We start from the raw sequence: 144179 nt of genomic DNA, 5'->3' as shown, positions 1-144179 counted from the left end.
CTTATGCCCCTTTTTCTAAATGATTGATTTTTTTTTTTTTGTTTTTTTTTTTGCATTGTAAAGTATATATTTATTTTAATCATGGATTCCATGGTTTGTTAGCCCACGTCTTACAGGGACACGATGGTCCCTTTCCTTAAAAATGATTGCTGAAAGGTATTACATAATGCGTCTTTAACATGTAATTTTAAACCGTAATGTATATATGTTTTTAATGTTATATAAGCATAGTTGAAACTGTAAAATATAATTAGTGTATTACCTTTTTTAAACTCTGCCTTCTAATCAACATCAATCAAAACGGTGACGAGGTTTCCTATCTCCATCAATCAAACTTTGTGTAAGATCACGAAGTTTGTAACTTATTAACACCGGATACAATATTTTATGGATACACAAGTATTGAGTTCATTACTATGCGATATTTTATGGATATACAAGTATTGAGTTTAATACTATGCGATATTTCTACGCGGATACTCTTGTCGTTATGAAGCAAATGATACAGTTGTAACCAATTGTTATTTTTGTGGCGTATATAGCCGAAAGTATTCTGCTGTATGTGATAACCCAAGGGTATATTTGAATAAGTGTGAGACCCACTCCTGATGTATTGTACCAGTTGAACAGCTCAAAATGCCTTTATTTACAAAAAAATAAAAAAGAAGAAAATAAACACAGCATTTTTTAATTTCAATCCAGGAGTTACGTTCCCTTCTAACATTGGATTTTGAGGATTCAAAGCAATTTAAAGGCTCAATACCACTCTTGTTGTAACTGAATAATATCTCCCAATCTTTATTCTGGTCAGCAAATTGTACTATTTTACAGTATTCCAATTAATTGATGATACAAATTTCATCTTAACACATCTAATTTAAAAAATTCGAAAAATTCAACTAAATGATTTGAAAAGCCTAAGGTAAACCTTTTCAAATGTGACTTGGATTTAAAAATATTTTCGAACCCTCAGGACAAGTAAAATCGGATGTAATGGATAATTTACACAACAGGTAGGGCACTTACACATCTAATACTTAGAACAAGGCTAATATTTATTTACTGGAGCTGTCAAGCCAGCAAGAGTGTTATTGTCCCTTTAACTCAGTATATAATATTCTTAACTGGGGTCGTGGGCCCGTTTCTCGAAATCTTAACTAAAGATAAAATCCAAATTTTTGTAGATACTTCAATTTTGATTGGCTAAGCACTAAAATGAATCTAATATTATCCAATCAAATTACTAAAATTTGGATTTTATCTTAGTTAAAATTTCGTGAAACAGACCCCTGGTTATTGAAATCTGAACTACTCATTTCAACTCTGTATATACTATTCTTAAAGGAACAATAACAGCTCCAGAAAAAAAAATAGCCTCATTCCAAGTTCATCAATTAATTGGAATATTGTAAAATAGTACAATTTGTTGACCAGAATAAAAAGAGAGAGAGAGAGAGAAATGGGGTTTAACGTCCACTCGACATTTCGGGACTAACATATGGTTTAATTTTATTTCAATAATTCGCTTGCGCATAGGGGTCTTTAGCAGTGGGAGGAAACCGGAGGACCCGGAGAAAACCCACGAGGTTGGACACGTACAACCGGGGATTCGAAACCACGCCAGTCGACTCAATGACAGACTTTATGATACAGCGCGCGCACGCTAACCATTCAGCCATCTAACACCCCTGACCAGTATAAAGATTGGGACATATTATTCAGTTTCAACAAGAGTTGTATTGGGTCTTTAACTGGGATCCTTGTTATTGGAATTTGAGCTACTCAATTCAAGTCAGGATATAATTTATTGAAATCTGATCTACTCAATATTGATTAAGACGAACATACATCATGAAGTAAACTGTGTGGGAAATTATCCCCGGACAGATGTATTCCTCCTTCCACATTTCGTCGAATTCCCACCGTGATGAGCTATTTTTACAAGATCTAAGGATCTCCTTGTACATGAGCCAGCGACTTACCAACTGAACCACCATGGCCCCAACATCAAAATGTAGTGTGTGTGTGTGTGGGGGGGGGGCGAATGGACAGCACGTGCGCGCTGTATCATAAGGTCTGTCATTTAGTCAACTTGCGTGGTTTCGATTCCCCGGTCGTACGTATCAAGGAATAGGGTCGCCTGTCCAATCTCATTGGTTTTCTCCGGGTCCTCTTCGGTTTCCTCTCACTGCTAAAACTGAACCGTGTGTTGGTCCCGAAATGACCTAGCTTGTGTCGAGTGGACGTTAAACCCCATCTCTCTCTCTCTATCTCTCTCTCTCTCCCTCTCTCCCTCTCTCGTGGAGGGTGAGGGTAAATTGATATCATAAACATAGCACACACTGCCAAGCAATGGCAGCAGCCCAACACAAAAACACATTAAACACCCTATATGTACAATTTGTAACGCTAAAACTGAAAATTATATCATTACTACCAGGGGCGGATACGAGAATTTCGAATGGGTGGGAGAGGGGGTGCAACAAACGTTGTTGCCGTGTCTAGCGAGTAAAAAAACAAATTTACCATTTTCTTACGATTTTTCTGAGAATAAACAAGTGGACTATAAAATGCAATTTAGTACATGTTACATTTAAACAGTTTGTGACATTCTTATGTTGGACATTCCCGGGAAAAAAATATATAAGAAATAAAAGACCTTCGACCGGACTCAATCAAATAGATATGTAATAATATGAATGACACGTCAGTACCCAGGAATGATTCATTGAAACATATTTTATTGAAGCATATCAAAATGATCGGACATAAGTTTCAAAAGCTTTAGAGTGGCCCTTTCTATATAAAAATTATAATTTTAAATAAAATAACGAAAAATAGTATACAGTATCAATCCAATTAAAGCACAGATCATATTTCGTTTCGTTTTTTATAGTTCATAATTTCGTTTTTCTTGTCTTTATAAAACTAGGATCTGGACATGTTATTATATTACCGGCGTTTTAGTTGAAATGATCATAAGCCAATGAAACGGTATGTTACGGCGAATTCTTGGCGTGTCATGCGCGGAACTGTGGGTAAACCACTAGAAACGTCAACGCTGATTGATTTATCAATGTCCGATGTCATGGGGTCAAAAGCCACTGTACGACCAATCTGTATTTTAATCATATACTATATACAATATTTATTTAAATACGTGAATTCTTGTATCAGCTAATCAACAATCCACATAAATAACAAGTAGACACTAACGCAATATACTATAAATCATATCATGGTAGCTTTGAATAGCAAATAAATACTATAAATCATACCATAGTAGCTTTTAATAGAAAGCGAGAATAGAGATCACTAACATACATTATGTTCAATATAATTCATAAGTTATAATTTAAAAAGGCATTAAGCAAGAGCTAAATCTGCCTATAGCAAGTCTATCTTTAGGCCTGAAATAAACATACATTATGCAAGAGCTTAATCTGCAAATTGCAGGTCTTTCTTTAGGCCTGAAATGTTATCTAAATTATTAATTAGACATTTATTAACTTATTCAGACCATAATCAACTCTCAATGGCATCACTAGCCTGTGATATTTACTGGATTAGAATCCGGTCCGCTGCTTCTGATTAAATCAAAAAATGGATATTCGATACTATGTTTTTTATCGTACCGACTTTATTAATGATGATCGAGGCTAAGCCGAAATTTCAATCGCTTTATTTTCCCGGTTCATAATGGATCAATTTGACTGAAATTTTCAACAAATTGCCTTTACATTATCTAGTTTTTAACTATTCTAGTGAGAACTGCCAGCTCTTTATCTAATCTATAATGTATCTTTAATTAACTTACCAAGACCATACTCGACTCTTGATGCCATCGTATGGCTGCGATATTAAGTAGGGATATTAAGTAGATTTAAATAGGTTTTGTGGTTGATACAGTTACCGTAAAAATGGATAATCGAAACTTTGTTTATTGTCGTAACATTGGTAGTTATGACAATTGAGGCTAGACTATAATTGTGTCGCCGATAGCTAAACACAGAGTGAAGCCTAGCAATTTGACTGAATATTTTATTACGGTAACTGTCAGCTCTTTATCTAATCTTACCTAATGCCACTTTAAGTGGGAATGAAATGAAATGGGTTTAACGGTCTATTGTTCTGCTCCGACTGGGCTAATGAAGCCTACTGTTCTGCCCCCGACTTTGCAAATGAAGCTTATTGTTCTGGGCTAATAAACTGTGAATACAACATACATTGTGCTATAAAGGGCACTTTTGCCGGGGCAGTGGCGCTACGGTCCAGTTTTTAATCGAATTTCAACTTTCAAGGGTTCCTTTACTTACACGCCAATGTGTAAACTGGACCTCGTTTTTTTTTATCCCATCCGAACGACTATACCGTGCATGCCATTCTTCATTAGCCCCGTCGGCACAGAACAGTAGGACGTTAAACCACATTTCAGTTCATTTCACCATGTAAGTACATGTAAATTCATGCAGTCGTCACATATGTACACAAAAATAATGGGATAACAGTATTTATCGTGATTTAAGGAAAACACTATTCATGCCAGCAAACTTTGACAAAGTACCAAGCGTGTTACCTTAAACCATATGTTTCGCAAAGACATCAGTGAAAGACGAAAATAGCCTGATGGATGGGCTGTGAACTGGGGAAAAAATTAGGGAAGAAATGATTCTTATTTTTTCTGAAAGTATATGACTAGGACATCATCCCAAAAAAAGTCCCACGTTTTCCCGCTTGGGGAAAATTTTTTCCAGCACTTTGAAAATCTAACCCCCAGCAATCATGAAAAAATGGGGTAAAGTTACAAGTATTGTCAATATCTCAGTAAGTACTAGTGATACGGTCATCAAACTTGGTAGGAACCTTCTCCAGTTGATGCTTGGTGACTTTCTATAAATTTCACTCGCTATCCGTGACGTCATCATCCGATAAAACAAGATGGCGAACCGTTTTTTTCGCGAAATGAAAATTCGTCATAATTCGTCTTTAAAACCACTCAGTATTTAAATTGTCAATATCTCAGTAAGTACTAGTGATACGGTCATCAAATTTGGAATGAATCTTCTCCAGCTGATGCTTGATGACTTTCTATAAGTTTCACTCGCTATCCGTGACGTCATCATCCGCAAAAACAAGATGGCGAACCGTTTTTTTCGCGAAATGAAAATTCGTCATAATTCGTCTTGAAAACCACGCAGTATTTAAATTAGCAATATTTTTCAGGCATAATTTGTCATTGAAACACGCATTATTCATCAATATACATGATTTTGAGTCAAATATTAAGAATAATAACGTTCCACGGTGACGTCACGGTATGCTATGACGTCATGAGGACCAGGATCTAGCCTGACGTCATTTTTCATTTTGGGTGGTATGGAAGAGTGTCATATTATGCTTTTGTAATTTCTCATAATACTACAATTTGAGGTGATTGCCATGGATTTGGTGAGTGAATGTCCAATATGTTGTAACTCAGTGACAGATGATGAAGCAAAGATTCGGTTGAAAGGCCTACAAACGCTGATCCGCTGCAGTGAGGCTCGTGGAGATGAAAAAATGACTGAATATTTTCGCGCCAAATCTGAAACTGATGAACCGGTCAAGGTCATTATGCATGCGGCCTGTCGTAAAATGTATACGAGGCTCTTGGATGTTGAACGTGCGAAGAGGAACCTGGAAGGGAACGCTCCTACCGCCCTGGAACCAATCCCAAAAAAGCTCAGATCCATGTACGGTGGTCCGTTTCCCTGGAAAACACATTGTTTGCTCTGTGGCGAAGTTGCCGAAATGGACAAGCGACACCCGGATCGAACAAATGTGTATGAAATTCGCACGTTTTCAGTAAGAGAAACTCTCCTATATTATTGTAGACAGCGGAACGACAGCTGGGCACGTGATGTCGATTTGAGAATCGCAGGATGCTCTTGCTTGGTGGCGGCTGAAGGTCGTTACCATCATGGCTGCTACAAGCAATTTGCACGTGCAATATCAACTTATAGTGAGTCCGGCCGGCCGATGGACAATAGTATGCATTCTTGGTTCCTGGCGATGTGCGACTGGCTTGAGCATTACTCGGAGGCAGAACTATACACGCTTGATGAGCTGATGGACACTATGAGAACATTGGCGTGTGGAGAGGAGATTTATTCTAAGAAAATGCTGAAGGTGAAATTATATGAGCAATACGGAGATCATGTGTTTTTTGCCAGCGTGGGTGGTGGGAGAGAAGACATAGTGTGTTTTAGAAATATGGCAAATTTCATAGTCCATAAGCAGTGGCACCAACAGAAGCAGGAGGATGAACAGCGTGAATTAGACAGATTTATGAGAACATGTGCACGCGTGATTAAAGAAGAAATCAGAGAACGCAACTATGAGCGTCAATTCCCAACACTTGATGAAATTCGAGACAGCGCCACGTCGAGTGAATTCATCACACCATGTTTAGGAATGCTACTGAAATTTCTCATTCCCAATGAATTGAAAAGGAACGTCATCGGACAAATGATTTGCCAAGCTGTCCGCCCAAGAACAGTGATATCGCCTCTCCTGTTTGGATTAGGTGTGGAGGTAGACCATATTTTTGGCTCGAAGTGGTTGACGGATGAACTGTTCAGTTTAGGCATGTCGGTGTCATATGATGAGATTCGAATGTTCAAGTCATCTATCATACAAGATGAAAATCTGGGAACTGTTACACCAGAGGCGTACCCTGCGTTCACGCAGTGGTCGGCGGACAATGCAGATTCTACAATTGCCACCATTGACGGCGGTGGTCAGTTTCATGCCATCGGCATAGTCGCCATGACAGCGAAGTCATCGCCAACGCCGTCGGATTACAGAATCAAAAGGCGAGCTCGGATCCGCGTCGATGACCTGATTAATGGTAAGAAAATCCAAGAAATAACATACATAGCCCCGGCGATGAGAGCTATGTCACAAGTAAAATTCAAGCCTATCGTCGAGCATCCCACCCCTCTTCTAATTCCGCCCCCGGCATACTACACGAACATTTTGTGGCAAGGTGCCCATCGCGGGAAAGGCGCAGTACCAAACTGGAGTGGGTATATGCAGCACATTCACAAAACTAGAGATGATGAAGCTCAAAAGTGGGACGTGATGATACTGCCTATCATAAACCTCAGCCCCAGTGATGATACCGGCATATATACTACATTGATATGCATCTCGGAGCAGTCGGATAAACTCGGTCTACCGTCTTGTGCCATAACTTTTGATCAGCCGCTTTATATCAAAGCATCAGAAATAGTGGAGGCAAAAGGACTAAAAAAAATCGTCCTCAGACTTGGAGGTTTCCATTTGCTTATGAGCGCCATCGGCGCAATTTTTCACACCATGACCGGGAGTGGAATCGAGGAGGCCCTGGAATTGATCTACGGTGAGAATGTTGTTAAACATATAATGAGTGGGAAAGCATATGAACGGGCAATGCGGGCAATGACTCTATTAGATGCGACATTGACGGCTATCCTGCTAAGTAAAGTCAAGAACGATCCTGAGAATGGAATGGCAGAAGACGAATTCAATGAGTTGGATGTAATGTTCAGGAAATCATTAGATGACCCGTCATTGGTCGATGAAGTGTGTACTTCTGAGAAAATTCTACTCTTGAAAAAATTGGATTGTCTGATCCGGGAGAAAAGACTAGATCTAGAAAATAAATCACGAACTGCAAAACTTTGGAGCCAATTTCAATACTATGTATCTTGTCTGAAGAATTTCATCACTGCGGAGCGGTTGTCCAACTGAAAAATGCATTTGGATGCTGTGAAAAGTCTTCTAAATGTTTTTGCGGCATCAAATCATCACCATTACGCGAAAAGTTCTCGACTATATTTACAGCGAATGCTTGAACTTGAAGTGACGCACCCATGGCTGTACGAGAAATTCTCCTCTGAAGGACTACATGCCGTGAGACGGAGTCAACGATATTGGGCCGGATTGTCGACGGATCTAGTGATAGAACAAGTTATGATGCGTGCAATGAAGTGTCGCGGTGGTCTCACCCATGGTCGTGGGCTCACCGAAAGCATCACAACTCAGTGGGTATACACCTTGCATACATTTGCAGCCGTACATGATGCGATGACAACGGTAACGGGGCGCAAATTGGCTACTAGCAACCAACATGTTGAAATGGGAGCCGCACGATCTGAGCGCGATGGCAGAGATTTTCAAAAGTTCTTCGACTGGTTTGAAGTGAATGACCCCTATCACGCAGATGAAAACTATGAACTTCATTCAATAACATCCGGCATAGTGGCAACAGAAAATGACAATATAACATGTGACCGCGCAGAAGAAATTGGCCGTAAAATACACGCCAAACTTGACAGCGTCTCGATAACTTCCGCAAAAATCCGCAAATGTGACACAGTGCGCACCTTGAAAGATCTCCAGCCAGGTCTGAAATTAGAGAAAGAGACCATCCAAATAGACCCATCCGTACTTTTCATGAGATGTACAACCTTAGCGGCCAGAGAAAACACGGACGAGGTACAGTATTACGCATATGAAATGACTCCAGTACCTACGTCATTGTTCAAAGATGGACTCATGCGAAAAGCGGTCAAATCTGAGTTGACTCAGTACATAGAAAAACAGGGGTCTAATGTCTTCAAAGATGATTATCGCACGGACAAAATGTTGTGCATCATAGATGGAGGGTGGTTATTATACCAAATACGATGGACTGCCGGAAAGACCTATAACGAACTGGCAGAGAATTATGATAATTTCGTTCATGACAACTTTGGCTCTTCCGTTATCATTTTTGATGGGTATGACTCTAAATCAATCAAAGACCACGAACATATACGTAGAGCAGGTAAAATGGCACCCAATGTTAAAATTGGGGGTCGTAATGAAATATATCCTGATAGGGAAGCCTTCTTGAGGAATCTGAGCAATAAATCAAACTTGATAAGGTTCCTCTCAGGTTGGCTTGTCCATAGACACAAAACTGTGCTGTGTGAAGCAGACGCGGACAATACGGTCGTAAAAACTGCCTTGAAGTATAGTGAAGAAAAACAGGTTGTATGTGTCGTTTGTAATGACACTGATATAATTGTATCCTTGATCTATCATTGGAAGAATGACATGGAGGAGGTTTATATCAGGAAAGACACTTGGAAACGCGAACGACAAACAATAAAACAATTGTTCAAAATCTCTGACATACATAAGACTCTGGATCCTATGGTCATCAAGTACCTACTGTTTATTCATTCATGGTCGGGCTGTGACACAACTTCATCAACGTTTCAACATGGCAAGCTGCATGTGTTGAAAATGCTTCAGAAATCCGTAGAGCTTCAAAGAGCGGCCGATGTGATGATGTCGTTGGACGCCAGCGCGGACGAAATACAGGAAGCTGGACTGGTAATATTCATTCGGCTGTATGGCGGGAACTCTAGTGACAATCTATGTGCTCTACGATACAGAAAATTCCAGTCAATGATATCCAAGTCAAAAAAACTTGAGCCACAAAGACTTCCCCCTACCGAAGGTGCTTCAAACAAGCACTCATTGCGGGTGCATCTACAAATTGTTCGATGGATTTCGATGGACGATAGAATTCTGAACGCCGAAGAATGGGGATGGAAAATCCACAAGGACAAATTCATGCCAATTATGACAGATTTGAATCCGGCTCCTGATAAGTTACTAAAGGTGATCAGATGCAATTGCCAAACTATGTGTTCCACTCAGTCATGTTCCTGTCGGAAAAACGGCATTAAATGTGTCCAGGCTTGCGGTGGGTGCGGCGGTCGTGATTGCGATAATTTTGAAGTTTATAGTTTTGATGATGTTGAGGATGACGATGTTTAGAATTGCTATTGTTGTTCAAATAATTCCTGATGTTGTTTAAATGATTATATTATGAATCGATTTTATTTCCGGATTCCACTCCAGAAAATTGTAGTGTTGTTGCGTCTGAGGAATCAATAATTTCACCCGAAACACCGTAATCAGGTCGTTCTCGCTTTGTCCCACTATGGAAACACGCATTCAAACCCATCACTCGATATATAAAATCCTTGCAAAACTGAAAAAAATTCCCGCCAAAATTATAGATTTTTGCCAGATGACGTCACACCGGAAGTGGAAAATTGCTCCGTTTCAATTCAGAATAGTCACAGAAACTCGGTACCGGACCAATCAAGCAAAAAAAAAATCAATTTTCTTGTACTGACTCATTCTCCGATGGAAATTTTCATTTCGGGAAAAAATGGTTCGCCATCTCGTTTTTTCGGCTGATGCGAGTGAAACTTATAGAAAGTCACCAAGCATCAGCTGGAGAAGATTCCTACCAAGTTTGATGACCGTATCACTAGTACTTACTGAGATATTGACAATACTTGTAACTTTACCCCATTTTTTCAAAATTGCTGGGGGTCAGATTTTCAAAGTGCTGTAAAAAAATTTCCCCAAGCGGGAAAACGTGGGACTTTTTTTTGGATGATGTCCTAGTCATATACTTTCAGAAAAAATAAAAATCATTTCTTCCCTAATTTTTTCCCCAGGTTGGGGGGAAATGTAATTCTCCCACCAGGCTAAAACATTAACGAATAAAGGGACCATATATACTGAGCGCCATGGAAAACGCATCACTTTTTTTTCCCAAATATTTTATTACTAGCTGATTTTGTATGTATAATATTATGCAATACTATGAACTATTGTTTCACACAATGCTCCCACACGCAAACAATATCGGCCCGTGTGCAAATTTTTTTTTTTACACGAGATGCACATGAAAAACCCAATATTCACGTGCAGCATTGTGTGTGAGCCCTTCAAAAGCATGTTTTCAACTTAATATGCAGTACATGAACTGTGAAACGTCAATCTGTCGTAATTTGTTGTTGGACGTGTGAAGGAATCGAGCTAGAGATGCCGAGACTTACTGAAAATCAACGGAATGAAGCCATGGGAATGTCCAGGGCTGGCATGTCTACACGTGTTATTTCCAGACACTTCAATTGTCATCAGTCCACTATTGTAAGGTTGGTGGAACGTTTTCGAGTTACTGGATCAACACGTGACCGTCAACGTCCTGGTCCACAACGCGTTACAACCCAGACTCAAGACCTCTACATTCGGGTCACTCATCTGCGTGACAGATTCCGCCCAGCGACTCGAACAGGTGCAGCAGTCGTCGGAAGACAAGGACCAGCAAGTGCCAACACCGTAAGACGTCGTCTAAGAGACGTAGGACTCCGTGCACGACGACATTATGTTGGAGCTATCCTCAGGGATCATCACCGTCAGCGGCGTTTGATATGGGTTCAAAAACACCAGACATGGAGAAGAGTAGACTGGCAAAGTGTGCTCTTCAGTGATGAATGTCGCTTTCATCTTTATCACGCTGATCGCCATCAACGTGTGTGGGGACGTCTTGGGGACGTCTTGCAGACTGCTGCGTCTTCGAAACGAATCGATGGGGTGGGGGGAGTGTAATGGTGTGGGGAGGCTTCACATTTCATCACCGTATGGACTACCTGGCTGCTAACAACATCAATGTCTTGGACTGGCCAGCCATGTCTCCGGACATGGCACCGATAAAACATGTCTGGGATGAGATTGGACGCCGTCTGTATCGGAGACCACAGATGCACACCATTGCTGCTTTAGAAGATGCTCTTGTCCAAGAATGGAACGATTTGCCCCAGGCCTTCTTTCAAACATTGGTAAATTCCATACGACGTCGCTGCACAGCGTGCGTAAGAGCCCGTGGAGGACACACGCGCTACTGACATATGTGTCGTACTTTTGGTTTTGACCCCCCTGACTTTGTGCCGTTGATTACAGATTAAACATCCATAAGTGTACAAATGTGTTGTTATTGATGTGTTCCAATTTGAATATTGTTCACAATAAGAAGCAAAATAAATACGATATGTTTACAGGATCATTTTGTTATACGAAAAACTAAGTGATGCGCTTTCCATGGCGCTCAGTATATTTAAATCTAACTCCCTTTTATCAGACCTAAATTAATAATAAATATTTTTTGTATGGAATTTTAGTCCTTATATATCATGGTTCCTTCTCATAGACTGTACCAAACACATGGAATTCATTAACGAATCAAGGGACCATATCTATGAAAGCCTATAACTACCATTCATAATTTCTACTTCAAAACACGAAAGTCAAAAAGTAGAAGTTACGACAAAATGTGAGGCGACAGCACGCTATACAAGCCAAAATAGAGTCGAAAATAGGAAATTAAGTAATATTACACTGCGATAATAGCGCCCCTCGTTTTTTCCTAATTTCTTATGTTCGACATTCATTTTGGCTTGTCGAAAGTCGACAAGACGGTACACAATCCAAATTGAAAGTCGAAAATTAGAAATTAGGAAAAAACGAGGGGCGTTATTATGGCGGTGTAATATTTCTTAATTTCTATTTTCGACTCTATTTTGGCTTGTATAGCGTGCTGTCGCCTCACATTTTGTCGTAACCTGTACTTTTCGACTTTCGTGTTTTGAAGGGGCGAAAAGTAGAAATTACGAATGGTAGTTATAGGCTTCTATATATATCCTTACCACTTAATTTCAACTTTTCACAAATGAGGAAGCTGCGGTAAAGACATTGTTGGTCATTGAACAAGGACCATCGTTACAGCTTCAATTTCAACTTTTCACAAATGAAGAAGCTGCGGTAAAGACATTCTTGGTCATTGAACATTAATGGCCCGAATTCCAAACAATGTTCGACATGATGTGAATTGCTGGGATTACCCGATTCCCATTGGTTGCTTTGTAGTGGAGATCCATCATTCCAAATCCAGTCACCTTCTGTTTTTAAATCATTCCCACCAATCCAATAAAGATGTCCTGAATTACAAATAAAATGAAATGAGGTTTAACAGCCTGTCAGGGGTTCTTTCACGTACACTCCAATGTGTACACGGCTTCTCTCTCCACACCGCCCTGTACCAGTGATAAGGAGAAACCACTCCAGAAGATTCTGAGGAACTTTCTCGACCAACACCGGGCGCGAACCCGAGACCACGTGGTTAGTGAGTCATCGCCTTACTGGGCCACGAAGGCTCCCCGAATTGCAAATAAAATAAATGCTTTAAAGATTGAGATAGAATTGATGTTATTATTTCAATTAACATGTGAACAGCAATGTAATAAGCAAAAGATATTGGGACTTGTTTGGACCTGTAACCTCAAGGGTATTCTCCGAGAACCTCAAAATCCTAACAATCTATAGGAATTGTGCGAAATTCTACGAAATTTGTAAATTACATAACAAACAAGCAGTTGCCATGCCCATGTTTTGCAAGAGACGGACGGGGAACTGGGAAAATTAGTTGGGCTCATCCTTTATTGTCCAAATGTTTCAAATCTCATTTGAATAAAATCCAGAAGGGGATATTACGTCGATATCAATAGAGTTCGTCCTCTCATGAACCCAATGCTTCACACGAAATGTGACAAACATCTGTTAACAAGCGGTTGCCATGCAAGATACACCCACGGTTTGCAAGAGATAGACATCGAACATAGCTAAACGCTAAAAAGGCTATGTTCGTACAATAAGGGGCCATAATCTAGTATATGCGTCAAAACGAATCGATATCTTTGTGATATAAACATACATTTTACGTTTCATCAAAATGGGACATCTCGGGTATCCATAACCTTGGTATTACTTGCGTTAACATGATTTTGCGTAAAGGGGAGCAGCCATTTTGAGGGGAAGTTTTAGTCCGGTATATCTGAAGGTTTTTTTATTATCAAATAAAAATTGTGACATCTAGAGGATTCATAAGCTAAAAACGCGATTTTGCAAATAATCTGGCGCCATAATCAAGGACGTTACAGTCCGATGCGCGAATATTGACAGGAACGGAGATATTTGGATATAAACATATCTTTTAAGTTTCATCAAAATCGAATACACAATTGTGACCTCTAGAGTGTCCACAACCTTGGTATTAGATACCTTTACACTATCTGCGGCAGTTTCGATCCGATTTTCACGACATACAAACTCAACCGCTCTTATGGTGTAACGGTGATATATTTGAGCGGTTTTTAAAATCAGATAATAATTGTGAGGGTCTAGAGGGTCCACAAATAAAAAAAAACGCGACTTTTCCTACGATCAGGGGCCATTATCCATAAGTTACAGTCCGATTTTCACGAAATCCGAACTCAGCTGTCACGAGGGCGTATCGGTGATATTTTTGAACGGTTTTTAAAATCGGATAAAAATTGTGACACGATTTATAATTATAAGGCGTTGAAACAACAACATATACTTAAAACTTTTGGGACAGTAAAAAAATCCCCCAAATCATGTGTTCTGCATATATAAAAAAAACCCAAGCGGTTGCCTAGCAAGATACGCCCAGAATTTGCAAGAGATGGAGAGAGAACCTCCAGAATGTCCAAGATATTTGTATTACTTACTTTTACACTATTTGCATACGAGGAGCAGTCATTTGTTCGGGCAGTTTTGTTCCAATTTTTAAGAAATTCAAACTCAACCGTCATTAGTGTGTGGCTGTGATATATGTGAACGGTTTTTAAAATTTAGATAAAAAGAAATTGTGATCTCTAGAAGGACCACAAGCTTGAAACGTGATTTTTAATACGATCAGGGGCTATAATCCAATATTCGCCAATATTGACTGGAACCGAGAGATCTTTGGGTTGTAAACATACATTTTAAGTTTCGTCAAAATCGGATAAAAAATTGTGACCTCTAGCGTGATTTTTCATACATTTTCATACCATAATTCATGAGGGTATGGTCCGATACTTGCCAATATCGAAATGAACCGAGATCTTCGGGAGATAGACCTATATTTAAAGTTTCATCAAAAATCGGATAAAAATTGCGACCTAGTTGTAGAGTGTCCACAAACAAATTTTGGACGGACGGACAGGGCGACTACAATATAAATCCACATGAAATTGTGGGCGTCTAACAACAATCTTCGTCCCACATCTTTTTTACATTTTGATATTAAATATCATAGCGAAGTCAGTCATTGAGGTGAGCGGGAGCGCAAGCCAAAGGCGCGTAAAGTTCTATGGGTGCATCGCTGAGCGTAGTGGATGTACACAAATCAACCAACCTCCACCGTACTGCTCTATCACTTCTTTTTTCAGGAAGAAATCTTCAGACTTCATGGTGAGAAGATGACCCCCATCTTGATAACACGTGTTGTTAGCGCTTTCCCAGGTTGTCTTCATCTTGAACATTCTCATACAAAACCTTCCGCCATATAAAGGATATTCAACAACACCACAACTATCTGTTCAAATAAATAAATTGCAATATCTATTTCATGAGAGAGTACTAAATCTGCATGTTCTATTTTTTTATCTATGTTCCAAAGACCAGAAATCGGATGGAACAGCACGAGGAAAAAGAATTTACCTTTGTTAACATTTTACATCATTGTTAGGCATAACCAAAGATGCGTTCAAAGATCGACTTAATACACAAAACAAGAAATTAAACTAGTGAACACATCCGAAACAAAGACGTGGTGGCTCAGTCAGGAAAGCCCTTGGCCACCAACTATGCAGGGGTTCTCGGGTTCGCTCCCTGTATTAGCCGAGCAAATTTCTCAGGATATTCAATCGTGGTTTCCCGTTGTCAGTGTTGCAGAAACGGGGGCCTGGCAAGGAACAGTCTCTAGCAATTTAGATGGGTCAAACAAAAGTTGCACAAATTAACTCCGACAGTTAGATTCCGAAAAAGAGTCGGCTGTAGAGTCGCTGTCCGGGCAAAATTTCACTCATAACAGGTTAGAGTATAAAAATAAAAATTGGATCATTTGTTTTACATCCACTTTTTTTTAACCTTACCTGTCCACTTCTCGGATCCATAAAATGTTGTAATATTGATTGATCCTATTCCTGGATAATTCAGAATAAAACACGTGTTGGAATCGTAGTGAAATAATTCACAATCGGGTGTCGATGTACATCGTTCACCACATACGATACCAGAAACACCCTTTATTGAAACAGTATAATCCATGATGGCAGATCCGTCTAAATTCACTTGAGTGTACAGGACTCCTCTGCTCTCAACAAAAGCGAGTAAACAAATTGAAAGAAGTAACTTTACCATAGTGATTCAAACCAATAACAGTTTAACCCAATTATCTCTTCCTTTCTCAAATTCGTTAATAATCAAAACTAATGCAAGTTTCTCCGTCAGATAAACAGCTTGATCTTCGGTTAAATACTATTTATTAATGGTGATACAAACAAACCTCCCAGATTATTATACAAGTTTGGTAATGTATACTATTGAAAGATGTAGTAGTTTGCATATCTTCAGCTAATGGGAATAAACCAATTATTCATATTAAAAATTAAAATGTTTGAAATTACTCAAGGGTTTGTGACGTCTTACAAAACTTTATTTAATAGTTTATTCTATCATCTTGTAAATGTTATCGATCCCTTCATTGATCGAGATGACCTGGCAGCGGACAAGGTATAGTCGTTCGAATGGGACAAAAAACGGAGGTCTCGTGTACACATTGGCGTGCGCGTGAAGAACCCTTGGCAGTTGGAATTCGAAATAAGTCTTAAGAGTAGGCCGTAACGCCGCTGTCCGGGCAACATTTCCCCCTGGCACACTGTATGGCGTATGCCCGTCTTCATTAGCTCGTTCGGAGCAGAACAGTAGGCCGTTAAACTCCATTTCGTTCCATTTCATTTTGTAAATGCTGTATTTTTTTATGCATACTATAGAACAGTAGCAGACATTTTGGTGAAAAGACTATCTTATGGAAACGTATGTAAACCACGTGTTTAGGTTAAAACTATCTGTTTATGCTGCTGATATGCACAGATGTAAATAAACTAATCGCGGTACCCCTCATGTAAATTTGCACGCGGTCCCATGACGATTTACGCACAATAAAATATGGTTTTAGATTTAATTTGATGTTTACCGGGCTTGTTGAATTTCCTTCATGTACACATATTGAGTCAGGGGTGGGGTTGGAGGTCGGGATGGGTGTGGTGGCAGAATAGTAAACGCGTGGGCGTTGCAAAATAAGGTCTGGCATTGAGTTAATTGGCGTGGTTTCGATTCCCCGCTTGTACGTGACAAGGAGTAGGCTCGCCTGTCCAACCTTGTGGGCTCTGTCCGAGTCCTCCGGTTTTCACTCACTGCTAAAGACCCCTACGCGCAAGCGAATTATTGAAAGCAATTGAACTATATATTAGTCTCGAAATGACTTACTTTGTGTCGAGTGGACGTTAAACCCCCTCCCCCTCCCTCTCTCAATCTCTCTCTCTCTCTCTCTCTCTCATTGGGTCAATGGGATATAAATCTTTTCTGATAACATTTATTTCATTTATACTTACTTTGACAAATGCACTTCAACTAGGTTTATATGATTTCAAGATCATTCAAGATGCATTATGTAAAATTAAATAAGCGTATTTAATTGGTCATCCAGTGAAAAGAACGTTTAAGAGAATAGAACAAGTAGTGTTAAGCATGTCGATGTAAAGGTCAAGTTGTGTTATAAAACTCTACCTGCTTTGTCTAAAGCAGTTTAAAATCAATTTTTAATTGCACGAGTTGAATCTGCCCATTTGGCTTCAAATGTCATATAAATGATTAATTAGGCATGGAGGTACATAACAAACCCATAATCACCAGTCATGTCAATCGGCTGGCCGTAATATTGAATGGGTTAGAACTATTATAGCAAGAACGGCCAGCTCTGTATCTAAATATTACATAATGTTTCGGGTAGGGGGGGGGGGGGCGTGGATAGACGAATGGTTAGCGCGTGCGCGTTGAATCATAAGGTCTGTCACTGAGTCAACAGGCGTAGTTTCGATTCTCCGGTTGTGCGCGACAAGGAGTAGGATCACATGTCAAGCCTCGTGGGTTTTCTTTGGGTCCTCCGGTTTCCTCCCACTGTTAAAGACCTCAAAACAAAGGTGGGTTGGATGTCCGAATGATAAGCGCGTGCACGCTGCATCATAAGGTATGTCATTGAGTCATTTAGCGTGGTTTCGATTCAGCGGTTGTACGTGACAAGAAGTAATGTCGCTTGTCCAGTCTCGTGGGTTTTCTCCGTTTTCCTCCCACTGGTAAAGACCCCTACGGCAAGCGAATTATTGAAATAAAATTGAACCATATGTTGGTCCCGAAATGACCTATTCTCTGTCGAGTTGACGTTAAACCTCTCTCTCGCTCTCTCTCTCTCTGCAAACAAAAATTATGTTAGCGGACAAGAGATGGGTTGAAGGTATACGATCATCTTGTTCAAAGCCTCAGATGTTTAACGGACCCATGCTTAGTAGAAAGTTCTGCAAACTTGTGTTCATGTGGTAATTGTTCATTTTTTGTTCCAGTCCCAACTTCCCTGGGAAAAATCTACATCAAAATATTAGAACCTGTTCATCGTTGCCGTTATATAAGAAAAACGTATTAATTTTTTTAAAGTTTTTAGTCGCGATCGGTATATACATCATTTTAATTTTTGTATAGTAATGAAAGTTTAGGCATTAATGAAATTGATAAGATTTGTTTATGTTTCTTTTTTGAATAGGCAAAGCTAATAAAAAATTTAAAATGCCACAAATTCTTGCCCTCTTGTAAATCCCTTGCCCTACCAGGTTTCCAAACAAGATTATCCACACAGAGAAACATGACCTTATATCTTGACCCGGAACATCCCAAAACAACACCTGTCTAATCTAAGCCTACTGTATTCTACTTTTCACTTTAGTCATATTTTAATTTATTCATGTCAGTAAGAGAAGCGCCAATACGCATACCAAGCCAAACTGCAACTTGAAAAGTAGAAATTTGGAAACAAACACAACGCGATATTAATTTGGTTTTCTGTTGCGATGTCAACTTTTCGAGTTTCGCCACGGAAGTTGTTCTGGTCTCTACATTCCAGGTCACATTTGAATACATTTAATTCGCGTTAACAAAATGGTCTGTGTGATAAAGTCTATTATGGATGTCCATGCTATCGACCTATTATTTTGGTTTCCTGTCGTCGTGTTTGGTGACAATGTATATGTTTTCGGGGGCGAAACGAAGATTTTATTCTGCCATTTACATGTACAATTGTGTAAAATGTTCACCTATTTAGCATATTTCCGGGATTGCTGCCAATTATAAGAAGGAAAGTAGGGCGATGTTCTGATTTTGATTAAGAGGTCCATTTTTTGAATTCCCATGTGTACAGACAAATCGCTGAAAAGTTTTGGGAAAACCACGTAAATGATCTCGTACGTGACGATTTCTCTTCACACCATGGATCCCGACGTTGTTCATGTTCATCTCCTTTTCAGGTTCTGTCAAGGAAAGTTGTATAGTTGTTCGGATGGGACGAAAAAAAGAAGGTCCGGTGTACACACTGGCGTGTACGTAAAAGATCCCTTGAAAGTTGGAATTCGATATAAGACAGAGAGAGAAAGAGAAATTGGGTTTAACGTCCACTCGACACAAACTTGGCTCATTTCGGGATTAAGAAATGGTTCAATTTTATTTCCATAAATCGCTTGCTCGTAGGGGTCTTTAGCAGTGGGAGGAAACCGTAGGACCCAGAGAAAACCCACGAGGTTGGACAGGCGACCCTACTCCTTGTCACGTACAACCGGGGAATAGAAACCCCGCCAGTTGACTCAATGACAGACCGTATGATAATTCGATATAAGAGTAGTCCGTAGCGCGGCTGTCCGAGCAAAATTTCCCTCATAGCGTATGGCGGATGCCCGTCATCGTTAGGCCAGTCGTGGCAGAACAATAAGACGACCGCCTTGTTATAACACCATGTCCAAAAAATCTGAATTTACAGCAACAAAGAGCGGTTAATTGACTTGGTTGAAGAGAATCTGTGTTTGTAAACACACGAATGAGTACGTATATGTACACTTTACGCAACAACAAACCGCTGCGGAAACTTTTTTTCGCGATCGGACACGCTTACAAGTAAACGGTCTCATTACTTTTGATATAGACCGACTTTTTCGTCGGCGAAAACTCGTACATCGAAAGCGGGCCCAATAGAAGATTTAAAATATCACAAATTCATGTCCTTCTGTAAACCCTTGCAACTCCCTCGAAAATACTTTTTTTAAAAAGATTATCAAAATAGACAAACATGACTTTGTATCGTGACCAGGAACATCTGAAAAGAACACCTGTGTATTTTAAGTCTCTATAACAGTTTCTATAGCTATTGAATATACAATGGCGTGAACTGTGATTCAAGGCTCCACCCTGTATTTATTACACACAATGATGAAACTATCAGCTTAATATAGATAGACTGTAACGTCTGTGGGCCGTTCTTGTAAGTATGTTGTTATTACAATATTATTTAGAAAAAAATGTAAACTTGAATTGCCTAATTAGATGCTCATCTATCGGATTTTATTGATCGTGGAAGATTATGTACGTCAACTATCCTTTATAAAACAATGGTTCCTACTTTGACAACAATTGGGGGTTGGGATGACCTAGTGGTCTAGAGTGTCGCGCCTCGACCACTAGCTGACCGGTCACCTCTGGCTTGCGATTGTGGTTTCGATCCCTGGCGTGAGCGGATGTGGCTTGGAGATAGGGGCGCCTTCTCAACCTCTGCGTGTGCGCAAAGATAAAAAAAAAGAAAAAAAAAAGACAACTTGTCTGCGATATCACCTTCGGTGGAAGCGGACGTTAAACACTAAGAACAGATACATTGACAACAATTTTATTTAATAACAAAATTTGCTATAGAACGTTGCTTTGTATTCTGTATCGAATAACATGCAGAGGAAAGGCGTGGATATATACATTGATCTACGATGTATAATCAATTATCAAGATTAGCTGTAGCATTCGTTGTTTTCTTAATTATTATTATCATCATTCACTTTCTCCATAAGGGGGTCACGGTGGCTATGGGAATAAGACGCTGGGTCGCTAGCCTAAAGGTCGGGTGTTCGATTACTGCATTGGCTGAAAAAGTTCATCCAGATTCTCCGTCGTGATTCTGACAAGGACAGCTGTCTTGTCGTTCGGATGGGACAAAAACCCGAGGTCCCGTTTACACATTGGCATGCACGTAAAAGATCCCTTGGCAGTTGGAATTCGATATAAGAATAGGCCGTAGCGCCGCTGTCCGGGCACAATTTCCCTCATAGCACACTGTATGGCGTATGCCCGTCTTCATTAGCCCAGTATAGGAGTTGGACGTTAAACCCCATTTCATTTCATTTCTATATTTGAGGCATTAACACCTCGATTTTTAAGACTTATTTAGGAGGAGGATCCCCCATTGCCATACGTCAACTACTAATGCGATATGATGTAAAACAACTTTTAAAATTATATAATATATACATACGATAACGCGGGCTACTCTTATATCGAATTCCAACTGTCAAGGGGTGTTTTACGTCGAGCCAATGTGTACATGGGATAATGAGTGATTCGTGGCTCATATAACATTATATAGACCCGAATATAACATTTAGTTTCACCCGCTACATCTCTCCTGAACCAACAAAAAGTTCACATTTACATGTTACATAGACATAGAATAATAAATTAATATTCTATACTATTATTTCGGTTTGGGTAGGGCATCCCATCTGTTTTCGCCACTATGTACAGTTGTAATTAACATCACAGGTATGAACTATGTCCTTGGTTTGTAAAATAGTTGTGTGTCATTCAAACAGGTTATTATACTTAGTTATTGTAATAAATAGGTTAGCGTGTCTGTAATACAGAGATGATAGGTTTTTCCTTCAGTAAACATTATAATGAAAAGGGTTCTAACGTCCTATTGTTCTGCTTCTATACTGGGGTATTGAAGACGGGTATACGTCATAGAGTGTGCTATCAGGTAAATTTTGCCTGGTCAGCGGCACTATGACCTACTCTTATATCGAATTGCAACTGCCAAGGATCTTTCACATGCACGCCAATGTATACATGGGGCCTCCATTTGATTTCTTTTTTCTTCATTACAATTTCCACTCCTCGTCATTCTGTGCTTGATAAAGACTGGAGAACCCTCGTCGAAACGTCGCTGAAATAAACTCTTCAAGTAAATTGTATTCCATATAATTGTGTCATGTGTTACAGTATTGTTTTGTTTTTGCCATATATCTATCTTGGTGTGGAAATTACATATTTATAGATGTTTTGTTTCAGTTTAAATATTTGTTAGGAATTTAGCCTCATTTCTTTTCTGAACTAAAGGTTTACAGCTATACTAATATAGAAATACTGTATTGAGAGAACTTATATATGCCCTTAATTGCCAGTGAAAAGGAACAAAATAAAAACTGTTTTTCATATAGCGACAGTGGTGATGACGATGAGGACTGATATATTTCTTTAAAGTGAAACGTAACTGCGTAATTTTGATTTTCAATTTTTGTTATACTTTAATAAATAATTGTACAAATCTTCATCATGTTTTCTAACCATTTGCTTTCATACCAACCCCGTTACAGCATTTAGTTTTTGCTTTATATCTATATTTCTAAAATCAATTACACATATAGATACTGTTTCGGGTTAAATATGTTTGGAATTTGACCTTAAATCATATCTGAAATAAAGGTTTACATGTAGTAAAACATACTGTAGGGGCTACTTGAAAGGGTAGGAGGGGGGTTGGATGGCCGAATGGTTAGCACGTGCGTGCTGTATCATAAGGCCTGCCATAGAGTCAACTGGCGTGGTTTCGAATCCCCGGTTGTACGTGACAAGGAGTAGCGTCGCCTGTCCAACCTCGTGGGTTTTCTCCGGGTCCTCTGGTTTCCTCCCACTGCTAAAGACCTATACGCGCAAGCGAATTATTGAAATAAAATTAAACCATATGTTAGTCCCGAAATGACCTAGTTTGTGTCGAGTGGACGTTAAACTCCATTTCTCTCTCTCTGAATGGGTATGTGTGTTTATATTATAGTGGAAAAGATCACATGGTTTCAATGCGATTTACAATGCCACTGGCATATTCTGGTTTCCATTTCCACAAATGTCTAACATATCTCACGCTAATCTGGTCCACCCATCCCATTATTTCTGGACAAACACCTGCCAACCAACCTTCGTAGGCTCCTGGGATCCCATTAACGATGTACATATTGGGCTGGTGTGTCCACACTGGTTCGAATGGTTAGCACGTGCGTACTGTATCATAAGGTCTGTCATTCGAGTCCGCGGTTGCACGTGACAAAGAGTAGGGTCGCCTGTCCAAACTCGTGGTTTTTCTCCGGGTCTTCCGGTTTTCTCCCACTGCTATAGACCCCTACGCGCAGACGAATAATTGACATAAAAGCATACCATGTGTTAGTCCCGAAATGACCTAGTTTGGGTCGAGTGGGTGGACGTTAAACTCTCTCTCTCTCTCTCTCTCTCTCTCTCTCTCTCTCTCTCTCTCTCCCCCCCCTCTCTCTCTCTCTGTTAGGCTATGGGAATAGATAGGATTAAGACTATTTTAGAAATGTTGATAATGTTAACGGTTCTCTGGTTGGATATCGCAACATGTTGGAATCAGACCACTTTAGATATCTCCAGATTATTATTGGCTTAACGAACAGAGTTTAACAAGCTGGTGGGTTGCATATTGGAATGTAGATATTATTATAAATGACGCGTGATGTATCTCTAATAATATTCCCGTATTTTATGTTACAGAATAAAAGATGTGGATAAGATTATTGATATTGGTCATGATGTTGGCGTCAGTTTATACTTTAAACCAATTCGTAGATATCGATATGGTGAACCAACCCGTAGACAGCGATATGGTTAACCAACCTATAGACAGCGATACTGTTAACCAACCCATAGACAGCGATACTGTTAAACAATTCGTAGACACCGATACTGTTAAACAACCCATAGACAGCGATACTGTTAAACAACTCGTAGACAGCGATGCCTTTAAACAACTCTTAAACACTGATGTGTTTAAACAGCTCGTAGATACTGATATTGTAAACCAACCCCTGGACATGAATACGTTAAATCGACCCATAGACATCGATGCGTGGAACAAATTTGTAGATAGCGGTACTTTAGACCGATACGAAGACAAGTCTAGTAAGTTTAACATCAGACTATATTCGATCGGCTAAACTATACAGTTATTTCTATGATCATAATAACATGTATCTTTATATCAATATTATGTATAGCTGTATTTTAATACCAAAACAGTTGAGTCTTGTTTTAACTCTTCATCCTGATACAACTAATCTTCTAGAAATGTGTGTAGCTGTTTGGAGTAATTGTAATTTACCAACTGGAACAACTTTACGTCCTTTACTCAACAATGTCTAATTCAACCATTTATTTTTCTATTTTCAGCTGTTAGTGAGAGTAAACCCCATCTAAAGCTTAGTTACATGTGGTTACTAAAACTATGATGTTGGTATCACAAGTTAATAGGTACAAGGCCTCTACCCCGCTACTGTTACTACTGGAAAGATGACAGGAAGCTACAAAACAATCAATACAACGGATTTTTTATCCACAGATTGAGACTGTACTTTCTACGGCCTTGTTGGTTTTTGTTTTCTTTGTTTTTTGAAGGCCCGATGCGCCATTTGCATTTTCGCTAAAAAATATCATATTCTCACGGCTTAATACACGCTAAATATTTCATATTCTCACGGCTTAATGCACGCTAAAAATATCACATTTTCACGGCTTAATACACGCTAAAATATCACATTTCCAAGGCTTAATACAAGCTTAATACAAGCTAAAAATATCATATTCTCACGGCTTAATACACACTAAAACTATCATATTCTCGTGGCTTAATACACGCTACAAATATCATATTGTCAGTGCTTTACACTCTAAACAATATCATATTTTCAGGGCTTAATACACATTAAAACTATGACATGCTCATGGCTTAATACACATTAAAACTATCACATGCTCACGACTTAATACACGCTAAATATGTACACAGACTGATTATTTAACATTTAATTAAGACAACAAAATCAAAATATCAACACTAGACGATCGCGGCTTGGATAAAATCGGATGTAACTTAAATCAACCTTACCGTCGAATGTTGATATTGACCAGTAGGAGATTTAAGACACAATGCTGTCGGACGCCATTTGTAATGAGCGACTCGGTGAACGCCGTTAAACATATTACACAAGGGAAGACTACCGGAGTGCACTGGAATAACCAGACGCCATAGACTGCCATTCAACATGCACTCTTCGCGTATTTCGCCGAACATAACTGATCAGTTTATAAACATTCATATTACATTATTATATGCGTTGCGACCCATTTGTGTCCATGTCTAGGTGCCAAAGAAAAGTGATTTAGCTCCTTTAATAGTTAGCAAATACGAAGAATGCCTGGAACGATTTCAGATGCTCACCAGTGGTTAATTTACGTTATTTTCCTGGCTAAAATTGTATTTTGTATTATAGTACCGTATCCATTTGTAAATTATCTGCAGTTCTTAAATGTATCTTAAATTAAATTTTAAAAGAAAATCGATATTGATTTTATCGTATTATTTATTACTTATTATATTGTTTCTAGTCACACGGGTGGGACGAACAACGGGGACCAGGTGTACACATTGATGTTCACGTAAATGAGTACTGGATATGGACCGGGTATTATTCAGATTTGATGAAAAAAGGGCAGAAACCATGCTTACCATCTAGAATCGAATACACGTATCCAGTTAATAGATTGCCGCCCAGAAAGTGTTAAATACCGTCAAGATTCATCAAAAAATGCCCAGTTTGTGCTACCGTGTAGTTTAAGTAACACGGTTTAGTTATGTAGTTTTCGGGACGTGGTTTCCCCTTGTCAGTTGTGCAGAACGGAGGGCCTGACAAGGGCAGCTGTCTAGACCTTCGGATCAGACGATAAACCGAGGTCCCGTGTATTCATTGGAATGCACGCGAAAGATCCCTTGGCAGTTAGAATTCGATATAAGAGTAGACCGGAGCCCAGTATAGGAGCAGAACAGTAGGACGTTAAACCCCATTTCATTTCATTTCAGTTATGTAGTTAAAGAAACTAGACGACCGATTTCAAAACTAAACGGTGTTTCTTAAACTACACGGTAGCACAAACTATGCACGTGTATTAAAGTCTACATGGAGGTAGACCACCATAATTTCCCCATTGACTTCGATGTTAATTCTGGCCTCTTTGCCCACATCCAACTTTTCCCAAAATTTTCGTTGGTCTGAATGCTTTTTACTACAGACAGAGGAAGAAATGTTCATGTATTTGCACTAAAATTTGTATGGGGTTGACCACCAAAATTTTGAGATACACAATTTTTAAGAAGCATACTAAAAACATGTAACTAGTTGCGTACATATCAACGTAGCCAACCTGATGAATCCGTTATCCTTCCAACTCAAAATCATGAATTTTTACCAAAACCTGGCAGAAAATGTTAATTCAAATCCTCTTCATCCATCCTAGACCACAAAAATGGGCATGCAAAAGGGGAGAAAAGAGACAGAGAGAGAATTGCTATAAATAGACGAACTACGGGTACCGAGATGATGAAATTTAATGGTGGTCTCCTAGTTCGTACAGTAGGCCTCGGCGCTTCTATAGTGACAAAATTTCCTTCATGTCCGTTTTTATAGTCGAATATCGCTCAGTAATAAGCAGTAATTGTATTCCATAGAATTGTGAGCTGTATGTCCATTATCCCAGTCGGTGCAGAAAAGTAAGACGTTTAACACTATTTCATTTCATTTACTTTCTATGTATGTGAGTTCTATTGGGTCTCTATTAGGCTATACCCGTGTGTTTTGTCTGGGGTGTTTCTATTAGGTTGTTACTACATGCAGGCTATACCCGTGTGTTTTGTCAGGGGTGTTTCTATTGGGTTGTTACTGCATGCAGACTATACCCGTGTGGTTTGTCTGGGGTGTTTCTATTGGGTTGTTACTACATGCAGGCTATACCCGTGTGGTTTGTCTGGGGTGTTTCTATTGGGTTGTTACTATATGCAGGCTATACCCGTGTGTTTTGTCTGGGGTGTTTCTATTGGGTTGTTACTACATGCAGGCTATACCCGTGTGTTTTGTCTGGGGTGTTTCTATTGGGCTGTTACTACATGTAAGCTTTAATTACATTTAAAAACTTCAAATAAAACAATTTTATCGCCATATTATTGGCAACATAAACATCGGGGAAAGCCTATAGAGTCCATTTACTGCACAGCTAAAATGGTTTTCTCTAGAGAAAACTATCAAAAATATTAGCACCTGTTCATCTTTGGCGTTATTTAAATTTGCAAAAGCAGAGGTGTGTCCTCGGTTATATATCACCTGAGTGACATTTGTAGGATTTTAAGTTGAGAGGGAGAGAGAAAAGCGAGAGAAAAGGGGCTTACGTAGGTGATTTCGGGACTAACATATGGTTCAATTTTATTCCAATAATTTGCTGGCGTGTAGGGGGTCTTTAGCAGTGCGGGGAAACTGGACGACCGGCGAAATCGAAACCACGCCAGTTGACTCAATGACAGGCCTTATGATACAGCGCACACGTGCTAACCATTTAGCCATCCAACCCCCCTATATAAAATATAAAATAGATTTGATGTAAAATATCTATAACAACAGACAACATGAGGAACTAGTTAAAAGAGTATATAGAATGGGTAAAAGGCAACATTCTACCCGGATCTTTTACGTTACTAAATCTTATGTAAACAATAATCGGCGCGTGTGATGTGACGTCACACATGGAAGGCATTTGTAATACCTCTGTGAAACAGATAGATATTTTCTAACTAAGAAGTTTCAACCGGAACTATGAAATTAGCATGTGCAACACAGTGGGGAAAAACGCAATCCCCGTCACATGTGCCAAAGTGTAATGGTTGGGTATTGCATTTTCAATTTAGAAACATATAAACCGAACTGCGTAATAAGGATGCAAAACGCGGTTATACACGCTGCTGTACGATATATGATTGGTTATCAAGACTTTTTGGAATCATTACTAAATTTGAAGGTTAATAGCTTTATCTATTAGTAGCATAAGCTGTCTTCATAACTATTCTTATCATCCATTGTCTCCATAATTCAAATGTTAATTTTATCAATTATTGTCATTCATTCTGTTCATAATTTGAAGGTTGGTTTTGTTTATCGTTATCATTCATTTTCTTTATAATTTATAGATTAATTTTGTTTTTTTAACTATTCATGTTCGCCATAATTTGAAGGTTCCCTTTTCGGTAATCTCAAAGATGGATGTGTTATTATAATAATGTATGGAATTGAGAAGTCTTAAATTTGTGTCATCATGCTATCTGCAAACAAAGCAGCTATTTTATTGTTTGTTTTGTTTTATTCCGGCATAGTGGAGCTTTAAGAAATAAATACGACAATTACAAAAACATTAGCGCATGACACAATTGTATAGAATACAAATTACTTAAGAGATTAATTTTTGGCGATTGGCAACCAAGTGGGTTTTCTGGTTTCCTCAAACTGCTATAGACCCCTACGCACTAACGAATTATTGAAATAAAATTGAACCATATGTTAGTCATGACATGGCCTAGTTTATGTCGACGGGCTTGATAAAGGATTTTAAAGTAACTTTGTTTCCATATACATGGAATTGTGTCTTGTGTTCTCCCCACCTTGTTACTAAATGCCGCTTAAACAATTTAATGAAACATTCCTATGATATTTTAAACTCTGCATGATTAATGAAAATACTTCATTTAATTCCAGTTCTGTTTTGTAATACCTGATTACAATAACTAATTTAAAACAATTGTTATTTTAGCTCTTGTCAAAAAGCCATTGTTGGTGCACAACCTATGTTTTCAAGTACGTAATTAACCAACGAAATAAATTTTTGATTAGATAATGTTAAAAGTTGTTTTACATCATATCGCGTTACATGGACATAAAATAAAGAAATATTTTTTACTATTAATCCTATCTTGATTCCCCACTATATATAGTTGTAATTAACATCACGACTCATGTTGGCAGGTGTGAACTACGTCCTTCGTTTGTAAAAAAAAAAAAGTTTTGTGTCATTCAAACAGGTTATACCAAGTTAATGTAAGTCGTAGCTAGAAAGTATCAAATAAGAAAGCTTGCGTGTAAAACAGAGAACATAGGTTTTCCCGTCAGTGTCATTCAAACCGGTTATACCAAGTTAGTGCAAGTCGTAGCTTAAAAGCATCAAATAGGTGAACGTATGATACAGAGTGGATCAGTTTGTAACTGGTAAATCGGAATTCGAAGTATTGAGAATAGTATTAGTTTATTTATTAACAGTTCTGTAGGAGGTAGGATTCCGATTAGTATTTACTTTAAGGGTATATTGGATTATGTTGAATATCCGGGAATAGATAGGATTCAGAGAACAGTTAACTTCTTGAGGATAATATTGCTTTGCTGAAAGAGAGAGAGAGAGAGAGAGAGAAATGGGGTGTAACGTGCACCCGACACAAACTAGGTCATTTCGGGACTAACACATGGTTAAACTTTATTTCAATACTTCGCTTGCGCGTAGGGGTTCTTTAAGTTGAGAGAGAGAGAGAAGAGAGAAAAATGTGGTTTAACGTCCACTCGACACAGACTAGGTCATTTCGGGACTAACACATGGTTCAATTTTATTTCAATAATTCGCTTGCGCGTAGAGGTCTTTGGCAGTGGGAGGAAACCGGAGGACCCGGAGAAAACCCACGACGTTGGACAGGCGACCTTACTCCTTGTCACGTATAACCGGGGATTCGAAACCCCGCCAGTTGACTCAATGGCAGTCCATATGATACAGTGCAGCGCGCACGTGCTAACCATTTCGGTCATCCAACCCCCCGCTAAGTGTTATAGTATTTCCAGTATTTCGTTGACATTCATTGTGGGGTGTAATTGTGGATGGCGCCTTAGATTTGGAACCGCCCCATACCCACCCCCTATTCTTAGCTTCCAGATCAGCTACTGACCCCTAGAAAACTATCAGCTGTGGTGGTCGGCCCCTGACTGCGTCACTCGTATTAGGGACATGTGCATCAGTCAGTCGCAGTTTTGCTAAACACCCTTCTCCCCCCCCCCCCCCCAACAAAATCTTTATGTACCCCCCTGATGATGATAAGTACACGAAAACTGTGCGTTGTCCCCAGCCAGGTCAACAGTCCTGCACCACTGACGAGGGATAACCACACCACGAGGTATGTTGTTAATGAGTACAAATACACTCTATTGTCGCTCATTGAGTTCCGGGGGGGGGGGGGGGCGAATAGTTAGCGCATGCGCGTTGTATTGTTACGTCTGTCATTAAGTCACCTGGCGTGGTTTCGATTCCCCGGTCGTATGTGACAAGGAGTAGCGTCGTCTGTCCAACCTCGTGGGTTTTCTCCGGGTCCCCCGGTTTCCTCCCACTGCTACAGACCCCTACGTGCAAGCGAATTATTTAAATAAAATTGAATCATATGTTAGTCCCGAAATTACCTAGTTTGTGTCGAGTGGACGTTAAACCCCATTTCTCTCTTCCATGACTTCCCGGGTTCGAAATTACCTCGGAATTTACAAGGTAATTTCCCCTTGACGGAATATGCCTGGAACGGCATCTCGTCGTTTGGACATTCATGTAGAAAGTTAATACATTTCACGCCATTTTATTTCATTTCTAACAGCTTTATCATTTCGGAGGGCCTGACAAGGACAGCTGTCTAGTCGTTCGCATGGGACGAAAAACCGAGGTCCCGTGTACACATTGGCGTGCACGTAAAAGATCCCTTGGCAGTCGGAATTCGATATAAGAGTAGATCGTAACGCCGCTGCCCGGGTAAAATGTCCCTCATAGCACACTGTATGGCGTATGCCCGTCTTCATTAGCCCAGTTTAGGAACAGAACAGTAGGACGTTAAACCCCATTTCATTTCATTTCATTTCAGCTTTATCATTTCATTTCGGATTAGGATGCTCATCCTCGTATCTTGTTTTCCATTCATTTTCAAAGTTTAATAAATAGTTCCTTCATAGTGACGCACTAATTACCATGGACAATATTACAATAGTTGATTGCTTTGATTGCGTCACAGGAATAACTATTTATATTTTACTGTCTAAACGATAAAGAAAGACAACCTGGCGACTGATAAACACGGCAATTTGTTCTGTTAATCTGGATATTTTACTGTCTAAACGAGAAAGAAAAGTGACCTTGGCGACTGATAAACACAGCAATAAAAAGTAAACAAAATAAAAACAAACAAGCAACAACCATAGTTTGTTTATTTGCGATCTTGTTTATATTTTAATATCTTGATGGTTTAATTGGTTGCTTTAAAGAAGTAAAGAATAGTATATTGTAGTTGTTAGTATCTAGCTACTTTAGAAGGTTACAGGTGATTATATTGATAAATCGAAACAAATTGACTTTTAAAAGAGTTACAGATGAATATATTAGTTGTTGGTTCAGGGCCTATAACAATATGAATCTCCACAATTGAACTCTGAAAATACATATGGGGATATAATATATTATAAATAAACATAAACAAGCCGTCATAATCTTTTCTTATTTGTTTACATGTAAATCATATTACGATGAGGGGGGTTGGATGGCCGAATGGTTAGCACGTGCGTGCTGTATCATAAGGCATGTCATTGAGTCAACTGGCGGTTTCGAATCCCCGGTTGTACGTGACAAGGAGTAGGGTCGCCTTTTCAACCTCGTGGGTTTTCTCCGGGTCCTCCGGTTTCCTCCCACTGCTAAAGACCCCTACGCGCAAGCAAATGATTGAAATAAAATTAAACCATATGTTAGTCCCGAAATGACCTAGTTTGTGTCGAGTGGACGTTACACCCCATTTCTCTCTCTCTCTCCCTCTCATATTTACAATGGGTGACTATAAGTAGACTAGTGAATATTTACCTGCGCAATATCCATTAACACATGGACGACCACGGCAAAATTTACTGTAAGTACATTTCACTATAAATATAAGTAATATATCATTAATTGTTGTTTGACATGAGTTGTAGACCTTCCGTTCTCTTTAAGGGCATCCCACCCCATTATTTATTAGGTCTGAGGTCGGATTAACACCATATCACATTGTCTTGGAATGGGTTCCGTCTGTTAATTAGTTGATTGTTAACCATTTGTATATAACCTTCTGTAACATGTTGATTGTATGGGGGGGGGGGGGCTAGTGGTCTAGAGTGTTGCGCTTCGACCTATGGCTGGCTGGTCACCCCTGGCTTGCGGCTGTGGTTTCGATCCCTGGTGTGAGCGTATGTGGCTTGGAAATAGGGACGCATTCTCAACCTCGTGGGTTTACTCAGGGTACTCCGGTTTCCTCCCACAGGAAAGACCCCTGCGCGTGCCGTGCGCTGAGATAATAAAAATGAAAAATAAGACTTGTCTGCGATATCCCCTCATTGAAACGTTGCAGTAAATAAACCCAGTGAATGTTATTCATAAAGCTGTCTGGTATTATATATGACACTATGAATACCATGAATATCAGCATATTTCTAGAAATATTATCGTTAATATATATTATTACACCGGTTAGGTATAATTGACCCACTATCTATATTATAAATCATACTTACCCGAACAAATACCATCGGAACAAATCCCAGCGTTGAAAAAGCAAGCTGTGCCATTCACCTGCTTTGGACAGCTATCAAAAACTATAACAAAGATAATTTACGATATAAAGCTAACATGATCTGGTTGATAACATTCCAAATAAAGGCAATTCACATAAGATAGTGTTACCAGGTGTTCCTTCACAAGATAAAAGGGTAACACGATATGGTTGACACAGGAGAGTGTCACCCAGATGGTCCTTCTATGACCTAATTAAGTATAAACTGCCAAGCACGGGATGTCTTCCACTCTCATATGAATGAACCAAGTAGAACAGTATTGGTAATATAGAAACAGATGTTATGAATGACGTGTATGTATATTATACTTACACCTGCACGCACCATCTACACATGTACAATACTCATGGCAAAAGTTATCTGTCCCACATGAAGTTCCTAAAGAAATAAAATAAACAATACGATATGCTTTAGGTACAATATCTTATAGTTTCTATTAGGAGGTCGGTGCTTAAAACACAGGAGTACACTGTTGTATTCGGATCCTTGGATCCAGGGGTGTTACACATTTATATGTGGGTGAAAATAAAAATCAACCATTCTCCATGTTAGAATTCCAATCTCTTTCTTTATTACTCTAAAAGGCAGACGAGCTACCACATAAGGGACTTGTGTCTGCTTAAACATAAGGTTTCAGACCACAATGATATAGAATATACAACAATATGACATCCCCCTGCGTTAAAACAAAATTCCATAGGAATTTTTGAAAAGAAGAGATATAAATGGAAAAACATTCACACAGTATCACACAAAAATAAGAAAAGCTTAAATATACATGAGAATAAAAATGAGGGAAGATACGATATGATACCAAAAATGAGAAAATAGCGAAACAAGAACAATATTGAATGTTAATTAAAACAACAAATTATGAAAATTACATGTCATTTATAATATACATAGAAATCCAACAATAACTCCATTTTGAAATGTTCTCTATAAAACCGAACTTGATTGAGAAGTATTGCTCCAACCAAATACTATATTATCTCTTTAACATACAAGTGTATATCAAATTATCCAACTATCAGATACATATAAACAATAATGATCTAATTTTAACTATGAAGAGTCTCATAATATAGGAGAGTATGATAAATAGCAAAAATAGGTTTACCTTCAATACAAGCTTAAACACATTGTGGAAGGAACAATTTTAAAAATATTTACTTTGATATTTACGGAGATTACCAGTTACTTGAAGAGTATTTTCATTAATTAACTCATTAGCAATATTACAAAACTCAACATTATGATCTATATTATTCCATTCACAACTTTGTTGTTGTTTTGGGCTAAAGTTTACAAGCAATTCAAATTTACCAAATTTAAATCTTGCTTTTTTGATTTCAATAAAATTGTCATCATTCACAACTTCTGTTAAGTAGTTGAGTTGTTCTTCCATTTGAGGAGGTGATGACTTAGATAAAGAGGCAATAGTTAGATTTGGTATACATCTATTAATATCAACAGAAGTAGTAAATCTATCATAAGTAATAAACTTATCATTAAATTCAGGCAAATTATAACCATTTTCATCTGTAAACTGATACAAACTATCCTTAGTATTCAATACACGTGAATCATTGCTAGATACAGATTTACCTAATTGTTTACGTAATTGGTCAATATGTGTTAATCTCTTTACTGGCTCATTAGTTCTTATGAAACAAGGTTTAAGCCGATTAATGGAATAGACATCAGGCAAAACTCTACCATCTAATGTTGCTAAAATATAATGTGTGCGATCCAAAATCTGGTGGACAATCAAAGGTCCGCACCATTCAGCTTTGATTTTCTTTGACTTGGAGGTTAAAGCTGAGGAGGAAGGTTTCAGAACATAAACAAACTGTCCTAATCCATAAACTGGATTTGTACTTAGACTGTGTGAGATACTAACATTTTGACTTAATTGTTTGCATTTTTGCAAATCTAAAAGAGTTGAAGACATAGAATCAAACTTTTGTTTCAAATGTGACAAATAATCCGAATAGGATTTACAAAGACTCTTGTCAAAGTTCCAGTTGAGAGAAGTAAGATTTTTGGGTTCTTTTCCAAAAACGAGCTGATATGGGCTATGGTTTCCAAGTTGTGGTGAAACAAATGAATTATACGCATAACAACTGGTAGAAACAAACCTGACCTAATCCGTACCAAATTGATTTAGATTGAATTTGAGAAGGTCTGATACAGACTTAATATGTCGCTCAACCAACAAACTACCATGGTTTGCAACACTGATTAGTTTCTGATCCATTCCTAATGTAGAGCAATGAATAGATACCAATTTTCCTGTCAAAGAGGATGCTGCATCTGTAATTAATACAGAAGGAGGGCCAAAAATGTAAACGATCTTTTGGATGATAGCCTCACAAATAGTTTCCGCATCAAGAGAATTCAATGGAACACACAGTATAAATCTGGTTATTTCGTCGCATATCACCATTAAATGTTTGAATCCCCTGGGTGAAGCTGGCATGGATTTAAAATCTAAGCAAAGTTTATCGAAAGTTCGAAATTCGGTAGGTAATCGTGGATGAAAAATACGAACATCGTCTGACTTCGGTTTAAACTGTTGGCATGGATGGCAGCTGCTAATATAATTAGCTATGGTGTGAAACATCTGAGGAAAATAAAAAAGTTTCCGCATGGTGAGGTAAGTTCTGGTAATACCTTGATGACTGGATAGAATATTATCATGGTAAATACTGATTAAATTAGAACACATCGACTCAGGAATTGCCAACTGGAGACTAAATGTTTCATCCTTATGAATAATAAGACGAAATAATACATTATCATAGAGAATATATTCGTCAGATTTATTCTTAACCGATTTGGCCGCTGCACGGTTGGAAGGAAGTATACCGTGAGATAAATAGTCATAAATGGGTTTAAAATATGGTGATGTCTCTTGTTGTATAAGCAGTTGATTGCAATCAATAGGAAGATTGTAATCTCGTATCATTTTTCTCTTAATGATTGAAAGTAATTTCTCCAACTCTCGCTGTTTGGGAAAATGAGATTTAACAACCTGTGCAGAATTATGAACAACAGGGCTAGGAGGCATACACAATTCAATCGGTATTTCAACATTGGGTCTGTCTGAGTCAAGGATTCGGTCGACAAGTCGAGGTTCATCGGGAAAAATAGAAGGTGGTGCATAAACAGAAGACAAGGGAGTAGACTCTTGCTGAGTTGATTGTTGAATAGTATGAGACTTGTTGCCAGACTTTGATGTAGAGACGGCTTGTCTATCATTGGATCTATCTTCAAAATCACTGGGAAAATTATGAAGAGATTGTTGATATGCTGAAACTGGAGGATTGGTAAGCATAGATGAAGAAGATAACTTTTGTTTTGAGGAATTAAGATCCGGAATGGGTATGTTCTGTTGTTTTGCCCACTGACGAGTTATAGGTCTTTCTGTTAAAGTAAATGCTGTAGGAACTACTGGATCTATCTCTGAATCATCCTCAAGGGGATTACGAGACAAAAAGTCTGCGAGAACTAGCTCCTTTCCCTTTTCTGTAACCGATCTTGAAGGAAAAATGGGAGAGTTTTACTAAAAGTTTCTGAAGTCGATTTGTACAAGGTGCACGTTTTGAATCGAATTCTACTCCACGTAATAAGTACTGGAAATTGGAAATATTTATGAGTAATCCAAATAACTCTAATTCAGTAACGGAATATCTTTCACAAGCTTTTGGTAAGCGTTTTGAGTAATATCCTAACAGTCGTTCTTGACCTTGAATGACTTGAGTAAGGTAAGATCCTGTTGCAAAGCGAGATGTATCGCTGTAAAGGGTTAAGCGTCCGGTGCCAGAAGGCATATATAGAACGGGTGGCTTTACTAACAAAGATTTTACTTTAGTGAAGGCTGTTTCTTGAGCTTCTGACCATTTGAAAACCGAATGTTTATTGGATATCTTATGTAGAGGTTGCTATATGGATTGCAAACTTGGCAAGAAGTTTGACAAATAATTGACAGCGCCCACAAAACGGCGTACATCTCTGGTTGACCTAGGCCTGGGAAGATTCTGAATGGCTTTACACCTATCTGACAAAGGCTGAATAGTCACTAGGCCTTCTGAACCAAGTTGTATTTTATGACCCATATATGTAACTTCCCGACGAAAAAATGCACATTTACGAGGACAAATTTTTAAACCATGTTGAATAAGGGCCTTAAAAAGAAGATTTAAATGTCGTGTATGAGAATCAGTATCATGACTAAAAACAATTATATCATCATGGTGTGCGATACAGAAGTCATAACTACCTGGAATAGTTGCTAAAACATTATCAACTGTGGGTCGTCGTGGTTTGCTGTGGCCCTGGTCTATAAAAAGGCCTATATTCAGACTGGTTGTATGGTTTTTGACCGGGAGTATTGTATTTAGAGGTCTGTTTTCGAGACCCCCCCCTCCATTGATTATCACTATGCTGGCGAGGGTTATTATCCGCATTATTAGTTTGTTCGAGTTCTTTAGGAGGTAAACTCGAAAGGAATTCTCTCTTTTTATTCCAGATTCTACTTGATTTTTCTTCTTTCATTTTAATCTACTTGGACCAAACGTTTTGACCTCTTCATTTTGTTGGGTTTCGATCCGATTAGAAATATCGGTTTCCGCTTTGAAAAGGGTCTCTGACACCTTTGCAGAGATTTCCAACAAACAATCTATTTCATTCTCTGTATACTTAGTTCATTCCTTCTTTTTATTTGACTTTCCGTCTCGTAACTTTTAGAAGTTTCCGGGGCACAAATGGGTTGACCATATTCAGGAAAACTTGGTATAGTTCAGCCTTTTTACATTTCAACATTTTATAGAAAGAGATTTTTCTTACGATTTCAGTCCGTTCCATGTCTACCGGTTATCCGATTTGAATTTATAAACTTCCTTCTTGAATTCGGCTTGTCAATCAGAATTATTCACGACACTGGAAATTTTAGACAAGTAGGGTTTGATTGTCCGCTTCAATTGTTCTGCTAATTTAAGTAAAATTCAAATATTAGAGGAAAAACACTAAAAATTAAATTTTTCATCGTTATCAAACGAATCGTCAGGCCAGTTTAATGTGTTACTATGCTGTTTTCTCTAATATTTGAAATTTACTTATGTTTAACTGAGAGTTCGATCGTTTTACATATTTTCTTATGGATGTATGAAGTTGAAACCGTAGTGTTAATATAGAAAATATAAAGGTTTATTATATATATATATATAAGGGGGGTTGGATGGCTGAATGGTTAGCGTGCGCGCGCTGTATCGTAAGGTCTGTCATTGAGTCGACTGGCGTGATTTCGAATCCCCGGTTGTACGCGACAAGGAGTAGGGTCGCCTGTCCAACCTCGTGGGTTTTCTCCGGGTCCTCCGGTTTCCTCCCACTGCTAAAGACCCCTACGCGCAAGCGAATTATTGAAATAAAATTAAACCATATGTTAGTCCCGAAATGACCTAGTTTGTGTCGAGTGGACGTTAAACCCCATTTCTCTCTCTTTCTCTCTCTGTCTCTCTCTCTCTATATATATATATATATATATCGGGTGTACGAACGATCAGAGAAAAAGAATGGATATTCATAGACAACAAATTAGGGACCCTAAGGCAAGAATGATCCATTTAGGTGCACATATTGATACCTGTGCGAAGGATAAAACCTCTAATTTTGTTATATATCCATTCTACAATATATCTACATCTGGTAATATACGAATGCGAATCAAAGAACAATATTTCATCGATAAATATCAACCGAAATTAAATGGTTTGATTTGAATATAATTTGAATTTGATGTACATAATTCTCCATTATAATGACGTTATTACGTCACGCTATTGTTTCTATACCTAGTTACCTACATTACTTTGAAAATTGTATGAAACATGTCAGTAATAAAATAATCATCTAGAATGGACGCATTTACTTTATTTTACAGTATCTTTGGAACCTTTATTAGCATTAATGTTCTTCATAATTTTAAGGCCAGCTATATTTATTATCATCATTCATTTTCTCTAAAAGCACATTTGTATACGTCCACATCCATAAAGTGGACGTATATTGCCGTCGCCCCTGTCTGTGTGTACTGAGCGCCATTGAAAACGCATCACTTAGTTTTTCGTATAACAAAATGATCCTGTAAACATATCTTATTTATTTTGCTTCTTATTGTAAACAATATTCAAATGGGAACACATCAATAACAACACATTTGTACACTTATGGATGTTTAATCTGTAATCAACGGTACAAAGTCAGAGGGGTCAAAACCAAAAGTGCGACACAGATGTCAGTAGCGCGTGTGTCCTCCACGGGCTCTTACGCACGCTGTGCAGCGACGTCGTATGGAATTAACCAATGTTTGAAAGAAGGCCTGGGGCAAATTGTTCCATTCTTGGACAAGAGCAGCTTCTAAAGCAGCAATAGTGTGAATCTGTGGTCTCCGATACAGACGGCGTCCAATCTCATCCCAAACATGTTCTATCGGTGCCATGTCCGGAGACATGGCTGGCCAGTCCAAGACATTGATGTTGTTAGCAGCCAGGTAGTCCATACTAAAACGGGCGGTATGCGGACGTGCCTTATCCTGTTGGAAGTGCTGAAGTTGTGGGTGCGCTCGAAACATCGGAACAACAATTGGTTGCAAGACATCATCACGGTAGGCTACAGCATTAACGCGACCCCTGCAAATTTGTAGGGCGGTCCGGTGATGAAATGTGAAGCCTCCCCACGCCATTACACTCCCCCCACCCCATCGATTCGTTTCGAAGACGCAGCAGTCTGCAAGACGTTCCCCAAGACGTCTCCACACACGTTGACGGCAATCAGCGTGACAAAGATGAAAGCGACTCTCATCACTGAAGAGCACACTTTGCCAGTCTACTCTTCTCCATGTCTGGTGTCCTTGCGCCCATATCAAACGTCGCGGACGGTGATGATCTCTGAGTATAGCTCCAACATAAGGTCGTCGTGCACGGAGTCCTACTTCTCTTAGACGACGTCTTACGGTGTTGGCACTTACTGGTCCTTGTCTTCCGACGACTGCTGCACCTGTTCGAGACGCTGGGCGGAATCTGTCACGCAGATGAGTGATTCGGATGTAGCGGTCTTGAGCCTGGGTTGTAACGCGTTGTGTACCAGGACGTTGACGGTCACGTGTTGATCCAGTAACTCGAACACGTTCCACCAACCTTACAATAGTGGACAATTGAAGTGTCTGACAATAGCACGTGTAGACATGCCAGCAGGGGACATTCTCATGGCTTCATTCCGTTGATTTTCAGTAAGTCTCGGCATCTCTAGCTCGATTCCTTCACACGTTCAACAACAAATTACGACAGATTGACGTTTCACAATTCATGTACTGCACATTAAGTTGAAAACATGCTTTTAAAGGGCTCACACACAATGCTGCACGTGAATATTGGGTTTTTCATGTGCATCTCGTACAATTTTTTTGGTGCACACGGGCCGATATTTTTTGCGTTTGGGAGCATTGTGTGAAACAATAGTTCATAGTATTGCATAATATTATACATACAAAACCACCTAGTAATAAAATATTTGGGCGAAAAAGTGATGCGTTTTCCATGTTGCTCAGTATATGTGTTTGTGTGTGTGTCTGTGTGTCGCCTACAGGCCACAATTCTTCAGTGATCCTCTTGAAACTTTACATACTTATTCCTGATACCCTAAGGATGATCCCTATTGTTTTTGGTGCATGTCCCACCCCAAGGGGCAGAACCACGCCCATTTTTTATGTTTGTTTACTTGTCGTCTACAGTCCGCATTTCTTAACGTATCATTTTGAAACTTTGCATACTTATTCTTTGTACCCTAAGGAACATCTCTATCGTTTGGGGTGCATACCCACCTCTCAAGGACAGAGCCACGCACATTTTCTTTTAGTGTGTCTGTGTGTCGCCTACAGGCCACAATTCTTAAGTGATCATTTTGAATCTTTACATACTTATTCCTTATAGTACTTATACCCTAAGGATGACCCCGATTGTTTTTGGTGCATGCCCAACCCCCAGGGGCAGAGCCACGCCTATTTTGTGTGTGTGTGTCGCCTACAGGCCATAATTCTTAATTATCGATCGTCTTGAAAAAAGTTCATATGAATTGCTTATACCCTAAGGATGATCCCTATTGTTTTTGTGGCATGCCCGATCCTCAGTGGCAGAGCCACGCCCATTTCTTGTATTCATTGTCTGTCATCTACAGACCGCATTTCTTAACCTTGAAACTTTGCATACTTACCCCTTCTATCCTAAGGAACATCCCTATTCTTTGTGGTGAATGCCCAGCCCCCAGGGACAGAGCCACCGCCATTTCCTTTTTGTGTGTCTGTATGTCACTTACAGCCTGCAATGCTTAATCGATCATCTTGAAAACTTTTTTATACTTATTCCTTATACCCTAAGACTGACCTCTATTATTTTTGGTGCCAGCCCGACCCCCTGGGACAGACGCACGCGCAATGTTTGTGTGCCTAAGGATGCCCCCTGATGATTTTTGGTGATTGCCCAACCCCCAGGGGCAGAACCACATCCATTTTTTCTTTGTGTCTCTGTGAGTTGCCTACATGCCACGATTCTTAATGGATTGTCTTTGAACTTGGGATATGTATTCCTTATAGCCTAAGAACGACAACTGCATATCCCGAACCCCAGGGGCTGAGCCACGCCCAATTTTTGTGTTTATCGTTTACATGCCGGAATTATGAATGGATCAACTTGGTACTTGACATATGTATTCCTTATAGCCTAAGGGCATCAACTATTGATTTTGGTGAATGCCCCCAGGGGACGAGCCACGCCCAACTTTTGCCTTTAGCGCCCAAAGGCCACAATTCTGAATGGACTATCTTGGAACTTGAATATACTTATTCCTTACACCCTAAGGACGGCAACTATTGATCTTGTCATTTCAATAACATGATGGTACCTATTTATATTGTTTCCATATCCACCCCCCCCCCCTCCCACCCGGGCAGCGCCATGCCCATTTTTTGTATTTATCGTCTACAGGCTGAAATTCTGAATGGATCATCTTGGATCTTTGCATATTTATTCCTTATACTGTAAAGACAGCAACTATTTATTTTGATGCTTGCTCTGACCCCCTGGGCAGTGTCACACCCACTTTTTTGTTAGTATTTTGTCTGTAATTTTGTCAAAACAAACCCATTGCCTAGCCCTCTTTGCCTCTTATCATATTACAGTCATTTCCTATTTCATTCTCTTCATTTTAAAAAGTACAATATCAATCAAAGCTGGAATGTGGACGTATATTGCAGCGTTAGCGATGCTCTCGTAATTTAATACGAGTGTGTAAAATAATTCGCATTCAATTTTTGTGTGGAATTTCTAATCAATTAGCAAATGTTCAGGGTTGTTTTACATCATATAGGTATTAGTAATTAACTCACGAAACTTCACAGGTAAATAGTTGTGTATCATTCAAACAGGTTTTACCTGTATAATGGAAGTCGTAGCTTGAAAGTATCGAATAGGTCATAGGGCGTGTAATACAAAGTAGATAGGTTTTCCTTCAGTAAACTTAAATGATAAATTGAAATTCAAATTATTGAGAATATTATTGTTTTATTAAGAGGATTTTACAGTTCTGTGGTAGTGTTAATTGTTTGGATAGTTAGGATTCAAATCATTATTGGGACTGTTGAATTGATTTTACAGGTTAATAATGAATCATTAAATAGCACTATCTGTTAACAGGTAGGTTTCAGACCACTGAAATATTTTTGACCATTATTGGAGAGAGAGAGCTAGAAATGGGGTTTAACGTCCATTCGACGCAAATTAGGTCATTTCGGGAGTAACATATGGTTCAATTTTATTTCCACAATTCGCTTCCGCGTAGGGGTCTTTATCAGTGGAGGGGGGGGGTGGCTGAATGGTTAGCGTGCGCGCGCTGTATCATAAAGTCTGTCATTGAGTCGACTGGCGTGGTTTCGAATCCCCGGTTGTACGTGGCAAGGAGTAGGGTCGCCTGTCCAACCTCGTGGGTTTTCACCGGGTCCTCCGGTTTCCTCCCACTGCTAAAGACCCCTACGCGCAAGCGAATTATGTAAATAAAATTAAACCATAGTCACGAAATGACCTAGTTTGTGTCTAGTGGACGTTAAACCCAGTTTCTCTCTCTCTCACTACATGAAATCTATATTCTCCAATACTTACTACCTTGTAAATTGTTTTTTATTTTTTATTATGTGTTTGGGATGGGGTGGGGGGCAATATAATGTTTCCATCAAATCCTTGACCTGTTCGCTAATGCAAACATGGAAGATTTAGATTCATTTACCTGTAAATATATAAAGGTGTGAAGCTGGTTACATTGAACCTGAATACAGCGGTGTAAAAATATATGACGTAATACTTGACAACATTGACTTGTAAACATCGACTGTCTTGAGAGGAATTTTAACAATCTGAATAAACCTGTTTCAACTCTAGCTGAATCAAGAGCTTTAATATTGTCAAGGTTAACAAGAGGTCATCGAGTATCGTGTATACATACTAGTAAATATAAAAGTTGAAAAGGTCAGTTTGTCACGATATATCAAGTCCCCGCGATATAAACATTAATCATTACCGTGTTTACTTCAAATTCAGAGGAAATTTTGGTAGTTTTATAGCGTTTCTGGACGGTGATTGGTGAATAGTAAAGTAGCTTAAATTTATGGGACATGATGGATACAGGTAGTAATCATGTATTGTATTTTAAGCGGTTAGTCTATATATATATATATATATATAGTCATTCATGTATGGATTTCCCAGGGTGTCTTGACAGCGATTGGATACATGATCTTTTACATCCGGGATATAAATGACCCAAATGGTTCTAATATACCACGTGTGAGTCAGACTACTAATACTTTTGTTGTTAATATTTTGAGAGACAAGCCCAGTGTAATATATTTGTGAATGACGTGTTTTGGTAATGAAAGAACTAATTATATTTATGTATTTGTGAAAGACGGGCTTTAGATTAACACATACACAGGCAACGAATTTATAGCAATAACATTTTTATTAACCAAACAAAGGGTTGGTTATATTTGGTTGGAAGTTATAATATTATATTGAAATATCGCGCTATTTATTTATTCTGGAATACCCATAGCTGGTCAACAGTGCAATGTATAAACATGCATGCGTGATAATAATAGATGTGTTTTAAAATTCTTTTCCTCAAAGCAATGAAAGGATAGTATCTTTTGGTTATTTCACTCTGGATTGTTTTTTGTTATTTCGGGCACTTTGTAAAGAAAGGATTTAACAGTAGTTTATTCGGTAAGTATAACGAGAGAGAGAGAGAGAGAGAGAGAGAGAGAGAGAGAGAGAGAGTTGAACATCCACTCGACACAAATTAGGTCATTTCGTGACTAACATATGGTTCAATTTTATTTCAATAATTCGCTTGCGCGTAGGAGTCTTTAGCAGTGGGTGGAAACCGGAGAGAGACGCCCACTCACACGGGCGGATCGGGCGATCGCCCGAAGGGCCGGTCGGTCAAAAAATGAAAAAATTAATTTTGTCCAATTCGTCTAAAAACCCTTTTTCTGCTGAACATTATATGGGGGGGGGGGTATTGGACCGGCCATGGAGCGATGTTGATCATGTTTTATATATTCCTACTTATTCAATATTCCTAACTGGTTAATCAAATGGTCAAAATTTTCTCAACTAGTCCCATTTTTTAACCAGTTAAATTCTCTTGACTCTTAACGTTACAATGATAATACGTTAATTAATAATATGACGATATGATAATTTCACAGGTTGATGGTTATAAATTACTTGCAGGCCGGGGTTTTGGCCTAAATTAATCAATTTATGAGATATATTATTTGACAGAGATTATAATCAGATATGCCACTAAATCGCATATTTGGGGTTCATTTTTCAAAATTTTCCCGAGCTCGTGCAAAGTTGTACACCGAGAACGCGTCAGCGTTCGAAGTGTTCAATTGCGCGAGCTCGGGTGTTCATCTAACTTGACCCCGAGGGTCGAAGGTCGGTAACTGACTTACACACTGGATTCTTTGTGTAAGAAGTTGAATGAGTCAATGAAAATGGGCGGATATGAGAGAGACGCAAGTTTATCACACAAAATAATTTTACCAATTCGTCTAAAACAGGTATCAATATATTATTTTGCACGTCATAATATATTGTTGTTTACTCAGAGATTAGGGAGTGGGTCAATAACCTGAATATGTGTATACCTGTTTATTTACGATGCATACAAATCAGATCATTCCAACGCCACTTTTTATTAAGAAATGTGGATTGGTATGTGCATAAATGTATTTTAAGCCTATTTGCTGATTCCCGGTTTTCGACACTTTTTTATACGCCAAAATGTCGTATATTGTCGTCGCTCCCGTCAATTATGGTCATGAGATGACGAATCCTGTTGATTTTCAATGATTTCCGATAATGACTTCCAGATTTATGGCCCTTGATATTTAATGTTTTTAGTACTCAAAGTCAGTATAGGGCAGAATTAGAAGCCAAACAAGTATGACAATTACTTAATGGGTTTTTATTCGTAATTATATTTTAATGTGTTGTAAATGTTTTCCTTACCGACAAGGGGGGGGGGGTCGATGGCCGAATGGTTAGCGCGTGCGCGTTGTATCGTAAGGTCTGTCGTTTAGTCAACCGGCGTGGTTTCGATTCCCCGGTTGTACGTGACAAGGTGTAGGGTAGCCTATCCAACCTCGTGGGTTTTCTCCGGGTCCTCCGGTTTCCCCCCACTGCTAAGGACCCCGACGCGCAAACGAATTTTTGAAATAAAATTGAACCATGTGAGTCCCGAAATGACCTAGTTTGTGTCGAGTGGATGTTAAACCCCATTTCTCTCTCCCTACCGACAAAAGAAATAAATATGCGACACCCCTATCTTTAAAACGCACAACAGGCCAATGAATAATGTTATATCAATTTGGTGTGAATGGGGTATGCTGCATTGACTGGAATACGTTTTACATTCAGGAATTGCCAACCACAGAACAAACTAACCATGTGCAACAAAATAGCATGTGCGATGATGTAGGAAAGTTATTTTACAAGATTACAATTATCTAAAACATGACCAAACAGAAATTTCTCCCAGTTCGCTAGGTTTTGTGTATTTATTCCTTATACTATTGGATGCGTTTTCTAGCTAATGAAACTATTTCACAATCTAAATTGAAAAAATATTTATTTATTGTTTATCTTTTTAAATTCACACAGTGTTTCTTGTGATTTCTAATACCGTGCACGCACGAAAATGCGTGGTCTGATTTCACAATCACCGGGTTAGTATGTTGGGGTGTTCATTTATATGAACACCTACCTTTCCTCAAATGATCACCTGTGCACGTGCTAAAACAACCAATTACAGGTTGATCAGTAACTTGAACACCCGAGTCAGAACAAAGGGTCCAGTGTGTAATGAGTTTTATTGAACGTCAGCTCCAACTGGGCTATATTGCGCCAAACATACGGTGATGCATGCTTGTCTACGTTAAACACCAGGACCGACCGACTGACCGACCGACCGTGATATATCCGAGACAAATTAAACAACTATCACAACATAAATATTCATATACATAATTAAACGGGGTGGAGAGAACATAAAGTTTGGTCGGCGTGATCGAGGTCTGGTGGAATGTTACAAAATCAGAATCTCCGAGACAATATTTCTGGTCATTTAGGTGCATACATGTATGTAGGATTAGAGTGGAGTGAATTGACTCAATGGCGCGTGCATTGTTTACATAAGACGTTACTGGCCCGGGCAGAATGGTGCCTTTTACTCATTTTATATACCCATTTACACTAAACAGGACATATTATTTTTGACCTACCTCTACTTTGAACACCTTTATTTATTTTTTTAAATGCTTGAAAAATATGTTCTAGAATTTAATTTGCAGAAGCAAAGTAGGTAATATTGAGGGCTCATAACGCCGCACCGATGTCATCCTTATGAGAGATTATAGCGGCCTAGCGAATATTCACTGCTGATCAGTGTGTCACAATACATGTAATATACAACAACCGTATCAAATCAAGTCAATGGATCGGGTGGCCAGCAGTAAACGCCCACTACGCTGCACGGCTGCAATGGACCTGTAATGATACATGCGTCAATCAAAATAAAAAACAAATTAACCTAGAACAGATATAATCTTAACAAAGATGCGATCTGTCTTGAGTCATCTGATTTACATTAAGAATATTACAAATCGTCTACGTTTCGTTGTCAAGCCTCTTTCTAAAATAAAACACAATCCCCGAAGTTTAACAAAACATCTATTCGTCATCATACAATAATATCGACATTGACGCTAATGACGTGAAAGTCTCGATCCGGGTACTGACATACGTTCATTGAAACTGCAGGTTAATCCACGTATATATTGACAGTTTATTTACAATATTTTACTCATTTCCGGTACTACGTGTATTGCAATGTTTTATTCCCGATATTTTACATCATTTCTGGTAATACATGTAATTTCTGATTACACCACCGTTTATTTATAAAATGAACCGGTACTGTATAATTAGGCTGTAAGTCACGTGATTTGGCATATAGGTATATAATATGCTCTGAATTAGCGCTATTCAGTCATTTCTTATCCATAAGAGTTTGTTTATAAAAGTTGTACAGATAGTTTTAAGTTGTAGTTTTTGTTTGAATCCAATCCTTTGTTTATTTTACTGGTAAGTTTGGTTATAACATTTATTATTGTGACGCTACGTTGAACAAATTCTACACAGAGGCGTGTATAGCTCTGGTAATGCTCGAGGTCAACACCTGGATTTCACGGCCCTAGGACTCAAATATAGAGCCTCATACCGACAAATGTAAGAAAGGGAAACATTTTAAAGATGGCGAAACATGACAGTTTTAACAACAAATTTGACAGTGATAAATTCACATTTCAAAAATTTTAATTTGATGCTAATCTCTGATTGAATGCCCTTCCCAGCACCTCAAACATTGAAGTCCTAGCCGTCGCCCAATCTGCACGCCACTGTATACACAAAAACCTTCATAAATCTTATCCGATTGTATTCAAGCATTTTAATCTAAATATAGAATTTTATTTGAATGATATCCAATTAAGATTGATGACACTATTTTCTTTTTATCTAAATATAGAATTCGATTAGTTTTAATGATGTCTAATTAAGATGGATGAATCTATTATTTTATTTAAATTTAAAGTTACAGATATAGTTTAAATGATAAGCAATTGATACTATTTTTTTCTCACTTACCTGTAACTTTTATTGTCTTTTTCCATACATTATTGAATTTAAAAACGTTTCAACCAAATGGAATGGGATTTAACGGGCCTATATATTGGCAATGCAGTTTGCTATGAGGGCAATTTCAAAGTCGAATGTTTAACCTCAATTTATTTCTCTTTGATGATTCGGCGAATTCTTCGTAAATTTCACTTACCATGCATGTGCTTATCTCAAAACAGTCACGGTAAAGTTTCATATTCTAGTTTTGTTTAAAGATACCCTCCCGCGTTCAAACTGGGTGATTTGATGATATATTTGGACTAAAAACATCTCCAAACTAATTAATCTATCAAAGATTTTCTTCAAATCTTTGTATTCACGGAGAGATACCCTAAGCTATAAAAATCTGTTTTTTAGAAGAAATATTTCGTCACCTAACTTGATTGAAGGAAGGTCTCTTTTCAGAGTGTATTTGTCATTACTTACTGTCCATTTATCATACAAATTGAGGCCCGAGTAAATTCTTGCAGAGACTGTTATACGTTTACACCCCTCAATTTAAGTTCCAGTTTTAATAATCATGGCAAATATTTAGATTCTAGTTTAATAGTCATGGTAAAGTTTGAAGTTCCACTTTAAAATGATTATGGTAAAAGTATGTATTGACATTTTGATGTGTTTTAGGTTGCAGATAAAATATGGTTTTCAAGATGAAGACAACGATGTTGTTATTAATGTTACTGGTCACGGTCTTTGCAAAGCCTCCGAATTTCATTACAGGTATAATGAGTTATTAAACTATCTAGATATGTACTGTTATATACTCAAATACAGTATAAACCTGAACAAATATATATTTGCCTAAAGCATAGAATAAAATGCTACTGGTTATTGTTAGAGGGTTTGCTGTCTACATATGCAGTTATATTTGCGGTGCTACACCGATACTACTTATAGCTACACGTTTAGACATGGCAGTCTTCGGAATACAAGTATAAACAAAACGCCCTCAAATGAATCCTTGTTTTCATGAGCTGATATTGTTGGCTGACAATCCAGAGTTAGGGCCAATGATAACAACTGCACGAAATGTATAATGCAAATAACACATTTCCTTGGTATTATAGAAATAACTAATTAAGATGGTTTTCGCTTGCTAGTGGTGCAGCAAGGAACATTGTCTAGTCGCGGCCAGTTGGATTTCGACGAACAGATAGCGTAAACGCCGATGTCCGGGAAACATTATCCATTGCATGGCGAATGTCCGATTTCATTATCCCGGTTGGTGCAGGAAAGTAAGATGTTGAATCCGATTTGATTTTCTGTCAGCATGTATGTGCTACTAACATACACGTTAAGTAACTATTACCCGAATAAAATTTAAAAACATTGTTTAAAACTGTACACAATCAAGGGTACTCGTTCATCCCCAAAAATAAACATTATTCAAATCCGTAACTACACATATATAACTTTCTATGTTTTCAGGCAAGAAGCAAAACCAATTTCCAATGTTTTCCAAAGGGGTGGGTTTCCTAATTAAAATCCTATGTGCTTATCACAAAGCAATAGGAACAAAGCCTATGCCAAGTTATTGTTTTTATGGCAAAGCCAAATTAAATCGACCTGGACCTGGACAATTCAGATAAAATAACTCGCTTTTAACTGGATAACCAAATAAAAAAATCTAATAGCAACCAATCTGACAATTAGTCGTTCTAAGGCACTTTAAGTTTATGATTGGGTGAATGAAAAAGACAAGTGGTACAATAGAACAATTGCCGGGTTGTTTTTTTCATGAGTGGACTAAAAATTTGAATATGTAATTTTGAATCAATCGATTTCCGTCCAGATGTCAGAACATTGTGGTCTGAAGAAATCTCTAGCGTGACCAATGATATCTACCCTTTAACGTTTAATTATACTGGTGAGGTTTAAGCCCAATTTCCGGTTGGGCATGATTCGGACAGTGTTCATCGGAACTTAACGACTCCGAGCCAATTAGTTGTCCAGACGAAAGATATTGAATACAGAATCTCAAGCAAACGGTACACAATGGGATAGATATTTTCCCGAAGTTTAGATTTACGATGATTACCGAGAATTGAGATTAAAAACGAAGCTAGTTTAACCGAACTAGTTGATGGTGAGACAAATGGTAGTTTGTAAAAGATAAAAAAATGATTGACTCACTGTAAATAGAAATGTGAAAGACTATGTCGTATATTAAAACGTTAGAAGAGTAGTAATGTTGTGTAATTAGTTGTAAATAATGTGTATGTATATATTAATCAGATAATAAATTTAATTTATTTTACTTAATTCAAACCCCAACATGCAATCTTTACAATGTGTTTCATGCAGACAAGATTGCGTTGTTTGATCTAAAGGGAGGCTACCGAGACGGAGTTACGGCAATCTCGCTACTTGGTTAGATTTATTTCACATGCACACCTGCAGATGTCGTCATAGGTCACGAGATGTAAACAGGGCTAGAGCTAACCCTAATACAAGATCTAGCTAGCCCGAAGCCTTAACCTAACCCACAATCTACGGCAACAATCAAGTGCCCTAAACCTGTTTACATATCGTGACTTATGACGAAATCTTCGTGTGAAATAAATTTAGCCCGCGCTACTTCCAATGTGTGTATCTCACAAGTTGCATGGTCAACCATATAAAAGCTTTGAAGCCAGATGTTGCTCCGTCCATGATATAGAGGTGTCCAAGGAAAATATTTGGTGGTCTGCATCCCGTTATTAATTATTTCCCTATTGAGTTCAATCAGATCAAAACACGGATCCTATTCGTTTCGTTTTTTCATAGTTCAAAATTTCGTTTTATTTTTCTGTACTACACAAGGATCTGGAAGAGTTGTTATATAACAGGTGTTCTGCTTGGTGTGAGGAATTACGGCGACTTCTTGGCGTGATTTGCACGGAACTGTGGGTGAAGAACTAGAAACGTCAACGCTGATTGATTAATCCATATCTGGCATCAAGGGTCAAAAACCTCTCCTACGACCCCTGACGCGACCTTCCAGTACAACTGATCAGATATTCATGTATTGTAGGCCATCGAAAGTATAAAAAAACGAAACGAAATATAGATCTGTATTTCAATCAAATTGCATTGACTTCAAAGTTAATTATATGGGAATAAAATAAAACCAAGTACGAACAATCCAAACCATAAGACAGAATTCGAAGTCCTAAAAAACGTTATAGGCAAAATAATGTATTCAAGCAAAATAGTACAATCAGCAAATGGACTGCTCTTCGTGTACAAAATACACGACAAACAGTGGTAACAGGTGTCCGGAAGAGTAAGCTTACCCTGCCTGGCGCCATACCCGCCATAGCTGCATCCAAACTATTAGACGAAATCTAAGCAAAATAGCGTGATTGGCCAATGGACTATCAATGACAGCCTACACCGGTTGTGTTCCAAAAACAAACGGTATAGGCAAAATAGTGTAATCCGGCAAAATAGTGTAATCAGCAAATGGACTGCTCGCCGTGTACAAAATACACGACAAACACTGGTAACAGGTGTCCGGAAGAGTAAGCTTACCCTGCATGGCGCCACACCCGCCATAGCTGCATCCAAACTATTAGGCGAAATGTCGGTAAAATAGCGTGATTGGCCAATGAACTATCGGTATGCAAAATGCACGCGATGAACTGTTTTAACGATGTAGTAGACATTATCAGGGAGATAGTAATAGTATACGTGTCAATTAAATATATCTAGAATAATAGCCGAGAGAGACACGTTATATTTACCAATCAAATCAATATGACGGTCATAAAACTTTTTAAAGGTTTTAATAAGTTTAGTGCGCAAGTATCCTTGTAGTTGAAGCTTAGATGACAAATGCCTCGATCTACTTAAAATATCAGAATAAAAGGAACAAGCTCTCGCGTAACGAATTAGCTGAGACACAAACACTCCATAAGCTGGTGATATTGGAATGTTACTACTAATAAATGGAAAGTTAACAATCGGAAAGTCAAAGTCATCACGTTTATCGTACAATTTAACACTCTGTTTATGGCAATTGTCAAAATCGAGACGCAGATCAAAGTAGGAAGCTTAATTGTCACTGTCAGTGGTGTTTTTAATTTCGAGCTCATCAGGATATATGAATTCTATATAATCACTAAATTTAGGATTATTAAGTGATAAAACGTCATGGATATATCGATAAATGAAATTAAAAAGTCTGACTGATCGTTTATTAGTTTTTACGAGCGTCTGTAATAACATTCAGAAAGGATTCACATTTATCGGGTCATTTTGAACTACACGTGGTCTTTCAACCTGTAGTAGATATGCTACTTTGTATAATTAAAGTTCCACAAATTTTGCCCGGGCAACTGCTAAGGGATCGTTTACGTGCACGCTCTTGTATACACTGACAAGGGTACGAGCGGTAGGAAAATGATCTATCGAATAAAATTACCTTCTCGGACAAGGATAGTGTGTCCAATCGTTCAAGTAGAAAAATATTCGTGTACACATTGGAGTGCACGAAAACGAACTAGTTTCACCAAAAGGGAGATAACTGTACAGAGAAAACGACCAAATGGCCACAGATCACTAATTATGTCCCCATTGACTTTAATGTTAATTCTCGTCTCTTAGACCGGCTCTAACTTTTCCCCAAATTTTCGTTAGGTAGAACGCTTTCTGCCACAGATGGAGCAACATGTGGGAAAGTCTTGCCCAAAAGCATGTATGAGGTTCACCATGAAAAACTTGAGATACACAAGCTGGAAGTAGAGTTAAGTAAACATGCAATTCCGGCCCTACATGCAATTCCGATTCTACACCAAAAAGTCAACAAAAATCGTCATGCAAAAGGGGGAAAAAGGGAAGGGGAGAGAGAGACTAAAAATAACTTTTGCCCTTGTTTCGTGGGTGACGGCGTAGAAATATTTGGTGATCTGTGCCCAAATGTTCTCACATTCAGAGAGAGAGAGAGATTGTTTATTTTCATTTCAGAGAACGGGGGGTAAAGTCTAAACGACTTCAATAATTCGCTTGCGCGTAGCGGTCTTTAGCAGTTGGAGGAAACCGGAAATCCCACAGAAAACCTACGAGGTTGAACAGGCTGCCCTATTTCTTGTCACGTACAATGGCGTTTAGTGTTCTGCACCAACTGAGCTAACACAGACGGAGATTAGATTTAGAGCACTTTCCTGGCGATTAAGATACACACTGGAACCCATGAATTCGTTGCCCGAATCTGTCGAAAAATAAATGAAATTATGTTTAACACCCTGTTCTTCTGAACTAAGTGGATCAATGAAGACGTACATACGCAATGTAGTGGCAATGAAGGACATTTTGCCATACAAAGATGGGCAATAACTCTAAAGACGTTAATCCTTCGACACCATTAATTATGAGACAATGGGCGGGCAACATATATTTAACATTTCTTAAATAGTTTCTTTCAGGCCTTCTCATCTGCCTCGAGGTTAATGTCATTCACGGTCTTCAGGGGCTGCAGCAAGGGTCATCATCAACTGGAATCTTTCTAATATTCAGGAGCCACGGTGGCCCAGCTAGTATCAGTTTCCTCTGCAAAACATGTCATTCGAAACATTGCTTCAATACGCCATTTCATAACATGAGATGCTGTTATATTCTATCTCGACTAGACTATTGCAATAGTCAAATAACGAAAGATCAACAAAATCGACGTCAAAGGATACAAAATTCAGGGGCAAGAATTGTTTCACATTTCACCGCTTCTATACTCTCTGCATTGGCATCTCAAAAATTGACGTATTGAATTCAAATTACTGTGTTTAACATATCAGGCAGTTCACAAAATAGCACCTGTGTACCTGCAGGAACATTTTCTAAGAACCTAAGATGAAAAAATAACTATCTGCCACAGTTACCAACTTACAATTTAAAAAAATCACTTGGGCAAAATCATTTTCATATCTGACAGCTTCACATAGGAATAATCTGCCTATTCATTTGAAACAGTGCCCAACCCTATCAACTTTCAAATCATTCCTGAAGACTCATCTGTTCCGACGCTATGTTTAGAATTGTATTGTAAATGTTGTACGAGCATACAGACAGTGTGGAATAGCGCTACCATATGTTCACATTAGATTTATAGGATTCATGCCCTGGGAAATGCTTGGGGATATATAGTCCTAAATAAGTCAGTTAAGCGGGGACCTCTCTACAAACCTGTCATAAAGAGACCAACTTTAGATCACAGACTTGATTTACCGGTATTTGGAGACACACGGTTATGTCCATTCACATATCCACATTGGAGTTTATTTACCATGAAGCGGTTGTTACATTAAATGTATGATGAAATTCGTGTTGATTATTTGTTAACCAAAGAATACAGAAATATTAACCATTGTTAACCAAAGAATACAGAAATATTAACCATCAACAAGGTCATTCACTTAATTTTATAGTCCTGTTATTAATAATTACTTACCATGTCCGCGAGATTTGTCTCGGGCGTTACTATTGGGTTTTTACACTTGGTGCCATTCTCTTACACTTACTCTGTGTAGGCTATAATATAAGAGAATTCGGAACTCGTTTGACAAATAGTCCACCGGTACCTTGGATGGGTGCATTTATTTGTAAATTGTGTTGTATTGTATTAATTTTAATAAACTTTAAAGGCAGTTTTTTCACCATAGTATTGGCTTCATCAGAATTGGCAAAAAAAAAACGGTTAGGTCCCATCATTGCAAGGTAATAATGACACGTGTAAAATGGTTAAGAGTCAAGGTTGAAATGGCACAAGTAAAATGGTTAGGGTCAAGGTTGAAATGGCACAGGTAAAATGGTTTGGTTCAAGGTTGAAACGCCACAGGTCAAATGGTTAGGGTCAAAGTTGCAATGGGTTTGGTTAACATTGCCATTCCAATTTTACCAATGGGTACCAACGTGACTCAGTGAATAACGCGCATGATCACTAACAACTGGTGTACCGGGTTCAATCCCTGCATTGGCATATAACGTTCCTCGGGTCTTTTCCAGTACGGTTTTCTTTTATCGAGTTGCAGGGAGAAGCGTCTGGTAATGAATGTCCTCCACAAAATTCCAGTGCTATACTTTTTATTAATTATATTTTCATAGAAACCATTATTTAATGAAATGTGTATGCCTTTTGGTATGGACGACCAGGGTTTCTCGCTGGCTTTCATTTTTGTCCCGCCAAAATGAATGATAACTTTAATATAAAAAAAAGGTTCTTATTTCTTTCCGCCAACTGGAATATTTTATCTGCCAAAAATATGTGATCAAAAAAGACAACATGTAACAGTTTTATGTCTCAGGTAGGCCTACTATAAAACAAGTGCCGATATATACAATATATACAACTTTAAAACTCTGTCCTTACATAATACATTAACACAGTTTTGATTTACTAAAATAAGATTTTATTTTTGGTGACTTTAGTCTATTTGCACACCGAACAGCACAATATATTTACAGCAGGCCTATTTACACGTCAGATCTCATTCAAGGATTGCAAATTTTCCATAAATTTATGTTTTGCCTGTACAATAGGCACCGTAAAGGTATCAAAATCTGAATCCCTGATAGAATTATATTGGTTTCAGTTATATATGTATATGAGATCCGGATTATCAGCCAGTTGATTAATTTATAGAATCTACGGCCACGTGACTGACACCCAATGTAATTGTAATGGTTAATCCAGGATTGTTTTCCGACAGTTCTCAAAAAGAATCGCCTGTACCGCAACGCGTTATCGCCAAAATCAAATTTTAATCGCCACTTTCATAGTTTTATCCCAAATTGCGACTTTGGCGACCAAACAGCTCTTTATTCAGTGTTCTAAATTCTTAATTCATAGTCCTTAGCAATAAATCCCGATTGGAACTGACGTGCCATTAAACAATCATTCATTCATTCATAGTCCTCAATTCTTATTTCTTCATATTAACAGAAAAGTCAACATTTTGATCTGAATAAAGAGCTGTTTGGTCTTCCATATTTTGCAAGCGTTTAGTTGGGAAATAAAAAAAATGTGTTTTTATCCAGATACTGTATTTTGCTGTATAGAAATTGGGTCGCGGGACTTTGGTAAGATACATCTTGAGGGAAAATCACAAAAGAACACGTGAGTAATCTAAGCTTATTGCATTCTATACGAGTCTCCGCGGGCAGTGATATAATCATCTGACTACGATGGCGTAACCGTTAGATTATAGACTGGCGTGAACTGTAAAGAAAGACTCCACCCTGTATTTATTGCATAGTGATGTAACTATCGATTTAAAGATGCACTATGTAAGAGCTAAATCTGCCTATTGCAGGCCTATTGCAGATAATATAATATTAATTATACATTTATTCACATGACAAGCCATAAATCAACTCTTTAGTTGTGATTTTGAATGGATTGAAACACGATCACTATTTAATAATTTAATTTAAAATTGGATAACCGAGACTGTTTATTATCGTAACACAGGTAGCAAGGAAAATCGAAACTATTTCTTTAAATAGTAAAAAATTTGCTCAGTATGAACAAATTGGACTGAAATTTTAGACATTATTATTCATATTCGCATTATCTATTTTTGAATTTTATAGCGCGAGCTATCAGCCCTTTATCTAAATCTACATAATTCATCTTCAATGTATGGGTGGCCCTGGTAGATATGTTGTCATTACTTACATATTATCGTTAGGATGCAAAGCGTGGCTGTTGGAATATGAAACTAGCATTTAAAAAAAGTGTACGTTTATTTATAGCATTATTTATATACACTGATGTACAATGTATAATCAGTTAACAAACTTTTAACAGTGGTGAAACACGGGATAGAACATACAGGATAATATACAGTCAATGTAATTGTTTGGACCCATTACTAACTAGGTTAGTTAATCATTTCCATCATAATTTTAAAGTTAGTTGTATCATTATCATTCATTTTCATCATAATTTGAAAGTTGTTTCTCTTATTATCATTCATTTTCTTTATATTTATAGCCTGTTTTATTTATTATCATTGTTTTTCTCTATAATTTTATTTTTTATTATCATTCATTTTCTCTATAATTGGCCTAAAACCACATATTTATTTAATACGAGTATATAAAATAATGTTCGGTGAAATACGTCCAAATTGAATTGCAGTCGTTTGAGTCGGCTTCAATCTACGCATCTTAAAAGTATTATCAGACAATTTTAATTACTTCTGAATTGTCTTCTGGGATATATTTTCTTTCTTCATTACAAATAGTAAACGGCGTCGTGTACTCTTTTCAAAATGTTTATTGTGACTTAAATAGAGGACATTATGATTACATATTTTTGCCGGTAACATATTAACATCAATATTGATTAACATAGACCAATATTGAATTCTAATTCGTGTCTTCTATTTCCAATATTATGGATAACTCTGAGTCAGAGGTTTAGATTCGTTAAACATCAACAATCAGCACTTGATTTATTTAAAGGAAACATTTTGGAGTTTAAATCTATTCTGTTCAACAATTAATAACCAATTCAATTAACGAATTAGTAATATGGGCATTAGTAATTAACTCACGAAACATCACAACTCATGTCAACAATTAACGAATGTTCAAAGTTGTTTTACATAATATGGGTATTAGTAATTAACTCACGAAGCATCACTCCTCATGTTGGCAGGTGTGAACTACGTCCTTCGTTTGTAAAATAGTTGTGTTTTATTCAAACAGGTTATACCTGTATAATGTATGTAAGCTGGAGCTTGAAAGTATCAAATAGGTCAGCTTGCGTGTAATACAGAGTAGGTAAACTTATTATTATGGTAAATTGAATTTCAAATTATTGAGAATATTATTGTTTTATTAAGAGGATTTTACAGTTCTCTCGGAGTTGGATTGGTTAGGATATTGAACAGGTATGATTCAGATTAGTATTGGTTTGTTGAATTAATTTTTACAGGTTAATATTGAGTAATTAAATAACACTACTCGTTAACTGGTAGGCTTCAGACCACTGAAAATATTTTACACAAAATATTGGCTGGCTGAACGGAATTGTACATGTTCTTAGGTTGAATATTTAATCAGGTAAGCGTGTGAATATGGTGTGTGACGTACCTCTAATAATATATAATATTTATGTTATAGAATTAAAGATGTGGATAAGATCGTTGATATTGGTGATGATGTTGGCGTCAGTTTATACTTTAGACGAATTAGTTGCTACGGTGTACCAACCCATAGATAGTAGGTTTAACATTATACTATAATAGACTGTTGAGTCTTGTTTTAACTCTTCATCTTGATCCAACTATTCTTCTTGCTGTTTGCAGTAATTAGAACAATTTACATCCTTTACACACCGTTCAATCCAACCAAATATTTTTTTTATTTTCAGTGAGCGAGGATCAGTCATTAAGTATCAAGTTGTTACTAGATCTATGGTGTATTTATCACCAGATAAAAGGAACATACCCCATACCTCGCCACTGTAACTGGTAACCACAAATGTATTCACACAACGGATCGTTCACCACAGATTGAGACTGCACTTTGTACGCCCTTAATTAAAGGCCCGATGCGCCATTTGCATTTTCGCTAAAATATAGAGTTTCCAACGGATAAATAAACGATAAATATGTAATCATTATGATTATTTGACATTTACTTAAGAAAACAAAATCAAAATATCAACGCTAGATAAATCTCACCGCTTGGATTAAACCGGATTTAAACTAAACCCAGCATGTTTCTCCACTACCATGGGAATAAAAGATGGCGGAGTCTTGTTACACTCGAGCAGCATAGATCGATGGAAATACAGTTTATCATAACTTTGTAATGGAATTCGATCATTTCTGGACTGATATTCAAATTAGAGATTACACGTTCAAAGTGTTGCAAGGAATTCATATAGCGCATCGAGTCTTTGATTAGCAAAAACGAACAATGCGTGGATCGATTTTAAATGTTGTCCATCATTTGATTATCGTGTTTAACATTGTTTTTGTTTTATAGTGTTTAACATTGTTTTTGTTTTATAGTACTACATTTATTGTCCATCATTTAATTATCCTAGCTGAAATTGTATTTGTTTTATCGTACTGTATTTATTTGTAAATTATCTGTAGTTCTTAAATTTAAATATATTATTGTCCTCAAGTCAGACTTGAATTGATAGAACTTTTATCAAATTCCTCTCATAGCGCACTGGCGTTTGTCCGTCTTTCTTTAGCCCAATCGGTGCAGAAAGGTAGGACGTCAAACCCCATTCTAATTCAATTTACTAACTATGTCTGTGTGTCTATTGGGTTGTTACTACATGTAAGCTATATCCGTGTGTTCTGTCAAGGGGGGGAGAGGGTCTATTTGGTTGCATGTTCCTGAAGCAACGATCGTGAGTTTTACAACATCTAACCGTTGCTTTAGTACTGGGCAATTCCCGAACTTTTGCGCTCGTTGTATTTACACGTGACTGATTAGCATTGTCCAATCAGAGGTCGTCGGACATAACACACTGTAAACAAATATGGCGGTCTCCATAGAAACTCTTTGTTGATCAGGTATGATTTCCAGAACCTTGACATTGATCGAACCTTGAACTTTGCAACTCGATTGTCACATGTAGACATTTTAGCTTGATACTTGATAATGGTAACGATATTTTTAACGAAGGAATCTGATAGGATCAAAAGCTGGGCTTGTACCCAATCGAAAGTAGTGTCAAATATGCGGGGTATTACGTGAAGGGCTTGATAAGATGTACGTAGTTAAGGCGAGATTAAGCCTTCTATTGAAGACGATTGGGTTGTTACTACATGTAAGCTATATTCTCCAATACTAACTAAAAGTTAATTGAAAACGTTGATTATCTGAAGAGCTTAATAAAATAAGCGAAAGAGCTAGTATTCGACAAATAATGTAGTTTTTTTTCAAAAACTTTTATATTTTTGTGTGTATATATATAATATATATATATATATATATATCTTTCTTTCTGGGATGTTTTTTGTTTGCGGTCATCTTTTCTATTAAAATGAATATTATAATTTTTCTTCTATATTTTTGTTTTCGAATGCACAACAAGTGTCACTTTGTCCTTTTCGTGGGTGAACATACAGACATATTTAATTCATCAAAAAGCTTGTTAAACAGTTTCCGACCAGCAGTGGGGTAGTTATGTATTTTAACATCGGCCTCAATAGCTCTATGTAGCCCAGCAAATGAAATGAAAACGGGTTCTAGATAACTCTTTTTGCTGGAGGATCGACAGTAGTAAGATTGTAGTTTTGGGAGATTTTTAAGGAACAGTTCTGCATGGTGTAACTTGATAACATTTTCTGTGTGTTTTGGGGGTTCGGGTGATTTATTAGAATGCCGGGTGTACTTTCATTTAACAAGTCGTACAATGAAAGTTGACAATGGAAGGTGTAATTAAAAACAATGATTTTTGCACACTTGAACTTTTGTGTTACCCTGAACTTAAGGTAAATCGAATGAGTTTTGTATTCTGTGCCCCCACCACTTTCTTGAGTGTTCCTTTCTTTAACATCTTTCCTTTCTATTAATTATTGTATACTCCGGTTTTTTTTTCAGTCCATAGATTTCCAAAAAGCCTTAAGAATAAACTGTCTTCTTCAGTGAAGGTGTTATACACCCTTTTAGTTCTGTCACATCTGGTACATTTGTATCATTATCTTCAGTTATTAATCAATACCTGTAACAAGGACGTTGGGGATTACTACAGTGAACACAATCTTCATCCAATATCTTCCATTTGATCCCCAAAATGATGTTCTCCGATAAACTAATGTCTGACTTTTATCAGGATAATGGTGCATTCATACCGAGGGCGGCCGCGGCGATCGCATTTTATTGCTTAAACAAACATTCTTCAAGAGTTAAATCTACCTATTTCAAGTGGTTTTTTTTAAGCCTGAAATGTTATCTTAATTATTAATTAGACATGTATTAACATGGCAGGACCATGATCAACTCTCGATGCCATCTGATGCTTCCCATTTTGATTAGATTTGAATCCGATCTGCCGTAACAGCCATTGATGATCAACCACAAAAGTGGATAATCGAGACTATTTCTATTATCGTAACAACGAAATCAAGGCTACAATGTTATTAAAAAGAGTATATCACGGCTTAAAGTGAAGTAATTTGATTGAATTTTTCAGCATATTCGCGTCACATTCTCAATGATTTAACTATTATAGCGAAAACTTTCAGGTCTCTATTAAATCTTGCATAATGTAATTTAACTGCTATTTTGGTGAACTAGTTTAAACTAACGTCGAACACGAACGAAGTAGAATGTTGGTCCGCGCTAAGAATACCTCTGTGAATTTCCGCTAATATCCAAGATTCCAATTGTAATTGCAGACCATTAACTCAGGAGGCCCTTGTGCCTTCAGAAAATACGCGTATTTTAAATGTGATATAGGATTACTTAGTAAAAAAAATAATTAACGAACATTGCATTAGATTGTACACATCTACCTAACATTATTTATAGTATTTAGTTTAGTATATTGAAAACATGGCGCCCGTATACTCGGTTAAACGGCTATGGAAAATGTATTGGTTGCACACATATGCGTGACATTTACGACAAAAGGGGACCATTGAACAACTCACCTCACCCTACTTGTTTATTATAAGCATGCCTGTAACAAGGAAGTACATCTCAATATATGAATATTTATTGAAAGAAGTGTGTCACATGTTATTGGTTATGTTATTTCACTACTAGCTGTATCCCACAAGCTTTACATTGAACACGTGGGTATCATGGTCGGGTTACACACGTTAGTTTTTAGATCTATCTCAACCATTATCATAATATTACATATTGGTGCTGAGTAAGTAAAGATTATTAATATATTAGTTTATTTTTTTATTAAACAATATTTGATTCATAACAGGAATGACCTATTTAACCCTACTCCCACAATATTAGTGTATGAATTCGCGTACTTACATGGATGATGCCATATACCAAGGTGTTTTAATGATATAGAAAAAAGAGCTGACAATTCTCGCTATAATACTTTAAATATATACTTTAAAAAGATAATGGAAAAAGATGGTATAGGGTGGATAAATATCTAATTAATAATTTATGACATTTCAGACCAATAGAAAGATCTGCCACACGTAGAGAGGATCCCGGTGGGTAAGACGCTGGGGAGATCGGGTGTTCGATCCATGCATTGGCCGAGAACATTCATCGCAATTTTCCGGCGTGGTTCCCCCTTGTCAGTGATGCAGGACGGAGGGCCTGACAGGGACAGCAGTCTAGTCGTGCGGATGGGACCAAAACCGAGATCCCGTGTACACATCGGCGTGCAAGTAAAAGATCCCTTGGCAGTTGGAATTCGATATAAGAGTAGGCCGTAGTGCCACTGCCCGGGCAAAATTTCCCTCATCGCACACTGTATAGCGTATGCCCGTTTTGATTAGCCCAGTTTAGGAGCAGTAGGGCGTTAAACCCCATTTCATTTCATTTTATCACGTAGAGTAATGGTGTTTTTTTCTGTTTTGCGTCAGCATGAACTGCGATACGTCAAGTACCAGTAAGTAAATTTAACTTAGATAATGTTAATATTTGTGATATTATTACACTGTACACAAATAAAACTACTCTAGCCATGTTGAAATTCTAATAATTAGGTTGTTTAATTTAGACATATTTTACAAACTTCACACGCATAATTTTCAAATGGGGAACAGAATTCCATCCATGTAGGCTAAAATACCTAGTGGGGCGTCGAAAGGCTAGACTTTCATTAAAATATCCGACGACATTTTATTTTGATATTTGTATTCTATTCAATTGTTAATCATTGATTTCATTAGTATATATATATATATTCTTAATGCGCCCGGAGAGAGGCTTAGGCAAATGAAATGGGGTTTAACGTACTACTCTTCGTCTCCAACTGGACTAATGAAGACGGAACTTTGGCAAATAAATCTTGTGTTTTGTTTCTTTTTTCAAAGTAATCTTTATGTCATCGTTTTATCAGTTTCAGTAATTAATTTTGTTTAAGATTTGCAGCCCGTAGTGCCGTTTTGTAGTGACCAGTCAGTTGCCGGAAGGGATGTTTATTTATCTGGAATAGATAATGGCACAAATGGTATCAGATGTAATTGTTCCATTAGTTTATCTTCATCTACTCGGGATCCTGTCAAACTTGATATAAAGAATGCAACTATGCACCCCTACGTGTGTGACTATATATTATCCTCTGTATATAGAAATTATAGTGGAATTGTGTATTCATGTGGTGCATATACATACAAAGCGAGTTTTGATTTGAAACCTATAGAAACTGTGAGATTGTATATGGGAACAGGAACTTATAATGGTGTTGGATTTCCGTTCTGTCTTCAACTACTTGTTGATCGAGGTACATGTAAATATATCTCACTCTATGTAATTAATTCAGCCAATGTATATGCTGTAAATGTGACTGTTAATGTTTCTCCACTTATTTTAGCACAATGGCCCTTGAGAAATGAAATAAAATGGGGTTTAACGCCTTACTGTTCTGCTCCTTTACTGGGCTAATGAAGACGGGCATACGCCATACAGTGTGCTATGAGGGAAATTTTGCCCGGGCAGCGGCACTATCGCCTACTCTTATATCGAATTCCAACTGCCAAGGGATCTTTTACGTGCAATCTAATGTATACACGGGACCTCGGTTTTTCGTGTCATCCGAAGGACTAGACAGCTGTCCTTGTCAGGCCCTTCGTTCTGCACGACTGACAAGGGGAAACCACGTCGGAAAATCCAGATGAACTTTCTCGGCCAATGTAGGGATTGAACACCCGACCTCTAGGCTAGTGAGCCAGCGTCTTAACCACTTAGCCACTGTGGCTCCTGGTCCCTGAGACGTAAACCTGATTTGAAGTAGGCGGTAAGATAAGGGTTATAAATGTTTATTGGATCCAGTTTGAAATAAAATATATATTTGAACATGGCTACATATTATTGCATATTCAATTGTCTCAAGTAGAGGACACGCACATCCCCGTGTGCACCCCGCTTCTGTTTCCATCCAAAAACGATAACCTTTTTTTAGAGGGCGAGATTAGATCAGGCGCGCCACACTTGAGTAAAATCCAGTCAACCTAGGTCTGTTCGGTGTTGTTACTTTCACAGCAAATTAGAATATTTAGTGATTCCCACAATAAATATTTACATAAATTTTAATTACTCCAGATACACATTGTTGTTATGTTTTGTTTTTTTTTACTGCAAAGATATATGTACTACAGGTACTCAAGTTTGCCAGTCCATGAGAAGGACAATAAAATTTGTCATATATAGTTTACATAATAATTAACCACATATTGGACTTTTTTTATCTTTAAATACCATCTAGAATGTAGAATATATACTCCAGACAGTGGTTCTTAGGACTTAATACAATTAATATTTTGTAGGTTCCCAAATAAAATTAACATGCACGTCCTGGTCAACAACAACCACGGCGTCACCTACATCGATTTATGACACCAAAAATATACAAATTCCGACTACTTGGAGGAATGAAGATGCCATCCCTTCAACAGCTGAACCACAACCAAACGATGATGAATCTGATCGATGTAAGTATATTGGTAATTTGTTGCTTTTCTCCAAAACTCATGATTTATTCATAAAATTATTTTATTGTTATCAAATAACAAGTGTCTGAAATGAATGGTGTATTTGACAATTCACTGTTTTGTTCAAAATAACATTTATATGTCTGTAATGATTTAAAATAAAAACTGGGAAATATGTAATCGGGTAATAAATTAAAATTACATGGATTAAAATCATGTTTTCTTGTAAAATACCCTCTTAAATATAGTTTATTTGACCAAGATAATCGTACGTCAAGAGTATAGACCGATAAGGTTTATCCTAGCGTTGACCAAGAAGACCCTGATCATGACATTTATCAAACAAGGTTACCACACTGAAAAAACCCTTGTGTTGGATCTCAACACAAGAACTTGTGTTAAAAATATTTAACACATGTTTGTGTTGTGTTGCATTGCAATGACACAAGTTTGTGTTTTTTTCAATGTCTTAACACAAACTTGTGTACATTTATAAAATCTTATGTGTTTTTTTTCCATATAATTAATTACGTCGACATTAAAGATAACATTTATTATGTTCCTTTATCACTAGCCTATATGTAAAACCACTCTTCCTGAATTTGAATGTCGAGTAATTCACTTGATTTATTTTTTAATATTTCTAATTATCTAAAAGGATATATTAATTATTACAAACATTAAGTAGAAATCGCAATGTATGTATCGTGCGATGCATTTAATATCTCTTTTAAAACAACGTATTTTATAACAGTATACTGATATAAGAGATCAAAGTTTTAGTCAATTATTATCTAAATATAAACTATTTATTTAATTAGATATAATAAAAGATTATTCTGATTCTACTCTTTGTATATTTTCACATCTTGTCTCAATCAATATACAGAGACAGGTTATTACAATGTCTGCATTTGGAAGTGTCTGATTGATATCGCCCCAATAAACTTGACACATCAAAGACAATAACAATTGTGTTATATCTACGTTTTAAAAAAATGTTTGAATGGGCGTGGAAATAGTCGAGTTAATCTTTTTATTTAATTTAATTGGTTCATTAATCGAAATTGGAAATTTATTCTTACCTGTAAATGACCAATTAAAATGAATTACTCTTAAAACAAAGAAATAAATATTTATTGAAGTAATTTTGCGGTATTAAACCCTGTGGTACTGCAAATGTTAACTGTATTATTAAGCATTATTATCGAAAAAAGTGATATTGTTGTGAAAAAAGTTTGTTCAGAAAATAAGAATATAATGTTTGTGATTTTGGTATTTTTTAATACAATGTATTTATAACGCAAGTTTTTCGTTTCGGTTAAAACAAAATATACCTCCATTTTAATTGGCCGAAGGATGTGTGACTAATAGAAATATGGCGGGCGGACAAACTGACCAAACAGTATATTTCGAGGTATTTGAGGTAAGCTAATTTAATATTATATCATAACTGCATGTGCATAATTGTGTTTCTGTTTGATTAAATATTCAAAAAATCATTCTTAGGATACAACCTCGACACCAGTCCGCCCTGAATTGCAATGTTTGTTTTGTGTTCTGGGCGCCATTTTGAATATAATACAATCCAGCGATAGTGTAGTCTAATTCCTTTAAAAGGGAATCCGAATTTGTTAATTTTCTGCAATACCACTTCGGTGGAAGCGGACGTTAAATAAAGCTATTTCACGTACAAAGACCTACAATAAAATCCAGGTGAATTGGGAAAAATATTCATGTATTTTCTTGATGAAGAGTAGCTATTTCAATTTGTAAATGCCCAGTCATCTTAGACAAATAATAATTCCAACTTCAAATCAGTTGTATTTATTCAAATCATACCATGAAGAATTGTATTTTTCCACTTGCATAATAATAAAAACTTGACTTTTATTATTTTATTTCTTCAGGCCAAGAGCATGGAAAATTGGTAATTGCCTTGTATCACTGCTAACTATAAATCACAGGGAGCCTTGGGCAGAAATGATAATATGGTTCTCAGATATGTTACTGTGTACAGACTGAACAGAAAATATTTATACACTTGCTATTACAGTACTGGCCAAATTAATAGCAATTCTTTCTAAAAACGTTGCAGAAGTAACTCACTAAAATTGAAGTATGAATAAAATCATACACCGTTAATATATTGAACTGAATATTCTTACACATAACCATAGGCGTACGGGGAAATTTTTGACTGGGGGGGGGGGGGTGGTGGTGGTTGGTGCCCCAAAAATGTAGTTAGGTTCTTAATATGTTACATAATAATAATAAATTCGCTGTTAAATTGGACACATTCAAGAACACAATATTTTTTAATACAACTTTTACAAAATACAATTGTGTGCCCAAATTTTCCCAGCATTTGGTTCCCAGCCCCCCCCCCAGCTCGTACGCCTATGCACATAACCATATTGACATCTACTTCACATTGCATGGTTGGTCGACGCAACGCCGTGTATAGATAAAGTTGCGACAACTGTGAAGCCAGGAATTTCATATGACGTCATGCAAACTTATTATCTATTTATATGACCTATTATATTGTTGGATGTCATAGATTTCAGCGAATAAGTGTATATAGGACATAAAACATACATTTTTTAAACGAAAAGTATAGCTGAACATACTATTATTAGTATTATACAACAAGAAGCGCACATTATTGTTATATAGCCTTATTCTATAAGAAAAATCAAAATAAAAGATACACTAGATAAAAGTACTATTAAACCAGGGACGGATCTAGGAATTTTGAAATGGGGGGGGGGGCGCTGCAAAATGAAGGCATTGACCGCGGAGACGGGGCTTGCCGCTGAGGGGGGGGGGGTCCCCAAGAAAATTATCCGTCATTTCCTTGCATCTGTAGCCATTCCAAGAGCTATTTCCCAGACTGGTGTGTTTGAGTCGATGGTTCGAGTCATTTGGGATCCCTACAACGGGTTGGGAACGGACATATTTGAGTCTGAGAAACGGCACTTTCAGCCGTAAAAAAGGGCACTGTTGAAAATTAGGGGGGGGGGGGGCGCCCCTCGCGCCCCCCATTGAATCCGCCTCTGATTAAACATATTTAACTTGCATTCGCTTTTAAAGGAGCTAAATCGCTAATATTTGGGAACTAGAAATTGTCACAAATGGGTCGCACTAACCTTGATGTTGACAAATACGTAAGACGATATGAACATCAAGGTGATATATGCATATATGCAGCATAGATAATTAAAACTTCTATTCAAGTTAAACCAACTGTATCTATTTATGTTTTACGTCGAGCTGAATACATTTTAGGATTTATTGTCATTAAAACATCTATTGGTGGTTAACATTGTGTAACTAAAAACTAAAATTGGATCTTATTATTGCCAATGATATAATGTACCTTGAATTTTTTATCACGAAGTCTATCGCATCCAGATATTTAAAGCGCGTTTACAATATATTCATTTTTTTGTATCGTAAAATTCATCTTCATTTGACGAACTACACCCAAACTACAGTCAGTGTAAACACGGTGTGGAGACTGTATCTGAACTACAGGGTACATCGAACTACAGGGTACATCATGCTTAAGAGACACTATCTAATATCCAACAGGAAAAATGACGATTAATTAAATATCCGCCAATTGGTGTTGCTGCTATTTTGTATTTTCAAAATTTATCTTCAAATTCAGAGACATCGAAAACCATATAAAGGACATTGCAAAAGTCATATCTTACGTATCTTAAGAGATGCCCTTTTAGTCTACCAAATTTATGTTTTTTTTGTTAAATTGCCTTATACATGTATTACCAAATTCGGTAGCCCTTTTAAAAGAAATGCCCGGCACCACATGGAAAATACATTTCTTTAATTGATGTTTGTCAAATTCGATTTCCGCACATTTCGCGTACATAACCACGATATAATGGTCGAACATTACGTACATCAGATAAACTATTTTTAAAGCCCAAAACTGTTCAACTAGTCTCTTTTAGTTATCAAGCACCTGTTTTATGGGATAATCTACCATTTAGTTTAAGATATTGTACATCTCTATATTCTTTTAAAAAACAACTTAAATCACATTTATTTAATGAGGCTTTTAACTGACTCTGTATACAATTGTTAACATGTCCATAGTCTTGTTGTTTATTTATGATTACATTGTCACTTTGTAAAGTGCCCCTGAACATGTTTTATGAAAGGGCGCGCTATAAATATGCTGTAATAATAATAATAATAATAATATTACCAAATTTGGCGGCCATTATGAAAGAAACGCCCGGCACCATATAACAAATACTTCTTTTTTTTAATTTGACGTTTGTCAAATTCGATTTTTCGGCACATTTCGCTTTCATAACCACTCTGTGTATGAGGAATTTAAAAAGAAATCATTTACAATCCAACGAGTAAATAGTAAAACACACTGATTACGAGATATCGCTCTCAGAAAATTCCCCGATTTTGGGTATGATTTTGTTTGATATATTTATCACTGAACCAAACTGCATTGGTTTCTTTTGCAATTTATTTTAGGGTAAAACGTTATATTATCCCTCAACGTCTAATACTGCAATACTGGTATGTAAACCTGTATGAAGCCATGACGTCATAGCTTTTATGGCGTCATAATTGGGACCCAAAATGGCGCCTGGAAATGAGTTGTCGTAACTTTCCCACAGTCTACTCACTCATGTGCTCATCGTTGTATACCAACTAACGTTGAAAAAATCAATTTACGTCGATTTTTGAACATTTTAAAAGCCGTAGTTCGATTCGGCGCCCAAGAAAAGATATAAATATACACCAAAAACATGGCAATCAATCAAGTTGAAGCGTTTTGGCGTAAAACATCTGTTTAGGCGAGATGACGTGTTTTTGGTGTACATGAGTAAGCAATAATGCTACCTGACTAAATACCCCCCCCCCCGCCTTTTGCATTCGCATGTAGTCATACATATGAGTCTCAAAATAATATAATATATTGTTAAATTATGCTCTTTTCAACTCCCCCGCCCCCTGCTCAATGAGTTATTTTACTTTTATTCTGCCATCTAAATAACTCTATACCCATGACTGGTGTACCAAGTTAAATCCACATCAAAACCCCATTTGTCGATAAGTGTATTTATAATAATCACTTGAACATCCTTGGAGAATTATATATATTTAGTGCATATTAATACGAAAGAAAGAAAACAACTCTAAATTCTGAATATAAAGTCATCAAATTTTTTTACAGATCTTATTGTGGAAACCCAAAAGTTATATTGCCTTTTTAATCACATTTTTGTTTTTAATGTCAAATACCAAACCATCTCTAATATTGTTTCATTATATAGAATGCAGTGTAATCCTAAACACTAAAGATTTGGCCTGAAAACTTGAAATAATATAGAGGGATCATCAATAATTAATAGTAACATTCGATAATTATAAAAATGTATTATTGTAGGATGAAATCAACCTTTATTTTTAAACATTTAGTGAACATTTCGGATGTTAATGCCTCTTTAATGGTTTTATTAATTAATCAATTTTTGTTTTACAAATTTTTAATTTTCTCCATTTTGTTTGATTTTTATGCTATTTTTATTTTATCTATCTATAATTATTTGCCTGTGCTTTATCTATTAGTTCCCATTTATATACTGTAGAAAATTTTGAATTCCTAATCTGTTAAAGGGACTATTTTTTCTTAAAAGTATTTTAATTTAGTGCATTATTAATGTCTTTAGTGCTTGGTTTGGTTGATATTAAATTTAGATATATTTAAAATGTATGTTTTGGGACCATGGGGTAGGGATATTGTGAACATATATATTATATTCTCAGTTGTAAAAAAAAATTAAATAGCTTTTTTTGAGGGGTGGGGGGATATTGTTACTATTGAACACAATTTTATTAGTATTGAAATTAACTTTGTTGATTAATATTCCAAATGTCTCGGTGCTTTATTTTTCAATTTAAATAGCTACTTTTTATTTAATAATTGGGAATGGGGGGGGGGGGTATTTTTTCATTGTATAACACAATTTTATTAGTATTGGAATTAACTTTGTTTATTAACCTTCGAGATGTCTGTATTGGTATTAATTAGGCATTAATTTATTTTTTCATATCATTTATTGAATAAATAATAATTTAACAAACAAAATTATTATGTCATTTATCAATAATTACAGTTTAAACAGAACGAATGGAAGGGGTTGCATTCGAAAGGTTGCTATACTGGATATAAATTGGTAAAATACTACACAAGTTTTTGTTATACACAAGTTTGTACGAAACAACACGAGTTTCAGAAATTTCAACACAAGTTTCAGAAATTTCAACACAAACAAGTTTCAGAAATTTCAACACAAATAATGTGTAGATTTTCACACAAGTTTTGTGTTGTTTCAACATTTAACACAAGTTTTGTGTTGTTTCAACATTTAACACAAGTTTTGTGTTGTTTCAACATTTAACACAAGTTATGTGTTGTTTCAACATTTAACACAAGATTGTGTTGTTAAATAGAGACACCTAACTTGTGTTGAAAATAACACAAGTTTGTGTTGTTTCAACACAAGTTTTTTTTTCAGTGTACTTATAACAGGGTTATAACAAAAACACAGTTCCGTCTGTATATACCTACTGCATGTTAAAGATTCCATGGAAAATAGTATAATGTAACCCAATGTCGGGACAAAACGCTTCCTCTCGCATATGTCATGTTAGTCTCAATTTGACATAATTAAAGTATCGACGAGAGACATGTACTCCATTTCAGGTTTTAGGGCTAGGAGCAGGTCCCAACGAGGACAGGTACATAAACGTTTTCATGTCATTAACCAATTTATAGAACACCGAAGTGGTGTTCAATGTTGGTGTTGCATTTTGTAAACCGTACAGCAAGTAACTGTTAGCATAAACTAAAACACAAATGCGCCTAAAACCCGAAATTTATTTTCATAAATAACATTAAGCTATGACTAAATATTAGGTCTGAATTCTATTACGTTCATGTTCCTAAGCGCGATTATCAAAATCAGGGGCAAATAATTCGTCTGAAACCTAGGTGGTATCACGGTCCACTAGCCTCCACTCTATCAAACTGTTTTAAATACATACAAGGACCCTGTTTCTCGAAATCTTAACTAAAGATAAAATCCAAATTGTAGTAGATACTTCAATTTTGATTGGCTAAGCACTAAAATCAATCTAATATTATCCAATCAAATTACTAAAATTTGGATTTTATCCTAGTTAAAATTTCGTGAAACAGGCCCCAGCTCTCCCAATAATGTAGGCACACAAGTTTGATTAAATGCCTGATTTATATTCTTTTTAGCTTGGTGAAAAGGCGAAAGAAGGATTCCATATATGAGAAACCACGCGGACCACAAGAGAGTTCACATAATAATATTTATATGGATTTACATGTTGAACCCGTTAACACTAGAACGCAGCAAAACAACATTTATGTGAACAGCGCGGTGATTTAAAAAATATGTATTGACTCTATAATGTACCGTTGACATTCAGTAGATGGGAATAATGGAGACTAATGACATGATACACGTAGAAGACCATCTTTCAAGAACCCGATGTCTTCAACAGGCAAATTTTACCGGGTTCGTCCATTAGTAAACTGCGGTGTCCCACACATGATCAGGGGCCTGTTTCACGAAATTTTAACTAAGATGAAATTCAAATTTTAATATTTGATTGGATAATATTAGATTGATTTTAGTGCTTAGCCAATTAAAATTGTGGATTTTATCTTTAGTTAGGATTTCGAGTGCACGCCAGTTTATTACGTGTAATATTTTAGACTTTGTAAGTTAATAAATTAGAATGTGTCGTCTTTGTGTTATTTTAATTTGTTTTAAATGTTTTGTTTCAGACCGATCTGATTTTACTGTCGTCGTTCTTCGATAAATATCTGAATCTGAAAAAAAGGCTTCCATTACGGGCGGGCATAGCCTTAGTTCTGGGAATGATGATTACAATTGTATTTTTATATATTACACTCGCCTAAATTATTTACTAGAAATAAGGCAATTGGAAAACCAACTGAAAACAAAATCCGGTTATACGTTTTGTGTAAGACTACCCTACATCGCAGAACCAAACACTACGGTGTTACACAACCAAGTCTTCCCGATGCGTGTTCAAACACAAACCGCAGAAACAGCAAAAATAAGTTGTTTTACTAACCGCCTGTCGTTGGTTACGCGTTGGTATAATTTATATACAAATTACCTGGAATTTAGATACGTAATACAATTTAGGAGGGAGGGGGGGAGTAATATAACTGTGAGCTTTTATTCCAGAAACCCGTTTAGCAATAAACGAACATTTTTATAAAAAGGAACTCTGTTACGGGCTGTGAGACTGGTTATTGTCAACGACCCACACATAATGTTTTATACCCAAAATAACCCATCATTTAGTTAGTTATTGTGTTATTGGGCTATGAAACAAGAAGTACAATACGCATACTACTGGTGTGTAGCCTATTTTTTTATGAATAACACAGGAGAGTTTGACGGCTGAATGGTAAGCACGCTCGCGCTGTATAATACTGTCTGTCATTGAGTCAATTGGTGGGGTTTCGATTCGATTCCCCCGGATGTACGTGACAAGGAGTAGGGTCGCCTGTCCGACTTCGTGAGTTTTCTCCGGGTCCTCCGGTTTCCTTCCACTGCTAAAGACACCTACGCGGAAGCGAATTATTGAAATAAAATTGAACCATGTGTTAGTCCCAAAATGACCTAGTTTGTGTCGAGTGGACGTTAAACTCTCTCTCTCTCTCTCTCTCTCTCTCTCTCTCTCTCTCCCTGAATAACACGTCGTCTGCTTTATAAATTCTATAAATGAATATTTTGGTAAGAAATTATGTCGTCACGCCAAGTTAATGTCCAAACATGAATTGTACACAACTCGGTTATCTCAACTTCCAAAATACAGTACGACCTAACTTATCCTTGGCGTGTATTAACTATATATCTTACGTTAGGATTAATTTAAACAGACCACACGTTAGTAGTTTATTAGCTGCTGCAATTAAATAAGTTAGGGATGTTTATTTTGAAAGTTGCACATTGAGTCATGTCATGTATTAAATGTATGGGTTGTACAGATCTACCTAAAATGTATGACAGGAGGGGACCATTGAACCGAGTTACCGAGTCCTAGTTATAAATATACCTGTAGCAATGGTCATTGAACAAGTCACCTCACCCTACCTGTTTATTATAAACATACCTGTAACAAGGAAGTATATTATTATTGTATAAATATACAACTCAACATATCTGTGAAGAAAAGCTGTATGAATTTGTAAATTAACTACTATACAAGATATAAATCAGAAATGTGGTAAATGACATCGGTTGTGTAATTTAAGGACAAGTTTCATCGTACAAGCTTTACAGTGAAATGGTGATATGAACACCGGTGAATCATGGCCAGGTCACATAGGGAAATATTTAGTTTCGTCGTGGCCATTATAGTATTACATATTGGTGTTGTGGGTAAGTAGAAATATCGCGTGATGCTAGCGCTCTTAAATATGATTGGTCAAATACAGTACGATTGGCCAGACACGTGGGACGTTAAGATGCAAGCTTGTGTTTGGCAACGAGCTAAGATCTGACAAGTAACATAGACAACCAGGATCATATAAAAATGTAGGTGTGACAAAACATACGCTGTTTAACATTCAGTCTATGCAATTCTCTAAATACTGAGGTAATATGTTCTATGCGATTTGCTGCTCAACTTTCATTCATGATTAAATCATGAAATGAATAATCGAGTCTATGTTTTTTATCGAACCGACTTTAGTAATGATGATCGAGGCTATGCCGAAAATTCAATTGCTAAATTCGCGGTTCAGAGTGGATCAATATGACTGAACTTTTCAGCAAATTCCCTTTACATTATCTATTTTTTTAGCTATTATAGTGCGAACTGTCAGCTCTTTATCTAATCCCCCATAATGTATCTTTAACTGAGGTAACGAAAAATACATTCTGAAAAATGCCCCCCCCCCCTCAATGAATTGAGCTGACTGACATGGCGTCTAACAACAGTTTATTTATAGCTTGCGGTATCTCCCGACGAATACAAACTTTTAAGAGGGATTTGAATCAAACTTTTGATCATGATCATAATTATGTAACTATCAACTCAAATTTGATGATCTTGGTGTCTATTCTTAGGTTTTCATAATGATTCAACAGCTCAGTGATATTCAAAGTTCTCTTAATGTGTTCCTTGTCCCCCAAAACCTGGGGATAGACATCAAGATCATTAAATTTAAGTCAATAGTTATGGACTTGCGGTCATTTGATGGCGTGGCGGCCATTTTTGACATAATAGGTCAACATCATTTTTAATGTTCTTAATGTGTTCTTTGTCCCAAAAAAACATAGGGAAAGACACCAAAATCATACAATTTGAGTTCATAGTTACATAGTTATGGCCATTTTAAGACGTTTTGGTGGCCATCTTTGACGCCATCTTGGAAAAACACTTTTCCGGGGGTCCTACTTTGGTAAACTTTTAGTATGTTCTAAAGTACACTAAGCTCTACGAGAATCAGTTAAATAACCCTTTGTAGCAATTTTTGGGGGTTGACGGGGTATTTTCCATATATTGACCTGACTAAAAGTATATTTGACAAGAATACCAGCTACACGTTCTTTCTTTGTATCTTGTTAAGAAGATTTATGCATTGTACGAAATACACGTAACTATATTCGGCAAACGATTAGTCAAATATGATTCAAACCACTTGGGAGAATCGGGTATTTTAGATCTATATCAAGATTTGGTTTTACAATACACTGATCTATAGTACTATGTACGGCGCCGAGGGGGAAATGCACAAAGAATACGCAATGTTTTGTCACTGGTGTTATTTATGATTTGTTTATATGCACACACGCGCACACACATACATACATGTTTTGTGTTCGCTGTCGCATTGGTCATACTTTTTTAACGCATGTTTTCATCTTAAAGCGAGAGCCTCAACCAGAATGTGAACACTGTCATGCTCATTTGACAATTAAGAACATTAGATATTAGATCGCATTTTTACCGTTGTCAGTAATTACCTCACATGCTTGCCCAACCACGTTTATAGGTAAAGCGTTAGACTTTTTAAAAGAGGCAGGTTTTTATCATAAGTTTTAATTTGTATTTATATATCATTTCATTTTTGTATTTTGGATAGTTATATGCATAAAAGATGTATTTTATTTTTAATGATATTTACTGTGATATTGTTTTTTTATTGCTGCATGTAATTTGTTCTGTGATAATTTTGCCTGTCTCGAAATAATAATAATAATAATAATAATGTACATTTATATAATAATGTACATTTATATAGCGCTTAATCCATCCATGAGCATGCTCGAAGCGCTGTAAGTTAATGGCTTCTGTGGATAATACATCGTGAACATATGCGTCTTAAGTCTAGATCGAAATTGAGCAACTGTTTCTGAACACTTTATTTTGTCAGGTAAGTCATTCCATAGTCGTGGACCATATACACTGAAGGCTTTATCACCAAAAGATTTTAATTTAGTTGAAGGTACAACAAGTGATAGATTATTCTGTGAACGGAGTGGTCGGTTTGGTACATAAGGCTGCATAAGATCTGTGATATAGGATGGAGCTGAATCATGCTGAGACTTGTAGACCAGTGTTAAGATTTTAAAGTTTATACGAGCCTCTATTGGTAACCAGTGAAGCGATTTAAGGACAGATGTTATATGTTGACGTTTTGCTGTTCTTGTGATGATTCTGGCACAGTTGTTCTGAATTATTTGAAGTCGCTTTAATAAATGTTGAGATATTCCAGCCAAGGCACTATTACAATAGTCCAATCTTGAAAAAATTAGAGACCGCACCAAAAGATGACCATATGTTTGGAGCAATATATCCCGGTTGGAGCTGACGTGCCATTAAACAGCATTTTATTCATTCTTACAAACATATATTGAACCTAAGAGACTACGAAATGTCAGAGATATACTAGTATTAATAATATTTATTCAAAAAGGCAATTTCCCTGGGATTTACTTTGTCATCTAAAAACGTGAAATAAATATTGATATATGGGTCGTAGGACGTTGTATAAGAGAAAAATAACTGGGGTAATTTATTGTACCCGTCATTTTGAAATAGTGTGATTTTTTTTTTCTTTTTGATTTTATTACCGTTTCTTATATGCATTTGGTTGTTAATATGCTGTTACTGTATCTATTTTGTGGGTAGTATAATTTGTTTCTGCTTATCTTAATCAATGCGCGCCCGTTTGTATACTCTCCAATTCCAATAGTAATTCTGTTCGGTTGATTTTCTTTTCAGTCACCATGAACTGTGATAGTTCAAGTAAGTACATTTTGTTACAGAATCTTTACAATTCAATATTCGACAATAATACACAGACTACATTATGATGACTATCACTGTACAACATTAAACATACTATTGATATTGAACTGTGTTGATATTCTTATATTTAGGTGTTATTGTATTGGTACGATTCACTCCATGTTTTAAAATATAGAATTGATGCGGTATGGTACAATAACACACTAAAAATGAAACTATAAATCAGGCCGCAGTTTATCTTTGTTTACTTATAACTTTTTATTTCAAATTATTCACATTTACCGCTTTTTACAGAGATATCCAGTTTACGTGACTATTTTATTTTTTAAAGATATGTCATATGTAGTGCCGTTTTGTAGTGGACTGGGAATTAGCGGAAGTACTGTTTATTTATCTGGAATAGATAACGGCACAAATGGTATCGAATGTAATTGTTCCATTACTGTAACGATATCTAAGCAGGATCCTGTAAAACTTGAAATAAAGAATGTAACTGCTACATCCAACCTGTGTGACTATTCATTACATTCTGTATATGGAAATAATAATACAAGACTCTATTCGTGTGGTGAATATGCACAGTTACCTAAAAAGAGTTTTTATTTGAAACCTATGGAAACTGTGACACTGCATATGGAGAAAGGAACTTATAATGGTGTTGGATTTCCCTTTTGTCTTCAACTACTTACTGGAAAAGGTAATTATTATTTAATTAAATCATTAGTTGTATATGTGTCAGAATCCTGAATGTAAACGTTTCCCTATAGAGAAAAAGGAGTTTAACGTACACTCGACACAGGTCAGGTCATATCGGGACTAACATATGGTTCAATTTTATTTAAATAATTCGCTTGTGCGTAGGGGGTCTTTAGCAATGGGAGGAGACCGGAGGGCCCGGGGAAAATCCCTGAGGATGGACAGGCGACGCCTCCAAAAATGTTAACCTGATCTGCACTAGCGATAATAAAATTAATGACAAGTCTACTGAACTCCGAATAGGTTGCATATTGCACTATTCATTGTGATGAAGTGTGTTTGTTGTTCCGTATTCGTTTAACACGTATTCGTTTAGTAGAGACGTCCGTCCGACTGGTAGAGGCCGAGGGTATCTCCGTATCCACCCCCGATTCCATTTCCTGTCAAAGGAAAGATTAAACCTATTATATAGTCGATTACAAGTAGACTCTAAAAGTATGCTATGGCGTATACACCAGAATAAAAGGTTAATGGGTCACTAATTAAATGAGATGGTGTGTAGGATAATATTGTGCCGAAAATATGGTAGTCTTAACGAAATAAATTAAACGATATCATTGAAATATATTTATTCACCTGATTAAAAACAAATATCACCTAGAGAGTAAATAACATCAAAATAAGTTCCGTATGTATATAAATAGTTCAAATGGAAAAGTTTAGAACTTCACCATATAACTCGGGTTGGGCGAATAAATGATGCTGTGACAAGCAACGGTAATAATTACGTGAACTCTGGTTATTTGTTATAAATTCGAACAAATGAAATACAATGGGATATAACGTCCTACTGTTCTGTTCCGACTGGGCTAATGAAATTCGATCAATCCGCAAGATTTATTGAATTAAGGAAAACACATGGTTTGATTATCAGCTTTTCCATAGCTAGATAATTATGGCGAAAGATCATCATTTTAAAATTATAAATAACGAATATTTCTAGACTATCTGGAATTTTGTCTTTAATCAACTAATATTTTGTAGGGTCTCAAATAAAACTACAATGTAGATCCAACTCAACAACAACCACAACATCGCCAGCACCTTCAACACACAAAAGTTCGACAAACACAAACATCAGTATTGTTATTCATTCAACAACTACACCACAACAACCAAATAATGATAATTCTGATCGCAGTACGTATAATAATGGCCATTTGTAACTTTCTACTGAAAATCTAAATAATACCCCAAAAATGTAACAGTGAATTCTAAAACAGTAGAATGGAACATGATTTGCATTATGCAAGAAGTGTCTGAGGTTAAATTGTGTATTTTCTAAACCCATGAAAATATGCAATCGGGAAATCAATTAGAACATATATAGTAAATGCTAAAAATAGTATTAAAATATAAAAGTTGGTGTGAATAACCTCTATACGAATTTTTACCCAAGAGAGATAAGAAATAAGACTGTGGACCAACTAGGTTCATTCATGCGCGTTGACCGCGAATGTGAAGATGTTATATACAACAAGGTTAATGGACTAAGGCGTCACAAATGGGTATTGCACGTAAAGCATCCCATGCAAATAAATAGGCGAAAACCTTGATTCCTCCTAATCAGAATCACTGGTGACGGCGAGGGTAATGTACCAAGTCTCTTAGTGAGAACAGGTGCACTTTCAGAGGATGTTCCCATAAAGTATTCACGGTGTGTAGATCTATCCTATTGTTTTGTACAAATGTATTATATTTTCAGTGTTTGGTATATTAATTAGATCTATCCTATTAGTTTGTATTCTATTTACAGTGATTGGTATAATAATTGGATCTATAGTTGGTGTTCTGGTTGTGATTGCGTTAGTTATTACAATTGTCTGGTCAGTATATAAACGGATTTATACCAATTTACTTTAATGTTATTCGTTCTCATTTTATAGAGCGTCTAAACATTGATGTGATCCAAAAAAGTGCTATTACATTTATTAAACCTTTTAAAATAACAATTCAGAGATTTCAATGTATTTCAAAACTGAGCAATACACATTTCTAAACTTTCTGTTGTGATATGTGGTTGTTTCAAATTGATTAACAGTAAAATATGTCAACGAAGAAAGTTATACCCATAATTTTCGTCATAAATCGAATGATAACGTCATTGACGCACCGAATGTAATTATGAGTAGGCGCGTGAAATGGTTTTAGCAATTCTGAAGCCACGTTTATTGGGAGGGGGGTGGGGCGGGGCTCTCAATAAAAAGTAGACAACCCCGGGGATAACTACATATGAATATAGTATTCTCATTTCACAGACTGAACTTTCAGATTATGACTGGTTTCCGTTTATAGTTATCAACTCAATTTTCATTGTTATGCATTGTATCGTAAATAGGGATTTTACCTGTTCACCGATCTTCCGTTCATTTATAACGAATAAGATGTCATACAGCGTGTTCACTCCTGCTGGATTGGAATGCATCAGTCGCTTATTGTAAACACATTTTATACTTAAACATTATCGGGGCAATATATAGCAGGAACAATCCGCTTACTTTAGTAACACAGCTTTGTTGATTTGTTTTAATTTAGCTTGGTAAAAAGACGAAAGAAAAAGCCTTCATATGAGACGCCGTTGGAACCACAAGATAGGCCACATAATCATGTAAATGAAGCCATAACACCAAACAACAACGCGAACGGTCACAAAAACCAATACACGCAAGTCGGCAGTCAGGGAATGATCTATTTAGAAAACGATCTTTATAATAGTATGGATGACGACGTGCCGGTTGGGCCAAAAGGAGGTAACCACGCAGGCATGATGTATCTTGAAAATGATCTTTATATATCAAGCAATGAAACTGATAACGTTCATCAAGGTGCAGATAACTCAGTTCCTCATCAACCTGTTGAATATGCTGTGGTTAATAAACCCCCCAAGAAAAGTAATTCTAGTGATGGCGCATCAACGGGTCAAACTGTTGGACCGCATGGTGACGTATACACGCTTGTACAAAAGAAATAGTTATAAAACATCAAATAACCTAGAAAAGAAAAATGATAGATGGTTTATGTTCAAACCAATTGCATTTTCAGTTAATTATGTCTTATTTAATTATTATTATATGCATGTACATACATATAAATTCAAAATTACTTCTTCTAAGTGGTAACTTGCAATCAGGTCCAGTCAGGATAGTTTTGTATAAATGAAAAATCTTCGGAGCTGGATTCTGATAGCAAATCAGTCTACAACCGGGGAGTAACATAGGCCAGGTGGCGTTAATCTACCACTTCCGGTTTCGGAATTATGACCCCCGAGCGAAGCCGGGTATCCTGCTAGTTATTAATATTGTCAATACCTGTAAATATGTGGTCGTTAAAACGCATCTTGTATTTACAGAGTTTTGTTATTAATAGTGTCAATACGTATAACATGGAAATAAAGGATCACTGAAGTCGCCTTAATCTTTATCCAATATATTAACCCTTTCATAGACAACAGCTTAATGTGAATATACATTATTTCATATTTATTCCTCAAACAGTGACAATTGAGCAGTAAAATTCAAAGTTGCGGATAATAATGATGTTCTGAGTTAAACTTAAGCGTATGTTTTTATTGCAGGAAACGTGTCCATTTATACAGAGGGCGACCACGACTTATTGCTTAACTGCTATTTTGATTCAGTCGTTTAAACTAACGGCGAACACGAACACGGTCGAATGTTGGTTAATTCGCGCGGAGAAAAGCTCTGGGAATTTCCGCTGGTTTCGCAGATTACAATTGTAATTGCATACTGCTAACTGGACTGTCGATTTAAAAGAACTGTTTTATTGATTAGGAGATCCTCTACCCGTCAGAATTCAGATACTGGGCTTAATGTGATATAGGTTTACGTGGTATACATCCACCTGACATTTTTTTATGAAATGAAATGAAATGGGGTTTAACGTCCTACTGTTCTGCTCCTATACTGGGCTAATGAAGACGGGCATACGCCATACAGTGTGCTATGAGGGAAATTTTGCCCGGGCAGCGGCGCTACGGTCTACTCTTATATCAAATTCCAACTGCCAAGGGATCTTTTACGTGCACGCCAATAAGTAACAGGGGACCTCGGTTTTTCGTCCCATCCGAACGACTAGACAGCTGTCCTTGTCAGGCCCTCCGTCCTGCATCACTGACAAGGGGAAACCACGCCGGAAAATCTGGATGAACTTTCTCGGCCAATGCAGGGATCAAACACTTGATCTCCAGGCTAGCGAGCCAGCGTCTTACCCACTTAGCCACGTGTTCGTCCGACATTGTTTATAGTTTAGTATTTACAACTTTATAGCATTAGGGCCTATATAATGCGCGGTCAAACAGCTATGGAACAATGTATTAGCTGTACACATCTACCTGACATTTACAACAATAAGGGGCCATTGAACAAGCAGCCTCGCCCTATTTGTTTATTATAAATATACCTGTAACAAGGAATTATTATTTTTATTGTATTGATATAAAGCTCAACGTATAGGTATTAAATGCAAGAAATGTCATATAGTAATGGTTATGTTATTTCACTACTAGTTTCATCTCGCAGACTTTTTACGGGTGCATTATGGCCAGGTCGCTCACCGTGGTATTTAGTTTCATCGCAACCATTATGATGTTACATATTGGCGCTGTGAGTAAGTACAGATTATTAATAGTTATATGGTTTATAAACAGTATTTTCTTCATACATGGCCTATTTAACAGCTCCCTTAAAATACTAGTGGATGTTTATATCTGATATTTAATTGTAAAATGTTAACCGTATGATATGAATTGACGTACTAACAGGTATGAATAACACTTGATGCATTATGTAAGAATTAAATAACAAGCCGACACTGCTCGCTCTAATGGCTTTAAAATAGATAATGAAAAAGGGTGGTACAGGGTGAATAAACGTGTAATTTATAACTTGTATAACATTTGAGACCAAAAGAAAGACCTGCAACAGACAGATTAAGCTCTTACATAATAATTCAACTTTAATAAAGAAAACTTTTATCACATAGATTTTGTATATCATATTGTCATTTGAAGTGGTTGGAATTATATTTGGCATATCGTACTCATAACTAATCCACACTGGTCAAGTAATGGTGCTTTTTCTTTTTATGTTGCAGTCGGCATGAACTGCGATACGTCAAGTAACAGTAAGTAAATCTAACTTAGACATTTGCGACATTACACAAAATAAATTCCAGCGACCATTGATGTACACAAATAAAACTGATCTTACCATTGCATTTTTAACGACTGATTTAATTCAGACACATTTTAAAAAATTCATACTGCAGTACTTTGCAAATATGGAATGGAAGTCGATGCGGAACATTAATTCAAAGTCCGCCGTCGGAAGGCTAGACTTTACGTAATAAATCCAACGACATTTTGCCTTCGTGTTCTATTAAGCTGTTAATTATTGGTTTCATTTTAGACATTTCTTTAATATATATATCTTCTTTATATATTAATTTGGCCTGGAGAGAGGCTTATAGACAAATGAAATGAGGTTTGGCCTGGAGAGAGGCTTATAGACAAATGAAATGAGGTTTGGCCTGGAGAGAGGCTTATAGGCAAATGAAATGAGGTTTAACGTCCTACTGTTCTTCGTCGACTGGGCTATTAAAGACGGGGTGGGGCTTAGGCAAATCAATTATGTTTCTTTTTCAAAATAATCTTTATATCATCATTATCTTAGTTTCAGTAATTGCGTGACTAATTAATTTTATTTTAAAGATGTGTCACCTGTAGTGCCGTTTTGTAGTGGGCTGTCAACACGCGGAAGGGCTGTTTATTTGTCTGGAATAGATAAGGGAACAAATGGTATCGGATGTAATTGTTCCATTAGAGTAGCTTCATTTTATCAGGATCCTGTGAAAATTGAAATAAAGAATGTAACCACTACCTCCAGCTTATGTGACTATTCCTTACATTCTGATTATAAGAATACAAGTAGTTTACTGTATTCGTGTGGTGTAAATTTAAATAATACAATTTTTAATTTGACCGCTATGGAAACTGTGAGACTGCATATGGAGACAGGAGCTAATAATGCTGTCGGATTTCCGTTTTGTCTTGAACTATCTAGTCAGCGAGGTAAATATGTTTCACTCTTATTTAATAAAATCATTAATTGTATATGATGCGTAAACCTTTGTCCAGTTATTTTTTATCACAACGACCCATGAGACGTAAGACGTAAACCTGATCTGGAATAGGCGGTAAGACAGATAAATGCCATAAATGTTTCCCTGGTACGATTTGAAATAAAATATATATTTGACCATTGTTAATGTTATATTTTCAATTTTGTGTCTCCTTTGTAGGACAAGCACATCACCGTACCCACCCAACTTCTGTTTCCATCCAAAAACAAGAACTATTAAAACAAGGGCGAGATTAGACTGAAATGAAATGAAATGGGGTTTAACGTCCTGCTGTTCTACTCCTAACATGAGCTAATGAAGACGGGCATACGCCATACAGTGTGCTATGAGGGAAATTTTGCCCGGGCAGCAGCGCTACGGCCTACTCTTATATCGAATTCCAACTGCCAAGGGATCTTTTACGTGCACGCCAATGTGTACACCGGACCTCGGTTTTTCGTCCCATCCGAACGACTAGACAGCTGTCCTTGTCAGGTCCTCCGTCCTGCATGACTGACAAGGGGAACCCACGCCGGAAAATCGGGATGAACTTTCTCGGCCAATGCAGGGATCGAACACCCGACCTCCAGGCTAGCGAGCCACCGTCTTACCCACTTAGCGACGTGATCACCGAGATTAGACTAGGCTCACCACACGTTAGTTGAATCCAGTTAACTCGGGTCTGTTCGTTGCTGTGGCGTCCACAGCAGATTGTAATATCAAGTGATTCCAAAAATATATATTTACATATAGTTTGAATAGCACATTGTCATAATGTATTTTTTAGGAATTCAATCTCTGCCAGTTAAAGGGGAGCATAATTAGATTGGTTATGGGTATTTTACGTAAAAAATAGGCACATATTTAACTTTTCTGATCCGAAATGTTGGCTATTTACCCCAGACTGTGTTTCGTGGGCTTTAAATCAATGAATTACAGTAGAATATGTACGAGCAGCCACTCCTATTCAGCGACATCTCCTTGTAAGTGGTTACGAGAAATTCCCCCGTATCTCTTTAATCAACGGTCACTCCTCTAACGCGGCCAGCGGTCACTATTTTACTAATAAATGTAATATTTTAGCAGGTTCGAGTATTAAGCTATACTGTACATCCAATAAGTCAACAACAACCACAGCGTCACCTATACAATTAACGTACATGAAATCGACAAACACTTTAATGTCGACGATTTCTAACAACAATAACACACCAACTTCCAGTACTGGCGGAAATGATGGTACGAGCTATCCAACGTTTACATCTAACACCAGTAGTGGCATTCCTTCAACAACTAAATCAAACAATGGTGATTCTAATCTGTGTAAGTCCTGATTTCTTTATACAATTATACAGACAAGTTGTTGTTCTTTGTTTTTACAGACAAGTTGTCGTTCTTTGTTTTTAAAGAAGTGCATGCAATGAATGGCGTGTTAGACAATTCCCTTTTTTTTCAAAATAACATATTGCTGTAATGATTTAAAATGAAACCTGGAAAATATGTAATCGGGAAATAAATTAGAAAATATATTAATTACATAAATTAAAAACAAAAGTTTTTGTAAAATACCCTCTAAATTAAAGTTTGTCTGACTTTGATAATCTTAAGTCAAGAGTCTAGACCAATATGGTTCATCTTGGCTGTCCAAGAAGACCCGGATATTGAACAAACAAGGTTATCTCTTGTATGAATAGCTAGTGTATGTAAAAGATTCCATGGAAAAGGAGTACATGTATTTGAAAACTACTGTCAGGACATAATGCCCCCCCCCTCCCCATCGCATATATTGATGGTATGTTAGTCTCAACATGACATAATTAAAGTATCGACGAGATCTCTAACACTACTCTATTTCAGGTTCTAGGACTAGGGACAGATGCTTAATGGGGACAGGTGTCTAGAAGGTTGCTTAGAGGAGATTCACTTAATATTTATATCATTCTTGGTGTGTAATTTCTTATAATCTGATCTCTGTATTTACAGTAATTGGTATAATAATTGGATCTATCCTAGCGGTTCTGATCGTGGTAACGTTAGTTATTACAATTGTTTGGTCAGTATACAAAACATTTAAATCTTATGTTAATGTTATTAATCAATAGATAGAATATCGAACTGTTGTTCAGTGATGATATTGCGTTTTGCAAAACGTACAGCAATTAACCGTCAGGAACAACTTCAACAAATAGGCGCCTGTAACATGGAAAATCTCTTTCATAAACAACATTAACCTGTGACTAAGTATTATGTCTGGACCCATTGTTGTAGCCCGGGAAATTTCTTTCATAAATAAATTAAAGCTGTGACTAAATATTATGTCTGTAGTCTATTACGTGGTCGTTCGTAAGCGCAATTATCAAAATCAGGGGCAAATAACTCAGCTGATAGCTATTTTATATAGGAATGTAGTGCGAGTTATAAATAGACAATTTTTCCCTTAATTTTTTTCTCCCCTCTTCCTGCATTTTTGGGTTGACTTTTTGGTCTAGAATAGGAGAAAAGGGATCAAATTTGCAATTTTATAGCAGTTTTGGGTAATACTGATGATATTACAGCGGAGGGATAGGGGGTGTAAAATGTCTTTCTGCCGAGCAATCATTGTATCGGAAGTGAGATTTTCACCCCAGTCAACTTCAAATCCCCGTAGCAAAAAATCTAAACGGTCAACCCCCTACAAGTTTATGCTGAGGAGATTGCCAAATGTGGTCCCCATTGTGCCTATAAAGATTGGAACCAACGGAATGTTGAGCAAAAAGCTACAGCCTGTGATGTTACAGCCATTTAACATTGAAGTCAATGGGCAAATAATTACTAGTCTGAGTCCATATCAGTAGATATATACAAATTTAAGAAATACACTGACAACAACAGGTAGGATCAAAGTCTACTAGACTTCCCTCCATCTACCAGTCGTAATACTAACTAATTCTCGCTACTTTTCGCAATAGATACCTTATTAAATAATAATATTTGTTCGTTTTAGTTTGGTGAAAAGACGAAAGAAAGATGTCATATATGAAACGCCACGACAACCACAGCAGAGTTCACATATTTATATGGATTTACATTCTGAACCCGTTAACAGTAGAACGCAGCAAAACAACATTTATGTGAACAGCGTGGTGATTTAAAAACAAAACAAAACATGTATTGACTCTATAAAGTATCGTTGACTTTTAGTAGATGGGAATAATGGGGACTAACCGCAAAGGCATGATACACCAAAATAACCATCTTTCAAGAACGCGATGTCTTCAACGGGCAAATCTTACAAGTTTCGACAGCTTGTATCTACCTACTTGTTTGTAACAATGAAAACATAATTATAAACATTGCTAACATAACCTTGAATCTACTAATGTATTTGTAAGCTACTCACAGTATAATTTTCATATTAACGTGCATGTTTAATTGGTCGGATTTAAATGTAAACAAAACGAAAATTGTCGTTTCGCAAATAATTTCTAGAGTTACTATATTGAAACAACGTGAAGTCAGGCCACGATTAAGTAACTACTCAACCGCAGTGCCACATGTATGAATTGGTTCAGGTGACGAAAGTATTATAACCCTGTATAGATGAACTGTTATAGATGTGGTACACGCTAGTTTATACATACTACCTGTGTAATTGTTTTCAACTATATTCATAAATTCGTCTACACATTTGCGTGCACGTAAAAGATCCCTTGGAAATTGGAATTTGATATAAGAGTAGGCCGTAGTGTATGGCGTATGCCGGTCTTCATTAGCACTGTTCGGAGCAGAACAGTAGGACGTTAAACCCCATTTCATTCCATTTGTTCATAGACTAAAATGTGTTTCTTCTTTGTGTTATATCAATGATTTATTCTCGTTGTGTAGAGGTGTAAATGTTTTTAATTAAAATGTCTCTTCTTTTTTTTATTTCAATATTTTTTATAAATGCTTTGTTTGAACCCTATTGATTTATTGTCACTAGATATCTGGAGAAAGGCTTTCATTATGCCCAGATTTCAGTCTTGTTAGTGTCCAGACTAGTTTGCAATAACATGGTGTCGAGAACGGGACATCAAGTAATATCTTATTACTGCACAATGGCGTTAGCCAGAGTCTTCTTTCAATATATTGACGCAACGTCTTAATCACTATCCAGCATGTGCAATTCACGTCTAAATCTGGGAACTGAAAATTTCTTCAAGGAACTTAGGAAACAAGAATTGGCGACAGGTAGTCCGGTGTTTCATCTTTCTGAAAATTGTAAGCTATGCACAGAAGTTTGAATGTAATTCTACTTTGCACCTCAACTTTAAGACGTCTGACATTGTCAAGTTCTATAAAAACCCACAAATAATATTATACGCATGTTGTTGTGAGATTGGTTATAGTCTCTCATTTTGTTAGTTATTGGGTTATGAAACGAGGAAGTAGAAAACGCAAATTACTGTCTTTTCAGAGATAAAATCACCAGAACAATCACAATATGTTGACATATTACCAACTTAATATTGCGCTATCTGGTCGCGCTATTGACCCCTATACGCTTCCATAGTAACCTATTCTTTATGACTAACAGATTGTCTGCTTTATAAATGCATATTTTAGTAACAGAGGTATGTGGTCACACTGACGTAACTTTCAGACATAAATCTTTAAAAAAAATAAATGTTATATCAGAGTTTAGTTAATCGTTCGTTTTATAACATGGTGTTGTATGTGAGATATGCGATATTGTACGTGACACAGTGAATGTACATATTTCAAAATGCAGTCAGGCATGTCTTATCCTTGGCGTAATTATTAACAAGCTTTAAATGTTGAGAATAATTTAAAGGAGCTAACCCTCTAGTCTTTGGCACCTAGAAATGGATACAAATGGGTCGCAACGAATATAATAATGTAATAGGAATGCTAGTAAACTGATTTACATTAAATCGCTTCTGATTTTCCTCTAATTTCAAATCAGTTATGTGCGGCGAAATACGCGAAAAGTCTCAATCGAATGACAATCTCTAGCGTCTGGTCATTTCAGTCTACACCGATGGTATTTATTGCGCATGCTCTCAAAATAACAATATGGCGACACCGTTTGACATGACTTGCGGAATATGTTTAGCCTCATTCTTCGAGTCCCTTGTTACAAATGGCACTGAAACGCACCCTGGTATACGATTCGTGTACCATTGGTAAAATGTTTATTTTGTCTTAGATATTGGATATCTTTTCCCGGTAAGATCAAAACATCAATGTTGATTTAAATTGACAAATAATTTGTGTTTTCAATGTCAAAGACTGTGGATGATATTGAGTTAAAGACTTAGCTACTTTAAATAGACTACGTATTAGTGGTTTATAATTGAATAAGTTATATGGGTTCTTTATTTTCGAAACTTTCACTATTGATTCCTAATGTATTACATGTATGGGTTGCCTGAAGTTTACAACAAAAGGGGTCACTGAACAGCGTTACCAATAGCTAGTTATATATATTATAAATATACCTGTAACAAGGACGTATTTATTACTGTATAAATATCAAGCTCAACGTATAGGTATTTGTGAAGGAAAGATGGTCAAACGCATTATGAATGTGTAACTCCACTACTACAAGATATAAATCAGAAATGTGTTAAATAATATTGGTTGTGACTAGTTTAATCGCACAAATGTTTTACAGTAAAATGGCCATATGAACACGGCGAATAATGGCCAGATCGCATACGGAAATATTTTGTTTCGTCGCGGTCATTATAACGTTATATATTGGTGTTGTGGGTAAGTAAATATTAATAATACTAGTTAGTATATCTCTCTGACTTCAATCGTACCTTTATATATAAATTCAAAGTGTAATTTACAATGCCACATTATAAAATAACACTGGTGAGTTATTAATGATAAGACTGTTAAATAATTAACTTTTTGCTACTAAAACTGTTTTAGATACAATTAAAACGGAATCTTGTTAATAGTGTCGGCTCTATTAGAACATATTTTCGATTCCAAAGTGGCCACGCATGAAACCATGTCTGTTAGTTCGGTCAAAGGTCACGATATTTAAACTAAATTTTCATCATCCTAGGCCAGTGCTTATGTTGAGACATAACCTCTCCCCCAAATTCTTTAATATGGCCAACAATCACGTGTCCTAACCTTATTTACATAGTGTATTTATTATTGCAATTCTCATTTGGTGAGAGAGAGAGAAAGAGAGGGAGAGAGAGGTGGGGTTTAACGTCCACTCGACACAAACTAGGTCATTTCGGGACTAACATATGGTTTAATTTTACTTCAATAATTCGCTTGCACGTAGGTGTCTTTAGCAGTGGGAGGAAACCGGAGGACCCGGAGAAAACACACGAGGCTGGACAGGCGACCCTACTCCTTGTCACGTAAAACCGGGGATTCGAAACCACGTCCTTTTGATAAAATTACCAGCGAAATGCATAAACATTCTTTAAAAAATATCTATAAAGCCACCGATATTGTTTCCAAATCAACAGCAGAGAACACAGTTCGCCGGCATTTGAATAATTCATTGATGTTTTACCCTTTACACATTGTGTAAGCATATGATCTTGGTTCTTGGTTGTCTAAGCTACTTGCCAGATCCTATTAAAGTATATTACCGCAACTTTTGATCCTATTTCTTGTCATAACACCAGAGTGTACCAAACAAGTAAGAGCATACTATCATGGGCGTTGGGGGTCAGTCACAGAATGAATCAATCATTAACTAAAACGAGTTTTCCACAAATGTTATTGCACAAGGTTTTAAGTATTGAAGTATTCAAAAAATAAACCGCGAGCGACTTAATTTTACAATTATATTTGTATGATAAATGGTCTCATTCTCTGATGTTTGTGCCCGAAAAACGGAAATACATGTATATTGTCCGAAAAAATGGACGGTTCACCGAATCGGAATGGGGAGGGCTGTAATCCTGGAACCGAGTAATCATGTCAACGTGCAATCGACCAAGGAGCAGGATGCCAAGTTCCATGCCAATCGTAGTTGAATTGGCGGAACTTTAGCCGTTTATTCTAAAAGGTTGATCCCAAGACGAATAACAAGGACAACATAATGATTAGTTCCTTTCCAAATTGTATAGTCAGTATTGGGGAAACACTCCTTTGAATTTGCAGAACACTAAGACATCAAGAAATGGGGGACTGTCATCCGTTTCTATTTCCATTGTGAATTTTATCCTCGTTTGTCGACTGTTGAAATGTTGGAGTAGCGTTTCTGGGTTGTTGTTTTGATTGAGGACCACAAATGCATCATCGACTCTGCGATACCAACAAAGGGGTTTGATGGGGGAAGTCTGTAATGCATCAGTTTCAAAGCTGGTCATGAATACTTCAGACAGTAGTGGTGATAGTGGTTTACCCATAGGCAGGCCATGTATTTGTTGATGATATTCATCACCCCATCTAAAGTAAGTGGCAGTTATACATAGACGTAACAGTTGAATGATATTATCAGTGGTTAGGTGGGTGTCCAGTGGGGTATATAAGTCATTGATTTTATTTTAAAGTATTTGGTGTGTCTGAGCTGTGGGGATATTAGTGAACAAGTCTACTATATACCTGTATAATTTGCTTGATAAAGAGGAGAGTATCCTCGTCGAAACGTCGCTTAGTATTAAACTCAGTAATGTTGTATCCATAAAATTGTACCTTGTTTTAATATGTTCAATTACTAAATACCAATCAAAGAAGATATAAAAAGTACTTTATTATTCGGTTTAAAGACGTCTATCTTATTTCTAATAACCTTTGTTTGGTTGTTTTTATTTTCAGTCTGCATGAACTGCTTTGGTTCTGTCAACAGTAAGTAAATTAGCTAAGACAATTTTTATATTTTGATTTGGGAAACAAACTAAATTTCTAATGAGGGAAAATTAAAGTATTGTTAACATATTAACAGGGTTTATGTTGGCATTCTAATGTTTAGATTTTTAATGAAATACAATTTGCACGACTTATTTTTAAAAATATAGAATAGTACATTGGGCGGTATAATAACATAGTGAAAATTACACAATAAATCAGACGTTATTTGATCTTTGTTTTCGTCAACTATTCAATTCAAATTGGAACAAATGTAATCGAAGTTTCTTTATTAACATTTTCTTTTTTAAACATATTTCACACAATTTCGTAGTTCTAGAGTTATTCAGTGTTTGTGGCTAATCATTTTTAAGGTTTGAAACCTGTAGTGCCGTTTTGTAGTATTCTGTCAGCACGCGGAAGTGTGATTTATTTATCTGGAATAGATAATGGTACAAATGGTATCGACTGTAATTGTTCCATTAGTTTATATACATCTAATCAAGATCCTGTGAAAATTGAAATAAAGAATGTAACTCTCTCCAACCAGTGTGATTATCAATTATTTTCTGTATATAGAAATACAAGTACAATTCTGTATTCGTGTGTTCAAAATTTAAATGTACAACCTTTTAAGTTGAGACCTATGGAAACTGTGCGATTACATATGGAGACAGGAACTTATAATGGTTTTGGATTTCCGTTTTGTCTTCAACTAAGTATTAATAGTACAGGTAAATATTCCTATTTGATTAAAGTAAACATATGTATCTATCTATTTGATTAAATCAGTAGGTATTATGTTGCCGAATCCTGAATGTAAACGTTTATCCACAACGACCCCTATTATCATCGCCCAATAGAGATGTCCGCCCGACTAGTAGACAAACTAATGTATCCCTACAAACACCCTGTCAATTACAAGTAGACACTCAGAGTATGCTTTGATGTACACATCAGATTAAACGTTGAATGAATGAATAAATGAAATGGTGTTTTATCAATACGTCATCTTCAGCAGGATGTTATAGCGCCCAATATATAGTAGTCTTAACGAGATTCACTAAACAATATCAAAGAAATATATTTATACACGTAATTAACAAATATCACAGAGAGTAAATACCAATAAAAATACTTCCGATATGTACATAATAGTAAGTGCAGGATGACCGCACTACATACAAAATAAAACCGACAAGACAAACTACATAGACATTGCAAAAATAAACAACAAATATCCGGGTGTCAGTCGTAAGCGTCTACTACGCTATGCCGTCCCTGGCCTATAATGATACCAGCTTTACTCAAAATATGATTCACGAGAAAGACGTAGTGGTCGTCTTATGAATGACGTATTTATGGTTAGAATGAAAAGGATTAGCACTGTGCCGTATATTCAGATATCTGTGAACAATCTGGAATGTTGCCCATTGATTCCTGACCGTGATTCGTGTGGTTTATTGGAATCAATTAATATATTTGTAGCATTTGCAGGTTCTCAAATAAGACTAGAATGTACCACAAAGTCACCAATAACCACATCGCCACCAACAACAACTGAAGAACCACCTTATGATAGTTCTGGTCGATGTAAGTATATTGGTCTTCTACATTTACTACTAAAGATTTCTTTTCAAATCAAAATGTAAAAACAATGGAGCATAGAATAAAACAAAAAAGGTTGTGTGTGTGGGGGGGGGTCTAATATAATATGTAGAATTAAAACCAGGCAATCGCTTAAAAAATGTTATTTAAAATCAAAGGTTGTAGTAAAATACCCTCCATACCTTCAGACGCTGTTTTACCCACCAAAGTTGATAACCGTCAGGTACGGTTGTAGATCAACAAGGTTCATCTCTGCGTTGAACGTGCAGGGGCATGTAATGGAACAAGGTTCCTAGCACAAATTCAAATGCAACCACGGTGGCCCGGAGAATCCATAGAAAAGACATAGAAATACAATTACAATTTGTTACTCTTAAAATGACATAAGTAGACTGTCGACGAGACATTTGGCTTATTCATTACAACTAGATTCTATGTTTAGGATTAATCAACTCTATTAAAATGGGGACATGTGAGGAGAGAGGCTTTTACGGGATACTCCACAACAATCAAACCCTACACTTGTATTATATTTACAGCGATATAATAATTGGATCTATTCTAATGTAATGTATTTACAGTGCTTGGTATAACAATTGGATCTATTCTGGCTATTCTGGTTGTGGTAGCTGTAGTTATTACAATTGTTTGGTCAGTATACAAAACGGTTTGATACACACATTATTTTATGTTAAACAGCTAGTAATGCCGTTAATCAATTTATAGAGCGTCAAGTCATTGCTGTGATACTCAATGGTAGAACATACAAAACACAAAACAAAGAATCCATGTAACACTTTTTGTTTTATTACACACTTCTTAAAACCTTAGGGGGGTTGGATGGCCAACTGGTTAGCGCGTGCGCGCTGTATCATGAGGCCTTTCATTGAGTCAACCTTATGTGGTTATACGTGACAAGGAGCAGGGTTGCCTGTCCAACCTCGTGGGTTTTCTCCGGGTCCTCTGGTTTCCTCCCACTGCTAAATGAAATGTAGTTTTTGGCAAATCGGCCTCACTCGTGATATCTACGATATGAAATAAATAACTATTATTATATATATATAAAAACAGGTATAAGCAAGTATTACAGTTAACGTAATTAAAATTAAATATTTAAAATATAAAAAAAATTGAAAAGACAAGTATATATATTCAAATTAAACTTTTCTATGAAAATGTGTCGCTTTAAAAACGTCCAACGCTTCACAATGTATACCCGGTTGTGCAGATAAATCCTGTAATGACTTGCAACGGAAGTATTTGGAATTAATATTTTTGAGATACTCAAAATGTGCTTAACTTTGAAAGGAACATGACAGTGTTCACATTCCGGTTGAGGCTCTCGCTTCAAGATGGAAATGTGAGTTAAATAGTATGACCAATGCGAGTGCGACACAAAACAACTTCATCCCTCCTAAGTCTAGTTTGATGTGGTGAAGTTTGTTTGTGCCTGCAAGACCCAAGATCAATTGGTTTGAACATATATACTGTCTATCATTTTTCATTTGTAAGTTATTTGCTTAAAGATACGGAAATTTCAGTAAAATTGATCCACTCTGAACCGAGATTTTAGCGATTGATTTTTCGGCCTAGCCTCGATCATCATTACCAAAGTCTCGGTCCGATAAAAACATAGTCTCGATTATCCATTTCACGATTAAATTATGAATCAAAGTTGAACAGCAAATCGGACCCTAATCCGATAAATATCGCAGGCTAGCGTTGATACCGAGTATTGATTATGGTCTGGATAAGTTAATTAATATATAATTAATAATTTAGATAACATTCCAGGCCTAAAGAAATACCTGCAATAGGTAGATTTAGCTCTTGCCTAATGCATGTTTAATTAGGCGTTCTACAACTATTTCTTTTGTAAAAGTGTGTATTCGTCACCACGTGGTCCAACTGTGTGACCCGTTGACGCGTCCTTACCAGAACTACTTTTCTTGGCGGTTTTATTAACCACAGCATATTCAACAGGTTGATGAGCAACTGAGTTATCTGCATCTTTATGAACATAATTAGTTTCATTGCTTGAAATATAAAGATCATTTTTAAGATATATCATGCCTGCGTGGTTACTTCCCGTTCTTCCTACCGGCTCCTCGTCATCAATATTTTTATAAAGATCATTTTCTAAATAGATCATTCTCTGATTACCAGGGTTCGTGTTTTGGTTGTTGTGACCATTGGCGTTGCTTTTGGGTGTTACAGCTACATTTACATAATTATGTGGCCTATCTTGTGGTTGTAGGGGCCTTTTCCTTCGTATTTTCACCAAGCTAAAACAAATAAATACCAATATTACTAAAGTATATGGAATGTGGTTCATATATTATGTTAATAATTTGTAACTCTTCTTTGATTGGCATTTAGTAGAACATATTAACACGAGGTACAATTTTATGGATACACAATCATTTGCTTGATAAAGACCTTTGTCGGTGCAGATGTAGGAGAGAAATGGGGTTTAACGTCCACTCGACACAGACTAGGTCATTTCGGGACTCACATATGGTTTATTTTTATTTCAATAACTCGCTTGCGCGAAGGAGTCTTTAGCAGTGGGAGGAAACCAGAGGACCCGGAGAAAACCCACGAGGTTGGACAGGCAACCCTGCTCCTTGTCACGTAAAACCACATAAGGTTGACTCAATGAAAGGCCTCATGATACAGCGCGCACGCGCTAACCAGTTGGCCATCCAACCCCCCTAAGGTTTTAAGAAGTGTGTAATAAAACAAAAAGTGTTACATGGATTCTTTGTTTTGTGTTTTGTATGTTCTACCATTGAGTATCACAGCAATGACTTGACGCTCTATAAATTGATTAACGGCATTACTAGCTGTTTAACATAAAATAATGTGTGTATCAAACCGTTTTGTATACTGACCAAACAATTGTAATAACTACAGCTACCACAACCAGAACAGCCAGAATAGATCCAATTGTTATACCAAGCACTGTAAATACATTACATTAGAATAGATCCAATTATTATATCGCTGTAAATATAATACAAGTGTAGGGTTTGATTGTTGTGGAGTATCCCGTAAAAGCCTCTATCCTCACATGTCCCCATTTTAATAGAGTTGATTAATCCTAAACATAGAATCTAGTTGTAATGAATAAGCCAAATGTCTCGTCGACAGTCTACTTATGTCATTTTAAGAGTAACAAATTGTAATTGTATTTCTATGTCTTTTCTATGGATTCTCCGGGCCACCGTGGTTGCCTTTGAATTTGTGCTAGGAACCTTGTTCCATTACCTGCCCCTGCACGTTCAACGCAGAGATGAACCTTGTTGATCTACAACCGTACCTGACGGTTATCAACTTTGGTGGGTAAAACAGCGTCTGAAGGTATGGAGGGTATTTTACTACAACCTTTGTATTTTAAATAACATTTTTTAAGCGATTGCATGGTTTTAATTCTACATATTATATTAGACCCCCCCCCCCCCACACACACACAACCTTTTTTGTTTTATTCTATGCTCCATTGTTTTTACATTTTGATTTGAAAAGAAATCTTTAGTAGTAAATGTAGAAGACCAATATACTTACATCGACCAGAACTATCATAAGGTGGTTCTTCAGTTGTTGTTGGTGGCGATGTGGTTATTGGTGACTTTGTGGTACATTCTAGTCTTATTTGAGAACCTGCAAATGCTACAAATATATTAATTGATTCCAATAAACCACACGAATCACGGTCAGGAATCAATGGGCAACATTCCAGATTGTTCACAGATATCTGAATATATGGCACAGTGCTAATCCTTTTCATTCTAACCATAAATACGTCATTCATAAGACGACCACTACGTCTTTCTCGTGAATCATATTTTGAGTAAAGCTGGTATCATTATAGGCCAGGGACGGCATAGCGTAGTAGACGCTTACGATTGACACCCGGATATTTGTTGTTTATTTTTGCAATGTCTATGTAGTTTGTCTTGAAATTCCTCTAGGTGGTTTATTACTTCAGTATTCCAACTTATTGCAATTGTTATAACATTCAATCAATCGACGAAGATCTCTGTACAAATGTTATTCATGTTTGCCAGTTTATCTGATTTGTCATACATACTATTCAAAAAAAGTAGGGGATATTTGATTTTTAAGTGTTATTAAAGTCACCTAATGAAACTGACGAAGAAACAAATGACAAAATGAAATGAAGTTAACATTCATCGATTTATTCCAAATGATCGTTAGACTAAGTAAGGCACAGACTGACCATTATAAGGGTAAAATGATACCCGGGGTCAAACAGCAAAGTTACCACAGCATCACAACCAAGTCAGTAACGGGTAAATCCTCCTCTGTTTGCCAAACAAGCATTGATCCGACGTGGCATACTCCTAATGAGACGTCTAAGGTCATTTTGGTCCAGATTGTCCCATTCCTGTTGCAACGCAACAGCAAGTTCTTGGACATTGGTAGGACGTTGTTGACTTTGACGTAACCTCTGTCCAAGCATGTCCCAGACATGCTCGATGGGGGAGACGTCGGGACTCAGTGCTGGCCAAGGTAATGTGGTGATGTTCTGTTGTTGGAGGTAACCTGTAACGATCCTGGCCCTGTGACATCTTGCGTTGTCATCCTGGAAAATGAAACGGCGGCCATGACGTCGTGCGAACGGCACAACATGGACTGCCAAGATGTTGTCCCGGTAGTACTGGCCTGTAACACGCCCTGCAATAACATGTAAAGCCGTTCTTCCAGCAACAGTGATGCCTCCCCACACCATAACAGAACCACCCCCAAATCGATCATGTCTGATGACGTTAACGTCTTGGAAGCGCTCGTTTCGACGACGCCACACCCTCCGACGTCTGTCCAAAAAATCAACAGTGAACCTTGACTCATCTGAAAACATCACATTGCTCCAGCGTCGATTATCCCAGTGTTGACGATCCCTACACCAACGACGTCTTGCCTGAATGTGATGATCTCTCAAACAAGGGATCACGCGAGGGCGTCGGGCGCGAAGGTGACCCCTATGCAGTCGATTCCGAACCGTCTGGCCACTCACTCTCACACCAGTGTCTGTTTGAAGACGAGCGCTGATCTGATTTGCTGTGATGACACGATTTCTCAAGGCCAAGGTACGGATAAATCGATCCTGGGCTTGAGTTGTCGCCCTTGGTCGACCTGAGCGTGGTCTGTCCTGTACAGATTGTGTATCACGGTATCTGGACCATAGCCTGCTTATGACAGACTGAGAAACATTCATCGTCCGCGCCACAACCGCCTGTGTTGTGCCGATCTGTAGCATGCCAAGGGCACGTAACCTTTCATTTTGGGTAAGCCGACGCATATCAAAATGTGTTTCCTGGTCACTAAAACAATTAAACTGATGTTTCCACCCTAGAATTCAATGTCACGATGACTGTAACATTCAAAGTCAGAGTCGTGCAAATCTTGGGTTGGACCCCCATGATGATCCCAAGCATCACCTGCATTCCATGCGGTAGCTATTGGTGCGTTTGGGCGTCACATGTAACTGGAAATGTTTCTTCTGTTAGGTTCTATAGTGACTTTTTTCGTAGTCATTTGCATATTTTAGTATTATGCCCCCAAAATCAAATATCCCCTACTTTTTTTGAATAGTATATATATGTATAAATGTAGTGACAGTGATATGTCACCAGAATAACGCTAATATCGAATATCAAAACTTAATTTCACACAATTATTCAAGGCCGTGATTCAAGGGCTTTAATTCAATTATTTAATATTTTAGCGGATTCGAGTATTAAGCTACACTGCACATCCAAGTCAACAACAACCACAGCTTCACCTACATTAACATACATGACACCAGCAAGCGGAAACACTTCGTCGACGATTTCTAACAATAACATACCAACTTCCAGTACCGGGATAAAAGATGGTACGAGTTACACAAGGTTTACCTCTAACACCAGTAGTGTAATTCATTCAACAACGAAACCACAACCAAACAATGATGATTCAAATCGCAGTACGTATAATATTGGTCATTAAGTTTAACTCATGATTTGTTCATAAAATTGTAAAGACAAGTTGTCGTTCTTTGTTTTGTTATCAAATAAGTGTCTGAAATGCATGACGTATTTGACAATTCACTGTTTGTTTTATCAAAATGACATTTATTTTTCTATAATGATTTAAAAATAAAAACTGGAAAATATGTAATCGGGTAATAAATAAAATATATTATTTACATAATTCAAATCCGATATGACAAAAACAAGGTTCCATGGAAAAGGAGTAATTGAAACCCACTGTCAGGACATAATGCTTGCCCTCGCAAATATTGATGGTATGTTAGTCTCAATCTATCTATCTATACTAATATTTGTGACTGTCGTTTGTCTGTCTGTTTGTCTGTCTGTTCGGGGTTGGCGGCTACATTAGGTCTGCCCCGAGTCTGAAATTTGGGGGATAGGGGTAGCTCGGACCGGGGAGTCACATAGGCCAAGTGGCGTTAGTGTACCACTTCCGGTTTCGGAGTTATGACCCCCGAGCGAAGCCGGGTATCCTGCTATATGACATAATTAAAGTATCCATTTAAGGGCTGAGGGCAGGTCCTTAATGAGGTCAGGTGCGTATAAGTTTTTTTTTAGAGAATTCTCTTAATCTATACTAGTCCGGTGTATAAGATTCCCATTGTGTGTGTGTGGAGGGGAGGGAGAGGGGCAACATGTATTTTTGTGAACAGAAATCATTTGGTTCAATATTGACCTTAAAAGTGGTTTCTCGATAGCCTTTTCGTTCAGTATTTATATTTGGTCATTCAAAATATTAATATGATGGTACTTTTCAAGAGACTTGGAAATGTAAATCAAAAACACAGTAAATCAGAGACATGTTTAGATATTAGTTTATTCTTAGTCTTCATCAGAAGATTCAAAATCAAAAGTTAATAATATGAGCGAGATAAAGATCTTCTTGGTTGCTTACCAACAACTCGCATATGTCCTTTGGATATACTTCAGATACCAGTTCACATTATAAATCTTCATTCCAGCCATGTTATCTTTTTTTTTCACTCGGAAAATCTTTCTACTAGCATCATCTACTGATATAAGTCGCCTTCCGCGATATTTTCTACCTTTGTACGTCTCATTATCGATCAAAATGTGTATTTTTGGATCATCGTTTGCGAGGTGAACGATTGTGATGTCTATTTCGCCCGAGCAAGAACACAAAATACAATTTGTTTCAGCGCCCCCATTAATTTGCAATGCGAAGAGAAGTAGGTAAGCTATTTTGGTGTCCTCGTGATTTGTTGTCAGTTCTAGGATATTCTCGACACTTTCAATACTAATCTTGATATAAGTGTCAAGGAATACCTCGACCTGCATTCTTTTAGTGGTAATGACTATCTGTTTTTCTTTTACAAGATAATTCCAACTTTCTAACAATTTTTAAAGAGCTGGGACAGGCAAATCATGTTTCTGATTACGTAATTGCTGGAATAGAAATAATTGTTTGTACCAAGTACGGTGAAAAGCAACTTAAATCAGTAGATGACATTAGAAGAAAGATTTTTCTGGAGGAATTTTAAACGCAACACTTACGTAGCAATAATATGGAGACAGATTGCAAAACCAATGATCGAACAAGATGACCTTGCGATACAATACAAAGCTGGAACCAGGGGCGTACATAACGATTTTGTTGGGGGGGGGGGTGTTTAGCCAAAATGCGACCGACTGACGCACATACCCCCAGTACGAGTGACGCAGTCAGTAGTCGCGCACAACAGGTGCGAGTTTTCTAGGGGCCATGTGCAATAGCGGATCTAGACGCTGGGAATAGGGGGTGGGGTGGGGTGGGTTCCAAATCTAGGGAGCCATCCACAATCCCACCCCACAATGAATGTCAACAAAATACTGGCTATAACATTAAAGTTACAATTTCATATTTTTAAGTTATATTTTTAAAATGTATTAAAATAAAGCCTTAAAATAGATGGTATCTATATATAAACAGTCCTACCTTGTTAAAGAATAATCCTATTAATCCTATAATTCACTATTGCCAGCTGAGAAATTGGCAAAAATATCATTTTCAACTTCAAATTCCAACTTTTGAAGGTAGCTAATGCATGGAGGCAATAGGAAAACAAGGGAGGTAATTGTGTTATTATTTCCTGTGTCAATGATTTTTAAGGGTGGGAAATAATGCCCATGGTCGTATAATAGTGAGTTGACAACCTATTGAGCAAAAGACATAGACATAATTATGTTTTGACTTTCTTAGAAAATATGAAATTCTCGCTTTAAGCGTCCCAGTAGAACATAGATAGTATTGCATAATTATATAATGTTCGCCGATCGTTGTCTCGCCGTAAAGCAGTTTAATTTAAGTTGACATAAAGTTTATGTCATATATGATGATTGTGCCTATAACACTGAGCAACCAGAGAAAATTTTGAAAAATTGAGTCAATATCCTAGCATTTGAGGTCATTGCTGGGAGAAAGTCTTGTGGACGAGAGGACCAGAAATGTGAGTCAATGGGACAGAATCTCGAGATCTGCCCCTGTCATTTGCGCCTGTTTTGCAAGAGTTGATATAACATTTGTATATTCTGACGCCCCACGACCCACACACCAGTATAACTGGGCAGCTCACTATAATCGTGAATATGATAGTGCAGAGACGGTATCAGGCAACAAAGGAATAGAAAAATGATGTTATAAAGGAATCGAGCGCCGCAGGCGGTAAAAAATTTCAGATATGTAACCGAGCTTTTAATTTTTCGGAACTGGGCCTGAAAATGTTAGTCAATGTCATGGCAAATGGAACCAAATTCTCGTTAACGAGAGGATAAGAAATGGGAGAGAATCTTGTGGCCTATCTGTCAATTTTGCCTGTTTTGTGATTATTTGTTTACCTCATTAATTCATTTAGACTGAGACCGACTGCGGTGAGTACTTTTTTTGAGACCGACTATTTTTTTGCCATGGGGAAAAACATTTCATAAAACAACATACTCACAACTGAATAAGTGTGACAAACATTTTTTCAAACATGACAAGCAGACATGGCTATTTTATACTATAGTTTTGTGTGACGTATGCAATTTAGGCTCAAGGATTCACGCTAATACTTAGTATTTGGGATCTATTCTGGCATTGTTTGTTTACATCATTAATTCATTAAGTCGCCGATGAATAATTTTGAGACCGACTGCAGTGACTGCACTTATTTTGATACCGACTATTTTTCTCTCTGGGGAAATTTTGTTCTTAGACCAACATACTCACAACAGAGAGAGCGAGATGGGGTTTAACGTCCACTCGACACAAACTAGGTCATTTCGGGACTAACATATGATCTTTTACATGCACGCCAATGTGTACACGGGAACTCTGTGTTTCGTACCATCCTAACGACTATACATGGGGGTTAACGTCCACTCGACACAAACTAGGTCATTTCGGGACTAACATATGGTTTAATTTTATTTCAGTAGTTCGCTTGCGCGTAGGTGTCTTTAACAGTGGGAGGAAATCGGAGGACGCGGAGAAAACCCACGAGGTTGGACAGGCGACCCTATTCCTTGTCACGTACCACATTTACGCCCCTGGCTGGAACGAAGATTTACTATGCGAATGTTTATCTGAAGCATATCCAAAGGATATATGCGAGCAGTTGATCACCCATAAAGAAGATATTTATCCCGCTCATATTATGAACTTTGATTTTGAATCTTCTGATGAAGAATATAAGAATAAACTAAAATCTAAACATGTTTATGTTTTTTTATTTACATTTCCAGATTTCTTGAAAAGTACTCTTATAATCAATCTGATCAAAATACAGATCTATATTTCGTATCGTTTTTTTTATACTTTCGATGCCATACATTACATGAACATGTGACCGGTTGTAGTGGGAGGTGGCGTCAGAGGTCATACGAGCGGTTTTTGACCCTATGACGCCAGACATTGATTAATCAACCAGCGTTGACAAGAACTCGCCGTAACAGACCGTTACATTGGCTAATCCCTCTCATTAACCAGAACGCGGCTTATATAACAACTCTTCCAGATCCTGGTTTTATGAAGACAAGTAAAACTATAAACTATAAAAAAACGGAAAGAAATAGGATCTGTGTTTTATTCAGATTGCATTATAATTTAATATTTTTAATGACGAAATTGGTATTGAACGAAGGCCACTTTTCAGGTCAATTTTGAACCAAGTGGTTTCTGTCCCAACAAATACATTTTGCCCCCCACCCCCATCAAATGGGAATTTATACACATATTTAGAGATGTGCAGCGGAATTAAAAAGTAATGTTTTTATCAAGCTCAAAGAAAATCATCATTTAAATCAACGTGAACTCATTTCCCGCCAATTTTACCCCACCCACCCTACACACACGCACACCTGCAACCACCTACCCCACCTCGCTACACATCAAAACAGTTGCCCAGGGGCATCATATACACTTATTTAGAGATGGACAGTCCTAGAAATTTATGTTTTATTAATATATAACATGATAATCATGTATGTCAACATAATGACATTGCCCCCCCCCCCCCCAATTGTAGACATTGGACGCCCCATATCTCGAAAACGCCCCCTCAAACGCCTGATCACCACCCAGAATCGGAATCTACGCAAAAAACTGGTCTAGGAAAACTTGGTCTCATAAATTCACAGCTCGGGTGGCGATCCCCCCCCCCCCCTTGGCCACCGGACTATACTAATATTTGTGACTGTCGTTTGTCTGTTAGTTCAGAGTTGGCAGCTACACTAGGTCTGTCCCAAGGCTGATATTTGGAGTTACGGGCAGCGCCGGGTCATCCGCTAGTATTTAAATAGTTTTTGATGTGTAATTATTTCTAATCTGATGTTTGTATTATATTTGATATTGTATTTTCAGTGGTGGCTTTATTAATTGGATCTATCCAATTTTTGTATTCTATTTACAGTGTTTGGTATAATAATTGGATCTAGTCTAGCTGTTCTGGTTGTGGTAGCTTTAGTTATTATAATTGTTTGGTAAGTATACAAAACATTTAAATCTTATGTTAATATTATTAATATATCGATAGAACATGTAAGTGGTGATCAATGGGGCTATTGCGCTTGCGTGCAAGTAGCCGTCAGGAAGAACTAAAATAAATATGCGACTGCCTGTACCTTTTGTAGCAAAGAATAATCTTTCTTAAATAAAATTAAGCTGAGTAAATATTATATCTGAAGCCTATTACGTCCATGTTCGTAAGCGCGATTATGAAAATCAGGGGCAGATAACTCATCTGATAACTATTTAATATCAGTAGATATAATATACAGTAAGAAACACACTGACAAAAGAAAGGTAGGATTAAAGTCCACTGGGCTTCCGTCCACCAGTTAGTCCCAATACTCACCAATTCTCGTTACTTTTCGCAATAACATGTCACATAAGTTTGTTTAGATACCCTATTAAATAAAAATATTTGTTCGTTCTAGTTTGATAAAAAGACGAAAGAAAGATGTCATATATGAAACGCCACGACAACCAAAACAGAGTTCACATATTTATATGGATTTACATGTTGAACGCAGCAAAACAACATTTATGTGAACAGCGTGGTGATTTAAAAAAATATATATATTGACTTTTAGTAGATGGGAATAATTGGGGCTAAGACCTCACCATTAAAATTTTACAGGTTTCGACGACTTGCCACACAAAAAGTGGTTGTATTGCTTTCTAAATGACAACCCAAAGCATGTGTTGTTTATGACAGAAAATAATGCAATATTGTGTAATCGTGCAGATTCACAAACTATTAAACCCTATATGTACTCTTATAAACAATGATGTGTAAAACTGAAGGGCGAGTTTTCAGATGCGTTCAGGTGTTAATCTAGCTAATTACCAGCTTTATTCTCATGCTGTGTATGTACCTACTAATGTGCAACTAGCTAAATTACTTGATGTTTGTAACAATGAAAACATAATTATAAACATTGCTAACATAACTTTCAATCTATTTATGTATTGGTAAGCTACTCATACTGGAATTTACATATTTATTGGTAAATTGAAATATACTCTTAAAAAAACGAAACGCAATAGTGACACTTCATCGTTAGTATAGGCTTGTTCTATTACGATCGCTTCGTTGCGACAGGAACCGCGACACGTCGCTGAACCAAACTGTTCTCCAGTGTTCCTGTGGCCATACCCTCTGTCTCTGAACCCATGGAAGTCGGATTTCACGGTGTCGGCGTATTTCAAAATATGATCATGTTTCACGTAGGCATTTACGGATTGTCTGATCTGCGATTCTACGCCATTCGGGAATTGTTGCTGCAGTAAGAGGTTGCTGTTGAAAACCGTTTCCGCAAATGACGTAACCGGATGTGACGTTCCAGGGCAAGTGGGGTCACTCGAGTTTGGGCGGTCACGTGTTGAACTTCGCTGTCGGTACCTACCCCGAAGGCGAGAAATGGTAATTTGGGAAACATTCAGCAGCTTGGCTACATCTGTCTGGGATTCACCTGCTTGTAACCGACCAATAGCGTTGTTGCGTTGGTCTTCGTTCAGATGTGGCATCACACGGCTCGTTGGGTATCACTTGGTTCGTTGAGTGTGCAACTAATTTTGAAATCGAGAGCCCCAGCATTTTAAAGGCCTTAGATTTAGGTTTCATGCTAAAAGCTCGCGAAGTTGTTAAACTTATGTCTTGGTGCCATCAAGCGAAAACAAATTTCGGCAAAAAGTATGACCAGTCACAATTAGTGACCTTACATTGAAAACCAATAATGAATTTACAATAAACACAACAGTTCTATGGATAACAATTACTGTATTTCTATAACGCTACGTTTCAACAATGATTCTCTTGTCGTTATCAAGCACAATACTGATACATAGTATATATATTTCGTTCCTTCTGTCTGTATTAGTATTGTGCTTGATAACGACAAGAGAATCATTGTTGAAACGTAGCTTTAATTAAATATAGTAATTGTTATCCATAGAACTGTTGTGTTTATTTTAATGTGTTCAATTACTAAATGCTATTCAAACAGTAAAAAATGAATTTCTTACATATATACATTAAAAACAAGTAAGATTTATGGAAACAACGATCCCGTTCAAATGCAAAAATGATGAAAAATGGACTGTGCGTTTCTTTTTTTGGATATCGAGAGAGAGAAATAGGGTTTAACGTCCACGAGACACAAAATAGGTCATTTCGGGACTAACATATGGTTAAATATTTTTCATTAATTCGCTTGCCCGTAGGGGTCTTTAGCAATGGGAGGACACCGGAGGACCCGGAGAAAACTCACGAGGTTGGACAGCGTACAACCAGGGAATCAAAACCACGCCAGTTGACTCAATGACAGACCTTATGATGCAGCGCGCACGTGCTAACCTTCTATCCAACGCCTTAGTTGTGACCCGTACAATTTCTGTTTAGGGCGGTTTATGTCTTAATTTTGCACGTCGCCCTTCCTATGTAAACAGTAAAAGATTTGATGGGATAACCGAAGTTCAAATACGAACTATTTTAATTTTTTTTATTTCCTATTTTTAATTTTGAACAATAATTTCTATTTTTAGTTTTGTAGAATAATTTTTGATAATTTTGTAATTTGTTTATTTCCTACTTTTATTTTTTATTTACTTTTTTCAAAATAACTTTTAGTTTTTCCAAAATAACTTTTAGTTTTGTAAAATAACTTTTAGTTTTGTAAAATAATGCTAACTTTTGTAAAATAATGTTTACTTTTGTAAAATAAGGTTTACTTTTGTAAAATAAGGTTTACTTTTGTAAAATAATTTTCTAATTATGCAAAATAATGCTTACTTTTGTAAAATAATGTTTACTTTTTTAAAATAATGTTTACTTTTGTAAAATAATGTTTACTTTTGTAAAATAAGGTTTACTTTTGTAAAATAAGGTTTACTTTTGTAAAATAAGTTTTACTTTTGTAAAATAATTTTCTAATTATGCAAACAAATTTTCTAATTATGCAAACAAATTTTCTAATTATGCAAACAAATTATCTAATTATGTAAAATGTTTACTTTTGTAAAATAAGGTTTACTTTTGTAAAATAAGGTTTACTTTTGTAAAATAAGTTTTACTTTTGTAAAATAATTTTCTAATTATGCAAACAAATTTTCTAATTATGCAAACAAATTTTCTAATTATGCAAACAAATTATCTAATTATGTAAAATAATTTCTAATTATGTAAAATAATTTCTAATTATGTAAAATAATTTCTAATTATGTAAAATAATTTCTAATTATGTAAAATAATTTCTAATTATGTAAAATAATTTCTAATTATGTAAAATAATTTCTAATTATGTAAAATAATTTCTAATTATGTAATTTGTTTTCATTTTTGTAAATTTGTATTCAGAACCAACAGTAATAAACCTAGTATTACCACTATTGGAATGCCCTGTCGCCGTAGGAGCCATGGTGGATAAGTGAGTAAGTTGGCTAGTCTGGAGGTCCCGGTTTTAGCCGAGAGGGTTTATCTGGATTTTCCGGCGTGGTTTCCCCTTGTCAGGACGCGGGGCCGTACAAAGACAACTGTAGCCGCTCGGTTGGACGAAAAAACGAGGTCCCGTATACGCATTGGCATGCACGTAAAAGACCCCTTGGCAGCCCGAATTCGATAAAAGAGTAGGCCCATCATTCATCAGACCAAGCTGGATATTCGCTAGCCTTCGTTTTGATGGGAGAGAGGGAGAAATGGGGTTTAACGTCCACTCGACACAAACTAGGTCATTTCGGGACTAACATATGATTTAATTTTATTTACATAATTCGCTTGCGCGTAGGGGTCTTTAGCAGTGGGAGGAAACCGGAGGACCCGGAGAAAACCCACGAGGTTGGACAGGCGACCCTACTCCTTGCCACGTACAACCGGGGATTGGAAACCACACCAGTCGACTCAATGACAGACTTTATGATACAGCGCGCGCACGCTAACCATTCAGCCATCCAACCCCCCTCGTTTTGATGGGAGACTGTTGATATCAACATTCTTCAATATATACTCTGCTAAAAGAATTTACCAGGCCCCGGGATCAATTCAGTTGATAGTTTATGTACGTTTGTTGTTCATTACTTGAAATGTCTGTGTATTTATGGTGTATCTACTCCGCGGGTTTGTCTTATGAAGTGTGTGTTTATGTTTGGTGCCATCATCATGCTCTAGTCTGAATCGCGAATCACCTGCTTAAGACTGACTTTACCTATCTGCCCCCTGTAATTTGTTCAAAAATATTAATTTTTACATGGCTAAGAACGATTAAGATTCAAACATTTTTCTTTACTTAATTTCTTTCAAACATTTGAATCCAACAATTGACATAACTTTCACTTAATCGTGGATGCCCTCCTGCTGACGAAGGCCCCTGCTGCTGCCCGAAAGGCCCGTGGATGACATTGATCTCGAGGCAGTCATCAACATTTTCGCAAGTCAAATAACTTGAAAGAAACTCATTTGGTGAAATATATGCATGTCCATTGCCTCATATTTAGTTGTGTAGTATTTTACGGGTCACTTTTGTTTCCACGGAGTTGGTTATTACTCTTTGCAACACCACACTCCAATTAGAGCCCTCCAGTTTGTATCTAAACCCACATGAAAGCGCTTTAAATCTCATCTACAGCGATGTCATTTTCAAAATTTTCCTAGGGACGGCCCCGAACTCTCCTTTAATGGGGCCCTCCGTTTACCGATCCTTTAATCCGCCCCTAGTAATAGGGGTAACCGTGTTATTGCTATAGTGATATTTGTTATTGTCAAGTTCTATAATCTATAATTAAACCTCAAATAGCTTCTCATTTAGTTAGTCATTGGTTATGAAACGAGCGAGGAAGTAGATTACGCATACTACTGGCGTGAAACCTGTTCTTTATAAATATTACGTCGTCTGCTTTACAATTTTATCAATGCATATGTTAATAACAAATGTATGTGGTCACGCCAACTGAACTTTCGTAACATAAATTATAAAAAAACCTTAGCTATATCAATATTAGTCTTTAGGCGTTTGTGTATAACATGGATTGTGTATGAGATATCGTACTGGTTGTCTGTGTATAACATCGATTTTCGTGTGTGATTTCGATATCGTATTTGATTTATTGCAGATCATTTGTTTTCTGCAATGATATTTGACTAGTGAATGTAAATATTTCAAAATACGGCAAGGCGTGTCTTACCCTTGGTGTGTGTATGAACTATCTTATGTTGGGATTAATTTAAAAAGACGACATATTTGTGGTTTATAAGCTGCGGCAATTGAATAATTTATCTGGGATGTTTATTTTGAAAGTTCCACAATGGATGCATTCATGTGTTGGGTATACAAATCTACACGCAATCTATGACAGGAAGGGACCATTGAACAAGTCACCTCGTCTTACTTGTTTATTATAAATAGACTTTTAACAAGGAAATATATTATAAATGTCTAGCTCAACATATACATATTTGTGAAAGAAAGATGTTTGGTCGCTTTATGAGTGTGTATATTCACTACTACTAGATATAAATCACCAATATGTTAAAAATATGTTGGTTTGCATATTTTGTTTAAGTTTCATCGTACAAGTTTTACAGTGAAATAGTCATATAAACACCGGTGAATCATGGTCAGGTCACATAGAGAAGTATTTAGTCTCGGCGTGGCCATTATAGCATTATCTGTTGGTGTTGTTGGTAAGTACATTAATACTAGGATATCTTTCTGAAATTTCGTATATATATATATACGATTGAACCTCTAAAATATAAATTCGAAAGCTAATACAAAATGTTAGAATGATAAAAAAAACAAGACTGATGACAAAACATTAGGAATGAATGAATGAAATGGGGTTTTATGGCACGTCAGCTCCAGCCAGGCTATTTTGCGCCAAACAAATGATAAAAAGTATGAGACAAGCTATGTATTATCACATAAAGTATTCATATATACATATATAACATATGTGTTAAAAAATATGACCTATTCGAGAGCCACACAAAACAACTTCATCTCTCCTGTTAGTTCTATAGTAGCTTAGCCAATCTCCTAAGATGGTCTTAATGTGATGAAAATTGTTTGTGCCTTCAAGATCCCAAGACCGTTGCCAGCGATCATAAATGATTTCATTAATAATGGATTTAAAATCCTTATATGGAGTTAAAAGTTCGGATATGGGACAAAACATTACGAGTTTCCTTGTACTTCAGGGACTAAAAGTTGTATATGATATCACCCGTAACGATAATAAGACTGTTAAATAATTTAATTTAACTGTTTTAGATACAATAAACACCGATTTCTATCTGCTCGTGAACAGCTAATTCGAAAAGATACAAGCTAGCACAGCTTTTGATCTTTTAAGAATGACTTTTTATCAGGGCTGCGGTTTATGAACATTTTCTAAATTATCCATTTTAATGACGACGTTGTATCTTGCGAGTATTATTCGGATTCTCAAATTAATTAAATTATTATGAAACTATTATCAAAATAGTATCAGCAGTATCAGATGTACTAGAAAGGGGGACAGATTCCATTCTCATATCCCTCTCTACTTGTGAATACTTGTTCGTTCGTTCTTTGTGATATCACAGACAACTTGTCAACTGGCATATCTCATGATACTCTTTGAACAATTATTTACTCTCTACTAGTAATTTTGTATGGTTGTTTTTATTTTCAGTCAGTATGAACTGTGATAACTCAAGTAAGTAAATTGAACAATGACAAATTTTATATTTTGATTATGGGTAATATTACACAAAATAAATTCTATTGATCAATGACCATTACTATACACTATTAAAGTTATTGCCATTGAATACGGTTTATTTAGAAATTCTTATGTTTAGGTGTTTTGTTTATTGAGATACATTATGCACAATTCACGCATACTAAGAATACGAAATGAAATTGGGTTTAACGTCGTGCTGTTCTGCACTAACTAGGGTAATGATATGTGTCTTGAGGGAAAATCTGGCGGTACAGGACCATCCTCGGTATCCCCAGTGGTCTCAATCCGTTCCACTCCACTAAACGCTGGGTAAATCCATGGGGGACAGGTATTCAACTTATCTGTCCTTGATGATTGTGCTTTTTTATCGATCAATCCAATGAATCGTTACTTGCAAAACAAGTTGGCGAAGCGAAGTAACTCTCATCGGCTAAAGTAAGCAAAACCTAAATGCTCCCCTTCAAAAGACACGGTTAGGAATTAGCCAGAAGGTAGCCTAACTCTACTCAAGCGTATTTATTAACAAAAAATTACAATATTGATATTACATATTAATGAAGACCAGGCAGGTATTTGTATATGTAGGTTCAAGAGTTTTATTAAGAATGGTATCTTGATTATGTTGATTCGTAATATCACAACTCAAACCATTATAGACCGGAGGCTCAGTGGGGTGGGGTGGGGAGGGGGGCCGGGTTACCAAATGGGCACAAAACCAGACCCAACTTTTCTATAGTAAAATTTTGCGTAGAATACGGTGGTAATCAGCCACGCCGAAAAATCCCAATGGACTTTCTCGCCCAACAGCGGGATCGAACACGGGACCTCCATGTTTGCGAACCAACGTCTTACTCACTGGTCCACAACCTGCTCCAAATTAAACAAATCATCAGACGGTATTTTATTTATATTTTCTTCTACTATCCGTTCATGAATTTAAATTAGAACAAATGCAATCGTAATCTGTATAGTTTCTGTATTCACATTTTTATTTTTAAACGTATTTTACCGTCATTTTCTGAGTTGTTGAGTTATTTAATTTATGTAATTGTTTTTTTAAAGGTGTGCCACCTGTAGTGCCGTTTTGTAGTGCCCTGTCAGTTAGTGGAAGGGTTGTTTATTTGTCTGGGATAACATTTGGAACAAATGGCATCGATTGTAATTGTTACATTACTATTACTACATCTACTCAGTATCCTGTGGAAATTAAAATAAGGAATGTAACTACTGCTTCCAACAAGTGTGATTATTCATTACATTCTGTATATAAAAATAATAATCAAAGGCTGTATTCGTGTGGTGAAAATATAACTAAAGCGAGTTTTGATTTGAACGCTATGGAAACTGTGAAATTGCATATGGAGATAGGAACTAATAACAGTGCTGGATTTCCGTTTTGTCTTGAACTAGTTGGTCAAGGTAAATATGTCTCGATCTATTTGATTAAATCAGTCGCTATATATATTTCGTAAAGATTTGTACAGTGTTGTTAAGCACAACGATTGTAACACAGCCAAAAATAATAGACAGCAATGTCTTTCGTCAAGGCCGATAATTCTTTGCTTCATGTTGGTCTTCGAAATTAACTTCAATTTAGACTTATTCTCCACGGAGTCAATATTACTCCAATATATCTACATTAAAATGAAAAACTCAGAAACTCATTGTTCTTATAAAATACGTTTTTATAATAAGTAGGATACATTTCAAATGCAACAGTTTATAACAGTTAAGATGTAACATTTATAAGCACAAGCATTATTCAAAAATAAAACATCTGAAAATATATGTCCCTCTAGGAAGGTCGATTGGACTCGAATTAGTATAGAAGAAGGCCAAACAGCTCTTTGTTTAGTGTTCTTAATTCTTAGTCCATAATTTTTATGTATCCAATTGTTGTCTTCGACATCTGTATAAGTATCCTTCTTTAATTTAATTGTATTTTAATATAATGAAACAAATTTATATATGCAAATCAAAATATTACATTTACATTTCACCAGAATCATACAACGAAAAATATATCTCGAAAAGCAAATCTCCCAATACCAATCTTGCAAAACCAATTAAACCTCTTCAAGGACCCAAATATGACTTCATATAATTCAAATCAAAAATAAAAAACACCCTTCGTTCTCCTTCAACCCGCTTTAACCAGAGCGGGTAATCTCCGACAGCGTTGTCAGAGGTTTGCCACTCTAGTTAGAGTGGGTTGAGGAAAACGAAGGAGGTTTTATTTTTGACTCATGCTTATATTTGTTATATCGTACCGAAAATATAGTTTGGTGAGGATGATGATTCTATTAGTGGTTAACGTCCGCTTCCAACGAGGATGATATCACAGACAAGTTGTCTTATTTTCAATTTTATTATCTTAGCGCACAAGTGGGGAATTGGGAAGGCGCTCCAATCTCAAGGCCCCATACGTTCACACCAGGGATCAAATCCACAACCACAAGCCAGAGGTGACCGACTAGCTAGACCTCAAAGCACGATACTTTAGACCATTAGGCCCAATTATTAGACTCCCGCTCGCTGGTCGCCATTACCTCTGATTTCTAAGATGAGCGATTTATTGATTATTGGCATTCATACTTAATTTGGAGAGACCGAACAACCAAAATTCTAATTTCCTTAGATAAAGATCGACATGTACATTTTCCTGCTACTTTGCAGGAAATATTCCCTAATTTGGACAGCTACATAGTTTGATAATTACGAGGGAAAATAATGTTTTTTTAATAAACAAATTAATGTAGGTCTTATCTACTTCCTTAGCCTTTCCATTTTGTCCCATCTAACAAAACTTGTTTACGGTTTACACGACTCCTAATATGTAAACCTGGTCTGGAGCAGGGGGGATCACGGTAAGTAAGACGCCGGCTCGCTAGCCTGGAGGTCGGGTGTTCGATCCCTGCATTGGCCGAGAAAGTTCATCCAGATTTTCCGACGTGGTTCCCCCTTGTCAGTGATGCAGGACGGAGGGCCTGACAAGGACAGCTGTCTAGTCGTTCGGATGGGACGAAAAACCAAGGACCCGTGTACACATTGGCGTGCACGTAAAAAATCCCTTGACAATTGGAATTCGAGATAGGAGTAGGCCGTAGTGCCGCTGTCCGGGCAAAATTTCCCTCAAAGCACACTGTATGGCGTATACCCGTCTTCATTAGCCCAATTCGGAGTAGGACGTTAAACCCCATTTCAATTCATTTGATCTGAAGTACATGCTGAAGAAAGTCAAAAGGCCTCAAATATTTTCGGGTCTGACATCAAAAATCTCTCTAATTTATACTTATTAATTTATACTTATTGCCCCAATAACACTATTCATGAGTTCTTTGTTGTTTCGTATTCCGAGTGCCAGAGGTCATGTGCACCCTCATACCCACCCAACATCAAGAACGAGTTATTAAGAAAGGGGCACACCAAACCGAGCATCCGTCCTTACCAGAACTCAGTCAACTACGATCTTTTTAGCAAAGAATTACTTTTCCACAGAAAATTAGATAAATTTACATACATTTTAATTACTCTAGACATCACACGGATCTGGCCCATTTGTTATAAATTCAAACAATCCACCTATATATCAGCGGTACAAAATTACTAATATAAGTTTTGATTATCATACTTTCCATAGCTAGGTAATTATAATAGAGGATCGTCGTTTTCAAATCTTAAATAAAACCAAAATTAAAAAAAAACACAAATGATTTCCCGTCAGTCAGTTACCAACAGGATAATTTATATTTAGTTTTTAAACTGGTCTAAACATCTGCAGCCAGAAATATGCCGTCTTTTGGATATTATTTGACTTTTCAGATAATGAAATAAAACCAAGTACGAACAATCCAAACAATTAGACAAAATTCGAAGTCCTAAAAAAAGGGTATAGGAAATATAGTGTAATCAGCAAATAAACTGTTCACCATGTACAAAATACACGACAAACAGTGGTAACAGGTGTCCGGAAGAGTTAGTTTACCCTGACTGGCGCCACACCCGCCATAGCTGTATCCAAACCATTAGACGAAATCTCGGTAAAATAGCATGATTGGCCAATGGACTATCCGTATGCAAAATGCACGTGATGAACAGTGTTAACGATGTAGTAGACATAATCAGGGAGATAGTATACGCGTCAATTTAATATATCTAGAATAATAGCCGAAAGAGACATGTTATATTTACCAATCAAGTCAATATGATGGCCATAAAACTTTTTAAAGTTTTTTGTAAGTTTAGTGCTGGGCAAGTATCCCTGTAGTTGAAGCTTAGATGACAAATGCCTCGATCTACTTAAAAAAAATCAGAATAAAATGAACAAGCTCTCGCGTAACACATTAGCTGAGACACAAACACCCCATAAGCTGGCGGTATTGGAATGTTACTACTAATGAGTGGATTGTTAACAATCGGAAAGTCAAAGTCATCACGTAGATCTTACATTTAAATATATGTGGACAATTTGGAATGTTTCCTATTTATTCCAGACTGTGATTCTTGCGTTGTAATGCAATCAATTATTTTTTTTTAGGTTCTAATATACTATTAGCATGCATGTCCAAGTCAACAACAACAGTGTCAACAACAACTTTAACATACATGAAATTGACAAGCACAATCAATTTCAAGTCAACTATTTCGAACACAAGTACTGGGCGAAAAGAAGGTACGAGGTATACGACGGCTCCATCTAACACCAGTAGTGCCATTCCTTCAACAACTGAATCACAACCGAATAATGGTGATACTGATAGATGTAAGTATATTGGTCATCCGTATGTACTCCTAAAGATCTATTTTTAAATCACGATGCAAAAAAAAAGGAGCATAAAATGAATCAAAAAGCTCTCGTGATTTATGTGTATAAAAAAAATTAACTCTTTGAATGCAATTCTTTTTTTAAAAATATATTGACAATATTTTTGGTGTTGGGGGGAACGGGGGGGGGGGCATTTTGTATATATCTATATATGTTACAATACAACCATATCATAACGCAATTGGAAAATAATAGGAAATTACTTTACAATGTTGTTTAAAATAACTTTATATGATTATTTACTCACCAGAGTTGATAATCGCCAGGCAAGGCTGTAGACCAACCGGTTCATTCCTACGTTGACCGTGAAGGTCCCATTATCCTGGAAGGGAAAATGTGACAAAAAGGAATGAAATGAAATTTAGTTTAATGTCCACACTGTTCTGCTTCGACTGGGCTAATGAAGACGGGCATACGTCATACAGTGTGCGAGGAAAATTGCTAGTCACCAACGGTGGCTCGGTCGATGGCTGTGATTCTGCTAAAACGGCGAATGGTGTACGCCCAAAAATAGGTATAATACGATTTGATGATCGGGATTCCTTTATTTCCCGCGTATTTTTTATTCTGCTGTAAAAATTAGAACTACCTAAAAATTCACAACGAAACGAAGAAATGACATGTGCTGATTCTTTAAAAACGCACTCCTCACAATGCGTTAATTTTTTTAAGTTTTCAATTGCTGTCAAATTTATTTTCTTCAAACGTAAACTAAAAGGCCTAATATTTATCGGCTATAATAAAAACTGAATTTATAAAATATCATTAGAAATACGTCTAAAAAAACGTTCATACTGAGGACGTGAACTTTGCTGGTGCCTGACTGTAACTCGCAAACTATTAGTCAGAGTCCTTACGTAAACAGGGATTCCTAAAAGAGTACAAGAACATATATGTAGTTAACTGATATGAAGTATTTAATATCCAGAATAGAAGTGATATTGTATTCTGGATGACTGGGGTGTATATACTAGTTTTTGTATTTAATATCCAGAATAGAAGTGATATTGAATTCTAGATGACTGGGGTATATATACTAGTTTTGGTTACCATGTATATAAACTAATTAATCGAATAGTATAAGGTATGCTTATCTATGAAAGGATTAGAGGGATAACCCAGTCAATACTTCATTGCTAACTGATTAAGTAGCTATAGTTTAGCTAATTGCTAATCCTTTGGAGTCTGGTCTGATCATGAAATGTAAATCAGTCACTATAACAATACTTTGGAGATGAACACTTAGTAAGAACGGGTGAATTTTTAGAAGATATGTTACTACAATATTTAACGCATTCACGGTGTAAAATTTCTTCCGTTCTGTTTGTATATATAATAATATATTGTATTATATTGTGATTGGTATAATGTGTGTATTCTATTTGCAGTCATTGGTATAATAATTGGATCTATCCTTGTTTTGTATTATATTTTTAGTGATTGGTATAATAGTTGGATCTATTGTTGGTCTTCTGGTCGTAATTGCTTTAGTTATTATAATTGTCTGGTCAGTAAAGAAACAATTTTATATCCATTTGATTTTGTTACTCGTTATCTGTTCATAAAGCGTCGAAATATCGATGTGATGCATAATGGCGCTAATACATTTAGTAAACCTTTTACATTAAAAATTCGGAGCTGAGATGTCAATTTATTCCAAAACTGGACAATACACTTGTCTAACCGTTGTGTTTTGCGGTTGCATAAAATTAATTTAAGAATAAAATACTGTTATATACATAGTTTTCGTCATAAAGTCAGTGATCGCGTTATTGACTTTAACTGTCAGTAGGGGCGTGAAGATGGATTTAGCATTTAGCAAACAGTGTTTTCTGTGAGGAATGTGGCGCTCTGAACAACAAGTAGTATTCTCAATTTACAAAATGAACTTTCAGATTATGACTTGTTTCAGTTTATAGTTCTCATTATTACCATTGTAAATATGGATTTTGCATGTTGTCCGATCTTCAAATCATTAATAACGAATACAATATCTCCTAGATAGGAAATGAAATAAGGTCTACCATCCAACTTTTCTGTACCGTCTGGGCTAATGAAGACGGCTTACACCATACAGTGGGCTATCTCCTACGGGATTGGCATGCATCAATCTCTTATTGTAAATACATTTTATTCTTAAAAGTTATCGTGCAATATAGCAGAACCATTCCGCATACTTTAGTTATACTAATATTTATCTGTTTTAGCTTGGTGAAAAGACGAAAGACAAAGCCTCCTTATGAGACTCCACTGGAACCACAAGATAGGCCACATGTAAATGCAGCTGTAACACCCAACAACAACGCAAACGGTCACAACAACCAAAATACGCAAGTTGGTAACCATGGAATGATCTATTTAGAAAATGATCTTTATAAAAGTATTGATGACGACGAGCCGGTAGGAAGAAAGGGAAGTAACCACGAAGGCATGATATATCTTGAAAATGACCTTTATATTTCAAGCAATGATACTGATAACGTTCACCAAGATGCAGAAAACTCAGTTTCTCATCAACCTGTTGAATATGCTGTGGTTAATAAAACCGCCAAGAAAAGTAGTTCTGGTAATGGCGCGTCAACGGGTCATACAGTTTGACCCCTTGGTGACGAATACACGCTTGTACAAAAGAAATAGTTATAAAACATCAAATAACTTAGAAAAGAGAAGCGATAGTATATGTTCAAACCAATTGCATTTTCAGTTAATTATGTCTTTTTAAATTATATTATATGCATGTACATACATATAAATTCAAAATCATTACTTTTAAGTGGTAACTTGCAATCAGGTCCAGTCAGGATATTTTTGTATAAATGAAATAAAACTTCGGAGCTAGATTCTGATAACAAAACAGGCTACAAGTGTTTTAGTTATATCATGAATAATGACAATAATAACCACAAATCTAATTGTGATATTGAATTGTGATACTCAGACGTGATGTGATATTTTCTAAGAATTTAAAAAAAGTGTTCATCCCTATATATTAATGTATTACCACAATTATCACAAGTCTTTTTCTATGATTCGCCGTGTCTTACAATGAGTATCAATTTCACGAGCCAAGGTTCGAAAACTGCGAATGGTAACTAACAGCAACTGATACAGAAAGCTGATTATAATTATCATATAAAACTGCGGCCATTGCTCCATATAGTGACTGGTGTTGTGGAAGGGGCAGGTTATACTTATTTCTATCATAGGACATCCTGAATAACACCCCTGTCTCATTTGAGGAGTTCACATACTAAACAAATGTGGTGGTTTGGATGTATCTTTAATTCCTTGAATGACATTTAGAAGTAGAGGTATAATATTCATAATAACACAACTTTATGGATTTACTACTTCTTAGTTTATTACATGCAACGTTTCAATACTCTTACAGGTATCTTTATCAAGCTGACCTGGTGTGTTATTATGAATGTTATTATGAATATCTTTAAGTTGCCATATTTATATAGAATGAGACATGGTTAGTTATTAATATTGTCAATACCTGTACACATGTGTTTGTTTGAACGCATCTTGTCGTATTTACAGAGTTTTGTTATTAATATTGTCAATACGTATAACATGGAAATAAAGGATCACTAAAGTCGCCTTAATCTTTATCCAATATATTAACCCTTTCATAGACAACAGCTGAATGTGAATATACATTGTTTCATAACTAAAGATTTATTCCTCAAACAGTGACAATTGAACAAGTCACCTCGCCCTACCTGTATATTATAAACATACCTGTAACAAGGAAGTATATTATTATTGTATAAATATAAAGCTCAACGTATAGGTATTTATTGCAAGAAGAGTGTCATATGGTATTCGTTATGTTATTTCACTACTAGTTTCATCTCGCAGGCTTTATACGGGTGCATCATGGCCATGTCGCACACCGCGGTATTTAGTTTCATCGCAACCATTATGATATTACATATTGGTACTGTGGGTAAGTAAAGATATTAATACTAGTTGTGTGGTTATTAAATAAGATTTTCTTCATACATGGCATATTTAACCGCCATCCTAGAATACTAGTGTATGTATGTATATATCTGATATTTAATTGCAAAATGTTATGAATTGACGTACTAAAAGGTATGAATAACACTTGATGCATTATGTAAGAATTATATAACAAGCCGACACTGATCGCTCTAATAGCTTTAAAATAGATAAAGAAAAAGGGTGGTACAGGGTGAATAAACGTGTAATTTATAACTTGTATAACATTTGAGGCCAAAAGAAAGACCTGCAACAGACAGATTGAGCTCTTACATAATAATTCAACTTTAATAAAGAAAACTTTTATCACATAGATTTTGTATATCATATTGTCATTTGAAGTGGTTGGAATTATATTTGGCATATCGTACTCATAATTAATCCACACACTGGTCAAGTAATGGTGCTTTTTCTTTTTATATTGCAGTCGGCATGAACTGCGATACGTCAAGTAACAGTAAGTAAATCTAACTTAGACAATTGCGACATTACACAAAATAAATTCCAGCGACCATTGATGTACACAAATAAAACAGCTCTTACCATTGCATTTTTAACGACTGATTTAATTCAGACACATTTTAAAAAATTCATACTGCAGTACTTTGCAAATATGGAATGGATGTCAATGCGGAACATTAATTCAAAGTCCGCCGTCGGAAGGCTAGACTTTACGTAATAAATCCAACGACATTTTGCCTTCGTGTTCTATTCAGTTGTTAATTATTGGTTTCATTTTAGACATTTCTTTAATATATATATCTTCTTTATATATTAATTTGGCCTGGAGAGAGGCTTATAGACAAATGAAATGAGGTTTGGCCTGGAGAGAGACTTATAGGCAAATGAAATGAGGTTTAACGTCCTACTGTTCTTCGTCGACTGGGCTATTAAAGACGGGGTGGGGCTTAGGCAAATCAATTATGTGTCTTTTTTCAAAATAATCTTTATATCATCATTATATTAGTTTCAGTAATTGCGTGACTAATTAATTTTATTTTAAAGATGTGTCACCTGTAGTGCCGTTTTGTAGTAACCTGGAAACCAGCGGAAGGGTTGTTTATTTATCTGGGATAGATAACAGAACAAATGGTATTGGATGTATTTGTTCCATCACTTTAACTACATCTAATCAGGGTCCTGTAAAAATTGAAATAAATAATGTAACCACTACCTCCAGCTTATGTGACTATGCCTTATATTCTGATTATTCAAATACAAGTAGCTTACTGTATTCGTGTGGTGTAAATTTAAAGAATACAATTTTTAATTTGACCGCTATGGAAACTGTGAGACTGCATATGGAGACAGGAACTAATAATGCTGTCGGATTTCCGTTTTGTCTTGAACTATATAGTCAGCGAGGTAAATATGTTTCACTCTTATTTAATAAAATCATTAATTGTATATGATGCGTAAACCTTTGTCCAGTTATTTTTTATCACAACGACCCATGAGACGTAAGACGTAAACCTGATCTGGAATAGGCGGTATAAGAGATAAAGGCCATAAATGTTTCTCTGGTCCGATTTCAAATAAAATATATATTTAACCATGGCTACATTCCATTTTTAATTGTGTGTCTCTAGTAGAGGATAAGCACATGCACAGGTTTCCATCCAAAAACCAAGTTCGCATCTGAAAAACTTGAGATACACAAGCTGGAAGTAGAGACAAGTAAACATGCAATTTCAGGCCCTACATTTCAACCTAACCAACCTCTCAACTCTTGTATCCTTCCGCATCAAAATTATGAATATTCACCAAAACCTGGCAGAAAATGTATTTTCAAACCCATTTCCTCGATTCTACACCAAAAAGTCAACAAAAATCGCCATGCAAAAGGGGGAAAAAGGAAAAGGGAGAGGAAGACTAAAAATAGCTTTGGCCCTTGTTTCGTGGGTGACGGCGTAGGAATATTTGGTGATCTGTGTCCTATATAGGGGTGAAACTTCAGGTATCACCAAAAGGCCCTTTTTATTTCCCCCCCATGTGTTCTGGCAACATGCCGGTGAAAGAAAATCAAAATCAAAAAATAACTGTAAAAATGATGGCCCTTTAAGTACACATGCTGCTTTATGTACACTGGTGCATCTCAGGTCCATAGGCCTTTTGTGCTAAAATTTAAAAATCTTTCTTATTAAAGGCAGTATCTGAGTTCTGTGAAAAAATTAGACAAGTTACAAAGAAACTACATAGAAAACACTCATAATTAGGAATTTTTTTCAAAAATATAATTTTTTACTGCCATGTGATGAAAAATGTACAAAATTTACATGTAGCATCTCTCAAAATACCAATAATTTTCCACTTTTTTAAATATCCGGACGGACAAGAAATATATTTTTAGAATCTGTGGACAATATGCAAACAGAAAAAATGCAAACCAGTTGCAATGATTGTAATATTGGAGATCTATACTGAAACATGTGTGCCTACCCCCTGAACATGCCACTGATTGGATTAATCTAATCTATGGTTGCAGCACTAACATTACCAAAGGAATCTGTCTAACAGCTATGATTTACCATCCCTGGCTAACATATGCACATATAAACTCAAATAGGTGCAATAAATATGAATTATGGTTAAAAATAGGCCTTGATGAATGAAAAAAATGCCATATTTGGTCTATGATCACCCCTCTCTAACAGAAGGGTCACAGAATACACAATTTTCACAAATTTGGGAATATTTCAATGTTTCCAACATCTCAAACCTCAGAGGCATGTTACAAATTTGTATTGCAATCCTTGTGCTGAAGCAAGATGTCTGGAACTTTAATTAATTTCCTGAAAAAATGAAGTCAAAAAAGTAGTCATGACAGAATTGACAACATAAAAAGAGGCCTGAAAAGGAGAAAAATTAATATTTTATTGTTCTATAGGCAACATAAATGCAGCAAACACCACAAATGCTGGATTTTGATAAGAAAATATTGAACATTAAACTGATATTTACACATCTACACCAGTTTTATATCTGGGTGTGGTCTCATTGGCCTGAAATGCCTCAGGGTTCTACGTTTGACTCTGAACAAATAAGGGTTAGAAATCCTTGAAATGCACAAAAAAAATATTTTTGGGTGAAAAATAACATTCTTAGCTGTAATTCAACCACAAATTCCAATTAAGATCATTTAAATGTCAACACAGGTGCATTTAAATCCCTCAAAACACATTAATGGAAAAGGGTGGGGTGGGGCATTTATTGCCTCTCTAAACAGAATGATGGAGTAAAAAATGTCTAGAAAGGCTGGGATATTGCTTCCTACATGAAGGAAATGCAAGAATTTAATGTTTCAAAGAAGAAAAAAATGCTTATTCTGGGTAAAATAGTGGCAAAATTGAGCCAACCCCTGTTTTGAACATTTTGTACAAACCCATCTGCTGTACATTATTAACTCAGTGTTACCAATTTTCAATTTTCTGTAGGAAAACTGGAGCTATTTCTAAACCTGACAAACATGTAGATCCCATCTAAGTTATATTAGCAAAGAAAATATGGGCATTTTTAGACATTTTGACTCATTTTAATAGTCATGAAAATATTAATTTCTACATCGAAATGGGGGGAATCTCAAGATTTTTTGTGAATATTACTGATTTTTAGACAAATTTTGGTGAAATTTCAATACTGTTCACTTTATCTGTGCTTTCTGAGACTGAATAAGCCAACATTGGGCATTAGAATATTTTACTTACTCTTAAAAATTCAATAAAAATTGAAACTTGAGAAATTTGCAGTAAAATCACAATTTTTCTTCAAAACTTTGATTTTTTTTTTTTTAATTAACTTTTTTTAGTTTTTCTGTAGCCAAACTATTTTATTCATATTTTCTGAGAATTTAATCTTCATATTTTCAAAACTAAGGCATATCAGTGACAGCCTTATCACACACAGACAGGCCACAGATCACTAAAGATTTCCCCATTGACTCCAATGTTAATTCTCGTATCTTAGACCGGCTCTAACTTTTTCCCAAATTTTCGTTGGGTAAAACGCTTTCTACCACAGATGGAGGAACATGTGGCAACCACTTGCCCAAAAGCACGTATGAGGTTCTTCATGAAAAACTTGAGATACACAAGCTGGAAGTAGAGACAAGTAAACATGCAATTTCAGGCCCTACATTTCAACCTAACCAACCTCTCAACTCTTGTATCCTTCCGCATCAAAATTATGAATATTCACCAAAACCTGGCAGAAAATGTATTTTCAAACCCTTTTCCTCGATTCTACACCAAAAAGTCAACAAAAATCGCCATGCAAAAGGGGGGAAAAGGAAAAGGGAGAGGAAGACTAAAAAATAGCTTTGGCCCTTGTTTGGGTGACGGCGTAGGAATATTTGGTGATCTGTCGGCGTAGGAATATTTGGTGATCTGTGTCCTGTTGTGACGTCCACGGCACAATATATTTTTCCATATATTTTAATTACTCTGGATAGCACATTGTCATCATGCATTGTTTTATGAATTTGAGGCTTGGCAGTCCACGAGAAGCACAATAACATTTGTTATAGGTAGTTTACATAACATTAACAACATACTTTACTTTTCTGGTCTTTAATGATCCTCTGGCATGTTGGCTATGTTTTGCTTAGGGGGCTTTAATACTGTTAATATTTTTTTAGGTTCTCATATAAGACTAGAGTGTAGACCTACACCACAGTCAACAACAACAACCAATACGTCACCAACACCATTAACATCCATGAAATCTTCAAGCACAGACAATTTCATGACGACAATTTTTGACAACCAAAATATACCAATCTTCAATGAAGATGCGTCTAAACCACAAACAAACAATGGTGATTCTGATCGATGTAAGTATGTATATTGGTCATTTGTTGATTATCTCATGATCGGTGTATTAAATTATACAGACAGTTGTCGTTCGTTATTTTGTTATTAAAAAAGTGTGGTAATAAATTAGAAAATATATTAATTACATAATTTAAAAACAAGTTTTCTTGTAATATTCCCTCTTAAATAGTTTGTTTGACCAGGATAATCATAAGTCAAGAGTCTAGACCAATAAGGTTCAACCTGGCGTTGACCGAGAAGACCCCTGTCACTACTCTATTTCAGGTTATAGGGTCCTAAAACGTTTTTAAGGGAATATTCCTTTAATATACAAATTATTCTTATGTGTAATTACTTCTAATCCGGTGTTTGTATTATATTTTTAATTGTGTTTACAGTGATTGGTAAAATAATTAGATCTATCCAATATTTGTATTATATTTTCAGTGATTGGTATAATAATTGGTTCAATTCTAGCTGTTCTGGTCGGGGTAGCTTTAGTTATTATAATTGTCTGGTCAGTATACAAAACATTTAAATCTTATGTTAATGTTATTAATCAATTAAAACAACATCGAAGTGATGTTCAATGGGGCTATTGCATTTTCCAAAACGTACAGCAAGTAGCCATCAGCAACAACTTAAAGGACAATATTGGTGCCAGTCATTATCATATATGTGATAGAGCTGGTTAAACACATTCCAAATATAATTTTAACACAGAGATCATTGCTACGATAGCTGAGTAATACAGGTTTCCTGAATAGGAAGTGACGAACGCCAAAGGAAAACACGAGCCATCTCTCTATATAACTGACTGATGTGACGAGTGATAACAGATACACGGCCGAATTTCTGCCCACTAATAATTCCTTTCAAGACCAAAAGTTGTTATATGGGACTGTAAGACGATACCTGACAAAATCAAGGACAGATAACTCATCTGATAACTATTTTATATCAGTAGATATATGGCCACAGATCACTAATTATTTCCACATTGACTTTAATGTTAATTCTCGTCTCTTAGACCGGCTTTAACTTTTTCCCAAATTTTCGTTGGGTAGAACGCTTTCTGCCACAGATGGAGCCATGGGCGTCACACATGGGGGGGGGGGGTCCGACCCCCCCAATTGATTTTCTGGGGGGCCTGAATATACTTGCCCCTCCCCCCCCCCCAAAAAAAAAAATAAAAAATTTCAGGCCCAAACTCCTATTTATTTACAACAATTATTAGGATTAGTTAACATTCTATCTGTATAAAACCTGTACATATCCCAATATGGTTTACATTGCTAAAATAAAACACAGAGGGAATCATCCTGGAAATATGTGTGGAGTAAAAAGTAACTATGTTCCATAAAATTGTGTCTAGTTAGCCTGTCAGTAATATTTTGTTAATCTTTTCCTGCCACTTATCAGAGTGAATCGCATGTAGGTACCCAAAAACATTATCACCTAAACCAAATATTTATTGCCCGCTCAGCCAGCCACGTAACAATAATACTTTGCACGCGGTGTCTGGGCCAATCAGCAAACAAGTTGTGTAGACAGCATGGCCACATGGTGTTTGTTTGTTTTTTTTAGGGGTTTTAAAAAAGGGTTAGGGTTAGGGTTGAGTACACCCCCCAATATATATTTCACGACTACGCCTCTGGATGGAGCAACATGTGGCAAACTCTTGCCCAAAAGCATGTATGAGGTTCACCATGAAAAACTTGAGATACACAAGCTGGAAGTAGAGACAAGTAAACACGCAATTTCCGGCCCTACATTTCAACGTAACCAACCGCACAACTCTTGTATCCTTCCGCCTCAAAATCACGAATATTCACCCAAACCTGGCAGAAAATGTATTTTCAAACCCTTTTTTTCGATTCTACACCAAAAAGTCAACAAAAATCGCCATGCAAAAGGGGGAAAAAGGGAAAGGGAGAGAGAGACTAAAAATAACTTTCGCCCTACATTCGTGGGTGACAGCGTAGAAATATTTGGCGATCTGTGTCCTATATACTCTTCAAAACAAGAAGGGGATATTCAGAAACAATACAAAACTGCGGAAATGCACTGCTGTTTTTATTAGAAGTAACCAATGTATGTTAATAACAGGCCAATTGCCTACACATGAACATAAACAGTTCATATGGGCGGCTTATCTGACGCCCCCATTTCACTCGCAAAGAGATACACCGTCAAAAGTGAAAATAGACGTTTTTGATTTTTGTCTTAATAATGAGTAATTGCTCCACCAATCCTCAGACATTCAGCAATTCTTCGTGGCATGCTACTAATCAACCGTCCAATCACGATTTGGGGCAATCTGACCCACTCCTCTTGCAGTACCACGGCCAATTCTTGCAGTGTTGTTGGTTGACGTTGACGTCGACGAACACGTCTCCTGATCAAATTAAACGCAACACACTAAAGCAAAGATATGCTAAACAGTAAATCTTATGCAAGAACCGATAGGAAAGCAAACATGGATAGATAAACTAGCACGCGGCAGTTTTCATCAACCCTTCCTTGAAGTGTCAAATTTGACAATGAACCCCTCCCACGTGTATGGCGCTATTGCGTGTCGCATGTGCAGCTCGGTGGTTCTGTTGGGGCGATAAGTCTTCATCTGTGAGCATACTCTCAAAGCATGTCAAATGTCCATGACTATTTATTAATCGCAGCCTGCATAGGTATTTGCATTTTAATATCCCCTACTTTTTTACAAAGCTAAGAAACACATTAGGCTCCCGTCCACCAGTTAGTCGCAATACTCACAAGTTCTCACTAGTTTTTGCAATAATGTCGTCACTTAAGTTTGTTTAGATATCTTATTAAAAAATATTTCCTTGTTTTAGTTTGGTGAAAAGACGAAAGAAAGATGTCATATATGAAACGCCACGACAACCACAGCAGAGTTCACATATTTATATGGATTTACATGTTGAACCCGTAAACACTGGAACGCAGCAAAACAACATTTATGTGAACAGCGTGGTGATTTAAAAAAACATATATTGACTTTTAGTAGATGGGAATAATTGGGACTAAGTCTTCACCAGGATAATATTACAGGTTTCAACAACTTGTCACACAAAAAGTGATGTACTGCTTTTTAAATGACTCGCAAAGCATGTGTTATCTATGACAGAAACTAATGAAATATTGTGTAATCGTGCTGGTTCACAAACTATTAAACCCTATATGTACTCTCATTACAACGATGTGTAAAACTGAATGACGACCTTTCAGATGCGTTCACAAAAATGAAATGAAATGGGGTTTAACGTCCTACTGTTTTGCTCCGAACTGGGCTAATGAAGACGGGCATGCGCCATACAGTGTGCTATGAGGGAAATTTTGCCCGAACAGCGGCACTACGGCCTACTCTTATATCGAATTCCAACTGTCAAGGGATCTTTTACGTGCACGCCAATGTGTACACGCGACCTCGGTTTTTTGCCCCATCCGAACGAATGTTTTTAATTAAAATGTCTCTTCTTTATTTTATTTCAATATTTTTAATAAATGCTTTGTTTGAACCCTATTGATTTATTCTCGTTCTTCACGAGATGCCTGAAGAAAGGCTTCCATTATGACCAGAGTTCAACCTTGTTGATATCCAGACTAGTTTGCAACAAGATGGTGTCGAGATCGGGACATCAAGTAATATCTTATTACTGCACAATGGCGTCAGCCTGAGTCTTCTTTCAATATATTGACTCAACGTCTTAATCCCCAACTATCCAGCAAGTGCATTTCATATTGGGTTATGAAACGAGGAAGTGTAAAGCGTTCTCTATAAATAATACATCGTCTGCTTTATTAATGCATATTTTAGTAACAAGAGGTATATGGTAGGGTGGCCCATGCACCTACAGAAATACAGTCAACCGCTGATAGTTCGAGACTACCACTGAAGCGTGCACATTCGGCGTGTCGAGGCCAACTTTCTGACAGTATGATACTATAAATAGCCATGGCACGTGCAATTCTCTACAAATCTATCAACTATTACAGCCGTAAAAAATTTATTGTTGACGATTTTGAATAGCAGTAAAATTAAGCTTCTTGGTTATTACAGCTGATTTAGAAATTACGTTCGTTTCATTTTTTAAATCGCTTTATCATTTACTGTACCGTTAAGAGCGGCATCTTTTGGTTTAGTACAAATACTATCTCTGAAACACTCGGTTTAGGCAGGAACATGATACTAGCAGTAGTTTCATTTTACTTTTACAAGCTTCTTAAAACAATTGTTGAGCTAGCTAACGTGCTCATTTCTTAATTCAATTTCTTGTTCTAACTTTCTGTTATGTTTCGTAAAAAAGTAGTCTTGATTATCCCGACCTGTCAATCAGCCTTAGAATGGTCGACAGACTGGTTAAGCGACTCTAATTTCAAAACAAGGGCACGTAACCTATCTTTTACTCAAAAGTGTCTGGATGTTATGGACGACACATGGAACCAGTTTTCAGTCTATTATTTATAGATGATTAATGGTCATAGCTTATTAAGTACAACATGATCGTTTATTTAGTGACTATAATTGTGTGAAACTGATTTGAGGCTTGGCATATATATAAATATTGTGGCGAAATTGTCGAGATATATGGAGATATTTATTTATGGTGGGTCACCCTATATATGGTCGCGTCAACGTTACTTTTAAACATAAATCTTAAAAAAAATGTTATATCAACTCCAATATTAGTTTAGTTAATCGCCCGTTAATACATGGTGGGGGTGGGTGAAGATGTGGCCGAATGGTTAGCGCGTGCGCGTTGCATCATAAGGTCTGTCAATAAGTCAACTGGCGTGGTTTCAATTCCCTAATTGTACGTGACAAGGAATAGGGTCCCCTGTCCAACCCCGTGTTTTTCTCCGGGTGCTCCGGTTTCCTCCCACTGCCAGAGACAACGCGCTAGCGAATTATTGAAATAAAGTTGAACCATATGTTAGTCTCGAAATGACTTAGTTTGTTACGAATGTACGTTAAACCCCATTTCCCTCTTTAAAATATGGTGTTGTGTCTGAAATATGCGATATCAGTGTACAACATGGGTTGGTATAATATAACAATAATATAATATGTTATAATATGTGATTTGTGATATCGCACTAAATGTTAGCAGATCTTATTTATTTTATTCAATGATATTTGACTAGTGAATGTATTTCAAAATACAATCAGGCATGTCTTATCCTTGTCGTGTGTGTTAACTATCTTATGTTAACAATAAATTAAATAGACCACGTATTAGTGATTTATAAGCTGTGGCAATTGAATAAATTATGTGTTGCTTTGGGTTTTTTTAAAAGTTACACAATGAATTTCTTAATGAATTACATTTATGGTTCTTACAAATCTGCCTGAAGTTTACAACAAAAGGGGCCATTGTACAGATTTGTCAAGTAATAGATATATATTATACATGTGTTGTATAAATGTCACGCTCAGCGTATACATATTTGTGAAGTAAAGATGGTTAAACGCATTATGATTGTGAGTCATGGAGAGGACACCTACGGAAATATTTAGTTTCTTTGTGATCATTATAATGTTACATAGTAGTGTTGTGGGTAAGTAAACATTGTCTCAAATGTACATATATACTATTCAAAAAAAGTAGGGGATATTTGATTTTTAAGTGTTATTAAAGTCACCTAATGAAACTGACGAAGAAACAAATGACAAAATGAAATGAAGTTCACATTCATCGATTTATTCCAAATGATCGTTAGACTAAGTAAGGCACAGACTGACCATTATAAGGGTAAAATGATACCCGGGGTCAAACAGCAAAGTTACCACAGCATCACAACCAAGTCAGTAACGGGTAAATCCTCCTCTGTTTGCCAAACAAGCATTGATCCGACGTGGCATACTCCTAATGAGACGTCTAAGGTCATTTTGGTCCAGATTGTCCCATTCCTGTTGCAACGCAGCAGCAAGTTCTTGGACATTGGCAGGACGTTGTTGACGTTGACGTAACCTCTGTCCAAGCATGTCCCAGACATGCTCGATGGGGGAGAGGTCGGGGCTCAGTGCTGGCCAAGGTAATGTGGTGATGTTCTGTTGTTGGAGGTAACCTGTAACGATCCTGGCCCTGTGACATCTTGCGTTGTCATCCTGGAAGATGAAACGGCGGCCATGACGTCGTGCGAACGGCACAACATGGACTGCCAAGATGTTGTCCCGGTAGTACTGGCCTGTAACACGCCCTGCAACAACATGTAAAGCCGTTCTTCCAGCAACAGTGATGCCTCCCCACACCATAACAGAACCACCCCCAAATCGATCATGTCTGATGACGTTAACGTCTTGGAAGCGCTCGTTTCGACGACGCCACACCCTCCTACGTCTGTCCAAAAAATCAACAGTGAACCTTGACTCATCTGAAAACATCACATTGCTCCAGCGTTGATTATCCCAGTGTTGACGATCCCTACACCAACGACGTCTTGCCTGAATGTGATGATCTCTCAAACAAGGGATCACGCGAGGACGTCGGGCGCGAAGGTGACCCCTATGCAGTCGATTCCGAATCGTCTGGCCACTCACTCTCACACCAGTGTCTGTTTGAAGACGAGCGCTGATCTGATTTGCTGTGATGACACGATTTCTCAAGGCCAAGGTACGGATAAATCGATCCTGGGCTTGAGTTTTCGCCCTTGGTCGACCTGAGCGTGGTCTGTCCTGTACAGATTGTGTATCACGGTATCTGGACCATAGCCTGCTTATGACAGACTGAGAAACATTCATCGTCCGCGCCACAACCGCCTGTGTTGTGCCGATCTGTAGCATGCCAAGGGCACGTAACCTTTCATTTTGGGTAAGCCGACGCATATCAAATTTGTTTTCTGGTCACTAAAACAATTAAACTGATGTTTCCACCCTGGAATTCAATGCCACAATGACTGTAACATTCAAAGTCAGAGTCGTGCAAATCTTGGGTTGGACCCCCATGATGATCCCAAGCATCACCTGCATTCCATGTGGTAGCTATTGGTGCGTTTGGGCGTCACATGTAACTGGAAATTTTTCTTCTGTTAGGTTCTATAGTGACTTTTTTCGTAGTCATTTGCATATTTTAGTATTATGCCCCCAAAATCAAATATCCCCTACTTTTTTTGAATAGTATATATCAGTGATTATCAACCAGTGTGCTGGGGTTTTTTTTTCATGTGTTCCAAGGTGTGCAGTTGGTAAAAAAAAAGATGGAGAACCATATATATATTTCATTCAAGAGTTAATGTATATATATAATAAATAAAGGTTAAAAATGCTTAAACATAGTTACATTATGCACGAGCTAAATCGGCCTATTGTAGGTCGTTTATTAGGCCTGAAATGTTATCTAAATTATTAATTAGACATTAATTAACATATCAAGACCATAATCAACTCTCGATGGCATCGCTAGCCTGCGGTGTTTACTGGATTACGTTCCGATTTGCTGTTCGACTTCCATTCATAATTAAATAAAAAAATGAATAATCGAGACTTTTTTTTTATCCTACCGACTTTAGTAATGGTAATCGAGGCTAACCTCAATATTCAATCGCTAAAATCTCAGTTAATAGTGGATCAATTTGACTGAAATTTTCAACAAATAACCTTTACATTATCTAGTTTTATAGTGAGAATTGACATATCTTTATCTAATCTCCCATAATGTATCTTTAAAGAAAGTACTGTTTGATTTTAAAGAAAGTACAATTTTTTAATTTTCTACAGGTTTCGTCTGAACTTGTCAAGACATACAATAACAACATCGTGACGTCATAGAGAGAGAGAAATGGGGTTTAACGTCCACTCGACACAAACTAGGTCATTTAGGGACTAACACATGGTTCAATTTTATTTCTATAATTCGCTTGCGGGTAGGGGTCTTTAGCAGTGGGAGGAAATCAGGAAGACCGCAGAAAACTCACTGGCGTGGTTTCGAATCCCCGGTTGTACATGACAAGGAGTGCTAAAGACCCGCTGCTAAAGACCTCTACGCGCAAGCGCATTATTGGGAAAAAAATGAACCAAATGTTAGTCGCGAAATGACCTAGTTTGTGTCGAGTGGACGTTAAACCCCCTCTCTCCCCAAAAGCTTTGCCTGTTGTTCAATCCTTTTCAAATGAATAAAATATTGTTTAAACTAGGCCAAATACCCACAGAGTTTGACGTGAAAACCAGCAATTTTAATGGTTTACCTAAAACCCACAAATCTAAAGAAATAAACACAGCATGTGTAAACCAAAATTCGACATACATGGAATTGAATCATCCTTAGGATTTGAAACTCCGAATAATTATAGCAGGTCCAGCATGTGAAACTTGCCGTCTTAGAATTTTTGCCAGCCCGCGTACACAACTTTTGCCACATTGCCAACCGTCTTTCCTCTCTCACGCGCTCAGGATTTGTTTCGTCAGGCTCTCATTACATTTGAATGTGTATAAACAAAACTAATGTTTCATAGTGAAAGGTGACTTTGTTCTTGGAAGGATCGCGATCAGAATATGGTTTCTGGAATGGGGTCGCATACAAGGAAAGTTTGGGAAAAACTGGTTTATCTAAACGAGACTGCATTGGACCAATTATATTGAACAGTGTCAGCAGCATGCGATATTCACAATGGCATCTCCCATGGTCATCTGAATCCGAGTAAATTTCTATTGATGTATGGGCCGAAGGACGTTACTTGTATAAAATTAAAAGAACTGGAGGAATTTACTGTACGCCGCCATTTTGGAATGGTGTGCAATTCCTATGATGTTATTACCCAGTCTTAGTGTTTATTATATGTATTTAATTGGTAATATGTTGTTAATATTTCTAATTTGTGGGTAGTACATACGCTCGTAGTAAACAAGAAAGGTTTGCTACAATTTGTTTATGTTTATTTTAATCAATATGCGCCCAGCTGTACTAATAATTTATTATTATTATTTTCAGTCAGTATGAACTGTGATAGATTAAGTAAGTATATTTGATTAGAGAAGAGGGATCACGGTGGCTAAGTGGGTATGGCGCTGGGTCGCTAGCCTGGAGGTCGAGTGTTCGATCACTGCATTGGCCGAGAAAGTTCATCCAGATTTTCCGGCGTGGTTTCCTCTTGTCAGTGATGCAGGACGGGGGGGCCTGACAAGGACAGTCGTCTAGTCGTTCGGATGGGACGAAAAACCGAGGTCCCGTGTACACATTGGCGTGCACGTAAAAGATCCCTTGGCATTTGAAATTCGATATAAGAGTAGGCCGTAGGGCCGCTGCCCGGGCAAAATTTCTCTCATAGCACACTGTATGGCGTATGCCCGTCTTTATTAGCCCAGTTTAGGAGCAGAACAGTAGTACGTTAAACCCCATTTCATTTAATTTTATTTGATTAGAGACGGTTAACACTTGTATTTTCCACAATAATTCACAAACTAAATCCTAATGACTATCACTGTGCAACATTAAACCTACTATTGATATTGACCTATGTTTATATTTACATTCTAATATTTAGATTTGGTTTGTTTTTTCCACGATTCACTCATTTTTATAATATAGAATAGAACACGGTGTGGTAAAATAACATACTTAAAGCTACAATTTCATATTTTTAAATTATATTTTTAAAATTTATTAAATTAAAGCCTTAAATAGATGGTATCCATAAACAGTCCTACCTTGTTAAAGAATAATCCTATTAATCCTATAATTCACTATTGCCAGCTGAGAAATTGGCAAAAATATCATTTTCAGCTTCAAATTCAAACATAGCTATTCCATGGTAATTGTGTTATTATTTCCTGTGTCAATGATTTTTAGGGGTGGGAAATAATGCCCATGGTCGCATAATAGTGAGTTGATAACCTATTGAGCAAAAGACATAGAAATAATTTTGTTTTGACTTTCTTAGAAAATATGAAATTCTCGCTTTAAAATAAAACAAAAATCAGACGTCATTTTGTCCTCGTGGCCTTTTGTATTTGTAGTCCATTTTGCCGAGATTTGAATGCAGCTATGGCGGGTGTGGCGCCAGGCAGGGTAAGCTTACTCTTCCGGACACCTGTTACCATTGTTTGTCGTGTATTTTGTACACGGTAAACAGTCCATTTGCTGATTACACCATTTTGCCTGTACCGTTTTTTAAGAACTTCGAAGTTTGTCTAATGATTTGGATTGTTCGTACTTGGTTTTATTTTATTTGTATTTTAAATTAGAATCTCTGCCCTTACACGGACATAAGTAAATCTTAGTTTTTTGTATTTACCTACTCATTCATTATTTCAAATTAGAACAAATGTAATCGTAAGGAGTATACATGTAGTTTCTTTATTCACATTTTCTTTTATTGAGTTAATCAGTGTTCTTGACTGTTTACAGATTTGAAACCTGAAGCGCCAGTTTGTAGTGACGTGTCTGTTAGCGGAAGGACCGTGTATTTATCAGGAATAGACAATGGTGCAAACGGTGTCGGCTGTAATTGTTACTTTAGTTTATGTAGTTTAAATGCATCTACGCAGCTACCAGTGACAATTGAAGTAAGGAATGTAACTACCGCAACCAACTGGTGTGATTATTTATTATATTCTGGATATAGAAATATTAGTACAACACTGTATTCGTGTGGTGAAAATGTACATAAAACGAGTTTTGAATTGGGAATCATGGAAACTGTGGAATTGTATATACAGAAAGGAACTATTAATGGTTTTGGGTTTCCCTTTTGTCTTGAACTAGTTAGTAAACCAGGTAAATATTTCTCACTCTATGTAATTAAATCAATAATGTGATTTTAAACATATCGCCAATTTTGATTATATTCTGATATTTCTAGGATCCGATTTCAAATAAACAATTTATATTTTACTGTCATTGTATTCCACTTGGCTATATTAACTATTGCTTGTTGTGAAGTTTGTTTGTTTTAACAATTTGTATTCATTTTTCATCTGCCGGTTAGTAGAGAATACGCTATTCCCCACCGTGTCAATTAAATGTTGTTACTCTTGTAGACCTACGTTGTGATTTGATATAAATTCAGACAATTCACAATGGTGAATCACGTCGGTAGAAGCGGACATCACATAAAGCTACTTAACACACACACATATATATATATATATATATATATCCAAAATTATTAGCACAACCACAAAGCTGCACTACTTTGTTTCACGGTAAATGATGAAAAGATAAAAAAAAAAAAAGGTATGCCGACACAAACTGATTTCAACACTGGTTTAATAACATTTTAACATTTTAAAGAACTTTTCGTCCGTCTTGGGACTATTCATAAATAATGTCTATATATATATACACACAAAGACATCTGTACGTATTTGCCGGTCCAAGAAAAGCCCAAGTTCGATTAATAACTTGGCAGTGTTGGGTAATTAGTGCGACAGAGCGTGGATTTTAAATCATAAATAAAACCAGAATAAATGTGTTAATAACTTAATTTTAAACACAGGACTCAATCAGTTAGTTGGACCGTTGAGACTGCTGTTTATTTAAACTCTTGTAGGTTCCGAAATACAATTAAGATGTACGTCCAAGTCAACAACAACAACGTCAAGCACCAACAATGGTATGTCGACAATTTCTGACAGTACCAGGAGAAATGGTGATACATGTGCCACTAGTTATAGAACGGATAAACCTGCCATGCCTTCTACAACTGAAGACCCACCTAATGATGATTCTGGTCAATGTAAGTATATTGGTTTCTACATGTACTACCAAAGTTTGCTTTACAAATCAAAATGTGAAAACGATGGAGCCGCATAGAATGAAACAAAACGTTTTCTTGAGTTATTTGCATAATAAATAACTGTCTGAAAACAATTCTTCTAAAATATACATTGACAATTTTTTTTTTTGGGGGGGGGAGGGGCATCTTGTATATAATACTTAAAAATAAAACCATGCAATTAGGCAATCGGGACATTAATTAGAAAATTACTTACAATGTAATTTAAAAATGCAATGGTTGGTGTTAAATACTCTCTATAGAATTGATAATGGTGAAGCAAGATTATAGGCCAACTAGGTTCATCACTGCATTGGACGTGAAGGTCCTGGTATTATTCTGGCAGGGAACATGAGACAATACAACAAGCCTCTTTTGTACAAATGGGTGATCAGTCACAGTGACTTAGCGAATCCTGGATTTGATCCGGGAATTTTCAGTCTGTATACCTTTTGTTTGAGTAAAATTAGGGCCCCATTGTCTCAAATTGGTATTGCACGTAAACATCACATGGAACAAATAAGCTAAATCCCGAAATCCTGTTTCATAATCTTTGGTTCCGGTTAGGGTAATGTTAATGAAGGACAGGTAGGCAAAGATTTTTAGATGATATTCTACAATAATCTTTCCCATAATATTTAAATAACTATTGGTGTACTCTTTTATTCTAAGTTTCTTGTATTATATTTTCAGTGATTGGTATAATAATTGGATCTATTGTCGCTGTTCTGTTTGTGGTAGCTTTAGTTATTATAATTGTCTGGTCAGTATAAACAACAGTTTTATACCCACTGTTAAAATCTTGTGTTAATGTTGTTAATCAATTGATATCAAGTCGAAGTGCTGTTCAATGGTTCTATTGTATTTTGTAACGAGTACAACAGCTTCCTGTCAGGAACAACTAAACTACTCTTGTAACGTGGACCATCTCTTTTACAAATGACATGTAGCTGTGACTAGGTATCATGTCTGAAGTCTGTTACGTTCATGTTCGTAAGCGTGATTATCAAAATCAGTAGATATAATAGACAAAGGACAGAAACACACTGGCAAAGAAAGGTGTGGCTACAGTCCACTAGACTTCATTCCATCAACCATTCACAATAATAATCTGTCTCACTCGCTTTGGGGGCAAGGAAGTGTTATATACATACACACAGCAGATCTCGCCTTAATGTAGGCACATTATTAAAAGTAGTATTTATACTTTTTAGCTTAATGAAAAGACAAAAGAAGGATCTCGTATATGAGAAGCCACAACAACCACAGCAGAGTTCACATATCTATATGGATTTACATGGTGCACCCGTTAAGAATGGAACTCCACAACATAACGATAATATGAACGGCGGAAATGAAGGGGTGATTTAAAAAAAATATTGACTCTATACAGTACCGTTGACATTTAGTAGATATGAATTCTGGGGACTAATAGTCGCATGATACACACAGAAACGGTCTTTCAAGGCAACGTTTGTCACACAATAAAAGGCTGCATTGCTTTGTCATAGATTATCCCAAAATGAAATATGGTGTCATCTGAAAGACTTGAAAACTGTTAAAATCTATCTAGTCTAATATACAATCATGTGTAAAATTGACGGGAGACTTTTCAGAATCTCTATTACCAGCCTTGTTTTCATTCTATGTATGTAACTGATGTGCAACCAGCTATATTACTTGTTTTTAACATTTAAGGTCATATCACTACTCACTCGATAATTTACGAAGTATGATGAATTGTCCCGATTGACATGTAAACAAAATGGAAATGGTAGTTTTCCCTGTGTACGGTGCTTAATGATTCTAGAGTTACTATATTGAAACAACGATTCACAGAATGATTTCGGCCATAAATAACTAGTAAATCTTAGTGATCGCAGTGTTCCATGCACGATTAGGTGCACGTGATGAAGAGATTATTACCATGTCATATTATACGCCAGTTTTTCGTTTGATTGTCTTGAACTTTGTTAGTTAATAAATTAAAATGTGTGTCTTCTTTGTGTTATTTCAATATATATTTTTTTAAATCTTGTTTAAACCCTGTTCTATACTTTGTAACCGTATCTACTTGAATACACTAGGTTAGATAGGTATTGACATGAATACAAGAACAATGGTCCCGCTCTTTATTCGCTTCCCATTGCCCGGGTGAGAATCCATAACTACAATTAAGTGTGACGGGAGCATTATACAACAAACCCTACCTGAATTATTTCGTTCTTTGATAGACATCTAAAAGGGTATCCACCATGGGCGGACGTGGCCGTGGTTCACTAGAAATAAGCAAATTGAAAAAAATCAACTCAAAACAAGTTGCTTGAAAAGCAAAAATTAAAAGTTTATAAAATAAAAGTGTGAAAACGATAAACACAAAAAAGAAATCATTTTACCAACCCCGTCTGTCGTGGATTGCGCCTTGGTCTAATTTAGATACAGAACTACCTGGAATTTAGATACGTAATGTCATTTAATTGGGGGTGGGGGGGGGGGGTTATAACCATATCTGTAAGAGTTTAATCCAAAAACCCGTTTAGCAATAAGTACACATAAAACATAATTCTCTTTAGGGTTTTTTATATCGTTACTACTTTTACAGTCTGTCCGAAATAAAACATGTAACATTTTCGAACATCTGGCTCAGAGTTCACAAAGCATTATCAGGTTTAAGTTCATATTTTACTCAACTCTCAATCACTGTTTATGAGATAAGAAAATATCTTTATTTCAGAAACACAAGACTTTGCACATAGATTCTTGTTGATGTATTTGATACATCAAAACAACAAAAGTTTTATAAAGGACTATATTTTAGTTAAAATAAGTCGAGCAATTTTGAGTAAAATCTTAACTAAAGTCTGAGAATGCTTTGTGAATTTGGGACTGATGGATTTCAACCAAATTTATTGTAATAATAGCTGCAGTATTTTGTAAATGTTATAATGTGTATAAGGCAGTTGTTAATGGGAGCCTGTTCCGGCCACTACCTCGTTCCTCGTCTTCTCACTTTATAGCGTTCCACAAACCTCGCCATTTCGTCCCTCGACTTCTAGACGTCTCACATTCACTAATTCTAGACTTCTCGACTTTTCAAACTTTGTAATTGACAAACGCGGAGGTTTGTAAGATTTAACTAGTTTGTAGATGACCATAATATAGCATTCTTTAACTTCATGCAACGATTTTATAAATTAATAGCAATATTACTACTTTTAGTTATAAATAACATGGCATGTTCGTTCTAACTTCGTGGTTCAAGAATTTTTATAATTAATAACAATATTGCTGCTTTAAAATCTTTATTAAAGATACATTATGAAAGATTTAGATAAAGAGCTAGCCATTCTTGCTATAATAGTTCGAGAATAGATAATGTAAAATGAACAAATTGAAAATTTCATTCAAATTACTCTATTGCGAGCGAAGATATTAGCCTTTGAAGGTTTGACAAGACGTGTGCAATAATTTCAACCACTGTACTAGTTGTTCGAAGCTAAGTCTCGCTCCTCCATTTTTAGTTTAAACCAAAATATGGCTGAACTGTTCTAATCTATTTAACATCGGAGAAATCCGATGCCATCGAGAGTTGATTATGGCCTGGATAAGTTAATTAATGTCTAATTAATAATTTAGAAAACATTTCAGGCCTTAAGAAAGACCTGCAATAGGCAGATTTAGCTCTTGCATAATGTGTGTTTAACTGTACTATGTGACAGGCATTCATTGACGTGGGTGTGTCTGTATTATTGCTATAGTTAGATTGGTTATTGTCAACTTCTATTAAAACTCACTAATAATATTATACTCAAAAAAGCCCCTCGTTTAGTTATTGGGTTATGAAACGAGGAAGTAAAATACGCATACGCGTCATACGCATACTACTGATGTGTAACCTATTCTTTGTGAATAACACGTCGTCTACTTTATAAATGCATAATTTAGTAACAAAAGTATGTGGTCACGGTAGCCCGAGTTTCATACATATATAAAAAAAATTGATACATCACCTACAGTGTTAATTTAGTTAGTTTTCTGTGTATCAACATGGATTGTTGTATGTGATTTCGTAATGGATGTATGATTTAAGATGGGGCAATGTAATCGGATAACGGAATACGTTCACCTAATTACGGTTGGTAATGTGATGGTTGTGTGTGTGTGAAATAGCTTTAATTAACGTCCGCTTCCACGTCCGCTTTAAGTTGTTGGGTTTTTATATGTGATTTGTGATATCGTACTGGATGTCAGTGTATAACATGTTTTTGTTATGTGATTTGTGATATCGTACTGGATGTCAGTGAATAACATGGGTTTTTATATGTGATATCTTACTGGATGTCAGCGTATGACATGAGTGGTTATAATGTGATGAGATATATCATATTGGATATTATCGTATAAATCATTTGTTTTATATGTGATATTGTATTTGATGATACGTGACTCAGTGAATGTAAATATTTCAAAATACAACAAGACCTGTCTTAACCTTGGCGTGTGTATTGTATTGTCTTATGGTGAGAATAATTTAAATAGATAACATATTAGTTGTTTATAAGCTGCTGAACTTGAAGAGGTTGTGTTGCTTTATTTTGAAACTTGAACAATGTATCCTTTATGTATTAAATGCATGTGTTGTACAAATATGAATAGAGTAACCAATTGCTAGTTATATATTATAAATATACCGGTAATGAGGAAGTATATTATTGTTGTTTAAATATAAAGCTCAACGTATACATATTTATTGTGAAAAATGTTTGATCGCTTTATAAATGTATAAATCCACAAGAACAAGATATAAATCAGAAATATGTTCAATAATATCGGTTGTGTAATTTCACTAGTGCTTTCATCTCATAAGCTTTACAGTGAAGTGTGTTAAATAATAGTGCTTGTGTAATTTGGAAACTAGTTTCAGAGCATAAGTTTAACAGTGAAATGGTCATATGAACACCCGTGAATCATGGCCAGATCACACAGGGAAGTATTTAGTTTCGGCGTGGCCGTTACAGTATTATATATTGGTGTTGTGGGTAAGTAAATATTATTCAGTATATCTCTTTGAAATATCATAGTTACAATCGTAAATAAATTCATAAATAACAGGCCCGGTGCGGTGTATGGCAGGATTGATCTGAAATACCCGATTCTTCCAAATGATTGACTATCGTTCGAAGAATGTAATTAGGCTACATGCCATTCGTATAAGCAAAATGCATAAATCTTCTTTACAAGATACAAAGTAGCAGGTATTATGTTCAAAATCCACTGCAGAGACCACAATACCTCAGTATTTAGAGAATTACATCGGTTTATATGATTCGGAAATTATTTGTCCAATCTAATAAACGTATTTTATACTGCAATTTTTTTTATCTTAGATCGTTGTCAAAACACCAGTGTGCACGTACATTACGAGTGTACAATGAACCAGGAAACAAGTATGATATCATCGCGGTCATCTTGGAACTGTAGCGTTCACATTTCTGGTCAGTCGTAGTTAAATTGGTGGAACCTTTGGGACTTTTTCGAAGAGCGTCGCCCCCAAGAAGGACCACATAATAAGTTGCCCGAGGGGTCCACTTCCTGGACCATAAGATGTACGCCAGTATTAGCAGAACCGTCCTCTCTATCTGCAGTACCATTTTAATAAAATAATTAATCAGAACACACTTTAAGAATGACGTTTTATCGGGGCGCTTAATTCATAAATATGTACTTAATTCTTATTTTAAAAAATGCCAATTTAATTCCTAATAACAATAATGCGAAAGTCTTTTAACTCTGTACGAGATGACTGGCCTTTAATGTCACGTGCGGTTAATATTGAGAATCAATTAACTCGCCCCAATGTTATCCCGATTGATGATAGGAGCGGCCAAGCAATTATTTATTGCTGATCATTTTGTCTTGTTTTTATTTCAGCCAGTAAGAACTGTGATAACTCAAATTCGAGTAAGTAAATTCAACTAAGATAACATTTAGATTTGCGATAATATTACACAAAATAAATTCTATTGACCATTACTGTACACAGATGAAACTATTCTTGCCATTGAACAGGTTTTATGTTGAAATTCTTATGTTCAGTTGTTTTGTTTATTGAGAAACATTTGGCACGATTCAGTCATGTGAGGTATAATAACATATCTTAAAAGCATTAAACAATATGAAATGAAATGGGGTTTAACGTTATACACCGACTGGGCACATGCACCGACTGGCTTCGTCCCATCCGAACGACTATACGTGTTCCAATGCCAGCCCCACCCCACCCGCGTCCTGCACCGCTGACAAGGAAGAACCACACCTGAAAATCCCAATGAAATTTCTTGGCCAACACCGGGATCGAACACGGGCCCTCAAGGTCATCGAGCCATCGTCGCTCCAAATTAAACAATATATATCAGACGTTATTTTATCTTCATGTCTTCAACTATCCATTCTGGATTTCAAATTAGAACAAATGCAATCGTAATCTATATCGTTTCTTTATTAACATTTTACCCTCATTTACCCAGTTATTGAGTTGGGCAGTTTACATGACTGTTTTTTTTTTAAAGATGTGCCACCTGTAATTCCGTTTTGTAGTAGCCTAGAAATGAGTGGACAGAGAGAGATTTATTTATCTGGAATAGATAACGGCACAAATGGTATTGACTGTAATTGTACCATTAGTTTAACTCAATATAATCAGGATCCTGTGAAAATTGAAATAATGAATGTAACAACTGCATCGAACCTGTGTGACTATTCATTATACTCTGTATATAGAAATAAGAGTGAAATTCTGTATTCGTGTGGTGAAAATTATATTAAAACTGTAGCCAGTTTTGATTTTAGTCCAACGGAAACTGTGAAATTGCATATGGAGACAGGAACTAGTAATGGTGTTGGATTTCCATTTTGTCTTAAACTAGTTAGTACTAAAGGTAAATATTTCTGACTCTTTATAATTAAATCAGTAGTTTTATATATTTCAGGATGTGATTGTAAACATATCTCCAATTTTGTTTATAGCGGCTCCGGATATTTCTCGCGTTCAATTTCAAATAAACATCTCTAATTTATATTTTACCACCACACTGTTAAAAATAAATGTAAAATTACAGTGAAAAATATGTAATTTATTTAACATAACGCGGTTAAAATACCACTGCATGTTTTTATACTTTAAATTTACTGTATTAGTGTGGTAACATGGGATTACCGTAAAAAATTGGTAAATTAACAATAAAATTGTAGTTTTACAAGTTAGAACTGTATTTTTATTACATGTAATCAGTAATAACACCAGTGCATGTTTTTATACTATAAATTTACTGTATTAGTGAGGTAACATGGGATTACTGTAAAAGAAAATGGTAATTTAACAATACAAGTGTAGTTTTACAAGTTAGAACTGTATTTTTATTACATGTATCTGTATTGATACAGCTATGTTGGTTAAAAGTACATGTATGTTGTATTTTAACTGTTTATGGAGTAATTCTACTATTCAAACATATTTAAATACGGGATATATTTGTGTACAATTTACAGGAAACGTATAATTGTACATCTCTTTAGAACTTTAACATTGATAGACCTTTGAAGGCTTTATTACTTTTTGTCTATAGTCCACTTATGAGGGGGTCACGAGGGCTAAGTGGGTAAGACGTTTGGCCACATGTAATATTACATCAAACGTAATATAGAAATACAACCATATG

General features: G+C 36.6%; 1 protein-coding gene and 9 long non-coding RNA genes across 14 annotated transcripts; 9 read left to right on the top strand and 1 right to left on the bottom strand.

Annotated features, from left to right (window-relative positions):
* The first annotated feature begins 20271 nt into the window (after positions 1 to 20271).
* LOC130013621 (uncharacterized) lies at positions 20272 to 25499 on the top strand. Of its 2 annotated transcripts, none has more exons than XR_008788822.1 (3): positions 20272 to 20360; positions 23701 to 24108; positions 24376 to 25499. It is a non-coding gene; the product is annotated as an uncharacterized LOC130013621 (long non-coding RNA). The 2 variants fall into 2 exon arrangements; XR_008788821.1 differs by having other exon boundaries at positions 20300 to 20356.
* An 18042-nt stretch (positions 25500 to 43541) lies between these two features.
* LOC126827621 (uncharacterized) lies at positions 43542 to 50270 on the top strand. The gene is made up of 3 exons (XR_007682796.2): positions 43542 to 44014; positions 48665 to 48760; positions 49469 to 50270. It is a non-coding gene; the product is annotated as an uncharacterized LOC126827621 (long non-coding RNA).
* A 6434-nt stretch (positions 50271 to 56704) lies between these two features.
* LOC130013608 (uncharacterized) lies at positions 56705 to 60025 on the top strand. The gene is made up of 3 exons (XR_008788794.1): positions 56705 to 56894; positions 58145 to 58243; positions 58395 to 60025. It is a non-coding gene; the product is annotated as an uncharacterized LOC130013608 (long non-coding RNA).
* A 1711-nt stretch (positions 60026 to 61736) lies between these two features.
* Positions 61737 to 72357, top strand: LOC126827625 (uncharacterized). 2 transcript variants are annotated; one of them, XR_007682802.2, is made up of 4 exons: positions 61737 to 61868; positions 63060 to 63419; positions 64462 to 64626; positions 71951 to 72357. It is a non-coding gene; the product is annotated as an uncharacterized LOC126827625 (long non-coding RNA). The 2 variants fall into 2 exon arrangements; XR_007682801.2 differs by having other exon boundaries at positions 61748 to 61868; positions 63036 to 63419.
* A 5049-nt stretch (positions 72358 to 77406) lies between these two features.
* On the top strand, positions 77407 to 81201 carry LOC130013626 (uncharacterized). Its single transcript, XR_008788827.1, has 4 exons — positions 77407 to 77713; positions 78757 to 78912; positions 79529 to 79598; positions 80308 to 81201. It is a non-coding gene; the product is annotated as an uncharacterized LOC130013626 (long non-coding RNA).
* Positions 81202 to 83597: 2396 nt separating this feature from the next.
* On the top strand, positions 83598 to 87800 carry LOC126827618 (uncharacterized). Of its 3 annotated transcripts, none has more exons than XR_008788837.1 (4): positions 83599 to 83860; positions 84997 to 85233; positions 85894 to 85963; positions 86894 to 87800. It is a non-coding gene; the product is annotated as an uncharacterized LOC126827618 (long non-coding RNA). The 3 variants fall into 3 exon arrangements; XR_008788836.1 differs by having other exon boundaries at positions 84994 to 85233; XR_008788835.1 differs by having other exon boundaries at positions 83598 to 85233.
* Positions 87801 to 89398: 1598 nt separating this feature from the next.
* Positions 89399 to 106168, top strand: LOC130013624 (uncharacterized). Its single transcript, XR_008788825.1, has 6 exons — positions 89399 to 89664; positions 91693 to 91722; positions 92097 to 92456; positions 99083 to 99322; positions 104279 to 104348; positions 104805 to 106168. It is a non-coding gene; the product is annotated as an uncharacterized LOC130013624 (long non-coding RNA).
* Positions 94346 to 97225, bottom strand: LOC130013625 (uncharacterized). The gene is made up of 3 exons (XR_008788826.1): positions 96898 to 97225; positions 96225 to 96294; positions 94346 to 95615 (listed from the first exon to the last, which is right to left on the bottom strand). It is a non-coding gene; the product is annotated as an uncharacterized LOC130013625 (long non-coding RNA).
* Positions 106169 to 109227: 3059 nt separating the features above from the next.
* LOC126827563 (uncharacterized) lies at positions 109228 to 128272 on the top strand. The gene is made up of 11 exons (XM_056102438.1): positions 109228 to 110044; positions 111037 to 111060; positions 112150 to 112506; positions 115625 to 115849; positions 117350 to 117419; positions 118120 to 119867; positions 120351 to 120380; positions 120929 to 121288; positions 124557 to 124751; positions 125179 to 125248; positions 127584 to 128272. Exons 1-6 carry the CDS (start codon positions 109975 to 109977, stop codon positions 118508 to 118510), a joined length of 1137 nt encoding a protein of 378 aa, XP_055958413.1. The 5' UTR covers positions 109228 to 109974; the 3' UTR covers positions 118511 to 119867; positions 120351 to 120380; positions 120929 to 121288; positions 124557 to 124751; positions 125179 to 125248; positions 127584 to 128272.
* Positions 128273 to 130244: 1972 nt separating this feature from the next.
* On the top strand, positions 130245 to 138431 carry LOC126827615 (uncharacterized). The gene is made up of 6 exons (XR_008788824.1): positions 130245 to 130308; positions 133677 to 133700; positions 135093 to 135461; positions 136237 to 136422; positions 137155 to 137224; positions 137676 to 138431. It is a non-coding gene; the product is annotated as an uncharacterized LOC126827615 (long non-coding RNA).
* Positions 138432 to 144179: the final 5748 nt, after the last annotated feature.

The sequence above is a fragment of the Patella vulgata genome, chromosome 7 (genome assembly GCF_932274485.2).
Source record: "Patella vulgata chromosome 7, xgPatVulg1.2, whole genome shotgun sequence".
Taxonomy (NCBI): Eukaryota; Metazoa; Mollusca; class Gastropoda; family Patellidae; genus Patella; species Patella vulgata.
Note: the sequence above shows the minus strand (reverse complement) of the source record. Positions and strands in the feature narration are given on the sequence as shown.

What these genes read in the sequence shown, in the direction of transcription:
- LOC126827563 (XM_056102438.1), top strand. Translation starts at nt 109,975, where the DNA reads ATGGTCAGGTCACATAGAGAAGTATTTAGTCTCGGCGTGGCCATTATA. An exon ending in ATTATCTGTTGGTGTTGTTG is followed by an intron (nt 110,045 to 111,036) that starts GTAAGTACATTA and finishes TTTTATTTTCAG; the next exon opens with TCAGTATGAACTGTGATAAC. An exon ending in TAATGGTGATACTGATAGAT is followed by an intron (nt 115,850 to 117,349) that starts GTAAGTATATTG and finishes TTATATTTTTAG; the next exon opens with TGATTGGTATAATAGTTGGA.